This window comes from Lupinus angustifolius, chromosome LG08, assembly GCF_001865875.1.
Source record: "Lupinus angustifolius cultivar Tanjil chromosome LG08, LupAngTanjil_v1.0, whole genome shotgun sequence".
Taxonomy (NCBI): Eukaryota; Viridiplantae; Streptophyta; class Magnoliopsida; order Fabales; family Fabaceae; genus Lupinus; species Lupinus angustifolius.
Genome location: NC_032016.1, coordinates 7,508,877 through 7,639,712, shown reverse-complemented (window position 1 = coordinate 7,639,712; position 130,836 = coordinate 7,508,877). Strand labels below are relative to the sequence as shown.

General features: G+C 31.8%; 15 protein-coding genes, 13 non-coding genes and 1 pseudogene across 40 annotated transcripts in view; 20 read left to right on the top strand and 9 right to left on the bottom strand.

Moving 5' to 3' along the window:
• On the bottom strand, nt 10,334–11,080 carry LOC109353865 (agamous-like MADS-box protein AGL62). Its single transcript, XM_019596224.1, has one exon. The coding sequence runs from the start codon at nt 11,078–11,080 to the stop codon at nt 10,343–10,345; it is 738 nt and encodes a 245-aa protein (XP_019451769.1). The 3' UTR covers nt 10,334–10,342.
• LOC109353588 lies at nt 20,810–31,937 on the bottom strand (annotated as a pseudogene).
• Nucleotides 33,947–38,397, top strand: LOC109354492 (pyruvate kinase isozyme A, chloroplastic-like). Of its 3 annotated transcripts, none has more exons than XR_002108558.1 (8): nt 33,947–34,605; nt 35,417–35,504; nt 35,639–35,829; nt 36,426–36,544; nt 37,179–37,422; nt 37,518–37,752; nt 37,857–38,235; nt 38,270–38,397. XR_002108558.1 is itself a non-coding variant. In XM_019597033.1 (8 exons), coding segments are annotated over exons 1-8 (1,737 nt in total). In that variant the 5' UTR covers nt 33,947–34,074; the 3' UTR covers nt 38,217–38,397. The 3 variants fall into 3 exon arrangements, 2 of the variants coding, with proteins under 2 accessions (XP_019452578.1, XP_019452577.1); XM_019597033.1 differs by having other exon boundaries at nt 37,857–38,184; nt 38,216–38,397; XM_019597032.1 differs by having other exon boundaries at nt 37,857–38,374.
• Nucleotides 39,468–43,153, top strand: LOC109355233. Its single transcript, XM_019598263.1, has 5 exons — nt 39,468–39,570; nt 39,629–39,869; nt 40,494–40,723; nt 42,078–42,185; nt 42,868–43,153. Exons 2-5 carry the CDS (start codon nt 39,668–39,670, stop codon nt 42,988–42,990), a joined length of 663 nt encoding a protein of 220 aa, XP_019453808.1. The 5' UTR covers nt 39,468–39,570; nt 39,629–39,667; the 3' UTR covers nt 42,991–43,153.
• Nucleotides 44,176–46,634, bottom strand: LOC109354448 (tubulin alpha chain-like). Its single transcript, XM_019596948.1, has 4 exons — nt 46,412–46,634; nt 45,648–45,882; nt 45,133–45,503; nt 44,176–45,030 (listed from the first exon to the last, which is right to left on the bottom strand). Exons 1-4 carry the CDS (start codon nt 46,502–46,504, stop codon nt 44,377–44,379), a joined length of 1,353 nt encoding a protein of 450 aa, XP_019452493.1. The 5' UTR covers nt 46,505–46,634; the 3' UTR covers nt 44,176–44,376.
• Nucleotides 55,592–57,342, top strand: LOC109353494. 2 transcript variants are annotated; one of them, XR_002108465.1, is made up of 4 exons: nt 55,592–55,901; nt 56,019–56,065; nt 56,482–56,694; nt 57,269–57,342. XR_002108465.1 is itself a non-coding variant. In XM_019595794.1 (3 exons), exons 1-3 carry the CDS (start codon nt 55,688–55,690, stop codon nt 56,617–56,619), a joined length of 399 nt encoding a protein of 132 aa, XP_019451339.1. In that variant the 5' UTR covers nt 55,592–55,687; the 3' UTR covers nt 56,620–56,816. The 2 variants fall into 2 exon arrangements, 1 of the variants encoding a protein (XP_019451339.1); XM_019595794.1 differs by lacking the exon at nt 57,269–57,342 and having other exon boundaries at nt 56,482–56,816.
• LOC109353730 lies at nt 59,605–60,842 on the bottom strand. 2 transcript variants are annotated; one of them, XM_019596091.1, is made up of 4 exons: nt 60,282–60,842; nt 60,082–60,165; nt 59,901–59,986; nt 59,605–59,798 (listed from the first exon to the last, which is right to left on the bottom strand). In XM_019596091.1, the coding sequence occupies exons 1-4, from the start codon at nt 60,657–60,659 to the stop codon at nt 59,762–59,764; spliced, it is 585 nt and encodes a 194-aa protein (XP_019451636.1). In that variant the 5' UTR covers nt 60,660–60,842; the 3' UTR covers nt 59,605–59,761. The 2 variants fall into 2 exon arrangements, with proteins under 2 accessions (XP_019451636.1, XP_019451639.1); XM_019596094.1 differs by having other exon boundaries at nt 59,901–59,980; nt 60,282–60,840.
• On the top strand, nt 64,915–64,986 carry TRNAP-UGG. Its single transcript has one exon. It is a non-coding gene; the product is annotated as a tRNA-Pro (tRNA).
• On the top strand, nt 65,254–65,325 carry TRNAP-AGG. The gene has a single exon. It is a non-coding gene; the product is annotated as a tRNA-Pro (tRNA).
• On the top strand, nt 67,049–67,120 carry TRNAP-AGG. The gene has a single exon. It is a non-coding gene; the product is annotated as a tRNA-Pro (tRNA).
• On the bottom strand, nt 68,318–79,084 carry LOC109354445. 2 transcript variants are annotated; one of them, XM_019596943.1, is made up of 6 exons: nt 78,847–79,084; nt 78,541–78,737; nt 75,656–75,760; nt 74,752–74,865; nt 73,858–73,941; nt 70,588–70,694 (listed from the first exon to the last, which is right to left on the bottom strand). In XM_019596943.1, exons 1-5 carry the CDS (start codon nt 78,862–78,864, stop codon nt 73,887–73,889), a joined length of 489 nt encoding a protein of 162 aa, XP_019452488.1. In that variant the 5' UTR covers nt 78,865–79,084; the 3' UTR covers nt 70,588–70,694; nt 73,858–73,886. The 2 variants fall into 2 exon arrangements, 1 of the variants encoding a protein (XP_019452488.1); XR_002108556.1 differs by lacking the exons at nt 70,588–70,694; nt 73,858–73,941; nt 74,752–74,865; nt 78,541–78,737; nt 78,847–79,084 and adding exons at nt 68,318–68,371; nt 68,846–68,956; nt 75,850–76,225 and having other exon boundaries at nt 75,656–75,739.
• Nucleotides 68,468–68,539, top strand: TRNAP-UGG. The gene has a single exon. It is a non-coding gene; the product is annotated as a tRNA-Pro (tRNA).
• On the top strand, nt 69,372–69,443 carry TRNAP-UGG. The gene has a single exon. It is a non-coding gene; the product is annotated as a tRNA-Pro (tRNA).
• On the top strand, nt 70,206–70,277 carry TRNAP-UGG. Its single transcript has one exon. It is a non-coding gene; the product is annotated as a tRNA-Pro (tRNA).
• Nucleotides 71,137–71,208, top strand: TRNAP-UGG. Its single transcript has one exon. It is a non-coding gene; the product is annotated as a tRNA-Pro (tRNA).
• TRNAP-UGG lies at nt 71,902–71,973 on the top strand. The gene has a single exon. It is a non-coding gene; the product is annotated as a tRNA-Pro (tRNA).
• TRNAP-UGG lies at nt 72,392–72,463 on the top strand. Its single transcript has one exon. It is a non-coding gene; the product is annotated as a tRNA-Pro (tRNA).
• On the top strand, nt 73,135–73,206 carry TRNAP-UGG. Its single transcript has one exon. It is a non-coding gene; the product is annotated as a tRNA-Pro (tRNA).
• Nucleotides 73,625–73,696, top strand: TRNAP-UGG. Its single transcript has one exon. It is a non-coding gene; the product is annotated as a tRNA-Pro (tRNA).
• TRNAP-UGG lies at nt 74,372–74,443 on the top strand. The gene has a single exon. It is a non-coding gene; the product is annotated as a tRNA-Pro (tRNA).
• Nucleotides 75,417–75,488, top strand: TRNAP-CGG. Its single transcript has one exon. It is a non-coding gene; the product is annotated as a tRNA-Pro (tRNA).
• Nucleotides 82,496–84,498, top strand: LOC109354444 (octanoyltransferase). Of its 2 annotated transcripts, XR_002108555.1 has the most exons (3): nt 82,496–82,566; nt 83,256–84,071; nt 84,278–84,498. XR_002108555.1 is itself a non-coding variant. In XM_019596942.1 (2 exons), exon 2 carries the CDS (start codon nt 83,259–83,261, stop codon nt 83,952–83,954), a length of 696 nt encoding a protein of 231 aa, XP_019452487.1. In that variant the 5' UTR covers nt 82,496–82,566; nt 83,256–83,258; the 3' UTR covers nt 83,955–84,085. The 2 variants fall into 2 exon arrangements, 1 of the variants encoding a protein (XP_019452487.1); XM_019596942.1 differs by lacking the exon at nt 84,278–84,498 and having other exon boundaries at nt 83,256–84,085.
• On the top strand, nt 87,127–92,620 carry LOC109354442 (vacuolar-sorting receptor 1). The gene is made up of 12 exons (XM_019596940.1): nt 87,127–87,741; nt 88,707–89,399; nt 89,482–89,570; nt 89,667–89,736; nt 89,814–89,897; nt 89,994–90,070; nt 90,330–90,411; nt 90,615–90,697; nt 90,839–90,905; nt 91,566–91,694; nt 91,788–91,900; nt 92,167–92,620. The coding sequence occupies exons 1-12, from the start codon at nt 87,435–87,437 to the stop codon at nt 92,263–92,265; spliced, it is 1,893 nt and encodes a 630-aa protein (XP_019452485.1). The 5' UTR covers nt 87,127–87,434; the 3' UTR covers nt 92,266–92,620.
• On the bottom strand, nt 93,237–95,263 carry LOC109354443 (transcription factor bHLH84-like). Its single transcript, XM_019596941.1, has 5 exons — nt 94,630–95,263; nt 94,210–94,473; nt 94,035–94,100; nt 93,687–93,752; nt 93,237–93,549 (listed from the first exon to the last, which is right to left on the bottom strand). The coding sequence occupies exons 1-5, from the start codon at nt 95,164–95,166 to the stop codon at nt 93,445–93,447; spliced, it is 1,038 nt and encodes a 345-aa protein (XP_019452486.1). The 5' UTR covers nt 95,167–95,263; the 3' UTR covers nt 93,237–93,444.
• Nucleotides 97,894–99,328, bottom strand: LOC109353864 (transcription factor bHLH84-like). The gene is made up of 5 exons (XM_019596223.1): nt 98,849–99,328; nt 98,516–98,767; nt 98,212–98,277; nt 98,063–98,128; nt 97,894–97,962 (listed from the first exon to the last, which is right to left on the bottom strand). Exons 1-5 carry the CDS (start codon nt 99,326–99,328, stop codon nt 97,894–97,896), a joined length of 933 nt encoding a protein of 310 aa, XP_019451768.1.
• LOC109353543 (zinc finger protein-like 1 homolog) lies at nt 106,167–114,017 on the bottom strand. Of its 2 annotated transcripts, XR_002108468.1 has the most exons (10): nt 113,888–114,017; nt 113,458–113,538; nt 112,899–113,019; nt 112,717–112,811; nt 112,188–112,259; nt 107,952–108,200; nt 107,693–107,801; nt 107,007–107,193; nt 106,477–106,614; nt 106,167–106,390 (listed from the first exon to the last, which is right to left on the bottom strand). XR_002108468.1 is itself a non-coding variant. In XM_019595861.1 (9 exons), the coding sequence occupies exons 1-9, from the start codon at nt 113,909–113,911 to the stop codon at nt 106,527–106,529; spliced, it is 1,026 nt and encodes a 341-aa protein (XP_019451406.1). In that variant the 5' UTR covers nt 113,912–114,017; the 3' UTR covers nt 106,167–106,526. The 2 variants fall into 2 exon arrangements, 1 of the variants encoding a protein (XP_019451406.1); XM_019595861.1 differs by having other exon boundaries at nt 106,167–106,614.
• On the top strand, nt 119,068–124,691 carry LOC109354446 (BTB/POZ domain-containing protein NPY2-like). Of its 4 annotated transcripts, none has more exons than XM_019596947.1 (5): nt 119,068–119,389; nt 120,676–120,870; nt 122,121–122,190; nt 122,562–123,737; nt 123,964–124,691. In XM_019596947.1, the coding sequence occupies exons 2-5, from the start codon at nt 120,809–120,811 to the stop codon at nt 124,531–124,533; spliced, it is 1,878 nt and encodes a 625-aa protein (XP_019452492.1). In that variant the 5' UTR covers nt 119,068–119,389; nt 120,676–120,808; the 3' UTR covers nt 124,534–124,691. The 4 variants fall into 4 exon arrangements, with proteins under 4 accessions (XP_019452492.1, XP_019452489.1, XP_019452491.1 ...); XM_019596944.1 differs by having other exon boundaries at nt 119,068–119,398; XM_019596946.1 differs by lacking the exon at nt 119,068–119,389 and adding an exon at nt 119,446–119,775.
• On the top strand, nt 127,839–129,290 carry LOC109354116 (LOB domain-containing protein 37-like). Its single transcript, XM_019596471.1, has 2 exons — nt 127,839–128,087; nt 128,836–129,290. The coding sequence occupies exons 1-2, from the start codon at nt 127,904–127,906 to the stop codon at nt 129,144–129,146; spliced, it is 495 nt and encodes a 164-aa protein (XP_019452016.1). The 5' UTR covers nt 127,839–127,903; the 3' UTR covers nt 129,147–129,290.
• The window catches only part of LOC109355171 (QWRF motif-containing protein 2-like), a 4,971-nt gene continuing 4,593 nt past the window's right edge, over nt 130,459–130,836 (bottom strand). For 2 of the 3 annotated variants that reach the window (XM_019598158.1, XM_019598160.1), the window contains exon 6: nt 130,760–130,836. This exon is cut by the window's right edge and continues 373 nt beyond it. The gene's annotated coding sequence lies outside the window, so the exon portion shown is untranslated. Of the gene's footprint in view, nt 130,694–130,759 lie in introns of those variants that run through there. The other variant, XR_002108634.1, reaches the window with a different exon arrangement.

Here is a 130,836-nt window from a genome sequence, read left to right as displayed (position 1 = left end):
GAAAGTCTCTCCATATTTGAGAGTTGGATGAAGGAGAGAAATGTTATGGATGGTTTCTCAAACTCTAAAAAACCTTCATTATATCTATTTTTATAATTCCTCAATTTTGGGGGTTTTTTGGGGAAAATATAAAAATACATAAATATGTTTAGTAAAATTATATAATTATATATTGTTGTCCGTTTCTCATTGTTAATTACATTTTTAAAGGAAAATTAAAAATTATTCTAACATTTTTATTAGTTTATCTTCCCATTTAAATTTTATACTACAAACAAGGAAGATAATTCCATTTCTTTCCCTTCAATTCTTCACCATCCTAGCCCTTTGACCCCTCTATTTTCTCTTTCCTCATAATCCTCAAACATAGCCTTAGGTAACTGTTTAAAAAGTTGTTAAATTAAATATGTCCCCTAAAAAATTAGTTGTTTTCTTTGGTAGCTCATTAAACAAAATTGCGAGATTGATATAGTGAAATTGACATACAAATATTTTAAAATCGATTTTTTTGTCTTTTATTGTATTTTAGTTTAAAATTTCAATTTAGTAATTCCTTCATGATAGTATTAGCTTATGAGAAAAGCTCACAAAGACTATAAAAAATCACATAAAAATTCGTTATCTTATCTTTCATTTCTCTTCCTTCCTCATTTTCTTATATTTTTGGCCCTTGTGATTGTATTTGGATGAAAGAAGAATGAAAAGGGGAGGAGGAAAAAATGAAGAAGGGAAAGAAAGAGAAAAGGCAAGAGACTTGGGGTTTGTTTGGTTTCAAAAAATATTTTCTATTTCTATTTCTTGTTTTCATTTTCAAAAAACAATTTTCATTTCCTCAAAACATGTTTGTAATTATCATTTTCATTTTTAAAATCTTCACTCTAAAATTTATGAAAGAGGACAATTACTCTTAGAAATAATTTAACTTAAATTTTTAATCACTAAAATAATTAAACCATTGATTTTATAGGATGACTTCCTATTTGATATTTGTATTTTATTTTTCAATGAGTTTTATATCAACAATATATTGAACAATTTTAATTGGTAGACTTTGTCATTCGCTACCATAAAGACATGTGGAATGTCATATATTGAACATCATGCACTTGCAACTGTTTTTCAAAAAGTTAAAATTAAAATAAATTAATAACATACATGTACTTTATTATTTAATTTATGTTGCAATAACTTTTAGGGGCGACATTTTTCATATTAAAGTCAAATATTACCACAACAATCATCAAACTATTTCATCAATATCATTAAGACGGACAAAGTAAAGTTTTGATGCGGATAGAGAAGAAAATAATTTCTATTACCAAGATGTGTGGTAGTGTGAACGAGCTAGTGAGACACATGTTGATTGATTTTTACATTTTATTGATTAGTTGAGAAGTAATTGAAAGATATATTTATTCACTTCATATCTTTTTATGTTTAAGTTTATGCATATAGCTTAAGAAATTATTAAATGATATAAAAATATGTTATCATTTAACTAAAATAATTAAATTTAATGTTCATTGAAAACTGAATTAAAATGAAATGAAGAAATACAAATGAAACAGATGAGTAATAAATAAGTGTATATTTAGAAAATAAAGTGTAAACTTTTATTGAGTTTTCTAAACATCAAAAAATTGGAATAATTTGAAAAAACTTAAATATCAACGGAATGAAATAACAAAAGTGATTAAAAAACTCAAAAAAATGCCACAACTTCATTATTAAAAATGATGAGAATGATATTTTATCATTTCATGTTTTCACCCTCCATTTCTTATTTTATTCAAAATAGATAATAGCAAAAACAAACACCCATGAATTTCCTAATGATATTTTCTATTTCCAATCTCAGACATGATAAGTTGAAACTAGAAGAAAGACCAAATTGAAACTTAAAATAAGATAAACAATAATAATATACTCATGCTTTGTTTTCTTTTCTTTTCAAGAAATCTCTTTAATTAACTAGAATTAGTAATTATATGAGGTAATTTTGTTTTCCAGTGTTTTATCCTTAATTATAATTTTTATTTTCATATTACATCATATTCCTATTATTACTTATTTTTATAACTCATGATAAATTTTATACATTTTATTTTAAAAAAAATAGTCTATATATTTAACTTTTAATTATATTAGTATTTAATTTATAATAGTAAGTTTAATGAATTACAAAATATGATGGACAAACATGGTCGTGAGTATCTAAATGTTAATGTTAATATTAAATTAATTTTTCAGTTCAATTATTATCGAAGTCAAATAAAACAAGAATCCTAAAACCCTTTGTAACTAACTCGATAATAATTTTTTTAAGACATTTTATATTTTATATATGCAATATTTCCTGCAATTTTTATTTTTAAAATATTCAAGAATAGACAAGTGAACAATTTTAATGTTATTATATTTTTTTTTAAATCAAGAAAAGTAATTACACTCCTTTGTTTGTCTAATATAATTAAGGAAGTCTTATTTTGTTCATCACGTTTAAGAGGGGTTGTTTCATAAATATCTCTATCTATATTTTAATAAAAGTTTTTTCCTTTAAAAAATATATATGGGTCTCTTTTATACATTAAATATATTTATATCCATAATTTCATTACAAAAATCGATATCTAAAATTCTAAATTATGTAAAATGAAAAATACTACCATGGTGAGTTTCAATTTTTAGGTCGTGTTGTCATTTGCCTGCTTGACACTGCCACAACTTGCCGTCCCGCTAATACTGTGTTTCCCCTTAAAAGAGCAAAATAAACATTGAATTGAAAATAAACTCAATTCAACCAGCCAATTATGAATTAACATAAAATATAAAAATAAAATGGTCGACAATTGTTAGTATTTTATTGTGAGTAAAATTTTACCCTCAACCTCATTCACCATAACCATCAAATCACTTTATAACTTTTTTTTTTTATGATTAGACTCAAATCCAAATTGACATGATTGCATGCAAGGACCAAACTCTCTTCACCCAACTACCTTTTTTTTAAACATGGGTATTATTACATATTTATCTTTTTAATTACTGAATCCTTATTCCTTTTTAAAATGAAAATCGGCCTAACACTAAAAAAGTGTTATAGCCTATTTTTTTATTATTATTATTATTATTATTATTATTATTATTATTATTATTATTATTATTATTATTATTATTATTATTATTATTATTATTATTATTATTATTATTATTATTATTATTATTATTATTATTATTATTATTATTATTATTATTATTATTATTATTATTATTATTATTATTATTATTATTATTATTATTATTATTATCCATTACACTATTTAAAGAGAGTGGAAATTGCTCTTGCTTCCAAATGATTTGAAATTGTTATCATATTTCTATGGATAAAATGTAGAAAATCTTCTTTCTGCATAATCTAGAAAATATGTTCATTCAATGTACTCTAAACTCGGGAGACGATTATAAATAAGATAATGTATTAGCATATTATGCGTTCATATTAAAACAATACTATCGCAAATGTATGGACTAATTTATGCCATAAATATATTTAATTAAATATTAATTATTAAAATAAATAGTGGGAAAAAATATAATTTTTATTATCATGGCTAGAAAGAGTTTGTCTTCCTCCAACGTATGTGCAATAGGAAAATCATCAAGAGTATGTAGTTCTGAGCATAAAATTAATTAACAACTTCATTTAATTTTAATTAATTGAGTTTGAAAAAAGAGGCAAATCGTAGATCTTCTTCCCTGATTTGAGAAAAGGCACATGAACTAGGAATGACTAGGACTACTTCTCCACCTGAATAGAAAAGAAAAAGACAATATTAATTGAAACTGTTCTTTCATTCTCAATTTGACCATAAGAACATACATTTATATTAATATTTATTTTTTACTTCAAAACATTTTAATTAATTGAAAGGGAATTAATAGAAAAGGATAACATTGATCCTGAACCACTTTTCTGTTTTTAGATATGGCAGAGACAATACTAATAACTACAATCACTTCTCAATCAAAGCACAAAAAAAGATGTTACACGAGCTATAACTTTCCTATTAAATTCTCAAATTAACTTTTTAATTGAAATAATTTGTAACATAATTAATCTAATTATTTTAATAGAGAAGTCAAGAGAAAAGAGACAATATTTTTCATGAACGGGAGAAAATATACACATAAGATTTGATCGTCCTATTAAATACTTCAAAATATTTTTTAAATATTTAATTTTATTAAATTTTGATTAATTTTATTAACTTTCAATTAATTTTATTAACTTCTAATTAATTGTGTGGACTTTTAATTAATTAATTAATCATTATATATTTAATTATTATTATTATATGTTAGATTATAAAAAAACAAATATTTTATTACTGTTATTATTATTTACCATAAATGAAATTATTTAATTAAGTTGTATAAAAAGGTAGATCAGGAATATATTAAAAGCAAATAAAATAAAATCTACCAAAATATATTAACTACACATGCCAATTGCCATGATGCTAGTGGAAGCCCAAAAAGTAATACGACGTGTAAATAAAAAATGTGTTAGGGGAGGGTGAACATATTATGTTCCATAAAAGTGTATTATTTAATGTGTCATTGTTTATAATTGGTCAAAAAAATAAATAATTATTAAAATTTTATTTTAAATATTTTTTTTCAACCAATTATAAGTAGGGACATATATGGAGTGACACATTTTATGGAACAACAGATGTGTTATCGTATAAAGATCATATCACTGGATGTTTTAATATGTAAGGTGATGAATACTTGACGACACGAAAAGCAAAATCAGGCAAGAATGATGGCAGCGAGCAATGATTAGCAAGAGGAATTTGCAATATCAGACAAGTGCGCGGATCTCGATTGTTTACCTTTTTGTTGTTTGGATGATTTGTCATTTTTATGGGTTTTCAGAGATAATGTATAGTTGTAAATTTTTTAACATCGCAATTAAGTGATTGGTAAAACTAATGAAGGAATTTAAACAAAATTATTGGTAACTAAAAGTCTATATCTACTAATTTCCAAACTAATAGTCAACTATGATATAATCGATTTCGAAACATCTAAAAAGTTAAAACTTATGTTTTTTTCTCAAATATTTTTATCAATTTTCCAAAATCATGAAGAATGTTTATAATACTGCAGGTTTGGATAACAATATTTCATTTAACTTTATAAAACCACTAAAATTCACTAATTTGGACAAAATTCATCAATCACTACATAAAACCATAAATAATACTATAATATCCATAAATGAGTAAAAAAAATTATGTGACTCCATAAAACCATAAAATAACCATTTTGCTCTTCAACCTTTTTCTTCCTTTTTTGGAGCATTATTTTAGTATGCAAAATAGGCTAAATAAAATTAGCTATTTACAAAATGCGACAATTTAATTTAATCTGAGTGTTATTTATCTTCATTCTTTTGTCTTATACATAAACTAATTAGGCAATATTTTAAATTGTGGTTATTGTAAACAGAGAACATCAAATTCAATGTATATATATATAAATAAGTTTTACTATAATTATTGTAACTCTTACTATATATTTTATTTATAGTCTTGTATAGATTTTCATTAGTTTTAGAAGTTTGTACAATCTCATTTTATAATTTAATAAACTTATAATAAAAATTAATATAATTATGGTTGTAGTGGTTATAAATAGGTTTCTAGAATATATTATTTAGACATAAATAACTAAAGCATTAGCAAATAAGAAAGAAAATAAAAAATGTACAAATTTATATTTCCCCTTAGTTTCTCCCACTTTTTAAGGGTATCAAATTTTCCGAATCTTTGTTTAATCCAATTTTCCCACCGTCCCCCTTTCTTATTTCTTCTCCCTTGATCCTACTTCCTTCTATATATGAAGACTACTACTATTATTATCGTCTTATACATACCACCCAAATCAGCCGAACAATGATTTTTTTTATTAATAGAGAGCTATTTGTTTTTAATGCAAAGTTTTCCTATTTATATAAGTTTAATTGTATTATCCTTTCTTTTTTTTTTGTAGTACTTCCCGGGTTAATTCGGTTTAACCGGGTTTAACATGGTCGGACCGGAATTTTCTCGGTTCAAAGTGGTTTAACTCTCATAAGGTTAAGACTACAATACAGAGTCGTTTTCAAGTCCGGTTAACGGTCAGACCGATCGGACCGTCCGGTCCGGTTCTCATGACACTGGTTGTTACTAATGCTGAATCATGTGTTCGTGTTAACTTGGTGGCTAGATATTTTTTTATTTTCCAATATACATGTCAAAAAAATGTTAAAAGTTATAATCTTTACAATTGATGTATGTGGTTCGGTGAGTGTTGTTATGCAAAGAAACTATTATTATAGTTCACGTAATTATTCGTGGTGTGCTTTTTTTTTTAGATTTAGTGAGATAAACTCATTTTTTGAGTGTGTATTTTGAAAGAAGTAAGACCCTCTAGTTAGTAAAAAACTCCAATATGACATTTGCTATCATGCTTTGCCTTCTTTGCCTACTATTTTAGTGATGTAATGAAAATTGTTTTCTAATTTATGGAAATATGTTTATCATCCAATATATTTTCTTTATTGTATATAAGCTAAATATGAGACATAGCTAACTTTTATGGATTTGGATGCATCAAATGATTGGGAGATGCATACTTCATACAAAAAAGAATGGGTACATGGAAACTAATGCATGAAACAAGTTATCTCAAGCCAAAATCAATATTAATATTTTATCACGAAAAATCTTTTTTTCATTATTATCATTAGTGACCTATCTTGACCTAAAACTTAGAGAGTGTAACTATATTTCACTACAATTTATAATTAAAATTAATTAAGTGAAAATAATATTTTTGAAAACATACCTAATTATTTCAAAGTTTCAAAATAAAAATTATAACAAAATATAATATAAATGAGTGTTTTATTATCATCTTATTCTCATTAATGTGAACTTATAACAACACATTGTGATGTTAAAACAATTATGTGAGTTCAAGAGTGAAACTTAAAGAAGACATTGTTTTAAATAATAAGGTTTTCCTCTAATGATAATCTTTATTCGCAATTTATTGTTTTATGATGATAAACTTATTGGAATAAATTCATCCTTAATACAATAAACTTTAGATGTGATTTCCTTTTAGAAAATAAAATTTAATTTAACGCTTCATTGTATTTTTAGATTTTTTATGGAGGTACAACAAATTATTCAATCTAACTAGTTGAAAAGGTGCTTTCATAAGCAACTTGGGATTTGGTCAGAGAAAAGTAGGAATGTAATCTAACTTGGCTATGATAACTCTTTAACTATGGGATGGGGATCACCAGTCGTATTGAGTGTCCCATTTAGTGTCTCCATTCAATCAATTTTTTTTATTTAATTAAAAGTAAAATTTTAAAAAACATAAATTAATATTTGTACGTTATTTTATAAGATTTCATTGACTTTGTACATGGGGACAGGAATTTCTTAGTATAGATGATCATTGTCCTTACATATGAACTTCAATTAATTGATATTCTTTTGCATAACCTCAAAAATGTGCAATCCATAAACATACACGATATATGTGGAATTGGGCCCATGACAAATCAAACTTTTATTTAGTCAAATTAACTTACAAACTCCTCATCAAACATGCACACCAAATGGATCACGGCATCACCATCAATCTCCTTTGGAATTTAAAAGCTCAGTTGAATATCAATATTTTTTCATGATAGAGCGCCAACCATGGACACCTTAATTCAAAGAGCAATTCTTCCATCATAGGGAGAATGACTCTTATACAGAGTTTGTAATGATCAAAGAAAATTCCTCTCACATCTCTTATCTTCGTGAAAGTTTACTTATCTATTTTGACAACTAATTTACAATTGGTTAGATCTCTGCATTGTACTATCTCGAGAACCAATGCACAAATTTCAAAATTCACATGAGTATGTCAATTAACAAAAAAAATGTCAGAATTTTTGAAGTATCATTTTACTAACAACAATCTAATCTATCTAGCTAGCTAGAAATGACATCATCTTCAACTCAACCTAAACATCAGCATAGCAAGTCCTAGAGGCATCAAAGATAAAATATTAGCTTTGGATTATTAGAAAAATAATCTCATCTTCAATGTCCTGCATTGACTAGATTGCCAATCCATGTGGTTATCTACTAAAACCGTTTTGATCTCACTTAACTTTCTTGTACTTATACATCTAATAAAGTTGTCTTTTGTCAAATTATTGCATCATAGCTTCCTATAACTTTTATGTTGCAACTTGCAGCAATAGTTAAACATCATTGCTAGCTATTACATAATCCAACATCATTCATTCCTAGAAAAGATTACTTGTCTTCAGCTTGATATTTTTAAGCATGTTATTTTTTATTATAAATTTCAATACTTTTGGATGAACAACACCTTATCAATATAGGAGGGAACCATATTCTATATATTTTGCATAATACTATACATTCTCTATATCTTGCATAATATTATGCGATTGAACATATTAATATATGTATATATATAAAAATAAATAATCTGTTAAAAAATCTTAGGGGAGCAGCTACTCCTCTAATGTTCCGCCTATGATTATAATTGTTCACAATATAAATTATGAGAAAAAAATCATTTGCATAGGATATTTAATTATGTGGATTTTGATGGGTACCTACTGACAATTATTTTACTATATTGAATATTAAATCAATTTATTTTTAGAAAATCAGTTTCTTTTAGAAAATAGTTTTGTAATTTAGAGTCACACATATATAATTACATTAATAATTTATTTTAGATAAAACAAGTATTTTGACATACACTTTATGTTAGACATTTCTTTATACTAAACATTTTTGGCATATAGTAACACTTCAAAATTGTGGCCTAATTTAAAAAAATATTGGTGTCCTTATAATAGAGAAGGATTTTCTAACTGTGGTATGATTTTTACTGTCACCGTGGTCATTATAGGCAACAATTATTAATCATGTGTATTATATTTTAATAGGCAACCATTTAAAAATCATACTCTAAAAGTAGATAAAAAAAATTATAAAAGTAATTGTTCTCTATTACTTTTCAACAATGGTTTAACAGCTGCATTAGATAAATGTAAAAGTTAATAAACATGAGAACACTACCAAAAACCATTACCTATTGTACTTTAAAACCACAATTTTAAAATTGTTAAAAGTGGAGGTATAGTCGTAAGAATATAGTAATGTTAATTCAATGTATGGTAAAAATCTAAATTAGAATACAAGACAAAATTATGTTGTCAAACTAGTTTTCAGGATCACTTCTACCTTAATTTCAAAGCTCTCTTCTACCATAATTTGAAAGCTCTCTAGAATAATCATGCACAATTTTCCAAACAACTGAACATGCTAGAGTAATATCCTATATATTGAAACATAACTTCATTACAATTTACCGTTCCATACAGTAATTTAATATATTTTCGCTCATTCAACATAAATCTTCACTCTAAGCCTGGATTATATAAATATCACTGTATATAAAATTAAGTCAACTAAGGAATAAGGAATAGAGTTAACGAGTATATGAGTTCGACTCTCATACACAAAAAATTTAAATAAAAAAAAAAGAGTCATAAGGTTATTTAGGTTGGAGTAAAGAAGATTAAGAATTCTATCTCACCCACAATAAACAATGATATATTAACATTGTGCCGATAAAAAAAAGTTACACTCTTCCAAGTTGACGTCATATATTTGAAAAATATTATTTGTTAATAAGCTATTTAACTAACCTTTTTGTACAACCATATTGTGGATTAATGTTTAATAAATTTCGGTTGATTTTAGTACAGAAGCTCATCCTTGTTTTTCATTTTTTTGTTCTTGTTCATTACTTGAACATTCACAAATTTTTATGACCACTAGCTGATTCTCGAGGAAGGATTCATAGAAATTCAAAAGAATGAAATTTTCACATCTGGAAGTAGAGTTAAAAGGATGCCCTTCATATTTGATAATACATGAACTACTACAACACAGCATGCATGCAAAAGCATTTTTTTGGAAGGAGAAAATTTTATTAATAAGAAACAAAGATACAACAAAACAAAACAGAGACCACAACACCAATAGAAAAACAAGCAAGAAACGACAAACACCTAGAGAACTAAGGGAGAACTTAAACATTGATAACAACACATGACTAATTTAACGACAACTTGAAAATCAAAACCCTTACCAGTCCCAACAATGAAATTAAAAGTTATTGAAATTAAAATATAAAACTAAATCATTGAAAAGTGAGAGAGAGGATCTGAAGTAGATCAAAAGAATCCACCACTTTGTCCAAACCCTCCAATGTTGTTGAATCCAGGATAACGCATCATGCCACCATCAAACATCATCATAGAAGGGTGGTGTGGCATCTGTTGTGTTGTAAGTGGAAACATTTGAGGTTGTGGAGGACATTGTGGTTGATGAAGCAACATAGGGTTGTTAGAATTGGAGGCACCTGGAAAAAACTGAGGAGGTTGAGTAGCAGCACTACCTTGACGAGATAAACCCTTCTTCAACTCCTTCAAAGCCAATTTGAACTGATCAAGTTGTGTGTTGTTCATCTCATCAATTGGAGCAGCCCACCAGAATTGGCTTTTAGCAGCAGTGTGCAATCGGTTCAACTCATCACTGCACTTCTTCTCTATCTCAAGATCGGCATTGATCTGAGTTAGCTGAGCATTTAGTTCGCGAACATTGGCACTACGATGAGCCTCAATGAACTGCATGGTTCCTAAATTCTGTGGTGGGGCCCTCATCATATAGCGGTCGATGACCGTATCAACATTGGGGTGACCAAAAGAGAAAACCTTCTCTCCAGGAGAGAAAACAATGAGAGCAACTTCTACACCACAAAGGGTGCAAAGCTCACTCGCTTTCTTGAAAAGACCACTTCGACGTTTGGAGAAAGTGACTTGAAGGTTACTCTCGTTAGTCATCTTTTTCATTTCGATCTTTTGGCGACCCTTGCTCCTCCTAGGGTTAGAGTTAGACACTGAGTTAACCATGGCTAAATGGAAAAATGAAAGAAAAATGGATTTTTGAAGAAATTAAAGGGTATAAGAGGCTAGCAATGGTGCAAGTGATTGACGATGTAAAAGTCTTGATTTATAGGCATTTGGCATTGTTGGAAGATTTTACATAATGTGTTAAGTAATTCAAACCCACACGTAGCTGTACATATCACTCTTCTTTGCTGCATTGAAATCGTTTCTGGATTTAGAGATTCTGAAATCTCATTTACATCTTATATGGCAATAACTTCAATGTAAATGAATCACAAAAACTATGAAGTTCATATTTTATATTATCAAATTCAGTGACATTTATCTTAGATGAAATGTACCTGGAAAAAAATGGTTTTTTTAAAAGATTTTGTACATTTATGAATCAAGAAGCATTTCCATATTATTCGAATTCCTTTTTGTGAAAAGATGCGACGATTGACAATATCTATAAAGGTTTTTTTACCAAAAATATTGAAGCAGTGAACGTTGCATGATTAAAACTAGTGACGCACCAAAAGTGGAATTTCCATCTTAGGCTCGTGAGTGAATTCATATCATTAGCGGGAAAATATTTTAAATATTATTGCAAGGTTATTTTTATTGTTACTTACCCTACATTTTTTGTTACCATCCATAATAAATTATTGAAGTATTTGGTTTTCTTTATTGTCGATACGTGCCTCCTAAAACGAACAATCTTAACACTTTTATAAGTTCAAAACTTAGTTTTTAGTATTTTCCACACACTTTTAGCGGATAAAAATAAATTTTATTACTTTGCGTATACAATTCTGTTTAAAGAAGTCTAATTTTGTTTTCATAAATTAATAATTGAATTGATATTTTAGACTAAAATTATATTTTTAAAATATGTTTTAATACTTTTGCAGATATAGATCTTCTTTTACTATAGTATATGACTATATGGGCTCAGTTGGAGAGCAAAATTGTCATAAAAATATAATATCTCATAAAATTACAGGAAAACTGCATAACAACCTCAAATCATTCTAAGAATGATCATGTATCCTAAAATATTCAAATATATCCAAAATTAGTTTTTAGAATTGATTTAATAACATGTTTTCATGGTTTTCAAACAAACGGGAAAGGACAAGTGTTACATTGGATATGTAGAAATCATTTAATAATCAGAAAGAAAATTTATTCCATAAAAAATCCAGGTTGAGATAGTAAAAAGAGGGTGATGCCAATAATTCTTTTTTCAAGTTTGATAAAAAAAATTAATTAATGTTGGAGCTATTAAGCATAATGTGCAAAAAATGGTTTTATCCTTGTTAAATTTGTTGTTTATACTTAATTGTTCTCAGCTTGATGCGTGGTATTTCCTACCCTTTCTTACTGCTCAAGATAATTATAAGCTGTTTGTGTCGTTCTGCATAAGGGAATTAGAAGCTTTTGTTTGTAAACACTTTTTGTTTCTGATCAAGGATGATATCTATGGTGTGATGCGGGAATTTTGGGCCAAAAATTGTTGTCTTTAGTTCCAAAAATTTATAGTCTTAGCGTGCACATTTCCAGCCTATTTCTTTGCTGGAAGATCTCTACAAAATAATCTCAGGATTCATGACTTCTTGACATATATAATATACTTCTGCTTTTTTAACTTCTAGCTAATATGACGACTAAAAGGTCAATGGTTCGATTCCTATGAGCAATTTTATTGGAAGGGGCAAACACACCCAAAAATGAATTAGTTCATTATCCAAAAATAAAAGATACATTTGATAGTACCAAAAAATAGACATATTATGAGATCTTGTATGGTTGTTTTAAAGGAAGTGGTGGGGTTTGCAAACAAACATGGAAAAAGTTGCTTTATTTTAAAGGTTGTCCATGAGAAATCTATCCTACCCCTTAATCTACATCCCTTTCCATCTAGGAATTAATTGAGCATGTTGCTTAGCGTAATCTTTGTCATATAATCTTTCTAAAGCGAGTCATTTACTACTTTAACTTATGAATTTAAGGACATATAGTTATTGTTTTCATTGAGTCATCAGTAGCAACTTGGGTAAATCAAATTTTATACTATAAGATCATAAGTTTGAGTCGTAGAATATTTCTATTAACGATAATTAATCTTAGTAACACGTTTAACGAGTTCCTAAATTGAGAGAGGGCGGTAGATTAAAAAGCATGCATATTACATTAAAGGTAATCACCCACAATTCGAACTATCGTGTTGTCATGAACATATACTCATTGATTTTTAAGTCGTAATAACTCAAAGAATCAACAACTATATGTCCTTAAGGTGATGAGTTCATATCATCATGGACATATACTCATTCATCTAGTTTCTTTAAAAGTATTAGTAACAATGGATAATTCTCTTACTTTTTTAAATATATTTTTTGAATTCAAAATCCAAACAAAATTTAAAAAAAATGATGATGAAATTCATTGTACTATCAGTGATAAATGATATTCATAGAACAACTGATTATCCTTGTTCTGGTTTAAACAAAAACATATGGTTCGAGTCTTTATGAAAATAAGAAAATATCCTTTTAATGTCATATAAAAAAGAGTGAGATTAAAAAAATTGGAAAATGGTAAACTTTGAGATAAAAATAAAGAAAAATTAAAGAATTAAACTAAAGAGTTGAACTAATGAAATCATACATTATATAAAGGATTAGTTTACTACTCAATATGATAGTGTAGTACATTTAGAAAAATAACAAATAATAAAATAATAAGGGGAAAAAGTATTAGCAACAACTTAGCATAAAAATACACTCTCAATCAGGGAGGAAAAAAAATCTCGCCTTAAAGAAAATCATTACAAAAATATGAAAGTAAAAAAAAATGAATTGAACAACTAACTTATGAAAAAGAAAATGAAGAGAACAAAACATTAGGATAACTTAGAAGCCAAAGACACTCCAAGAGTGTGAGAAAAAGGTATAATTAAACTTGCCGTAAAAAAATATAAAGAAAACGAATTCACAAAATGAAACTCTAAAGTAAAAGAAAATGAAATGGCCAATCATGATAGATACCCATATGAAAAACCAGATAAAGAGAGCAATGTGTAAGACAAAATTTAGAAATAAAATATAGATAGAATTTTAAAAATGTGAAATAAGGAACAGACATAGAATAATTGGTTATATGAGAAAATATCACATAAAAAGAAGATAAAGTAAAAAAACTTCAACGAACTTCTAAAAAACTGATCGAAGCACAGTCTTCAAAAAAAATAAAGTATTACAAAATATATGGGAAGATCCATATAGTATTTTTTAGGTAAGGAAATTCATTGTATTTTTATAGGAAATTTTTTCAGGACAAATATAATGTTAATTCTTTATATTATACAAATTGCATCAATTTATAGTACTCGATTTTTTATTTTCATCAATTTATTATAGATTTTGAAATATTAAAATAAAGTATATAGCAAATATTAATTTACATGTCATGTGATATGGGAATAACTTGATTTCCAAAAACTGAGTAAAACATAAATTTAAAATTATCTTATATACATTTGTATTTTCCCTAGTGTGGTAATATGCAATAATATATTTATCAACCTACATTTTTTATTAGCATCACACGAGATAAATTTGAAAAAAAAAACGTTTAACTTTTGTATACTAAAAATTACCTAATACATTGCATTCAGTAAAATTTATAGTTATAGATGTATCGTTGAGGTTGTTGTAATGTTTTTTTTTTTAAACAGATATAAAACATCATAAAGTGGATATATCATCCATACATAATTTTTTAGATAAAATAACATGACTCAATATATATGTATTATCAATATATTATTTATCATTTATTTATATTTTTTTGAATAGTCAAATGATAATTAAATATAAATAATTAATAATGATACAATGCATATATGTTTCCTTTTTTTCTCATGTAATATTTGATGGATTACAATCATCATATCACTTTTATTTATTATTATCAATCATCAATAACATACATAATCAGTGATAATTTAATAAAAAGAAAAATGTTGGGAACCAGATCAGTACTAGTAAATATAGTAATCTAGATATCAATAGTTTCAATACTTTTGAATGATATAATATTAATACTTAGATTCATTTGACTAATAAATTATAAACGCACAAAAATATATTAAAAACACAGATCGGTTGAATGTGATGATTAAAGTTGTTTATCTTCAGTATATTAATTATTCATTTTTTAACTAATAACAATATACGAAAGGATAAACATTAGTAATAATAACAATAAAAACAACTCTACTCTTCACAGTAAGGATATTAATCTTGGCGGTTAATTTAATCTTTAAATATTTAATAATATTCGATCTTTATTATATTAGATTATTCATTTTTAACTAATTACAACATAATAAAATGAAAACGCTAATAGCAAAAACAAAATAATAACATAAATATGCTCGGGAGATTGATATGATAAACAATATATTAAGATAAATATTATAAACAATTACAATGGTAAGTTAAATACAAAAATATTAAACAAAATATTGTGAGTATTTATGTATATTATTTTTAATGAAAAATTTAATAATAATTGATAAATGAATATATTGTAAATATATATATATATATATTTCCCTTAATTTTCTTTGGAAATGAGTTTTTATTTAAAATATTAAATGATAATTAACTTGAATTATGTTACATTTTTACTTCAGCTTTTTTTTACATATGAAATCGAACAAACAAGATAATGAAAAACAGAAATCGGAACAAAGAAAACCATACACTGCAACAACAACAAAACTAAACATAGTAACATTGAGAATGCTTAGATGTGCTCGTGCAATACACCATTAGAGTCGCAGATATTATTATACTTTAGTTGAGTCCAAAAGGGCTTTAACCAAACTTTATTAGATTTTAATGAATTAGATTTTACTTAAATTTGAATTTATTGTACCATTATTGTTTTTCTTTATTGGTTTAAATATTTTAATAAATTACTAAACTCGATTGAAATTATCTTAATGTATTCTATATAAAGATTTATGTCTATAAATCTAAAATATAATATGACTTATACACTTCGTAAAAGTTTTTTACGCTATCAATATATTATTTTTTTAGTTTTATAGATGAATATTTTTATAAAAAAGTATATAAATTAAAATTTTAAAAATAGAAGATATAAAGATAACTTAAAGATTTAATTTTAGAGAGTTGAAGTAGAAAGCATACATTATCAAAGTATTTATATTATATATAAAGCCAAAACTTGAAATAACTTCCTTCATGGTGTAATTTTCATTTCTTATATTACCCTTAACATTATTTATTTTTTACAAAAAAACTATATAATCCTAAGCAACTACCACCAATACATTAATTAACCACATATCTCACCTTAAATTAAACATTATCATAATAAAAAAAAATATAAAGTACACTGAACGCAACAAATACATTTTAATTCAAAAAATGAAATATATAAAAATTGAATATGTAATATCACATAATATTCGCCAGGAGATAAGAAGTGTTTGTACACAATAGTAATAGATAAAGTCAATTTACTTCATCTAACAATCAACTCTCATAATTAATAGTAAGCTTATATATAGATTATCTAATTATCATTCTCCAAAATCTTTATCCTCTTTATGCATCAAGTGTCTTTAATTAAAAAAAGTTATATAGATTAAAATTATCCTCTTTAATGCATCATCATTCTCCAAAATCTTTATCCTCTTTAATGCATCAGATGTCTTTAAAATCACTTCAGAATATTTTTATTAAAAAAAGTTATATAAATTAAAATTCTAAAAATAGAAGACATAAAGATAATTTATACCTTTAATTTTAGATTTATACATTTAGTTTTAGAGAGTGGATAACATGTAAGTTGAAAGCATACATTATCAAGGATAGAATAGATAAAGTCTATTTACGTCATATAACAATCAACTCTCATAATTAATTGTAAGTGTAGATATATATGATCTCATCATCATTCTCCAAAATCTATATCCTCTTTAATGCATCATGCGTCTTTAATTTAAAATCACTTCCGAATTTATTTATTTATTTTTTTTATTTTCCTATTTTATGACAAACGTTTTTAATTACTGAAGCTTCATCAATTATTTGTTATAGTTGCCAAATTTTATAAATAATCATTTTTTTATTTTTCTTGTCAATACAAATACTTCTATTTGCTATTTTTCAATTTCAGTATTTACCTCTACTAATTACCTAAATATTAATCTTTTAAATTTGTTTTTGAAAATACTTGTTCGATGCTAGTTGTTACTTTTCTTGGAATGGTCAGATTTTTTAATAAAAATATTTTTAATTGCAAAAACGTATTTATTAGAGTTTTTTATGTTCTGTGTGTCCACTTTTTTGTATAGAAAGGGATGTCCTTTCACTTTTAATAGTAAGCTTATATATAGATTATCCGAGGGGTATCCTTTCTCATTGGAGGTCCTGATGCATATTCAGACATCATTGTGTCACAATGTTTTCTCTCTCACTCAAGCAAGGTGGGCTCACCCGGGCGAGGTGGTCCAGTTACCAGCACCATTTTCCTCGCCCTTTTGGGATACCTGATCGAAACTCTTCGTTGTTTTTTATCCCAATGCATTTTAGATTCTCGAGTGGTGTTCCTTCATGGATACTCACCACAATACTTGATAGTTTAAGCTATCATAATCATACAACTTAAGAAAGTATTCGTACAAAATCCAGGCACGCAAAATAATTAATTAAGTACAGGTTTTCTTAATACACAAATATAACTCCAAACTTTTGAGATAGTTTAGGAGAACCGAGTGTCATATTCGGACACCATTATGTCACGATTTATTCTCCCTCATATGGGTGTGTCGGGTTGCTAGGTTCTCTGTTTGCAGGTGAACTTACTTGATCTGATCTCCTCTCGAACTCTTCATTATGCCAAAATAACGTTAATTAGTTAACTGACGATAATTATTATACTTACGAAATAACTTTTTACGCGAAGATAAAACTTCCGATTTAAATGAATTTAATTGCTTTCGTCCATCCGATTAAAGGTTAAATATGATTGAATCATCATTTGTCATTGAAAGTCTTACAATCAAATAATACTTTTTAAAGTAAGATTCTCAATAAAACTTATACCGGAATTATGTTGTAATCCGTGGATATACACCAGGTTAGTTCCCAGGAAATAGAGGTGAGTCGTAAACACACCCTTAAATATCAAGTCTTTCCTTTAATAAAACCTTTCTAGACATGTATTCTCAATTCATTACATTTTTTCGATAGTTCATAAATCTTATTTTTTTTGTAAGTAAAACATTTTTACTAAAACTAACCTTTTAAAATAAGATCATTAAGCTAGACTTATCATTTTTAAAGTAACTCAATTTAAACAAAATCAATACTTTTAAATCAATATTTTTTAAGTAAATCTTACCATTTTAAAGTAAGTTCACTTAACTAAGATTCAACATTTTTAAATCATTTTACCATCTAAGATTTCATAATACTTTAAGTTTATAAAGTCAAGACTTTTAGGTAAATCTCATTATTTCAAGTATATACTACTAAAATAAATTTTCATGAACATCTTAACACCTCCTAATTTTTTAGGAAAAAACCTCAAGGGTTAGTAAGTGTTAATTTCATAGTCATGAAAAAGAATGACTCTTAATTTAATATTTTACACAAAACATCTTTTAGTTATTCTTACCACTTTAAAGTAAGTTAACTAAAATAAATACAACAAATTTTCATGAACATCTTAACACCTCCTAATTTTTTAGGTTTAATAAATCATCTTTTATCCCAAATCATTATTTTAACTTGGAAATTAAAGAATAAAAATGCTAAACCACTTTTAAAACATAATACTTTCTAAAAATGAAACATTTTCAACAACAACTCATCAACATCACAAACTTTCAAGAATAAAATACAATTTTTTTCCTAAACACATTAAAGGTTCCTTTGATGTTAAAATCATCACTTTTAAACATATTCAAATACTAACAATAATTTATAATATTTCCAAACAAATAACTCATATAACTTTGTCCAAAAATATAGTTTTTCCATGTTAGAAAAAGGAAGAAATTTCAAGATTTACAAAAGTCAAAAACTACATAAAGGTTCATATGATTTTATTATCATTCCCTTTAGTTATGCCTTCATAAAATACTTAAAGAATAAATATAAACTTTACTTTATGAACAACATAATAAAAGCTAATAACTTTCTATGAAGTATGAGAAGAAGATGAAGAAGAGAAAATAAAAGACTACCTTAGTTTGAATAGAAATTTAGTGTAAAAATGAGATAATGGGGTAAGGTATTTAGAGGAGAGTCTCACCCTCATCAAATCAGAAAATTTAATGCAAAGTAGGTAGATTTAGATTAGCATAAATGATGTGTCTAATGGTGGTGGAGTGAGAGGATTTGTTGAGTGATGATTTAGGGGATTTTGTGTAAGAGAACATGTACTTTTGTTTGTTTAACAAGCAAACTTCTTACATGAAAATGATGTGACCTTCTTGATGGCACATTCTCGATTAAACCATTCCCGGTATTTTCGGCTAATACCTGGTCGGATAATAAAAATCTCCCGATTTCGGTTTACAGTTAGAACTTCGAAACACAGAATTCGGAGTGAAAAATAATTAGAAATGCGTCCTGGACAAACTTGATGTCTATCTTGACTCGAAATAATATTTCGAAGTCAATGGTGCAATCAGAATTCGATTCCGAGTTACGGAACTCAAAAACACGTTATTGGGGCGAATTTGGGCCCAACAGCAGCTCAAAAACTTTCCGTCACAGAAAATTACGAAAATTTATCACAAAATAGGAAATCACAAAACAAGACTAACACTCAACTATGATTTAGTCTAATTCCATATCGATTAATTTCTAAAATTAATCGTTGTTAAAATAAATAATTAATAAAACATATACAGAAAATTGACGGTGTTACATTGATTCAATCATTAATCAAGATGATTTTTTTATTGAAATCATGATGATTTATATTGAAAAGGAAATAATTGAAATTTTTGCACTTGATTCAATCATTGACAAGTTTAAGTATTTAAAAGTAGGAAAAGTGGCACTTTAAATGAATGTATATTTTTTAACATCTTTAGTTGTTAAATAATATTATTTAGAATTTAGAGCAAATACTTATTTCAGTTCCCCATATTTTTCGATCTTATCAGCTTGGTTTCTCAAAAATTGTAAAACCAAAAATAGTCCCCAAAATTCAAATGCAGGTCAAATTAGTTTTTATCAGGTGTTATAAAGCATGCTCAAAATGACTAATTTGATTCACAATTTGAAATTTTATATGACCATTTCAGATTCTTAATTTTTTCGATGTGTCAAACTGGTAAGCTCGAAAAACATGAAAGTTTGAAATGAGTATTTACTCTATAACTAATATGTTTTAAAATTTTGAAACAATTATATATATTTTATTATTGTTCCCTCTAAAATTTTACAAGATCCTCCACCAAGTGAGAATAGATGCCGATTAAATCTCCGACCATTGAAAAGCAAAAAAAAAAACAAATGAAAAAGTAACATACAAGACATTCGGAATTTTATAAATGAAGTTCACACAATCAATTTTTCTTACAAAGCATAGACTTACCCTATGTCCATGGTGTAGGGTCCACCAAGGGAAGATGATCCTCTAACAGGGACCCAACAGAGTAGATAGGAAAGAAAATTGAGATGTAAAACATTGGCCAAATTGAAACCAATAATACCTCATTGCATGTTCTCAAACTTTTATCAATTGAGATATCAACAACAAACCATATTCATACTTATTTTGTGTCAACAAAACTTGCATTAATTTGGATAATATAATGTTACAAGGAAAGCATTTTTGCTAGATTTAGAGAAAGAGATTAGACACCTATATTTAACCTGTTCCAAATAATTTAGTGACTTCATTAACTATAATGTTGGGTCATTTTTCAATGAAACAATCAACCTGCAAAACCAGCATTCTCAATGGATCTATTCCCTTTATTTATAAGCTTAGGTAGCATTTTTCTTCTTAAACTAGCTCTGCACTAAGCTAAGTAGAAAATCAGTAAATATTAGCTCATAGTCTGGCATTTTTCCATACCCTGCAGTGAGTACCATAAATAAAAGAACAAAATGTTCAGCAAGTATACTGGAATATTAGCATATGCAACATGTACACTGCCAAGAACTAGAGCAATGCATCATTAACATGCCAAAAGAACACAGCCAAACACTGATAATAACGAAATAACCGAGACAGAGAATCGGCGGACAATGCAAAAAAGGCATGTCAAATAGTAGGTATAAAAATGTCTGAGATCTTGAATATGTAAAACAAATCATGATGAGAATCTTCTGCCCTCAACTAAGTTTTCTTGATATAAGTACCACTTCTTACTATAATCTTATCAGTTATCACTGACTAATATAAAGTAATTTTGATTTCAGGAGTGAGATTTAAATTCAACCAATTATCTTGTACCTAATTAAGCAACATCAGTGCATAGAATAAAACCAAGAAAGGCATAGTTATTCAACAGGACATTTAAGGGAATTTATAGGACAGAGAGGAAGCTCACAATTTATGCCCGAAAATAATAAGAAACCACGGGACTTGCTGAAAATCAAAGAAGTTATACTTGCCAGGAAAATAGTTGATATCAATGACATAAAACACACCCTTCTTCCCGTGTTCCCGAATCATATCTATGTTGAACAAGCAGAGCCCCTAGAGATGGTGATGCAAATTAGGTTTAATATAGCATATAGATATAAAAAGTGACTGCCAAAGAAAGCAAAATAGAAAATGAAAATACCAATCGATGACGAAGCTCCCTTGCAAGCCTCTCCAACAATGGTCTTAGTGGATATTCTGTAACAAAATGTCAATGTCACAGTAAGATGAAAACTGGAAATGAGCCCGAAATATCAGCCATTTACTCCGAAGCAGTTATTCGCATGTGGCAACTCACAGTCACCTAAATACATAAGGACAAAGGGATTCACTTGGTAATGAGTCAATATACAAGATTTAATCACAGGCCTCCACCGTTCAGTAGCTTCTTGTAAAGCTTTAAATGACGGTCACGGACCATAAGGACGCTCATGATAAAATAAATACTCCATCAGCCCATCTTTCGGTGGGTGTTGGGAGAAGGGGAAGTATTCGGAATCTCACCAGCAATAGTAGGATCTAGATTAGCGTTGTCTGCTGAAGCTGCAGCACATGAAACTCTTGGGAAACGGTAAACGCCAGCAACCTTTGATAGCTCACGTTTACTGATATTAGGAAGTGTTGATGCGGAAGACATATGGAGAAAATATAATAGAGAAAATGATACCGAGAAATTAACGTGTTCAGCAATTTGCCTACGTCCACGGTTGAAAAGCAACAATGATATTATCACTATGATAAAAGAGAATTACAAGTTCACTCAAGTGTTTCACTCACTTCCCAAAACCCAAGTACACCTAATATCACTCTCACTCACTTATATCTTAAACACTAAAATATTCCTCACAATATTAGAACAAGAGAAGAAGAGAGAATATGCACTAAGGCTAGAATATTGGTGTGTCTTACAATGGCTTGGAGCATTCCTATTTATAGCCAAAGCCTTGAGGATCCTATGGCCAAAAACAAAGATGCTTCACCACAACCTCTTCTTCTCATTGGCTACAAAAGAGGTTACACTATAGCCACTCATTTTACTTGGCCACAAGAATGTTTCATCATAGCCACTTCTTTTGCCACATCATTCTCTTTTTCTTTTAAGCCAATATTTAATAAATCTCCACCTTGGCTAAAAGACTATCATAACTATTTTCATGTTGCTCTTCTTCATGCCCACTAGAGATTCTGGACATCAATCAAGTCCAGACAATGCCTGAACTTCGTTGTTGGAACTGGTTTCGTCATCATGTCAGCAGGATTATTTGCACTGGGTATTTTCTCCACTTTAACAATTCCTTTCTCAATGATATCTCTGATAAAGTGCATCCGAACATCAATATGTTTTGTTCTTTCATGATACATTGGATTTTTTGTGAGATGTATAGCACTTTGACTATCACAGTAGATGGTTGTTTCTTCTAGTTGTATACCCAACTCTTCAATTAGACCTTTCTCCCAAATGGCTTCCTTTACAGCTTCTGTTACTGCGATGTACTCCGCTTCAGTTGTAGATAAAGCAACAATTGATTGTAGTGTTGCTTTCCAACTAACAGTACAACCACACAGTGTAAAAACATATCCAGTGAGTGATCTTCGCTTATCCAAATCTCCGGCATAATCTGAGTCAACATATCCGATGACCTTACTTCCAACACCTTTGACTTTTCCATACAATAAGCCAATATCCATGGTACCCTTTAGGTAGCGCATAATCCACTTCACAGCCTTCCAGTGAACTTTACCAGGACTTGCCATATACCTACTTACCACACTTACTGCTTGTGCAATATCTGGTCTAGTGCATATCATGGCATACATAAGACTGCCAACTGCACTAGCATAAGGTACACTTGACATCTCCTCATTTTCGCTCTCAGTTTGTGGACACAAGGCCATCGAAAGTTTGAAATGAGACGCTCATGGAGTAGTGACTGGTTTAGCATTTTGCATGCCAAATCGTTCCAACACTTTCTCAATATACTTCTTTTGTGATAGAAAGAGCGTCCCTTCTTTTCTATCTCTCTGAATCTCCATTCCTAGAATTTTCCTTCCAGCTCCTAAGTCCTTCATTTCAAACTCTGAGCTCAATTGAGCTTTTAAGCTTTTTATTTCTGACATGTTCTTACATGCGATCAACATGTCATCAACATAAAGAAGGAGATAGATAAATGACTTATTTGCCAGCTTCTTGTAGTAGACACAACTATCATGCTCACTTCTACAATAGCCATTTTCGAGCATGAAGGTGTCAAACCGTCGATACCACTGTCTAGAAGATTGTTTTAAGCCATATAAGGATTTCTTCAGTAAGCAAACATGATCTTCCTTCCCTTGAACTTCAAATCCTTCAGGTTGTTTCATATAGATTTGTTCCTCCAACTCACCATGCAAGAATGCTGTTTTGACATCTAGTTGCTCAAGTTCCATATCAAATTGAGCTACAATGGCAAGTAGGATGCGAATAGAGCTATGTTTTACCACAGGGGAGAAAACTTCATTGAAATCAATTCCTTCTCTTTGTGTAAAACCTTTGGCCACTAATCGCGCTTTGAATCTTGCATCTTCAACTCCAGGAATTCCTTCCTTCTTCTTGAAGACCCATTTGCATCCAACAACCTTTTGAGACTTTGGTCGTTTCTCAAGAACCCAAGTATGATTCTTATGAAGAGACTCAATTTCCTCTCTCATGGCAGAAATCCATTTGGAAGCTTCTTTATTGTTGATAGCTTCTTCATATGATTGTGGCTCACAATTGCTGATATCATCAGCAACATTTAGAGCATAAGACACCAGATCAGCATAACCATATTTCTCAGGAGGTTTTATATGTCTCCTTTGCCTATCCCTAGCCAACTGATAATGTTGCAATTGGGATACATCACTACTAGTAGATGCATCATGAACTTCTTCTTCTTGATTAAATGTATTTTCCTTCGTTGGCTCCACCTCAAACTCCACCTTCTCCGAGATACTAGGGTCTTTGTTTTCACTTGAAGACTCTTTATGAGGCTTTAGCATTTCAGCTTCATTAAAAGTAACATCCCTACTGATAGTACATTTTCTTTTCTCTGGCCACCACAACTTATATCCTTTTACACCATCAGGATATCCAAGAAAAATGCATTTCAATGCTCTTGCATCAAGTTTTCCTTCTTTGTTATGAGCATATGCAGGGCAACCAAATATCCTCAAATTATCATAATTTGCAGGAACACCCGACCACATCTCTTCTGGAGTTTTAAAGTCAATAGCCGTTGATGGACATCTGTTGATCAAGTAACAAGCTGTATTGACAGCTTCCGCCCAGAATTGTTTTGGCAATCCAGCATTTGACAACATACACCTTGTCCTTTCAAGTAAGGTTCTGTTCATCCGTTCTGCAAGTCCATTTTGTTGAGGAGTGTGCCTCACAGTATAATGTCTGACAATACCATGATCCTTGCAAAAGTTTCCGAATTCTCTGCTACAAAACTCTAGGCCATTGTCAGTTCTCAGTCGCTTGATCTTCCTCCCAGTTTGCTTTTCGATCAAGGTTTTCCACTGCTTGAACTTCACAAATGCTTCACTTTTGTGTTTCAAAATGAAGATCCAAACCTTCCTTGAATAATCATCAATGAAAGTTAGCATATATCTCCTACCACCATGAGAAGGTACTTGGGAAGGACCCCACAAGTCAGAATGTACATAATCCAACGTGCCTTTTGTTCGATGAACTGCATTGTTGAATTTTATTCGACATTGCTTCCCAAAAATGCAATGTTCACAGAAGTCTACCTTCCCGACTTGTTGACCACATAGCAATCCTTGCTTGGCCAACTCGGCTAGACCTCTTTCACTAACATGACCCATTCTTAGATGCCACAATTTGGTGACATCATAATCACTTGTTGATGAGACAGCAGCAACACCCGTGATTGTGTTTCCTTGTAGCATGTAGAGACTATTCTCTTTCTTTCCTTTCATTACAACCATAGCGCCTTTAGATATTCTTATAGCTCCACCTTCACCTTTGTAGCTATAACCTTTTGAATCTAGTGTTCCCAAGGAAATCAGATTTTTCTTCAATTCTGGAACATGCTTTACATCTGTCAACGTCCTTACGATTCCATCTAACATCTTGATTCTAATTGAACATGCCTTACATCTGTCAACGTCCTTACGATTCCATCGAACATCTTGATTCTAATTGAGCCGATGCCAATGACCTTGCAGGGAGCATTATTTCCCAAAAGGACCTTGCCCCCATCTAAGGGTTGGTAAGTTGAAAACCAATCCTTAATGGGACACATGTGATATGAGCATCCAGAATCAAGTACCCATTCATCTTTTGAATCGTGCTCTGAGACTATTAGTGCATCTGCACTATCATAGTCATTTGCTACAGCTGCATCTCCATATTCACAAATCTTTTCCTTGCCTTTGCGCTCTGGACAATTCTTTCTTATATGACCTTCCTTATGACAATGAAAACATTTATACTTTCTAGGTTTCGCTTTAGACTTGGACCTAGATTTCCCTCTTTCACCAAATTGATTTCGCCTCTCTGTTCTTCCTCTGGCAAAAAGACTATCACCTGAGCCTTCAGATCTCGAATCTGATACTCTTTTCTTCAGTTCTTTTGAGTGCAACGCCGCCTTTACTTCGTCTAAGGTCAGATCTTCTCGACCATACATCATGGTGTCGATGAAGTGCTCATAAGAACTTGGAAGGGAACATAGTAGAAGAATTGCTTGGTCTTCATCTTCAATTTTAACATCAATATTCTTTAGATCAAGAATAATTTTGTTAAATTCATCCAGATGATCTTTTATGGGTTTTCCTTCCTGCATTTGAAGGGTATATATTCTTTTCTTCAAATACAGCCTGTTGGTGAGTGACTTCGTCATATACAGGCTTTCCAGCTTCAACCATAATGAAGCAGCTGTAGTTTCATCTGACACTTCTCGTAGAACTTCATCTCCCAAGCACAACAAAATTGCACTATGTGCTTTTTCCAGGTTTTCATCCTTCTCGTCCTCGGTCAGACTCTGTGGTAACTTGTTTCTACCTTCCAAGGCTTTTCCCAAGCCTTGATGAACTAGTAGAGCCTTCATCTTCAATCGACATAGGTTATTTAGCACTCGCCATGATAACTGTATACCAGAACAGTATCGTAGTCCGTGAACATACACCAGGAAAGCTCCCAGGAAAGAGAGGTGGGTCTTAACAGACACGCTTAAATACCAGGTCTTTCCTAAGACAGAACTTTCCTAGACATGCACTTTCACACTATTATACCTTTCTAGTAACAAGAAAAATTCTTTTCTGGTGTGTAAGATCATCGAGTTCCAAATACATCAATGAATAATTAAACTAATCACAACTAAGACATGTGAATGTTAGCATGCAAGATCATGATTTTGATAATGTTGATGCGGAAGACATATGGAGAAAATATAATAGAGAAAATGACACCGAGAAATTAACGTGGTTCAGCAATTTGCCTACGTCCACGGTTGAAGAGCAACAATGATATTATCACTATGATAAAAGAGAATTACAAGTTCACTCAAGTGTTTCACTCACTTCCCAAAACCCAAGTACACCCAATATCACTCTCACTCACTTATATCTTAAACACTAAAATATTCCTCACAATATTAGAACAAGAGAAGAAGAGAGAATATGCACTAAGGCTAGAATACTGGTGTGTCTTACAATGGCTTGGAGCATTCCTATTTATAGCCAAAGCCTTGAGGATCCTATGGCCAAAAACAAAGATGCTTCACCACAACCTCTTCTTCTCATTGGCAAAAAAAGAGGTTACACTATAGCCACTCATTTTACTTGGCCACAAGAAGGTTTCATCATAGCCACTTCTTTTGCCACATCATTCTCTTTTTCTTTTAAGCCAATATTTAATAGGAAGAGAGAAACGCCTCACGACCTTTATGGTTTCCCCAACAATATAAATCTTAAAGAGAATACCACCTGCGAAATAAATAAATAAGATAACAATGTGAATGGAATAAAAAAAGATCGAGGTCTAGGGATTGGTTCACAAATTCTTGTAGGACAAGTGGAGGTTCAAGCTCTGAAAGAGATGATTCATCATAAGCAAGAAATAGTTCATGTGACTTTGCACTACCGTCCACAAGTAGTGGTTTTGCAACTGAAAATTATCAAGAACAAGAAAATGCATAAGTCTGCTAACTATAAACAATCTTTCAAGAATAGAACATAACATATTTAAAACAGAACACACAATAGATAAAAACCAAGTTCTTTAAGCCCATTCAAGAATTCTAAGCTATTTTAGTGAACATCCACGAATGCATGACAATCACATGTGGCTGAAATGGCAAGTAATAACCAGATCCATCATGAGAAACAATGATTGGAAATGAAAATTAAATAAAATACATACCTAATGGCAACTTCATCCCAGCTTTAGTGACTTCATAAGGGATATCAGATGGATTTTTCTCTTTTGAGATAACTAACTGTTGTGGAATACCAACCTTACCTAAAACACCACAATAGTTAATAAATAAGTGCATGTTCTTGTAAGCAATGTAGATACCTAGCTTACCCTATGTGATATTCAGATATGACTTGAAAATACAATTAAAAAAACATAACTTCTTTGTGCATTAAACTTAAAAAAAGTTGAGTAAGTAGCCTAATACAAAAGCTAGATGTGAGTTTATGATTTTAATACTTCTGATTAAAGTTCATGGACAATCCCAAAACTTTCAGATGAAGAGTTGTAAAAAAATTTAGTGTAATAAATAATAGTAAACAAGTTACCGTGGCAGTCAGATAAGTTTTAATCAACCACATCTTGCAGCATGGATTGACGGTTGTGTAAATGTTGTATCGCATCTGGCGGATCGACGACAATAACCTCTGGATGTTTTTGCCTGTAATCCTTCACAAAATAATTATAAAAAAAGGTAAAAATTAGGCTCCATCAACCACAGGCTTCAGGTTATTTAGAAGGCTCAACACAGTCCCTAATTATACATTTTCAGTCAGCTATGAACATTTTAACAGAATACTACAAATGCCAATGTTGTAACTTATCATCTCACTATACTATCGACCAAAGTTTCTAAGGACACCATAGAAACAAAAGATAAAATTCTATGAAGTATTAGTAAACCATCTTTCAGAAGCTTTCATCTTTTATCCCTTCTATGCTGATATCATTATACTTATCTGGGATTTTTGACTTATAAAATCACTAGACATGGTTGAACTTGGTATGTAACATTATTGACTTCAAAACTATAGTCTCAACCAGCCTTGTACCTATAATTAAAAATAAAAAATCTGATCTCCACTCCACAGTGCTGTAATTGTCACTATAAAAACCAAAAAAGAAACAATACTTTCAAGTTTCAACTTACAAAATTAACCAGAAGACAAAAGAAAAATAGTCTGCCTGGTTTTACTGTTTTCTGTTTTCATTTACACATAGTATAAAATTGAAAGAAAACAAGTTGGGTACATCATTTTCTTTTCTTATTTTTGGAATATTCTAAATTTCTGGAAATTCAGAAAACAACAATTGAACTTTTCAGTGTTTTCGCTTATGCCACAGTACCAATTTTGAAGTTTTTAAGACTCTGATTTCAACACCTAAATCGGGGATGGAAATCACAGATAAAAGGATTGATGATGAGGAAAAAGGGAAAAGGGTAATTGAAATATCAATACCAAACATGTCTCCAAGCTCATTAAAAACAGAGTAGGAAAATGATTTTTTGAGAATGGAGATAGAGAATAAATCATTTAGGTTAATCACAAAAGTAAATCTTCACTTGTTTAAATACTTGTAGGACCAGCTTCAACTTTCTGACCCTGTTTCATTATGAGGAGAGCAAGAACTCTACAAATTATGTTAGACAATAACAGCGTTTTTTAGGGCCTCTTTGTGAGTTGACTTTGTAGAGCGAAATGAAAGGCTTGAGAGTCATCTTACAAGTATATTTCATGACTCCCAAACCTTCTCATTCTCTTCCTTGCCCTCCAAAAAACAACCTCGTAAACAGACCCTGAGAATCAAAGATTTAGTTGTGCAGCCAATCACCCCCATTTCATACTTGATTCTCACTAATAGATGCTAGTGATTTCATGACATGCCATGAATGAGTGAGACAAGAAGATTAAAACAACATCATTTCTAGTAGAATGTTAAAGTTGGTACTTGGTAGTATTTAGAGTTCACAAACCTCAATAATCTCACGCCACTCCTCCCCAGACAACTGAAAAGAACAAATAGCATATCAGATTAAAGCATAGAGAATAAAGAAACAAAGTTCTTACTTCATAAAATGTTAATAGCTTGTGAACCACAAATAGCAGCAAAATCATAAACCAAAACAAACCCAAATAAAAGGCAGCCACATATGAAGAATTGCACGCACCAGTAATGATAAAATTCTGAAATACATGTCACAAACCTTATGCAACACAATCTCAAAAGGCCCTTGTTCTAGCAACGGCTTGTTTATATCAATGGCAACAAAGTATATCCCCTTGTTCCTGAATCAAACAAAATCTAAGGATCATTATTGAGAGTATCAGCAATGCAGCAACCTTCTAAGATTAGACAAAGCTCCAATAAAGTAAGCAAATAATGATTATTCACCCTCAATTTCATAAAGTGCATGGATCCAAACACACTAAATAATATAAGGTAGATACACCCTTATCTTTCACTTTAAACTTTAGAGACACATTCACTTTCTAGGAGACTTTTCCTCTAAGGTTTATTATTAGATTAGTTGATCAATAGGTTTTATTTTTAACTGAAACTGTCTGCTAAAAATATTTCATTGTAATAATAAGCTTTAAAACTATATGTTACATACAGACAAATTATATTTCCTTTAATTTTTTATGCCCAAATGGCAGCAACTTTTCTGTGAATAGACTAGAAAATTTGTGGACATAAATGTAAGTTTCAGACTGGAAGGCAAAGAACATTTTACAAAGTTTTGACCTTTGGTTATCAATGTGGACAATTCCAAAGCTATGAGCAGCATAATGTTGGGATATTCTCATTTAAATTAGAATATAGGCTGAAACAATATTTTGTTGTGTATCTTATTTTTAGTTTTCAATTTGATCCTCTATCAAAATAAAGCTTCAATTTAATTCTCTATCTTATTTTAGATTTCAATTTGGTCTTCTCACAAAATAAAACAAAAATCTAGTCCTCTACCTTTCTAATGTTTAGCAGCTACACTTTTTTATCATAACAATGTTAATTAGATTTGATCCAAAAGACATCCTACCTTTATTTAAGAAAATGCATATTTCAACTACGGAAAATGAATATAGGATGAGTTAGACATATTCCATTACACACCAAATTAACATTGTCACCATAAAATAGTGAAATTGACAAACATTAGGAAATCTAAATTGAAGCTTTATATTGTTATAGGACCAAATTGAAACAAAAACTACATTGACACCTTTATTTCATAATATTTTTTTGGTACATACCTTTATTTCATAATATGAGCAAATGGAAACCTTAAATAAGATAAAATAGCAAAACAGTATTTTAAACAACATATGAAATACAACGTTGTAAGTTAAACAAAAAGAAATAAAAAAACAGTTGCCTGTGATATGCATGGTGCAAAACTACTCCATCAAGACTATTATTCTACATAGACAAGGACACTACCTAGGTGTGCCCATAAACCCCATCACGTAAAAGCCACTTTAACTAAAAAATAAGGAGCTAAAAACAAAAACGAATGATCAAAACAAGGGAAAAAATGAAACTTTGAAATTAACCCATTTGTGGAATTTGGAAACAAAATATTCTTCTTCTTCATATTTTTTTTATGACATGAATAGTAATGTGTACCGTGCAAGAGTAATGAGTTTTGGCTGCAAAAAGCTCTCTTTTTTCTTAGACGTTAAGGCGTAACCAATCACCACTTTCCTATGCCCACTACATTCACCACATGAAAACGATGTCGTTCCAACTTCTTCCTCTTTTGGTTCTTCTTCTGAGATTTCTTCGTCCACCATCATGTTTGTGCCTTCTGAATTCAAAGATCAAATTTTTATCTGTTTGTTTCAATTTTCTGCAGTGAAAAACGCAGCTGAGTTGTTAATCTCGATGAATATGGGAATGAAATTGACGAATAGCGGAACTAAGAACGAAAGGGGTGGTAGAGAAACTCACTCTAATGCTTCTTAGGTAGATGAAAGTGTAGAGAGGAATGTGTTCAGTTATGTTGGGAATATTCAGTTTGACGTATATACTGTGAATGAAAGAATAAATATAGTAAATTATAAAACGGGTTTTATATAAATTATCAAATAAAACTGTTTAATATAAATATTATAAAATTGAACTAGTTTTATTAAAATTTTGTCTTAGTGTTTCTATTTTTAAAATTGAATATATAGTTTTTACATGTAATAAATGTATGATATGATGTTTTATTCGAGATAATTGTATTGATCCATAATCCTAATTTTAGTGAATTATTATAAAAATCAATCAAAATCACCACCTTGAGTCTAATTGTTTTGATCAAAATATATGCATGTTAGAAATGTAACATAATAGAAAAGTGTATATAAGGTATTATACAATGTTAATAACATTAAAGCAAATTTGGAATTATGGATTACCTTGGTATAATAAATAGTCTTTCATACAAATGGTTCAGGTATGCATAATTATTGAGAATCATTGTTACCAAATCACATTTATAAATATTTTGATATAATTAGTGTATATGTGAAGAACCAACAACATATATGTAATTAAGCAACATAAATCTTATATAATCTTTCTTATTGGTGACAAAATTAAAAACACGCAATAATAATAATAAGTATATAAATTTTTTATTCATAATTAACCACACATCAAAGTAGTTGGAAAAAATAATTACAAAAAATTATAATAATTAATTAGCAAGTACTTCTTTTTGTCTGTATAATAATCATTTATATAAGATATTTTATATTTTTTTCAGAGAAAATAACATATATATTAACATTAATGGTATAAGAAATTTTTACACTATTATTGTATCATTCACATCTATTTTAATTATTATTGACTTTTAAATTAAAGTAACACAAATAAATTGTAAATGATATATTGGCTATATATAAAGCTTTACACTAATAATACATAAATATATTCATAAGTACCTTGAATAAAATTAGCAAGTCCCTTCAATAGTTCAACCTGGTTTTTGTGTCAAAATACCTTTAATAAAATTATAATGACTTTATTTACTATTGTTAATTAGATTTATAAAAGGATGAAACAATATTAAGCATTTATTCTCCTCCTATCGTTCTCAATCAAGGAGTGATTTAACTTTATTTCCTTTCATTTCTCCTTCCACTCCTCATTCTTGTTACCCCTTCACTAGAGATAACAAAATGGGCTGCCCAGCCTGTTTATCTTACGCCCGCAAATGCCCTCAAAAATTTAAGTGGGTGCGGACATGCCCGTATTAATTTAACAGATAAAATTCAATGCTCTGTCCGTTTTAAAACAGACTAACAGATTTGGGGCGGCTCGTGGACATTGTTGAATAATTAAAAAAAATAAAAAATTAATATAATAAATGAAATGAAATTAAATAAAGTAGTTGAAGATAAAAAATTAACAATTTTTTTAATATTTTATATGAAGTTTAACAAATTATATTAATTATAATTTTTTAGGGATTAAAAATCACATTACATCATAACTCATTTAAAATTTTCTTACTTTTTCCTTAAATTATATTTATGGGCTGCCTGAAGGCCCAACGTAAATGTCCGCAAACTTGGCAGACAAAACGGATCAGGCAAAACAAGTAAATGGACAAAAATTATATATCATACCTGCAAAAAAATGTGAGCTACGACGAGCCATGTATACCCTTCATTCCTCCTATTTTATTTCCCTCATAATTCTTAATCATATCAATTAATATATTTTGGTCAATTTCAAATTCAATATTCTTTATACTTTCCAATGCCCGCTTTGTCCAGCAACCAAAGTCCAAGCCTTGGCGGAGTTTACAACATTAAACAATTCAAACCGGACTTTTTTTGTACTATCTTTTGGGCGTGCTGCCCTTCACAAATAAGTGTAGTGTTCAAGTAATGGAACTCTTGGCTTAGGATTGAGTAGGCCTTATACCACTAGATTAACGTGCTAAACCCACCTCTAAATTGTCGTAAAGTTCAAAACTTTATTTGCATATATTATAAATTATGATCTTGATTCCTCACAACAACTAACCACTATTTCTGCTATAGTTTTGAAGTCAATGGCTGCTTCAGCATGCGATCTAAGTCTTTTTTCCCTTTCAACCCTTCCTAGAAACTCTCAAATTCATTTGAAGAATGTAGCTTTTGCTGCATCAATTGTTAACAATCCGAGATTTTGCTTCAACAGAGAAAAATTGAAGGTAAACCATGGACTTAAGGTTCATGCAGTTGTGGAAGTGGGTTTAGAGGGATCAAAGAGTAAAACTTTGGAAGAAACTTTTGGGTTTGATGTAGTTTCAGAAGGAGAGTTGAAAGTGAAGGGGTTTGAAGGGTTGAGAAAGACAAAGCTTGTGTGCACTGTTGGTCCAGCATGTTCATCATTGGAGGAACTAGAGAAGTTGGCACTGTTGGGAATGAATGTTGCAAGGCTCAACATGTGTCATGGTACTAGGGAGTGGCACAGTGATGTGATAAGGAAGATTAAGAAGTTGAATGAGGAAAAGGGTTTCTCTGTTTCTGTTATGATTGATACTGAGGGTAGTCAGATTCATGTTGTTGATCATGGTGCTCCTTTTTCTGTTAAAGTAGAGGTAAATTTAGTATATCACTATATGTATGTGATGTTTGTTGCATATTTTTGCAGGGGTTTTGTCTATTTCATTAATCATAGTTTCATTGTTCTAGTTTTTTAGATTCAAAATTGTTTATCAGGTGTACAATGCTTGCAAATGACAATAGTTTAGAGAAGAGATTGGGAATTGATAGCGATTGTTACTTTAACAATAAATTTGTTTATAAGCAGCACAAGAAACAAAGGAAGCATGGACACTTCACAATAGTCGTTGTGTATGTTCCTGCAGACACATACATATGTTGGACACTTTCGGATACTCACTATATTTTACAACATTTTATAAGTTTACCTTTTGAACTTTTATACCATTGTAGATGGAAATATCACAATAGCTAGATAAAAATTAGCATTTTATTAGGTTTACAATGGCTCGTGTCAACTTAAAAAACATCGTTCATCTCTTTTAATTTAAGATTTGTATTTTTATGTTAATTTTATATCTACATAGCTGTGTTGTGTCCTATAAATTTTAAATTTGTAGTATTGTATGATCCCATGTCGTATCGGTGTGTCCTTGCAAGAAACCCCAAGGACTCAACAAAAAAATTATCACAGTAAGACTTATCACCTAAATTAACAAGTGAACATATAAATGGTGAAAGGTGTTTTTTAGTCTGGCCTAGAGTTGCCACGTCCCTGATTCTGCTCCTATTGGTTTTGTGAAAGGCTTGTTTGCTTTAGTCCTCTGGGATCGCACCATTAGAATTTGCCAAATTGAATTTGGATCAATGAACTCTTGATAACTGTTTATTTTGTTTCAACATCAGGAAGATTCCATTTGGCGGTTTACCGTTGAACATTTTGAGGGTTCTCGTCCATTCACCATTCAAGCAAACTATAAAGGTTTTTCTGAAGGTAATTGATATATTGCGAAATGAATGAAGATTCAAGCCTTCGGTATCTTAACTCATAAATTTCACTGTTGAAATGTTGGTATGTATTCAAGTGAATATATTCTGAAGAATCTGAGCTTAGTTAATGGCTTTCAGGTATTGAAGTGGGTGATGAACTTGTTATTGATGGGGGAATGGCACGCTTTGTAGTCACTGAAAAGACTGGAGGTGATTTGCATTGCAAATGCATCGATGCTGGTCTTTTCCTACCTGGAGCCAAATTTAGTTTCTGGAGAGATGGAAAGCTTGTCCGGAGAAATTACGAGCTCCCCACTCTATCTACAAAGGTAATATATATTGCAGCTTTATTTTTTAGCTTATTAATGAAGACCAAGGAGGATAAGAAGACTGTGGCCTATTTCATGTTTACTGCTGAACCTCATTGGAAACCAACATAAGCTAACGATATCAACTGATTGTTTCGTCATTTATGCAGGAAAAAATGTCAACGGGTTGTCAAAACCTATTTTATATATTTTTGTTTGTTTGGTCAATAACATAGTGCCTCTAGACATAGGCAAATTGCATAATATAGTGTTCAAATGCCCCGAGTTTCTTTCATGAGTCCTTAAAGTTGCAGGAAGAATTGTTAGTCGTTCAATTACCATAAATTCAAAAGTTGTTAAATTCTTAGTTAATGGTGTAAATGTTTTAAGTGTAATCACTATTACATAAGTTTCGGCGGCCACACATCCAGCATAGCTCACAGCCAAACTACCTTTTTCATGACTGACCATATAATATTCTTCATTAACTTAAACTATTAAGACTCTGTCTTTGTGAACTTTTTGGTGTATATTTATTTCTTTTAATATTTCTATAAACCTGGAACCATTCACTTATATGAATTTCTCATAAATTCAGATTGTTATTTTTTCCACAGGATTGGGCTGACATTGATTTTGGTATCACTGAGGAAGTTGATTTATTTGCCTTATCCTTTGTCAATAACGCAGATTCTATCAAGGATCTGAAGAACTACCTCTCTACCAAATCAACCAAGTAAGGAAGCAAAAATTTATGAAAGTATTGTTTATACAGTTCTATCATTATGAAACATGGAAAATTTGCTTATCAAATTATCTATCGAGCTATGAAAAATATTCAACGAAAAATATTGGGGTAATTTTCTCTAGAACAGAATATCATGACTCATGATAGTGGCTAGGATCTGCCAAGTGTCACACCTATTGATTTTCCACATGTACCCTATCGACCTTTTTGACAACACTCTGGTATGTGATACCTGTGCTTCCTAATGACATGTTGTACCATGTCATTATCAACCTAGATGTGTCATTTTTCATCTTCAATCTGAATGCATGTAGGTTGTAACTGCTAGAAACTGTGTAAGTTGGTCGGGTTTTTGTCAGGAACTGGCACATTTAGAGCATTACTTCCCTAGGTTACTATTGCACCTTTTGTGATAGAAGAAATGCATATTTGAGTTATTATAATTGGTGGCTGGCTTTATTTCCATCATTGCTATTTGAGAATGCTGCTTTTAACCGCATATCTATCTTTCATTACTTAATTGCCTCGAGTCTTTCAGCATCAACATTCCTTTCTGCTATATAAAAGCTTCTTTTTCGAAGTTATTTTGGCATAGATCAAGAATGGTAAACAATTGTTTCAGATCCATAAAAGTATTGGCAAAGATAGAAAACTTAGAAGCCCTTCATAACCTTGAGGAAATAGTGCAAGCTTCAGATGGAATCATGGTGGCTCGTGGTGACCTTGGAGTTGAAATACCACTTGAACAGATCCCTACTGTCCAAGAGGATATAATTAACATTTGCAGACAACTAAACAAGCCAGTGATTGTAGCTTCTCAGCTTCTTGAGTCAATGATTGAATATCCAACACCGACACGTGCTGAGGTAAAATATTCCCAGATTTTCCTATAGGATGATAGATTTTCCTAGTTGGAATGCTGAACTAACTATTACAACAAATTTTGCTTATATGCTATAAGGTGGCAGATGTTTCTGAAGCAGTTCGACAATATGCCGATGCATTGATGTTGTCTGGCGAGTCAGCTATCGGATCATATGGACAGAAAGCTCTGGCAGTCCTGAATATGACCAGCTCTAGAATGGAATCATGGGTTAGAGAGGAAAACAGACAGTCTCTTCTGAATCACCGTCAACTTGGAGCTTCATTGCCAGATCATATCACCGAGCAAATATGCAATTGCGCTGTTGAAATGGGTACTCCATACTTACTCTTCTGATTATAGTAGTCCTGTTGTAGTTAAATTTACTTAGTGGCTCAAAAGTAAATTATTAAAATCCACTCATGTATATGTCTGCAGCTAACAAGCTTGGCGTGGATGCTATCTTTGTATACACAAAGCATGGATACATGGCATCGCTCCTATCACGCAACCGCCCCAATCCTCCGATCTTTGCTTTCACCGATGATGACAGTACCCGAATGGCTCTGAATTTGCAATGGGGTGTTGTACCCCTCCTTGTTGATTTGTCAGATGATGCAGAATCTAACATTTCAAAATCTATCCAACATATGAAGTCTAAGGGATTGATCAGCCAAGGAGACACTGTTCTAGTGGTTTCAGATGTTGCTCCAACACATGCAACTCATAAGGCTTTTCAGTCAATTCAGGTGAAGACCATTATCTAGTCCACAACACAAAGCAGCAAAAATATTCAAGTCCATTGAAGAGAAACATGTCCATTATTAATCAAACTTCATGAACTAGCCACTTTATACAAGTTTATTGCAGTTACATTTGATATGTCAAATTGTGAACTATGATTATGATTAATAGTGTTGCATGCATTGAGCAATAGTTGAATACTACAATGGCAAGGTCCTCAGAGCTTACACGCCAATCTAATTCCAAGATTTGTCTTTCTATGATATATTATTCTTTACAAAAGGGGATTTCCAATAATCAATTAAGGTATTCATCATAACAAATTAAACTAAGCTTAATTCAGGCAGAAAAATATTTTATGGACCACTTTGCAGTTTTTTTGAAGTTTAGGGACTGTGTTGCACATTTTGAAAATTGAAAAACAAATTGCACATAAGATATTTGACTAGAAGATTATGAACAGTAAGTTTTGTTAAATTGAACTCACTTATATAAAACAGCCTTAAAAATACATGTTAGGATATAGATTGAAACAAATTGTTGATTTTTTTTTTTTGTTAACACCAAAAGATTTATGTATTTTGTTTCCTAATAAGAATATGAGTAAATTATACTGACAGTCCCTGAGTTTTATCTAAATTATATAAACTATCAATCATTTTTTTACACCTACACAAAGCCCTTGATTTTTATACTTTTATTACACTTATCACCCCTGCACGAAAAAATAAGTGTAATCTTTTATACAAAAAATGTGATAAATGTAATTTAGTTAACCAAAACATGATATATTGTTTAAAAGATATACTTATTTGGACTTGTCTCCACAATATAATATATCATGTTTTGTTTAACTTAATTGCATTTATACATTTTTTTATATTTAAAAGATACACTTATTTCTTATGTATGGTTGATCAGTTTAACGAAATTACAAAAAATTAGGGATTTGTGTAGATGTAGAAAAGTGAGAAATAATTAAAATAATTTTACTAAAATTCAGGGGTTTACTCTAATAAAATCTTAGTGATGTTAGTAACAAAATTCATAATTTAAACGCCCATTAACTTTTGTTTACTCAATCCAGAATATTTTGTTTCCAAGTGGTAGTAACATATTTTAACATCACATGTTTACCAGGTTTTAATGGAAGGAACAGAATGATTGGAGTTTGTGTCCTACCATGGGAGTGGACCCAAAAATAAACAAATAATTAATTTCATTTGAAAAAAAAAACATAATAATTTGTCATGTTCTTATATTTTGTTTGTTGTCAACCTCAAACTCATAATCCACGATTTTCAGGTTCTAGCCACAAAAAACAGATTCATCTACAGCGCACATTAGCCACAATTTGTTCTCTCAAGCTAAACTACGCTTCTCAATTGCTTCAGCCTCTGCTTATGTTCCGCTAGAAGAAGCTTTATGTTCCTTCTTCCACAAAACACGTTTCTTCCATTTGGGACCCAATGAAATCTCTCTCTTAGGATTTTGGTGTGTTAGTTATGGCTTCTTTGCAAATTCTGAAACCTACTCTCTCTCAATTTTCTCTTTCCCATTCCAATTTTCCTAAAAAATGCATCTTGAATCCATTTCAAAGTTACTTCCAAAAAAGGATCATAAAGTTGCAAACTTTAACGAGTTCTAAGTCTACCACCTTGTTCAGGGTCTTCTGTCAAGCTCAAAATACCAACAACCAAAAAAATGGCAAGTTTTTTTTTCTTCTTCTTACTTGAATGTTTTTACTTTTATCATTTCATAACATGAACAATTGTCTATTGAAAATGTTAGTAGGAGTATACTGGTATGCAATTTTGAAGTTTATTTTATATATATATATATGTTATTTGAACAATAACATACTTTCTATTAAAGGTTTCACATTAAATCACATATGAAACTATGTTAGTGAATCTCACATGAATATTACCCAATAATAGAGAGTGTATTGAAGAAAGTTCTAATGTGTTGCTAGCATTTGTTATTTATTTGTACAATTATCGATACAACAACAACAACCAAGCTTTTATCACAGTAGGTGGGGCATCCATCAATGACTTTGCTTGACGTGTAAGTGTTGCCACCACGAATGGTAAAGCAAGACCGACACTGCAGCAAAATGTTTTGTGATATTCATTTCAATTTCAACAGATTCAGTGTAGGATGAAATTTGTACTAAAAAACTCGTGCATTCATCTTTTTCTTTGTGAGATAGGATATAATACATGAGAATAACAAACAATTGGAGAGTTTATAAACTATGAGTGGTTAAAAGGAACATCAAGTGACTAACTTTACCTTTTGATGGCTCGTTCCATTACTATTGTTCAGGAGAAGAACCTCCAGAATCATTATTTATGAAAGAATTGAAGAGGAGAGGTATGAGTCCTACCTCATTGCTTGAGGATTACAAGAAAGGTAACTATGGACTTGATGAAGAGGTGTATGTTAATGAAGAAGATTGGGGTTTCGCAAACAGAAAATATGTCTCAACCAATGTTGAGAGGAGTCTGGACAATCAGAGGGAGCGATCCATGACACTGAACAGCGAAGGTCTTGAGGTTGGTGCATTTATAACATTTTATGAATAATATATCAAATATTAGTGTTTTTATTGCCGAGATTTTGTTGCTAGTAGTTTGTTTACATTAATCTATCATGTGTTCATTGTTTGTAGTTTGTAGTTTGTACTGCTCCAATGATATTTCAACATGAAGAATACTAATTCAAATATATTTTTATTAAATAATTGATGAGAGGGGGGAGAAATAAAAACAGGAAGCGTGAATAGATGAAGAAGAATACAGAAAAATCAGTTATAAATGGCAACAAGGCTATCGTTTCAACATCATACCTGAAACTTTGTATTCGGTTTTATATTTTATGCGCCATCAAGTATAGCAATAGGTATAATTTCATTGATGAGTGACACCAGTACCCTTTTCTTTCTTTTTTGGTAGTTCTCAGTGCTTGAAATATTAGACTTTTTATTCAAAGCACGAAACTTGATCTGGCTTTACTTTTAGCTTCAAATAGTAGCACTTTAGCATGAACACTTTGAGACTTTACCTCTGGATCAGATGTTGGAACTGTAAAAGTCATATGTTTCAGAGAATTAGTAGAAGTTCAAAATAATTTCACAATAAAGTTGGTATGTCATCAGATTTCCGACAAATAATTGTACTTTCATAATTTTGACACTAATATAATTTTATAGCAAGTTATTATACTCGAACAAACATTATTTTTTGTCTTTGCTAGAGAGAATGAGTTTTAGAGTTTTAAATAATTTCAAAATAAAGTTTGTACCCTATATAGGAATAATTCTTCTTTCATTTATTCATATCCTTCATTGAAATACAGCTTCCATGCTTCTTATGATATGAGTTGCGGTATTTCCTTGAACTTAAATTAGGAGAAGTGTGAAATGTGTGTAAGTTACATGGAGAAAACAATCATGAGATATGATGATGATGGTGGTAAAACAGATTATGTATAAACAATGATCATGATGAATGATGTCTATATTATGCAATGACTTCTCTCTATCAAACCAGTGTAGACATTGGCGCCCTTTAATTTGTACTGAATATTGATGAGAGAGAAGGTAACAATTGTAGCACCCCATAATTTTGTTTTCATGAGTTTATTAGCGGATGATTTATTATAGAACATTATGATATTGTTCGATCCATGTAGCCGACCTCACATAGTGGGATAAAGGTTTGATTGTTGTTTAAGTTTCTTAGCTGATAGAAATGTACATCACATTTGTCCTCTTCAGCAAAATCAAATCCCACTGAATCAGAACTGTTATTCTATTATTATATTGAAGTGAGTTTGATGCTTAAATATAATGAAACCGCATTTTTTGGATTGAAATGACCAAAAATAATTTGTGTCGATCCATTTCAGGGCTTGGCTCCTCGTGCTAAACTGCTGTTGACAACTGGAGGAACATTCTTCTTGGGATTTGGGCCGTTGATCATCATAACTGTTGCATTTTTCTCTGCTATCTACTTCGTAAGTTCTTTTCCCGTCAACTAATGTGTATACGGTTTCATTTTTCTGTCCTGTCAAATTGTACCATTTACTTGTTAACTATTGTATGCATCTTGCCATCTCATATGTATAATTATACTATTATTTTTCTTTGATCTATTTACTCGTTTCTTATTAAAGTAAATAAAAACTTTGTGGACGCTTGGACGGAATATAACCTATGAGATTAGAAAACCAGGACAAGTTTATAACCTACAGACTATAGTCTTGGCTTCCTTATCGATTGTTACTTTTTAATTTGCTTTAGTAGCTTTTATTTGCATGCATTTTGTGTCTGTTCTGGTGAACTGATAAAACCTCTCAATCAACCAGTACAATTGAGATTTAAATCTTTGGAGCAGGTACTCCCATGTCATAACTCATAATGCTGAAGCTGTTAATTTTTGCAGTTTTAATATTTCATAATAGACAACAAACTTTATACAGCATGAACTCATGGTGTCAAATATTTTGCCCTGTTCAGAAATCAGAAATGGACACATTTAATGGAAATATGTTCTTATCTGGTGTGTTTGTCATGCTTTAGCCTCTCCTTTTTGTTCTCCAAGCTTCATTGTTTTTCTGAATAGATTCTGCTTGTCGTGGATACATAAGAATGGTTGATGAATCATGTAATATTTACTTACACACTTCGCTGTTACAGTATTTCGGACCGAGTTTCGTCCATGACGCAAGCAAGATGTATCTATCACCTCCCCAATATGTGGACCCTTATGAACTCCTAGAAGATGAAAGGATATCTGAGATGGCTCCTCGGTTAAATTGAAGGGAACATCTTATATGATTAGCCCTTTTAGGTATCTAGTTACATATTTCAAATATCTGTTTACTTTGCCCTTGTTGATTTATTTTCTTCGTAAAAATATCACAGGGGAAGAGCTTGTTATCTATTTTACATTGATCTTTGACTCAGTTCTTTTTCATCTGCATTTGTGATTTTGCATATATGACATTATATACGTTAAATTTAAACGGAAGCACATTAGGAACATTACTCATGTACATGGTGAGAACACTTCATATATTCAGAATATGAGAGCATTTTAAATCTTAACCATATAAATTATACATGGATTATCTAAAAGTTACTAAATAATCACATGATCACCTAAAATAGTTACATTATCGTCCAAATAAGACATAATGTCCTATGCATTTCTGTCTTAATGTATTATAATCAAGCTGCATAAAAGACCATGCACAAGTTTAATACAAGGAAATTTATATCTATGAAGAAGTGTATCTATATTGATGAGTGAAGACTATTGATTTAATCCAAAATCTTGTAAGTCAATGTTTCGATGAACATGATTTTGAAAGAGCCACATATAATTGATCTTATTCAGTGGCATAAAGGCACATTAAATGGTTGACTATGAGGTCAAATTGTGTGTAAAAAACCATTGAAGAAGGGGCACATTAAATGGTTCCTTCTATTGAAGCAGCTGCAGAAAGAAGAGATGGCATCAAACAAAACATAGCCAGCGTCTTCTATTGAAACATGAGAATGGTAATATAATACAAAAGATAAATTATCATAATATTAACATATAAAAGGTTGTCAATTTTAATTCATAAGCTGAGAATGGTAATATAATACAAAAGATAAATTATCATAATATTAACATATAAAAGGTTGTCAATTTTAATTCATAAGCTTATATAGTCGTGTATCAGATTTGTATCTTTTGCAAAAAATTGTAGGTTATAACCTCATTATGAATAGGGGGAGAGTTTTGAAGAGAGGGTGCCGAGAGTTTTTTTTTTTAAATTACTAAAGTAGAAGCAAGTTTAGTGCTAACATAATTGTTTAAATACCCATCTACTACAACAGATCTTTATTCAGATATTTATTAAGTAACAAATCTTTATTCAAATCCAATGATATAAGCCAAGATTACTCTTCCCCCGAAAAAAAAAGATGGAGTTCAACATACAAAAATACTGCATAAAACACACTGGCAGAAGCAATAAAGATAATATATGGATGTTTTCATCAACATTTCAGAAAAAAGCGGGGCATCAAAACAATGCCATCCAAAGCAACAACAACCCACAAATACAGTTCTGGTAGAATCTGAAGAAACAAACACAACATAGAAAGGTCATACAAGAAAAACAAAAGGCCACCAGAATCAGAAATAGATTCTATCTAGTAGTCTTCAATGTCATCATCACCACCCTCAGCAGACTCAGCACCCACTTCTTCATAATCCTTCTCAAGGGCAGCAAGATCTTCACGAGCCTCAGAGAATTCACCTTCTTCCATACCCTCACCCACATACCAGTGAACAAAAGCACGCTTGGCATACATGAGATCAAACTTGTGGTCAATGCGAGAGAACACCTCGGCCACACTGGTCGAGTTAGAAATCATGCAAACAGCCCTCTGCACCTTGGCAAGGTCACCTCCGGGAACAACAGTAGGTGGCTGATAGTTAATACCACACTTGAAACCGGTAGGGCACCAATCAACAAACTGAATGGTTCGCTTTGTCTTGATGGTGCCAACAGCAGCATTGACATCCTTGGGGACAACATCACCACGGTACATCAGACAACAAGCCATGTACTTTCCGTGGCGTGGGTCACACTTGGCCATCATAGATGAGGGCTCAAATGCACTGTTAGTGATTTCGGCCACGGAAAGTTGTTCATGGTATGCCTTCTCAGCAGAGATAACAGGTGCATATGAGGAAAGCATGAAGTGGATTCTAGGATAGGGGACCAAGTTGGTCTGGAATTCAGTCACATCCACATTGAGGGCACCATCAAACCTCAGTGAAGCAGTCAATGAAGATATAACCTGAAACCAAAACAAACAACATCAAAATCATAGAATTAAACAAGGTTAACTGTTAACGCTCAAAATTAGGAAGAGACCAGCCATCTATTTGATGAATGTTACCTGAGAAACCAGGCGGTTAAGGTTGGTGTAGGTGGGACGCTCGATATCAAGAGAGCGCCTGCAAATGTCGTAGATAGCTTCATTGTCCAACAGAATGGACACATCAGTGTGCTCCAAAAGGGAGTGGGTTGAGAGGACACTGTTGTATGGCTCAACAACAGAGGTGGAAACCTGAGGAGAAGGGTAAACAGTGAACCCGAGCTTTGATTTCTTTCCATAGTCAACGGACAAACGTTCCAACAGAAGGGAACCGAGACCAGAACCAGTTCCTCCACCAACAGCATTGAACACCAAGAAACCTTGGAGGCCAGTGCAGTTATCAGCAAGCTTCCTGATACGGTCCAAGCACAGATCAACGATCTCTTTCCCAACTGTAAAGAACAGACATCAAAAGCATATCAGATACGATCATTCGAAACAATTAGGGATTGTATAAAGGAAACAAGATCATTCGAAACAATTACAGAGTGTATAAAGGAAATAAGAGAGGCACAATGTTGCTATATTTGACTTACTGGTATAATGACCACGGGCAAAGTTGTTGGCAGCATCTTCTTTGCCGCTGATGAGCTGCTCTGGGTGGAAAAGCTGGCGGTAAGTACCAGTCCTGACCTCGTCGATAACAGTTGGTTCGAGATCTACGAAGACAGCACGTGGAACGTGCTTTCCGGCACCAGTCTCACTGAAAAAGGTGTTGAACGCATCATCACCTCCACCAACGGTCTTGTCACTAGGCATTTGTCCATCAGGCTGAACACAAATACAAAGTTCAGTGACAAATTATTTATTACGTTCCTTGAAAAATTACACTATATGCTTGATACAAGGTGGCATTTTTCATGTAAAATTCAATATAGAAACAACTATCCGTGATGATTAATTAAAAAAAATTTAAATAATCCAGTAAATTGATTCAAAATCAAAATCTTAGATCTGGTTTTTAAAAGGAAGAAACTAATGAAGAACACCATTAATATTCACTTTCAGATCGAAACAAACAAATATATGCTATATATACAGATCGTATGGCAAATGTTACAGATCTAAAATGACAAAAACAAAAAGATATATAAAAACACAAAATCACATAATGATGCTCATTATAAACCTAGATCTATTGAATTGAAACAAATTACAGCAAGGTTAAAACACAAATCGAATAAAAAATCAAGTAAATGGCATAACTATGTAAACAGATCTACTCAAAATTAACCTAGATCTGTGAAATATAAACAAATTGCAACACGATAAAAACACAGATCTGGAGAAAAATGCTTACCCCGATGCCATGTTCAAGACAGTAAAGCTCCCAGCAAGCATTTCCAACCTGGATACCAGCCTGACCAATGTGGATTGAAATGCACTCTCTCATTTTCGCTAATGAAACGTTCGAAGAAATTCAAATTCAAATTTGAAAAAAAGCGAAGAGCGTAAAACGAAGACGTTTATGAAGACGCCTTCTAGAGAAAAAAAGAGTGAATGCGAAAAATGGGTGATATTTGGGTTTGTTTTATAGGTGGGAAGGGATCTGAGATATGAGATATTTTGAGGTAAAGTGTTGCTGTCATTAACCTAACCATGGTTAGTTTTGATGGGTAAAGTTGGAAAGAGCCGTTGAGATGAGTTGGCTATAATGGTTACTTCCTCTCTTTTCGCTTTTTTGAATTTAATTTTTTGCCGCTTCGCTCAACCACAACGGAGTCCACGTGTGCCGTTATGATCGTGGAGCATTTCAAATACATGTTTAGGGCTAAAAGCCCAAGTTCTGTTGCTATTAGATGGCTTTGAAATTTGTATTGTTTAAATTTAATTTTAAATGATAGTATCAAAATCATAAAATATATTTGTCTCTAAATATGACGTGTTACATGCTTCTTCATATAACTTTTTCTCACTTATTTATGTATTCATCTATGTCTCAATCTAATAAAAAAATGACACTTAAAAGTTAGAAAAACAAAAAACATTACTTTTATATTATTAACTAAAATTTTATTGGCCAAGAACATGAAGACAGATGATCTTTGTTTATCCTAAGTTCATGTTCAAACAATATTATTTAACATGAATATATCAATATTCTCCCTAAGTAGGAGTTTAGGAAAGGAATGACATAAGGATCTTACTCAGAAGCGGACTTTTCCATTATCCGAACCAATATATTTGGACTATGTTCATTTCTTCTAAAAAAATGGATGAAAATTAATTTAGTATATAGTCAATAACTTAAACAAAACCCCTCCCAATTTTTATGAATCACATATTTAAGTGACAATATAGTTCTTTTACTTTGAATCAACACATTAGATTAATTGATTCAGTTTAACCGACAAATTAAAAATGCTGATTATTTTTTTAACATGTTCATGTCTTATTACAGTGAGGGTGAATATTATCCCATATTCGTTATTTCATTTTATAAAAAAAAACACATTCATTGTCAACACACTTTCAAATGAGTGTATGCAAAACAACTTTTTCCCTAATTATTTAAATGTTATTGTGAGGATTAAATCAAGATGGTCAAGTAATATACATTTGCCTAAAATATGTGAAAACTATCTATTGTGAAGGCACATAATATGCTTCTGATTGCATAGTTGGAAGCTTTTAGAATTGTGACCCGAGTTTGTTTTCAAAGTCAAATAAGGTTACTTAACTATAAAGAAGTAATATTATATTGTATTCTTTTACCCGGTATAAGGCCTTGCTTGTACCAAAATTTTATGTTCAAGTGAATTCGATTAGATCTAATACATGGTAAAGTTATATGTGTCACATATTACTTATTTGATGTTTGCTAAGAAATAGAATGTGAATGGTGAAAGTGATGGTGATATTGAAAAAATAAATTAGGTGGAGAATAAATAAAGAAATTTCAGACATATTTATCTATGATAGGAAAAAGATGGTGGACTAACAAATCATATGGTGCAAATATCGATTTCTAAACCTACATGGGATCTAACCTACCTTTCATACGTTTGAGTTTCTTTGAACAAACTTAAAACAAGGCTTAAAAAGATAAGGAAAAAAAGGATTGAATATGCAAAGTAGTTGAGAAAATAGTTTATTTAGTGCTTGCTTACTTTTTGTAATCTCTTCTCATCATTCATGACTATTAAATACAATGAATATATTATTTTACCTTAAATTTATGAGTATAATATTTATGTGTTGTCAGTATAAAGATTTACACACATTAAGTACATGATCCACTATTTATTTACATTATTTTTTTTGAAGGATCAATAACAATTAAACATGAATAACGGATGATACAATAACAATGTATAAAGCTCACATATATTTTTCTCAAATTTTATTTGGTTAAAATTTTGTAACTATATTGCACCTTTAAAATAAAGTACTTCACATGAGTATATACAAAAAGCTTTAGAGAGTGAATAATATTAGATAGTAAAAATATAAAGTATCTCTTCAATAGATAATTTATTTCTTTAAACTACTTAAATGTTGACACATGTTTATTTAAGCTATATAAATTTTGACACTTGTCTCCTTCTATTTTTTTCATTTTTTTTATTACCCTACCTTCTTACTTAAATGTTGTATAGATTATTATTAAGATAATAAATAGAAGAGACGTGGTTTAAAGATATGAAAATGGAGAAAAACTTGCATGATGCTACATAACATATCACATTTAGATATTAGTGTATTTATTCTTGTTGTTACTATTATTCATGATTAAATTTTAATTATAATTAAAAATTTAATTTATTGACAAAATTTAATTAGTTGTCTCCACATACATACGTCTTCGAGTAAGAATCATCAAGCTCCTTAAAGTCAACAAGTGGCAGGTAACTAGCGGGCACGGACCTAGTTATTGATGGAAATGTTTGAGTGTAAAAATATTATCTTTGAACGAAGACTATTCTAAAAATCAAATTAAAAAGTTTGAACCGTTTTTCTTTCTTTGGCATTTGCTCTGGTTTATATTAATGTAGAAGAAAAATGAAAATAGTTTTAATGATAAAGAATTTATAATACATTATTAGTATTTCCAATAAACAAAATCAGTTATAATAGAGGATTAATAGTTATTTGATAGTATTACATAAATATCATATCAATAAAGTGTTAGTGTTTAGAAATGTAAGGTCTCACCAGACCCTAGCATAACCAAAAAGATTAATGGTTTAATTTATGTGAGTGACATATGTTGGAAGAAACATTTACGTACTTCGAAAGGAATTAGTTCATTACTCAAAAGAGTGAGAAAATATTATTGGTAGTACAAAAAATTACATAAATATTATATTTTCAATTAAAATTGAGATAATTTTTTTTATAGAAATCATTAAAATTTGTATTCTTGCTCAATGGAATTTTGAAAATGTCAAGTGTGATGAATAAACATGAAAGAAGTTATTTTGAAGTCTTAAAATATACTTTTGACGCTTCAGAAATATAATATCAATTTCAATGATAGAAATTGACATTAAACAATTTTATTTCAAATTATTACTATTTTCATTCTAAAAAATTAAATTTCTAAATTAAAAAAGGATAAACCAAAGGTAAATTGAATCATCACCTCTATAATTTAATATTGAAATGGTGAAAAAAAATAACAATTAGATAATGTTATTAGTAATAGTAAATAAATAAGTTTATAGAACAATAAAGATGATTATTATTTGATGGTACTAAATAAAAAGTAGTATTTGAAAAATCAAATTGGGATTTGTTTTCTAAAAAATGACCAAATTTTTTATTTTTTCCTAAACTATCTTTTGGGATCAAAAGTCAATTTAAAGTATAAAGTTTTGAAAATGTCAAACATACTAAATTAACTTGAAAATAATTCTTTTGGAGGCTCAAAATATTCTTTTTACACTTCCTAAGTATAATCCAGTTTTCAACATAGAAAATGATATCAATTTTATTTTTCATTTAAAATTATAACTACATTGATTCTTGAAAATTAAATCTAAAAATAATAAAAAATAAACAAAAGATAAATTGAATCTTTATATTTATAATTTTACATAAAAGTAGTGAATAATAATCACACCTTATTTTTAATAATAAATAAATTAGGTTATAATAGAGTTAATAATTATTCAATGATATTATATAAATAGTACTATTTGAATATCAAAATTGTATTTTGAATGATCAAATTATTTACTCTTATAACCAAAAAATTTGTTTATTCTTTATCGAATTATTTTTTTGGAATTCAAAGTCTAACATGATTAGTAACCTAGGAAAAAATTCTTTTAGAGTAAAAAATTATACATGCACTTCCAAAGTATAATTCTAATGCCAATGAGAAAATTTGATAATATTTATATTGTTTAATGTAAAATCATTACTACTTCGATTCTCGAAAATTAAATTTCCAATTGAAAAGGGAAAATAAACCAAATATAATTTGAATTTTCACCTCTATAATTATATATCAAGATGATGAAAAATTTATAATACATTATTATAATAATAAGCAAAGTAGGTTATAATATAGTACAATCAATAATTATTTACGATATTACTAAATAGTAGTATTTGATAATCAAATTAAGATTTTATTTTAAAAATGCCCAATTGTTTTATTCTTTTACGAATTATTTTTGAATTTAAAGTCAATTTAAAGTTTTAAACTGATGAGACTTTAAAAATGTCAAACATAATAATAAACTTGAAAAAATTCTTTTGGAACTTCATAATATAATTTTGACGCTTCAAAAGTACAATAACGCTTTTAATGAGAAAATTTTATATCAATTATATTTTTAGTTAAAATTTATTACTATTTTGATTTCAAAAAAATAAAATTTTAAAATGAAAGATAAATATAAGTAAAAAAATTTGAATCTTCACAACTATAATTTATACAAAATCAATAAAGAATAATATTATTACTAAATTATTCTACAAATTAAAAATATAAAAATTCTTCATTTAAGTTTGGTACTCCATACTTTGGAGGACATATTCATTATTTATTCACTCTTTGCTTTTAGTGACAAAATTATTTCTTCATACAATAGAGTATCAAGAATAATGTTCTGATTATTTTCAGAACCAATACTACTGATTTGATATTAATATTTTATTATTTATAATTAGCTACTACTTATTTGTAATTCAAGTACAAATGCATATTTGCATATTTACTATGATATTTTCATTCCATTGACCATTCTACTTTTTATATTTTGTCAAATAATATAGTAATTATTTTATTGTTAGTTATTATACATTTCAGAGGTTACATATAAATTCGTGCGATATTATACTATAATGGGACATTAAAATTGATTTATCTTTCAATATGATTGTACCACAGAAAAATCATTTATCACTCTATAATATGTAAAAATTGTAAACTTAATATAGAAAAGAGTAAATTATACTTACATCCCTTGAGTTTTAGCGAAATTACATAAATTACTTATCACTTTTTTCACACCTACACAAACCTAATAATTTTATATTTTTATTACACTGACCACCTATGCACGTAAAATAAGTGTATTTTTTAAAACAAAAAATGTGATAAATGCAATTTAGTTAAACAAAATATAATATATTGTAGAGGACAAGTATAAATAATATATGAGTCAATATCTCTTTATTATTTGTTGTTCGTTACGATATAGTATAAGAGTCATTTAATCAATATCTCTTTAGAATTGTTGATACATTTTGTAACAATAATAATAAAGATACACTGATTTATATATTATTTGGACTTCTCTCCTCAATAAATAATGTTTTGTTTAACTTAATTGCATTTATCACATTTTTTGTTTAAAAGATTACTATTTCTCATGTAAAGGTGGTTAGTGTAATAAAAGTATAAAAAATTAGGGGTTATGTAGGTGTAAAAAATGAGAGATTATTTATATAATTTACTAAAACTCAGAAACACGTCAATGTAATTTGCTCTATAAAAATAATGCTTACAATATGACAAACACTTTGATTTTATGTTGAAAGAAATTCATTTCCAAAAAATATAATTTTATTTAAATTATTATGTATCAAATATCTACTTTTAACTATAAAAAAATATAGATTTAATACAATCTTACATCATTAAACAAAAACTTTGTTGGTAAGTAATTTAATTTAATTGTATGAATGTAGCATTTTATATCTTACGAACATACCAATTCTCTAATTCGAGTATAATCAATTATGAATAACCCATTGTTTAAGATAAATTATAATAGCGAAGATTGTCAAAAGATTCCTTCTTATTAAGAGTTCAATCCTAACACGAAACTAGTGTACTGTGTACACCAAAAAAGCTATAATAATAATATATTTTGTTGAGATGTCAATAACATATACATAGACAAAAATATTCGAAGAGAGCTAGTCAACTCATGATACCCCCCAAAATAAGGGTAAGGGAATAAAAAAATCAGAAAACAGTTAATGGCAAAGTTAGTGAATATATACACAACAAAGACCATTTGATTTATGAACTCCATTTATAAATAAAGAGGAAATGGCAAATCCAACAACAAAGAAAAACTCAAGTTTAGTGCAAAATAATAGAATGGAGTGATATACTAGCTGGAGTTATAAACCTAAGAAACCTAAAAAAAGAGAAGCAAGTACTAGGCACTATATATATACAGTAGCTGTGTGCAAGTGTAGCTATAGATATGACGAACCAGTTAGTGGAGAACCTGTTGGAGTCTATAAAATCAAAGGTGAAGAAGTTAAAGAAGAAGACAAAGAATAAACCTTATGTGAAGATTGACAAAAGTGCAAGTGTGAAGGTTGAGATTCGCAGCAGAAAAGCTCGCAACCTTATCAACAAGACTTTGCAAGCTGCTGATCGCCCAGGAAAACTCCCTTCCCTTTGAGACTATATATTTCTGTCCATCTTCATTACTTTCTTTCTAATCTCAATATGTGTATATATTTTTACTGGACTTGACGCAGCAATAAGGTTGTTGCTTAGTGGTCATGAAATTACGAGTTCAAATTCTGAAAACAGTACTATAAATATGTATCCTTCCCATATCTCACTGAGTGGTAGCGTGGTGCATTGGCTGCCCCTTTTAGTGTAGATATTAGTATTAAGAACTATCATAGTACCAAAAACACAAAAACAATCTCTCCCTCCCCTTTCATCTGCTATAACCTTCATCACATACTGTTTGTTAACAAGGACAGACCAATACATTACACAGCAAATCAATAGTGGTGTGATTTCTCTTTAGAGAAAAATCAAATAGATTTCAAGATGTATTGTATATCTATCTGTATTGTATTTGTAATAACGAAGAAGAAGGACCAATGTTTTTGTTACATGCTTGTTGTTTATTTGACATGCAAATACTCGTGTATCATCAAGCCAGGTATCAGGTGACTCAGTCTTAGCTACAAAACTTGGAGCAATTCTATTCTGCTTCCACAGTTATTCACTGTAATCTTTAGATCTATTATGTTATTTTTGTGTTAATCTTGTAATTGAAAATTTCATGAATATTACGCTTCAAACAACGTGGTCAGACTTTGATATATAATAATCAAAATTTGACTTTGGATCTTGATTTATGTTAGAGTGTCCATATTTGTTTTGCTATTTTCCTTTGAACAGTTGAAGTTGAATAAGTGAAGCATGTTATGTTGTCGTTGTCGGTTATTCTCATTATTAAATGCATCTTTGAGGATAAATAAATTTCTCTTCTTTGAGAGTAGTAATGTTTCTTCTTCTTCTTCTTCCGAGTCTTGGGGATTGTAAGCAATTCGGGGTGTAAACTTATCCAACGTTAAATGTTGTAAACTATTCAAACTCTGGATCCTGGTGTTCAAAATTTGGGCAGTGGGGCTTTAAGCAAATGAATGAATAGAAATAAAAGACGATAGAAAACACAGCCGACATAGGAGAGATGATTGGAAGATTTTTTTGGGTTTCTGCATCTCGCACTATAGGTAATCTCATCCGAGTTAGAACATCTATATAAATATGTTGTGCTAACTTTTCCAACAAATATTTTTTATTGACAAAATTTGAATCGAAAACCTTGCCTAAAAATAATCAAACATATCCACTTGAACCAATAGGAATTGATAGATATATAGAGAGTTAAGGAAGTTGAAAGAAAATTACTAAATTCCATAACATTTAAGAATATAATGTAATATATATATTATATATATATATATTATAGAATTAAAGATTTGTATACAATTAATATATTATCTATTATTTATTTATTTGTTGAAGAGATAACAATGTTTAAAACTGAATAATGAATATTAGAATGATAGTGTATAAAACTCATATATAATAATTATATAAACTTTTTTTCTCTTAAAAATATATATAAATGCAACTTCTTTGGTAAATAAAATGAACGTCTGGCGAATACTAATATTAATAATTATGTCAGACAATGATTAAGTTTAGAAAGGAAAAAAATATAATATTTACGAGAACATCACATTATTTTTGGTTCACAATGCTTGCACATGACAATAAATAATTTACTTGTTAAATAATATATCCGATTAAGGATTTTTTAGTAATAATTTACAGATATGAAATTTGATAGTAAGTGTGTTGAAATACATTAAAGCATCATAAGAAATCCAAAATACGTGACAAAAGAATAATGACTCATAAGTAAAACTTGTCATATGAATAATATTTCAATTATGTATCAATCTAATTAAAAAATAACATATAATTAAAATAAAAATTACAAAAACAAAAATAAATTTTATATTATTTAATGATATGATTGATTTATGATATAGAGACAAAAACATTTTTGGATATGTGATCCCATATTCAATTAACAATAACTAGAACTTACCTATTTTTTTGGGAGCCTTGGTGTGTGCTAAATAGGACTTAATCTAGCCACAACTGCTTGCTCCCCTCATGGACCCTCTCAACTTGTTGTCTTCCAACATTACTTCAATTATCTATTAATTAATATACATACATCAATGTAAGAGGTTATTGTAAGAAAGAAAAAGGTATGCACCAATAATATGAGTTTTTTACACTTTTATAATATTATTTATTTTTAAATATTATTAACTCTTAAATATAAGTAATACAAATAAAAAATGAATGATATATTAACTATATATAATGTTTTACACTTATATTGTATAGATATTAAACTTTTGTAGTCTTAATACATAATTTACTATTTATATGTCAATCAATATTGACTATCAAATAAAAATATTATATACAAATGATGAATAATATATTTAATATAGTAATGAGATATAAAACTTTAGACTCACAATATATAGATTTTAGATTCTCACACATATCATTTCTAAATGATTTAGTATCAATTCTATAAAAATCTAATAATTTTAATTAGTGAGAAGATCTAAATTATTAGATGTCCATGAAATTGATGGAGTGAATCCCCACTCATATGTATATATATATATACTACATTTCATTCTTTAATTTAGTCCTCACTGCATGCCCACATGTCCAGGCCTGCCTCATCTTAGTTATCCATTGAGGATAACTAGTGGTTGTAGTAAAAGAAGTTAGATATGAGAGGCTAATGAAAACTATCCAATGAGTTCAGTAGGGCAAAGCATACTAATGGCACTAACTGTTACAGTAAATAAGTACTATGCTTCTTCCAATTTGCAAGCAGTTCATGGAAGACAAGGCAAAACATCACACCCAAGCACCAACCTCAACTTGGGATTTGGAAGGAGAGGACTATTCTTATCTACTATAATTGCCACCACTCAACTACCTGATTCTAGAACTGAGCTTCTTCAAAGTATATACATTACATTTACTCTCCTTATTTCTTTTCTTTTGAGTTACTGCTACCTTGCATGTGTTCTTTAATTCTTAACCTTTTTAGTGCTCTTGCTTGTGATGAAATTGTTATCAGAATATCTGAAGAAGTCAGAGGAAAACAAGGAGAAAAATGACAAAGAGGTAAACATATGATATAAATAGTTGAATTCCCCCACTTGTATGAGGGGTTCATTTATATGTTATAACATATTCAATTGACAGGATAAGGTAATGGAGATTTACTTTTAGTTCTCTTAAAAACTGTGAAAACAATAAATTTGGTTCTCATAGATAGTTCTGATTAAAAGTTAGTTATTGGTCGCATAATAATCATGTGCATGTATTTTTTAATCTTAATTATTTAAATAAGATTCAATAGTTCATATTAACTTTTCTCATTTTTTATGATAACACATTGTTTTCACATAATTAGTTATTAATGATATTTTGGAAGTGGAGAGATTATTTTCTAGCCCAATCCCATTTTTGGAATAGTCCAATTCAATTTGCATTTTGTTGTTTTGCAATGTTTTATTTTCAATGAATATGTGTTGTAGAGACTGGAGAGTTATTACAAGCGAAATTACAAGGACTACTTTGAATCAATGGAAGGATCCTTGAATGGAAAGGATGGTCAGCTTTCAGAAACAGAAAAGGGAATACAAGATTGGCTTAGAAGTAACAAGCCCAAATGAAATTGCACTTCTGAATTTCTAAACTTTTCACTCATTTAATTGGTTTTGATAGCATTGGATTTTCTTCTCTAGATTGTGCTCCACCTTTAAAATTGTACATTAGATGCAACTATGCACATAGCTAGGTAGATTGCAATTTACTGTATCCTTGAACTCCACCAACTAAGTTCACTTTAATTTGGCATTGGTTGGCATCACATTCTTTAATAGTATATTTGCATATGGTGATGTTTTCTTTCTTGCAAGATGTGTGAAGAAATTTAATAGATACTGAATAAGAGAGTGGCAAAAATGATAAATTGGCGCAACGATAATGTTATTTGTCTTGTAACCAAAGTTAAGGTTCAAATCATGGAAATAACATTATTTGTGCATCATTACATAGGAATCTCGTACCGCTACTCTTTTCTAATGAACAGGAGAGAGCTATGTTGCATAATAAGATAAGGCAATTTCACTAGATTGCCATGACTTGTTGAAAGAACAAGGAAATATTATTGGTATGTTAAGGCCACAAAGTCAACCCCTCAAGAACATGGAAGATCTAAACAACTGAAGTACCCAATTATTTGGTACAATGAGTAGACATCATTATAGGTTTACCAACCACTATATACAATGTTAATATCTCAGAATTGGTCACCTAAAGGCTATAGTCAATTATCATTAGCTGATAAAGAGTGTAATTGTGGTAACATAACATTAAGAACTCTGTTTGATAAAGAGTGTTATTACATTTCCCTTAGAAGGATTGAGTTTATTTCTTTCTTTTTAGAAGGATCCACTTACTCCATAAATAAATCTTTATATATAAAGAGATATGTATGGTATTGTAGCATCATTATAGATCCAATTCAATCATTTAGCTTAGCTGTTTGTTAGTTTTCAATCACCTTTTGAAACCAGATACTGAATCCTAGATAGTTACAAGTAGGTATTTTTTTGGTTTCCCACATGTATCCTCGCACCGGAGGCAATCCTATTTGAGCCGGGCACATCCACAGGTAAGTGGGGCTAACTCTCCCAACGGGCATTTTTTCCATCTACAAGACTCGAACCGGGTTCTTGCTTAAAAAAAATCAAACATGTACCACTTGAACCAACGCCCGTTGGTAGTTACAAGTAGGTATAAAATAATATAATGATGTCTTGTTAGAAAATTATAATTTGACATACACCTATTAGTACTACACATGGATGTAATACATTAAACTTTGTGTGCATTTGTGTTATGTTTTCCCAAATTAGCAACTCCCTTCCACCCTATTTATAAGGCATTTATAATTAATTATCATAGGTTAAAAGGTAGGTAAAACCATTGTTAACTTTCAAATTTATAAAAAAATATATTAACACTCTAGAACTACTACTAAAATCATTATTACAGGAAATGGAAGTATAATTGAAATATGTGGAAAATAATAAATATAGAATGTAATTATAGATAAATATATTTGATATAAATCTAAAAATTCACCTAGATATTAAGAAGTTACTTCTATTTATGGATTATTGCTTTGGCTGTGGTTAGAAAATAAGAACTGTTTTTTTCCCACACCCACCTTATCCACATTTTTATGGATTGCAGCTGGACAATGACTATCATCACATAAACTATTCTCTTCCTCTAAATCTATGTGTTTTATTTGTCTTTATGCTAACTTCCTCTATTATTTTTAGCCCTTTTTAATTCACTCAAGATTCCCATTGCCTAACTTCAAATTTTATATAAATATGAGAAAGCAAATAGTGGGCAAATATTATAATTTTGGAGTGCGCAATTGCTCCTCCCAACAAGTGTTATTTCTAAGGATCGAACTCTTAATCTTTTGATTATTCTAAGAATCTAATAAGATCTTACACCACTAGACTAACGTTTTTTTAATCTAATGAACTAGGAATAAATAAATCAAAGGCACAACATTGTGGATGACATCAAGTCCTTTATGGCAGTTTCCAAGTTGACAAGGTTGGAGGGAGCAAACCTATATAAACAAACATCATATATCATATTTTAAAATGAGGATCCTTCCAAAAGAGATAAAGTGTTGTCATACTAAACCAGATGGGGCATGTTTCTGGGTCAGGAAGATCTCATGGAGCATCTCTTGAGCTTAAAAGAGAGTTAAAGAGATGCATAGCAAATGTTCCAACATCAACATTGACATTTCCTCTTCATCTTTCTACACTCTCCTTATCAAATTGTCTCTTTGTGGAAGCAGATTAAGCCTAAGTTTTGAGTCAATTGGAAAATAAACTAGAACTTAAAGCAAATGGAGCCTCATTTTTACCAAATTTTATATCAACTAAATTTTGTACTAATAAGATCCAAATGTATATGTATAGAGATCCTATCTACCTAATCAATATAGGATCACATAGCCTTTATCTGAGTTTTTGGTGAACATAGTATCATATATGTAGTTGAAAGCATTTAATGTTTCTTGTGTACTAACAATAATAAATATATTTATGAGTAGGTACAAGAAAATTAACCAGTTGATTTCTAAGAAAATATCTTGGGATTAAATTGTTGATATATATTTTTTATAGCTAGTATTAATGAAATTACCAAATAGTAAGTTGTAAAGAAAATTTTATGGGATTGATAAGTTGCAGGAATAAATCACTGTCATATGTCATGTCACAGTATTACTTGGAACATAGTTTTGTGCATTGCTGATATTTATTTTTGCAAGAGTTGCTATTATGCATTGCTTATATAAATTGAGCATGCTTCGAGTAAATACATATTTCACTTTCTAATGTTTTTGGAACTTATTTGGTTCCTTAAAAATCGAAAAGTCCAAAATGGTTACCAAAAATTTAAAATAAGTTAAATTAATTATTTTTAGAGTCAAATCAATCTCTATTAATATTGTAAAACATGTTAAAAATAACTAATTTAACCTATATTTAAAAATTAATTTACAAGAAAAATTAAATTTTGAAAGCTAAAATCATATTTCTAACTTATCCTTTGGACTTGTTTCCCATTGCATTGATAACTACAAAGTAAAGAAATAAAGAAAGGTACAACATCCTCATTAATATCAAATTCTTTCTGCACTATGATTCTACCTCCATTAATCTTCAGTAATTTCCACAGCAACAATAGTAATTAGTATTGTTGATCTCATCTTTACCTCATCCAAATTCCTTTCCCACCATACCATATGCTAAACAAAGAAAGAAAATGAATGATCAGAACAAAAAATTAGAGTAGGTTGAGGTTCTATACCAAGTAAAAATTATTCTAGTATATAGAAGAAATAACTTACTCATTGCCTTGATAGTGATACTCATTTTCTGATAGAGATGGTTTTATGAAATCTAAGTGTTGATGGAATGTAGATCTACCCTGCAAGTACATAAATGATTTTATGTTAACTCTACTTTCTAAGTTCTAACAAAGTGTAAAATATTCAAATGGAATAGAACTAAAACAAATAAACCAAGTACCTTAATATAATTTGCAGAGAAGCCTTGTGAATAATCTAGCATGCTCTCTGTTGAAGTTTGTTGGTTGTTCACATCAACTTCATTCTGGAAAAATATTGCAAACAACTCATATTTGTTTAATACTCAAAATATGAATTTGGAAATAGCTTAATATATAGCATGCAAGTTCATGGTTTTCAGAGTCAATATCTGAAACTTACAGTGGATAAATCAAAGACACAAGAGCTAGCAGTGTCATGAAGAAAAGAAGGTAGAAGTTGTTGATTTTCTTTAACTTTCTGCTTCTTTTTACCACTCTTAGGAAGATTTACTGCATTGGATTCTGAATAAAAGCCACCATTATTCTCTTCTTCATTCAAGTAAGCCTCATCATAAGGGATATGTGGAGGCCCAGAAGAAGCATCAGAAACCATAGACAAATCCTCTTCCTCATACTCTTGTTCTTTTGTTCCTTTGTCTTTGTGATCTTCATAAAATTCATCACTATAAGAAGCATCAGAACCTCTATAAGAATGCTCAAGGTATAGAGTCCAACCAGACTCACAACCACTGCTCCATTCTGAAGCCAAAGCATTCATCTTTCTTAGCTGTCTAGTTTCTACTATGTAAAAATCTCCAATTTATGATGAAAGAGTAGTGGTAAAGAGATGATAAGAATGGAATTTTTTATGAAACTTACACCCTATTTAACTGTGTTATAGCAACGTGTCTCTCTTGTTTTGGTCTTGGCTTTCACTAAGTAAAATATTAGAAATTACAGGAGAGAGGATAGTTGATGTCTTTATTAAGTGAAGTCTAATAGTTTGCAAATGGAAAAACATTCATAAAACTAATATATTATGGTTTTGATTTAAGACGTGATATCTCATTTGTAATAATGTAATTTCTCTGGTGGAGGCTCTCCAATCATGGTTGGATCCAATAAGTGATATCATAAAATTTTGATTTAAGACATTAAATCTCATTTGTACCTCTTCACTTTTTCTATATCTTGATAAATTGGAGGCTCCCGATCATAATCGGGTTCAACTATAGAAAAATAGAAGGTTAATTTAGAATGAAGATTAAAAAATGTAACTTAAAAGCTATAACGGGTGCATGTAAGAGAGAGAGACTACAGAACCCCTACATCACATGCTAGACAGCGAGGCACTGTGTACCCTCTTAACAAAACAGGGTACATGTCAATTTCCCTTTCACAGTACTATCCCTTGAGCTGTAAAGCCTTTGTCTCTTGGCCACTCTTACAAAGGTTACCTTATATTTTTCACTATTTTTACAGTTCAATACAATTACTTGTTTTTGTTTTTATATACCTATACTATGGTTTTATGACAAGTTTAAAACAAGAGGAGTAATAGTAAGATATTGTTATTGTACAGTATTTGTATTTAGAATGAATATTGGGGTAAAAATGACTCTCCAAAATGGGTTTTATATAGTACACCATAAATATGATTCAGTGTTCAAATGTGGAAAAGAATTATGCTATTATGGACACAAACAGTGCATAGTATTTGGTATCCTAGTGCTCCTATTTTCCTTTCATGTGTGTGGTTATTAAAGAATGACTCCAGGGAAACATGGCCCCCTTCTGTAGCTTGTACTACCATTTATATGCAGATTGTACTAGATTTCTTTATTTATGTCAACCTCATCTACCATATGAAATTAATACAATTACCACTCTCTTTTTTGTCTCTTTCTCTTTGTGTGAGAGGGGGAAATGTTGGTTTTTTGAGAGTTTGAAATATAAAAAAAAAGATGTTTACTAGTAAGAGATATGCTACTTGTGGTGTGTCCCAAGGTGAAAAGGGGTTTTGTGGCCAACTGATCGTGATCGGGCTCAAGTACGGTCAGGGCTTGTGGTGTAAATTCTCTCGTATTAGCGCCCATTCCACTTGCGTTTCATTTGGACGATCATTTTTATAATGCGGTCTCTTTTTTTCTAAGTGTTTGGTTTCAGGCCTATAAATAGAGTCTTGGAGTTCTCGGCTAATTGCACAAGTTTACGTAATTCTTCAACTTTTTCTTTCTCCCTGTCTCTCTCGGACAAATTTTTTTGATCTCTTTTTTTCTCTTCTTTTCGTACTACTTTAGATCGACAACTACCATACAAAATATCATTAGCCATATATTTGCGAGCATCATTATAGAGTGGTTTTCACATTGCATTAGTTATCCACTACATTGAACTCAACTGTTTTTTTTATCCCATGACGCCATAATAATCTGTTTGTACAATTTTTGGCTACCACATAAAGAGAACAACATAGTCCTCAACTCAGCATAAGCCATATTTTTTATGAATCCACATGCAAATACTGGAGTTGAAATACTAAAGCTGAAAAATGTTCATATATATATATATATATATATTTATTGATGCATAATCTAAATGTTGAAATAGTAGAGTTGAAAAATAAAATTGAGTAAGAGAGTGTAAAAAAGATTTTGGGACACGGTGCAGTTGAGTGGGATTTGATGAATCCACATGCAATCACATTCACAATCCTTTTCTCCTTTTCAACAATTTATTCCACGGGGACTCACATAGGCACGTGGGCACGTGTGGATAATATACAAATGCAAAGTTCCGCTTCCACATATTCAAACACGAGTCTGCACGTGCACATGCACGTCTACCGAAAGGGACCATATTTGTTGTTACACACTTTGTGTCACTTCATATATCATGGATTTATAATTTAATAATTAAATTTTGGCTTAAGTATTTTTTTTTTAACCAATCATATGCATATGAGATATGGAGTGACACAAAGTATGACAACTAAATGTGTACCCTTACATAAATCCCTCTTTTACTATACTCATATACCAATATAAATTATTTACCCAAAAATCCCTACTTCACTCTCTAATTTCCTAAGTTTTTTTTATAAATAAAAATATCTTCTAAGCTCTTGATGTTCAACAATTAAATCATTTTCATCATCAACTTTAGGTGAGTTGGCTTGATCACGATAATATTTACCTACTTCTTCTATAGATTTCACAATATGATTGGGCATCTTATACATCTATCATAGCTTTCGCTCTCCATAATGGTCTTCATGATTATAGTTATTCACATGAAATACACTTCTGCTGAATGTTATTAATATTGTATTAGTATTTTATTATTATTTTAGATAAGATAAAATAAAAATGTAACTAATCCTCATCTTGTGTGGTTAGTTTAGTACTACAGCATTGTGCCAAAGATTAACAAGTAAAAATAACAAAACCCTACCAGCCAGGTATGGTTAATATTAAAACTTCATACAACCACCTCATGGTTAACGTTTTGTTAAAACAATATAATCAATGAAACAATTTGTTTTGATAGACTTCAAAGCATAATCAAAGAAAATAACACAAATGAACAATAGATAATATACTGACTGTATAAATGATTACACTGATAATACATAGATAAGGATAAATTAAACTTTTTAAAAAGCATTTTACTATATTTTTTCCCTTTGGATCACTCATGATCAAATGACCATAGTCCTCATAGCATTGCAACAAACGAATAGGTCTTAATAAATGTTTTCTCGTTATGAAGGTTGTTACAAAATAGACATGCATACAAAGTTACAAATTTTACTGAGTCTAATAAGTGAACCATGAGAAAATTGGTACAATAACCATTTGAGAACAATAATATTAAGATTTTTTTATTCATCAACGAAGTATGAGTAAAAACACCTAGAGGAAAGATAATAACATGCATGTATATGTGTCTATAAAGAAGAAACTAATGGTTTTCATAATGCCTCTCCCTATCAGTACAAATATGTAAGTCCTTCATTATATATCATCCATTTGATGATTGATTATATGTGGATACAATGTTATGTACATGCCAAGATTTTCTAAAGGAAAATTCAGAATTGATCAACCTGGAAATGTATGTTCTACATCAGCATATTTTTTGGTAAATATACCTTAAGGGTATTCCGGCAATGGTGGCATCGGAAGCAAGCCTTACGATAGATACAGCCATCTGCGGCTAACTTGTCAACAAGATACACCGTTTTGTCACATGCCATGCACTTTTGTGTAGTTCCTCCAAAGCTGGCCATGCCTTTGTATCACTATCAACTGTAACCAAACCTTGAAAGGAAAGATCAAGAGCAAAAGAGAGAAAAGAGGGAGGAAAGTCGCACTCTTCTACAAAGTTTTTTTTGTCAATGTTTCCTTTCTCCCCAGATCTCAATAGGTGGAGCCTCGTGTACTAGGTTGTGCTTTTTGTTCCGTCCTACCCTTTGCTTCTATTTTTTATTTTCTATTCCAAGTTCCAATGAGAATGAGAAAAGGAGAGAAAAGTAATCAGAGGTGAGGAGATGAAAAACAGAAAGTGAGAAATGTGATTAGCAGTGAATTGTGGATGACCTGAAAAAGATTTATATATGTGAAATGTGGATGGAATAAACAACTAATATAGATACAGTGATGAGTTGGCCATGCAACAACCATTTTGTCCGAATTTTGGCCATGCAACTCACATATCTTTAGTTAAGAATTTTTAATAACCATAGGGCAGAGTATTATTATTTTTAAATAGTTATATGTAGGTACATTTAAAACACAAAAATACACTATATGTGCATGAGTGACTCAATATTTAAGAGCCTAAATTAAAGCTCCAGACCACCCCTTATACTGTAAAACTATATCACCACTCCAAATTGGCTAAGACATGATTTCTCAAAAACTATATCAGAGTAATTCCTAACTGGTTGAACTTAGAAGACATAAGAGGAAAACAACAAATATATTATAAGCTAGTAATAATATTTATTAAACAATTGAGTTTTCATAACAGGGCATTTGGTCTAGTGGTATGATTCTCGCTTTGGGTGCGAGAGGTCCCGAGTTCGATTCTCGGAATGCCCCTTTTCTTGTATTTTTATTTGTGCATTGGTAATTTATAATAGCTATGAATATTGTCACTGACTATTCACAACGATCTGAACTGCCTTTTAAGCCAGAAAGGAATAATTGCACTTGCATTTCTACTACCATAGAGCAGGAGAAGGTGCAAATCCTTCAAGATCATGCAGCAGCATACATAAACAATTTTAAAACAGCAGATCATGCACCATGTATAAAAATTTGTAATAACAAAAAGTAAATATGGATTTAACATAATTCATTCAGAATGGGCATTTGGTCTAGTGGTATGATTCTCGCTTAGGGTGCGAGAGGTCCCGAGTTCAATTCTCGGAATGCCCCCTTTTTATTTTGTATTTTGAGGATAAGGAAGCTGACAAGCTTGACTTTTTAATTAATCATGCCAATAATCCAAACATGAATATTGAAATTGAGTATTGGCTGGAAGTATTTCAATACCAACTACCAAGTGACAGCTTAGCAGTTAGCACCAAAAAGGAAATAGAAGAGACTCTGTTGTGAGTCAAAATTGGTCTTGAAATATAAAAAAATAAAGCAAGAGTAATAAATACATGAACTCTTTTATACCTTACCTAAAATAATGTTTCAGGAATCATTAGCTTCACTCAGTGTTCCATTTTCATAAAGAATGTAACCCATGCAGCAACTTGCTGTTGGAATCATTGAAGAACATCTGACAATTGTATATCCAAATAAGCAGATCAAGGAATTTTCATGCAACATTGCTAATAATAAAAAGTGCAGACCATGTACCAAGCATAAATGATTTTGATAAGAAAGAGCTTATGCATATACATTTAACTTAGCACTTGTTACTTCCATGTGGGCATTTGGTATAGTAGTATGATTCTCGCTTTGGGTGCGAGAGGTCCCGAGTTTGATTCTCGGAATGCCCCCTTTTTGTTTACTTTGAAGATCTGGAAGCTGACAAGCTTGATTTTTTGAGTGATTTACTTAAAAGCCAAAAATATCTTTTAATGACACAAAATTAATTACTTCTGTAACAGCAATTGAATATCAATAAGCGTCAGGAGGCTTAAATGTGAATGCCTTGGGATGAAGAGGTGAAACATGAACATTGAGTAGTGTTGTCTGGAAATTTATAGTACCAAATGACAGCTCAGCAGTTGCCAGTTGATACTGAAAATGAAATAAAAGACTCAGTTGTTAGCCAAAATTGGTATTAAAAATTAAAATGAAATAAAAAACCAGATTAGTAAATAAATTAACTCTCTCTGACACCTTACCTTAAAAACATGTTCCTTCATGAATTGGTAGTCTCATCCAGTGAATAATTTTCATGAATGGACAGATTATGCAGCATGAATAAACAATAATAAAACTATGATCATACACATGCATAAACAATTTTAAAGCTTCAGATCTTGCAGCATGCATAAAGAAATATAATAAATAATTAAATATGGTTTTGACTTGCCCCTTTTCATTTCAACATGGGCATTTGGTCTAGTGGTATGATTCTCGGAATGCCCCTTTTTTGAATCCTTATGTCATTGATTCGGCAAAGACCTACCCCACATTCTCAGCCAGAAAGGAATACTTGCAGAAGTTGTATTGAAGGAATACCTGGCCGTATTAAAACCTTCACTCATGAGCACAAAGACAGCTTTCTATCATTGTAAGGAGCACTTAGCATTGCTTTGATTTCAATATCTCCCATTTAGCAGTTGCTTTGATTTGAATATTTAATACATCAATCAACAACTGTATCAATGTTGGAGACAGATAAAAAATTGTTTACATGTCAAGATCCTGCAGCATAAAAACAAGAGCGACCCAGGGACGAGACTCCCATTTAGTGGGATCCTGGGAGGGTAGATGTATGCAACCTTGCCTTGCAAGTGGAGAAGCTATTTCCAGGATTGAATCCGTGACTTCATGGTCACTAAGCAACAGTCTTACCATTGCGCCAAACTCGCTTAGATAACCAATTTTAAAACTGCAGATCATGCAACATGCATAAACAACTTCAATCAGAAAAAAACTAGATTTAGTTTTAACTTAGCCTTAGTATTTTCAAGGTGGGCATTTGGTCTAGTGGTATGATTCTCGCTTAGGGTGCGAGAGGTCCCGAGTTCAATTCTCGGAATGCCCCTTTTTATTAGGTATTTTGAGGATATGGAAGTTGACAAGCTTGACTTATTAATTGGTTATGCCAATAAGCATCAGGACTTTTTTATTTTCAATCATTTGGAAGTTGACAAGATAGACATATTAACTGGTTTAGACAAATACTAATATGCATTAGGGGACTGCATGGAACGACTTAGGGTGTATGATGTGATACATGAACTCTCTGACACCTTATCTGATAGCTTAGTAGTTGGCATTGAAATTGAAATAGGAGACTTGTTGTGAAGTTGTTTCCAGGATTGAACCCGTGACCTCATGGTCACTGTGCAATAACCTTACAGTTGTGCCAAGCTCGCATAGATAACCAATTTTAAAACTGCAGATCATGCAACATGCATAAACAACTTCAATCAGAAAAAAACTAGATTTAGGTTTAACTTAGCCTTAGTATTTTCAATGTGGGGTCTAATGGTATGATTCTCGCTTTGGGTGTGAGAGGTCCCGAGTTCGATTCTCGGAATGCCCCCTTTTTCGATTATTTTGAAGATCTGGAAGTTGACAAGCTCGACTTGTTAACTGATTAAGCACTTATGCTTATGCCAATAAGCATTAGGGTTTTTTAATTTTTGATGATCAAGATGCTGAGAAGTTTGATTTGCTAACTTGTTCACTAAAATATATATTAGTATCGAGAGGCTGCATGTGAATACCTTTGGATGAACAATGTGAAGCATGAACATCAAAGAGTATTGGCTGAAAGCTTTTCAATCCTAAATGACAGCTTAGCAGTGGTACTGAAAATGAAATAGAATAAACTGTGTTGAGTCAAAATAGATCTTAAAAATTAAAATGAAAAAAAAAAAAACCAGAGTAATAAAAAAAAACTCTCTTTGATACCTTCCATAAAAAAACATGTTAGCTTCAGGAGTTGGTTGCTTCATTCAGTGATTCATTATCATGAAAGGACAAATATTATGCACCATGAATAAACAATATGTTGGGAAGTAAGTCCGAAATTGCCTGCCTCATCCTCCTAGGCATGGTTTAAATACCAATTGGGTAATTCCTCTCATTGCCAATTGTTTTTGAGATGATCCTTCACACAATAATAAAACTGCAGATCATGTGCATGCATAAAGAAACTTAAAACTTCAGATCATGCAGCATATATAGTCATTTTTTCATGTAGCTACTTCCTGTTAGAATCATTGAAGAACATCTGACAATTATACATACTTGTAAGCATATATAGTCATTTTTTCATGCAACCTTACTAATAATAACAAAAACTGCAATGTAACAAGCCAAAAAAATATTAATAAGAAAGAAACTGACATGTATATTTGATTTAGCTCAAACAAATTCCACAGGGCATTTGGTCTAGTGGTATGATTCTCGCTTTGGGTGCGAGAGGTCCCGAGTTCGATTCTCGGAATGCCCCTACTCCCAATTTTTATTTCTGCATTATTAATTTACTGTTCACATGAGTGTTTTGTCATTGACTCTTCTCGAAGACCTGAAACTACATTCAGCCTGGGAAAGGAATCAGTTGCTTCAGTATTCACATCACTGTTTTAGAACTGACTATTCCACAAAAACCTGAACCGCATTTTCAGCCAGAAAGGAATAATTTTAGTTTCTTTTGTGCTACCAAAGAACAGGAGAAAGTGCAAATCACTGGGGCAACTACCTCTGGCTATACTAAGGCCTTCAGTATTGAGCACAATAACAGCAAGCCATGAGACACTTACCACTTAGCCAGCTGCTTTGATTTCCACATCTCTACAAGTTTGCAAGAATTGATTAAAGCACTGAGATTGTGGCACATGATCTCGAGTCTCAGCACACCACATGATGCCTGCATTCTAAGATGTGATAATATATATAGATCAACTATATTATTTAAAATTGATCAAGGATGAAGGCAGTTCATCGTTGTTCATGAAACCTCTACAACCAAAATTATCAATCTTAAACAGAAACTCGTGACAATTATAGGATTTGTATAAATATCAACTATATTAAGTATAAAGTCTTAATTGGAATTTTGATATCTTGATTTATTTATTCAATTATTAAACAGTCTTCACTCATCACTCTCCTTATCCTTCATCATGTTATCTTAGTCATTTCAAGAGTTTTAAATGTCAAGATCATGCTTAGAGAATAAACAATAATAAAACTGCATATCTTTCACATGCATACACAATTTTAAAACTTCAGATCATGCATTATACATATTTAATAAAACAAATAGATATGGTTTTCAACATGGGCATTTGGTCTAGTGGTATGATTCTCGCTTTGGGTGCGAGAGGTCCCGAGTTCGATTCTCGGAATGCCCCTTTTTCAGTTATTTTGAACATCCGGAAGCTGACAAGCTCGACTTGTTAACTGGCTATGCCAATAAGGTTAGGGTTTTTTTTTTAATTTCGGTGATGAAGAAGCTGACAAGTTTGATTTGTTAGCTTGTTTACTAAAACATGTATTAGTATCGGGAGGCTGCATGTGAATACCTTGGGATGAACGACGTGAAGCATGAACATTGAAGAGTATTGGCTGAAAGCTTTTCAGTCCCAAGTGACCCCTTAGCATGTACTGAAAATTAAATAGAATAATTTGTGTTGAGTCAAAATTGATTTTAAAAATTAAAATGAAATAACCAAACTAGAGTAATAAATAAATAAACTCTCTTTGGTACCTTACCTAAAAAAACATGTTAGCTTTTGGAATTGATAGCTTCATTCAGTGATTCATATTCATGAAAGGACAAAGATTATCCAGCATGAATAAACATGTTGGGAAGTAAGTCAGAAATTGCCTTCCTCATCCTCCTAGGCATGGTTTAAATACCTGTTGGATTACTTCTCTCATTCCTAATTGGTTTTGAGATGGATCTTTGACGGGATGAGCTTGGCACAACTGTAAGGTTGTTGCTTAGTGATCATGGAGTCGCGAGTTCAAATCCTGAAAATTTTCTCTCTGCTTGTGGGGTAAGGCTGAGTACATCTAACCTCTCTAGATCCCACTAAGTGGGAGCCTTGTGCACTAGGCCACTGTTTGTTTAATTGATTATGGTTTTGACCTAGCCATTGTCATTTCAACATGGGCATTTGGTCTAGTGGTATGATTCTCGCTTTGGGTGCGAGAGGTCCCGAGTTCGATTCTCGGAATGCCCCTACATTTTTATTTCGGCATTATTAATTTACTGTTCATGTGAGTATTTTGTCATTGACCCTTCACAAAGACCTGAAACTACATTCTCAGCCAGGGAAAGGAAATAGTTGCTTTAGTATTCTCATCAGTGTTTTATCACCGACTGTTCCACAAAAACCTGATCCGCATTTTCAGCTACAAAGGAATAAAAATTTCAGTATCGTTTGTGCTACCAAAGAACAGGAGAAAATACAAATCACATGCTGAACTACCTCTGGGTATACTAAGGCCTTCACTACTGAGCACAATAACAGCAAGCCATGAGGCCCTTACCACTTAGCCTGCTGCTTTGATGTCAACATCTCTACAAGTTTGCAAGAATCGGTTGAAGCACTGAGATTGTGGCAAGTGATCTCAAGTCTCAGCACACCACAGGATTCCTGGATTCAATGACGTGATAATATATATTTAGATCAGCTATATTATTTAAGATTGATCAAGGAAGAAGGCAGTTCATTGTTGTCCATGAAAACTTTATAACCAAGATTATCAATCTTAAACAGAAATGTGTGACAACAATTATAAGTTTTGTATAAATATCAACTACATTAAGTATAAAGTCTTAATTACCATTTTCATATATTGATTTATTTATTTAATTATTGAACACTGTCTTCACTCATTATCTCTTCATCCTTCATCATGTTAATTTAATCATTTCAAGAGTTTAACATGTCAAGATCATGATGAGTGAATAAACAATAATAAAACTGCAGATCATATTCACATGCATAAACAATTTTTAAACTTCATATCATGCAGTATGCACATTTAATAAAAGAAATAAATATTGTTTTGACTTGGCCCTTGTCATTTCAACATGGGCATTTGGTCTAGTGGTATGATTCTCGCTTTGGGTGCGAGAGGTCCCGAGTTCGATTCTCGGAATGCCCCATTTTTTCCAGTTATTTAGAAGATCTGGAAGCTGACTAGCTCATCCTGTTAACTGGTTATGCAGTTATGCCAATAATCATTAGGTTTTTTTATTTTTTATGATAAAAAGGCTAACAAGTTTGATTTGTTAACTTGTTTACTTAAACATATATTAGTATTGGGAGGCTGCATGTGAAAACCTTCGGATGAACGATTTGAAGCATGAACATCAAAGAGTATTGGCTGAAAGCTTTTCAGTCCCAAGTAACAGCTAAGCAATTGCACTGAAAATGAAATAGAATAATCTGTGTTGAGTCAAAAATGATCTTAATATTAAAATGAAATAAAAAACCAGAGCAGTAAAAAAAAGTCTCTTTGATACCTTACCTAAAAAAACATGTTTAGCTTCAGGAATTGGAAGCTTCATTCAGTGATTCATTTTCATGAAAGGACAAAGACTATGCAGCATGAATAAACGATATGTTGGGACTTGGAAAGTAAGTCACATATTGTCTGTCTCGTTCTCCTAGGCCTGGTTTAAATACATGTAGGGCTTCTCCTCTCATATTCAATTGGTTTTGAGATAGATACTTGACACAATAATAAAACTGCAGATCATACACATGATGAAAGAAATTTAAAACTTCAGATCATGCAGCATACGTAAACAATTTTAATAATATGGTTTTGACTTAACCCTTATCATTTCAACATGGGCATTTGGTCTAGTGGTATGATTCTCGCTTTGGGTGCGAGAGGTCCCGAGTTCGATTCTCGGAATGCCCCTTTTTCAGTTATTTTGAAGATCTGGAAGCTGACAAGCTCGACTTGTTAACTCGTTATGCAGTTATGCCAATAATCATTAGGGTTTTTTTATGATCAAAAAGCTGACAAGCTTGATTTGTTAACTTGTTTATCTAAACATGTATTAGTGTCGGGCGGTTGCATGTGAATACCTTTGGATGACCGATGTGAAGCATGTCCTACATTGTCGGCCTCGTTCTCCTATGCATGGTTTAAATACCTGTTGGGCTACTCCTCTCGTTGCCAATTGATTTTTTATATGGATCGTTGACACAATAGTAAAACTGCAGATCATGCGCATGCATAAAGAAATTTAAAACTTCAGATCATGCAGCATGCGTAAACAATTTTAACAAAATAACTGATTATGGTTTTGATTTAGCCCTTGCCATTGCAACATGGGCATTTGGTCTAGTGGTATGATTCTCGCTTTGGGTGCGAGAGGTCCCGAGTTCGATTCTCGGAATGCCCCTACTCATTTTTATTTCTGCATTTATTAATTTACTGTTCACGTGAGTGTTTTGTCATTGACTCTTCACAAAGACCTGAAACTACAGTCTTAGCCGGGGAAAGGAAACAGTTGCTTTAGTATTCTCATCAGTGTTTTATCACTGACTATTCCAGAAAAACCTGAACAGCATTTTCAGCCAGAAAGGAATAATTTCAGTTTTTTTCGTGCTACCAAAGAATAGGAGAAAATGCAAATCACAGGCTGAAGCACTGAGGCCTTCACTATTGAGCACAATAACAGCATGCCATGAGGACCTTACCACTTAGCCTGCTGCTTTGATGTCAACATCTCTACAATTTGCAAGAATCAGTTGAAGCACTGAGATTGTGGCACGTGATCTCAGGTCTCAGCACACCATGTGATGCCTGCATCTATGATGTGATAATATATTTAGGTCAACTATATTATTTAAAATTGGTCAAAGAGGAAGGCGCTTCGTTGCTGTCCATGAAACCTTTACAACAAAAATTGTCAAGATCTTGCAGAAGGACATATTATGCAACATGAATAAACAATAATAAAACAATTATCATAGACATGCAAAAAAAAAATTAGAACATCAGATCTTGCAGCATGCATGAAGAAGAAAAGAAATAAATATGGTTTTGACTTAACCCTTATCATTTCAACATGGGCATTTGGTCTAGTGGTATGATTCTCGCTTTGGGTGCGAGAGGTCCCGAGTTCGATTCTCGGAATGCCCCTTTTTAAGTTATTTTGAAGATCTGGAAGCTGACAAGCTCGACTTGTTAACTCGTTATGCAGTTATGCCAATAATCATTAGGGTTTTTTTATGATCAAGAAGCTGACAAGCTTGATTTGTTAACTTGTTTATCTAAACATGTATTAGTGTCGGGCGGTTGCATGTGAATACCTTTGGATGACCGATGTGAAGCATGTCCTACATTGTCGGCCTCGTTCTCCTATGCATGGTTTAAATACCTGTTGGGCTACTCCTCTCGTTGCCAATTGATTTTTTATATGGATCGTTGACATAATAGTAAAACTGCAGATCATGCGCATGCATAAAGAAATTTAAAACTTCAGATCATGCAGCATGCGTAAACAATTTTAATAAAATAACTGATTATGGTTTTGACCTAGCCATTGTCATTTCAACATGGGCATTTGGTCTAGTGGTATGATTATCGCTTTGGGTGCGAGAGGTCCCGAGTTCGATTCTCGGAATGCCCCTTTTTTCATTTATTTTGAAGATCTGGAAGCTGACAAGCTCGACTTGTTAACTGGTTCTGTGGTTATGCCAATAAGCATTCAGGTCTTTTTATTTTTGATGGTCAAGAAGTTGACATGTTTACTTAAAAATACATTAGTATCAGGAGGCTGCATGTGAATACCTTTGGATGAACGATGTGAAGCATGAACATCAAAGAGTATTGGCTGAAAGCTTTTCAGTCCCAAGTAACAGCTTAGCAGTTGCACTGAAAATGAAATAGAATAATTTGTGTTGAGTCAAAAATGATCTTAAAAATTAAAATGAAATAAAAAACCAGCGCAATTAAAAAGTCCCTTTGATACCTTACGTAAAAAAACATGTTAGCTACAGGAATTGGAAGCTTCATTTGGTGATTCATTTTCATGAAAGGACAAAGACTATGCAACATGAATAAACAATATGTTGGGAAGTAAGTCACATATTGTTTGCCCGTTCTCCTAGGCATGGTTTAAATACATTTTGGGCTTCTCCTCTCATATCCAATTGGTTTTGAGATGAATCCTTGAAACAATAATAAAACTGCAGATCATACGCATGCAGAAAGAAATTTAAAACTTCAGATCATGCAGCTTGCGTGAACAAGTTTAATAAAATAACTGATCATGGTTTTGCCTTAGCCCTTGTCATTTCAACATGGGCATTTGGTCTAGTGGTATGATTCTCGCTTTGGGTGCGAGAGGTCCCGAGTTCGATTCTCGGAATGCCCCTAGTCATTTTTATTTCTGCATTATTAATTTACTATTCATGTGAGTGTTTTGTCATTGACTCTTCACAAAGACCTGAAGCTACATGCCTAGCCAGGGAAAGGAAACAGTTGCTTTAGTATTCTCATCAGTGTTTTATCACTGACTATTCCACAAAAACCTGAACAGCATTTTCAGCTAGAAAGGAATAATTTCAGTTTTTTTCGTGCTACCAAAGAATAGGAGAAAATGCAAATCACAGGCTGAACTACCTTGGCTATACTAAGGCCTTCACTATTGAGCACAATTACAGCAAGCCATTAGGCACTTACCACTTAGCCAGTTGCTTTGATGTCCACATATCTACAAGTTTGCATGAATCAGTTAAAGAGCTGAGATTGTGGCACATGATCTCAGGTCTCAGCACACCACATGATGTCTGCATTCTATAATGTGATAATATATTTAGATCAGCTATATTATTTAAAATTGATCAAGGAGGAAGGCGTTGTTATCCATGAAACCTTTACAACTAAAACTGTCAATCTTAAACAGAAATGTGTGACAGCAATTTTAGGTTTTTTGTATAAACTATCAACTATATTAATATAAGAGAATAAAGTATCTCCATCAATCTTATAAAAAGAAAAAATAAGACATGTGACAACGAATGAGTAGATTTAAGGAGATAAGTTATCTCCTAGTATGAGGAGATACTTTTTTCTCTAAGTATAAAGTCTTACCTACAACTTTGATATCTTGATTTATTTATTTAATTATCAAACACTGTCTTCACTCATTACTCTCCTCATCCTTCATTGTGTTATTTTAGTCATTGCAAGTGTTTTACATGTCAAGATCATGCTGAGTAATAAACAATAATAAAACTGCAGATCATTCACATGCATAAACAATTTAAAAACTCTAGATCATGCAGTATGCATATTTAATAAAAGAAATAAATATGGTTTTGACTTAACCCTTGTCATTTCAAAATGGGCATTTGGTCTAGTGGTATGATTCTCGCTTCGGGTGCGAGAGGTCCTGAGTTCGATTCTCGGAATGCCCCCTTTTTCAGTTATTTTGAAGATCTGGAAGCTGACAAGAACTGGTTATGTGGTTATGCCAATAAGCATTATAGTTTTTTTATTTTTGATGATCAAGAACCCGACAAGTTTGATTTCTTAAATTGTTTACTTAAACATGTATTAGTATCGGGAGGCTGCATGTGAATACCTTTGGATGAACGATGTGAAGCATGAACATCGAAGAGCATTGGCTGAAAGCTTTTCAGTCCCAAGTGACAGCTTAGCAGTTGTACTGAAAATGAAATAGAATATTCTGTGTTGAGTCAAAATTGATCTTAAAAATTAAAATGAAATTAAAAACCAGTAATAAGTAAATAAAAAATACTCTATTTGATAACTTACCTAAAAAAACATGTTAGCTTCAGGAATTGGTATCTTCAATCAGCGATTCATTTTTATGAGGACAAAGATTATGCAGCATGAATAAACAATATGTTGTGAAGTAAGTCCACATTGTCTGCCTCATTCTCCTAGGCATGGTTTAAATCTCTGCTGGGCTACTCCTCTCATTGTCAATTGGTTTTGAGATGAATCCTTGACAAAATAATACAACTGCAGATTATACGCATGCGTAAAGAAATTTAAAACTTCAGATCATGTAGCATGAGTAAACAATTTTAATAATATAACTGATGATGGTTTTGACTTAGCCCATGTTATTTCAACATGGCATTTTGTCTAGTGGTTTGATTCCCGCTTAGGGGGCGAGAGGTTTCAATTCTCACAATGCCCCTTCTCATATTTTTATTAGTGCATTGTTAATTTATTATTCTAATCATTATTTTGCCATTGACTCTTCACAAAGACTTGAACTGCATTTTCAGTCAGAAAGGAATAATTGCAGTTTCATTTCTGCTACTAAAGAACAGGAGAAGATGCAAATCACAGACTAAAAAATTCCTCACTGTTGAGCAGAAGAAAGCTAGCCATGGGGTCCTTAGCCAGTTGCCCAGTTGCACTAATTTCCACAAATCTACAAGTTTGCAAGAATTAGTGAAAACATCGAGACTGTGGCACATGATCTTAAGTCTCAATACAAGAGTTGATCTCTACATTCTTAGATGAGATAATATTGTTAGATCAATTATATTATTTCAAATGAACAAGGAGGAATGCAATTGTGAATTGTTGTTCATGAAGCCTCTGCAACAAATGTATCAACTTAAAAACAAAGTATGAGTGTATGACAGCAATTATAGAATTTTGAAACTATATTAAGCCTCAATTGCAACTTTGACATATTTATTTACTAATTTAAATATTAAACACTGTCTTCACTCGTTACTCTTCTCATCCTTCATTATCTAGTTATTTAGCATTACAATATTTTTACATGTGAAGATCATGCTGCATGAATAAACAATACTAAAAATGCATATCATACACAAGCATAAACAATAGATCATGGAGCATGATTAAACAATTTTAATGTTGACTTAGCCCTAGTCATTTCAACATGGGCATTTGGTCTAGTGGTATGATTCTTGCTTCAGGTGTGAGAGGTGCCGAGATAAATTCTCGGAATACCCCTGTCCCCACTAACTTGTTTTTGCATTTAGTACTTTCATGAGTGTTTTATTAATGACTCGGCAAAGACTTGTCCCACATTCTCAGCTAGAAAGGAATACTTGCAAGCTTGCAGCATTACCAATAATTTCTACTCCACAAGTTAGCGAGTGTAAAAAATAAAGTCTCCCAAAAGCATAATCTGTTGGGTGATGGCACACGAATGATTTTACATATCCTTTTGATTTTGATATCTCTACAAGCTCGCAGGCATCAGTCAAAACACTGAGATTGTGGCACTTAATCTTAAGTCATAGTACACTACTTGATATCTACATTCTATGACGAATCAGTGCTGTTATATCAACAATATTATTTCAATTTGAATATTGAAAGTGGTTGTGGATTTTTGTCCATGATTTGCCTGGCACCCAATAATATCAACCTTAAAAAACAAATGTATCACAACAACCATTTATTCAAATTCACCACACATGTAGCATTAGCACTTACCATGCATTATAATTTACAGCACTTCGATGTAATATTCAATAACCAATATAAAAAGCACACACTGTCTGATTTGGCATAAGGCAGTTAAAAGGGGGGAGGAAAAACTAGCCTCACACCAGAAGTCACTTCAGGAAGCTTGCTGTCAGTGTGTAATATAGAAGACCAATAGCTTCACAGGGCAGAACATGAGCTTCAGTTCATCGATTAGAATATTTAACAATCCAATCAACAACTGCATCAATGTTGGTTGAGTTTTTACATGAGATCATGAAGCAACAAACTTCTATAAAATTGATGGATCTCAGACCCCTGCTAACGTGAAGCATTATTTAAAGAAAAGTACAAGTACGTTCTAAAAAGTTAAATTGTTGAAATTAGCCACATTAAGCAGATGCATGGTGTGTATGTTTAAGGTTAGTGAAGCATAAGATGTAATAAATTAACACCAATAAATTATCTGACATGGAATTATTTGAAATCAGCCATGTTAGCAGGTGCAGACAGATAAAAATGCATCACTTACTATGTATGCTTAAGGTTAGTGAAGTGAAGTATGAGATGGTATTAAATCAACAATTATGAATTATTTGACATGGAATAATTTGATTTTCATTTCTACTTTGTTTAAATGAAAATGGTGAACCAAACTTCCTGATTTAGTCTCATCATGTTCAGAAGCTAGATCTGTCCATCTTATACATCCAGGCAAAAGACTCACATTTGTTCTGTAAAATCTTGCTCAAACAAAGTCCCTGTTTTCTCGATCTTATTACCAAGGACCAGCAGGGGGATACCATTTAAAGAAGGTCTGCTTAGCAAATCATGAAGTTCATCTCTAGAGACAGGTAAAAAGTGTCATTATCAGCTTCATCAACAACATAACTGCAAGTTTGAACATAAAAAGTTAAACATATCTTAAATACCTGGCCACATAGATAGTCTAAAATGAAAGTTCTCTAATAAGCATGAAAAACCGAAGTATAAAGTTAATCGAATACATTTGGCAACCTTAACAATATTAGGCTGATAGTTTTCTGATTGATGTAATTAGTCCCCACTTTGACGTTGTTGTGGCATACAATTTGATGATGGGTCACTCTTTTTATTGACCTTGCTACTTGGAAGTTATGTGACACATTGTAACATCGACAGACGTAAAGAAGTTCATGCCAGTCGCAACATATCATAGTCAAAGAGCTGCAAGGAGAGGTCTGCAGTAGGATTTTGCAAGGGAGCTTAGTTAGTAGATTGAATTGAACGATCACTCATAAACTTCAATAGAGGTAACATATTAATTGCAAATAAAATAAACTGACAAACTTGATTGCTTTCTTTCATGACAATAATTTTATACCATTTTGTTGAAATTGATGTTCCTCAATCCTACTTCTTAAGAACTGAAAATTTACAGCAGAAATTATTGAACCTAATGAGATTCATAGCAGGGCCTTGACATCTTACAGCAAGAAAGGTCTATGAAATTTCCATTAGATAAGAGAAGACGCGATCTCAGTCACTGATGCAACAACAACAAAAAATGTTTAGAAGACATACACAATAGCTGCGGAACCTTGGTTGACCTCCGAGGTCCCGTAGCATTGTTGTCACATTCCCTTTAGTATTTAGTTACCTTCTTCATATTAAATCCCACCTGCAGATGTTTAAACAACTTCATCGAGTAAATTTCCGGAGAAACAAAATTAACCACCAATCTTGTGAAAATAGAACAAAACACGTGCACGAAGCATGAGATTCTCTACCTCTAGGGATTAAAAAAAGATTGTGTACCATAGGGGTCATGTCTTCACTATACCCAACCAAACAAAAATAAAATCAAAATCAGCAATGGCAATAAAAAAAGAATTAAAATATAAAATACTCATTACAAGGCCTGGTTATGGTTACATACTGCAATAACATTAACAAGTGATGTTTTCCCATCATTCTGAAAACCAAACAGAGATCGCTCTACCATTGAATAGAATGGCAAAATATAATTTATTTATTTCTATAAAAAAACCACTATAGAAGCAACTTAACACTGTTGCGTGGATTGGAATATAACAGTGATATGAAGGAAAATATTTCAGTTGAAATGGATGAGGTACATATGCAAACCTAATAGTAACAAAGGGAGGCCAATGCACGAGGCTCCTCCTAGTACGGTCCGGGGAGAGTAGATATATATGGTCTTGCCCTAGCAAGGGAAGAGACTGTTTCCGGGATTTGAAACCCTTGACTACTAGGTCAGGTAACAAGACAGATAACCTTACCGTTACGCCTAGAGGAGCATAATAGTGAGTAGTGAAAATAAGTAACCTATGACAAAAGTATAGCAAGGAATGAAGTTGAGCCCAAATGAATACTAGTGAAAAATAAGAGTAGAGAAATCAATTTGTGAATGATGCATGAAACGCAAAAGGACACCATTATCAGAATGAATAGATAAGAGTTTGAGTTAGTTGATGGAAAAAAGAGAGAGAGAGAGTAGTAGTACCAATTCAGAAAAAAAACATTCTTCTTTGTTTCTGGAACCTTCCAACATAGACTAATCCAAAAGGAGAAAAACGGCTTTCTTTTTATTTCAACTTATTCTCAACAACACCACTCTCAGAATGCAACACCAGAAACCTTTTCATTTTTCTCCTTATCCAAATATCAAATAAAAAATTAGTGTAACCTTTTATATACCTTTATTAAGTCATTTACCATTTTTTGTATTACTATTCTATCATTTATATTCAAAATAATCAATGCTTTCCTCATACAAACTATGTAAATTTTATTATTTTAAAATAATAAAATCATTGTTATTCCTATTAAAAAATTATAATCAATCATTTCATAGTAGTTATATTTTCTTATAGATGATTATCATACATAGTCACTGAATATATACAATATTTAAGTATAAAATGAATACCTATCTACTCGCTTTATTATGGTTTTCTTGCTTTATTTTTTCAAGTAAGTTGATGATATAAAAAATCAATAATGTTGATTTAGTGGTATAAAGTTTCATTAATCTTAAAATAATTAATAAATCAATAATTTGATTTTCATGAACAATATTTATTTGAAGAGATAAATACGCATTAATAGATTAGTTCTTTATTTACCTACTCATTAAGAAAACTAAATTCCCTCAGTATTGTGTACTTGCAAAAAAATATATAAAAGATATGTATATGTCAAATCAAGCAAGTCCTCTAAACAAATTGTAAAATATAAGCATCTGGAATATTATTGTAATAAAAAATGTTGTTTCCCTACCTAACAAGAGTTTCCTTTTGTACAATATTTTATTATATTGTATAAAGACTTGTGGGACTATGATTGATGTTCTAATTGAAATTCACACTCCCATATGTCACTCAATTGAACAACCTACTTTGATACCATAGATTCATGTGGAACCTTGGTGTAATATTTATTCACGGTATTTATACATAGTCAACATATCTTGTATAATTTATTTATATTATTTTTTTAAGGAGTCAATAATAATTAAAGTTTAAAAGCTATGCATGAACGGTATAAAGTTTTTTACGCTGACAACACATCATCCACTATTGAGTTGTATTACTTTTGTTTGAAAGTCAATGACGGTTAACAAATTAATGGTAGATGATTTGTTAACAATATAAAAAATACTTACACTATCAATATATACATATTAAATCTTAATAATTAAACATAAATAGTAAATAAACTATAAGAATGTATAAAACTGAAATATTGTCGGTGTATATATTTTTTAATTCATTTTTAAGTGGTTCAATTACTTAGAAAGGATCATATGATAATGTTTATTAGGAATAACAAAACGGTTTGAATCCATGCCTACTTGTCTAACCTTGTTTAGAATATTCAAGGACTAGGTTCAAATTTGAGTTTATTTTTTCAATTTCGGGGTTTTTTTTTTTGGTTTCCCACATGTATCCTCGCACTTGAGGCAATCCTGTCCGAGCTGGGCACATCCACAGATAAGTGAGGCTAACTCTCCCAACGTGCATTTTTTCCATCCACAAGACTCGAACCCGAGTTCTTGCTTAAAGGGAATCAAACATATATCACTTGAACCAACGCCCGTTGGTTTCATTTTCAGGGTTGGTATTAGTAAAACTTGTCTCTAACCCAAATTCACCCCTTATTTTTAATACTATATGAGTTTTACAAAATTACCCTCAAGGGTTCAAGTTTACATTGGGGGATTCTGGTCTGGGTTATTGATGGTAAAATTAGAGCCCAACCAATCCATCGAATTTGAAGATAGCCTTATAAGGAACATATTGATGCTATGTAATTAGTTATTTTTATATTGAATAATAAAGTAAAAAATTCCCATAAAATATCATATTATTTAAATATATCTGCCTATACAAGTCTCAATCATCTCCTATTAGTTGCCATTAGTAATTATTGTTTAGTATCATATATTTTGACAGAGAAAAAAATCAATGAAATACTCTATTTTTCAACTTTTACTTTTTATTTTTTGTGAGTATTTTTTTATCTCCATTTTTATACATGTAGCCATGTAGGGGCCGAGGGCCAAGCAAAAAGAAAAGAATTACCCTTTTCTCAATACAAGTGCTTTTCATCTCATAGTCTAAATTACCTACCCTGGTCTAGGATTTCATTTGTTAAAATATAGATTATGAAAACTAAAATGCCATCAGATTCATTAAGTATTGATATAATGGTGTAAAGTCGCACTAAGTTTTCAATAAGACAAAAAAATAGTGAAGAATTCGATTTCTGTAAATAACATTTATTAAAAGGAGAATCATACATCCTAAAATAAATTAGTTCATTAGTCATAAAGTTGTATAGAAATCTATTACCCTAAAACAAAAACAATGATTCAGGAATAAAAAGTATAAAGTCAACCTTCATTACTCTAGTTGGAATGTTGTGTAAATCGTAATGTGAGTACCTTGGTTGTTTTACCCTCATTATTACTATCTTCTCATCCAATTAACATCATCAATTTGAGGCTCCTTATTCTCTCATCACCACAATCACTTTCACAATCAGGTTCACCTTTTCCATTGCCTTATTAATCCTCACAATCTTCATAATTACATCTTCTTAAACTGATATTAATTGGCCTCCATTCCAATGTACACATTGCAATCTTACCCATTTTAATTTCTTAATCATTTCAAAATCACTTTTTTTTTAAACTCAAATAAATCAACACCTACTTCATATTGTGGCCATTTTTAAGGTCAACATGCAAATCTACATTGAAATTATGTTCATTGGTGAATGCCCATTTCACTATTGTGAAGGTTTTTAATGAAAGAATCTGGCTTTTCTCAAATCTGTGGGTTTTCTGCGAATGCCCTTTAAATGTTTGCTGAAATGTTTCATTGACCTGTTTATATATATCGGAAAATTCGGGTTCATTATGGAGGTACTTATTTCTGAATGTGTTATGCCATAACATAAAAGGATAGAGAATATAGACTGTAACTTACTTAAGTTCCTTGACGCTCAAATTTCCAGCGCCACGGCCTATGGTACATTACTGGTATTTTTTTTGCTTGAAGTTGGATCTAGTTGCTAAAACTATTTGTATGCGTTCTTCTTATTTATCTGGTGTGGGGTTTTCATTGCTGTAGTCTCACAGAAGTTGCTTGTAAACCTTATGATATGAAATGTATTTTTTAAATTTTGAAATGAAAAAAAGGTCATGGAATTGATGATGTTATTATCAACAGGGAATGAGCAGGGTTTTGCGAACCCTTGAGGTCTGGAAACTGGGAGTTGTCAACTATTTGGATGCATTAAAACTTCAGGAAAAGCTGGTCTTGGATCGAAAATCTAATAGGATATGTGATACTCTTCTCTCTTTGCAACATCCACCTACATACACCGTTGGCAAAAGGCAAACTGTTCACAATTTACTAATCCCCCAGTCAGACTTGGAACAGATTGGGGCTGAACTTCACTACACGCAACGTGGAGGAGATATTACATTTCATGGTCCACACCAAGCCATTTTGTATCCTATTATATCACTGCGTGACGTGGGAGTTGGTGCTCGCAGATATGTAGAAAAAATTGAGTTAACTATGATTGAGCTTGCAGCTTTATATGGTGTGAAAGCTTGTCCTGGACAAACCGGTGAGACAGGGGTTTGGGTTGGAGATAGGAAGATAGGCGCAATTGGTGTTCGGATATCGAGTGGAATCACATCTCATGGGATGGCATTTAACATTGATCCTGATTTGAGCTACTTTAGGCACATTGTTCCATGTGGAATTACAGATAAAGAAGTGACATCTTTGAGAAGGGAGACTGATCTTGAGCTTCCTGCTGAAGAAATAGTACAGGAGCAGTTGATTTCTTGCTTTGCTAGAAACTTCGGTTACAGTAACCTTATCTGGAAGGAGGATGCTTCAATAACTACTGAATGAGATTTAGCTATTCCATAACTTGTTTTCCTATTATTCTTTGATAAGTACTCAACCAAAATAAATCCTGCTTATTTTACATGTACACATACATTATTACATGCTTGTTTATATTGACATGTAATTTGGTCAAATCCTGTGCATCCTATATTTCTTCCTTCCTTTCTGATTATTGCGATAGATTGATAGTTCATAATGATCACCTAATTCAATAGATCGATTCTAAAATGTAAATATAATGTGTGTTGAATGATTATACTCAACTTTATATATTTCATAATGTTGTGGGATGTCTATATAAGCATTTATTTAATCTTTATATGAAGAGAGTGTGTATGCCAATGACTGCTTGAGGCTATTGACCTAGCACACCTGTAACAACGATGGAAATGAGGTCTAATAACTCGTGGTTGCACACCCATGTCATTCTTAAGTTTGACATGCATAATGTTCCAGTGCTTGGTGGTTTTCACTTCAGTGTAGTGTTTCTTCCATCATTTAGTGTAATGTTGCTTGCTGAATGACTCATCTGAAGGTAGTTTTATCTTTAGCATTGGCTATTAGTGTCTGTAATTTGATCATTGGGCAGATCCTTTCAACCTAGGTAATTCCAATGAATTTGTTTACTCTTCTAATACATAGGCTATTTGTGGTTCGCTCAGACATCTTCATTTCTCTCCTGATCAGATGTGGAAAATCAGAGCCTGAGATACTGTCCATATGTTACAGGATTATTATCAGGTTGGCTGTTGGGGCTATAAACTTCAATTCATTTTCTTTTCCAAACTAGATGAGTCTGCTTTTGTCACAAGACCAAACTAATAGCAAGCAGAGAGCAAAATGACTAGAAACTATAAGAATGAGTTACCCAGTCTTAGAAAAAAATGTGTTGGGGTTGCATTAACAAGCACATGAATAGATAAACTCCAAGAAAGGAAAAGAAGAGTAAAAGAAATAGGAAAAAATGTTCACTTCAAGATGTTTTTCTCCTTGAACCAAAAAAGGTTGAATAAAAAAGCAAGCCAAGTGAAATACAACTTACAAAAATCAGCAACTTTAGCTTAGTAACAAGTATTAAGCAGAATAACTAACCTTCTAGGAAGGTACTTTTGCATATAGAAGCTACACAAATTGTTACTGCTGTGCTCCGTATTATTGTTATTGAAGCAGCAAAGTAAATTATTTTCTTATGGCTACTAATGCAAATTCTATGTTATTCTTGCTGACATAAACCATTTGTTTTATTGTCAGCAGAAAGAATACTGAAACCAGTCTCCACATGCAAATTTGATTCTATTCAATTGAGACAAGAAAACCTCTATTATTTGAAGCAACATTCAGGAGCCACTTGAGTATATCATCTATTTCAGACCAAATTAAAAGACCAGATCCATGATTGAAAGATCTATGTAACACCTCAAAACTACATCAAATATCATACAAAAAGGTTACATACTCAAATGCAGCAAATGCTGCTACTTTTGAAAATTATCTTAGGCCACATGACACATATTAGCATGTGATGGAAAGATTGTAAGGATGCCAGAGGAGTATGGTATTTGATTAGGAGCACATGATAAGGTCCTTCCATTCCATGTTCTACCCCATAAAACAAGATGTAACATGTTAAATAATTAACCCAAGTATTGTCCTTCCTACCCCTCCTACTCAAATCTGAATCTTTCACACAAGTATCTATTGGCTGAAGAAATTTTAAATATGTTCATTTCAACCTTGTAAATCAGGAAAACGACCCTTTATTTATGCATTACCATTGTAACTTTGGTACTTCATCATAGTCCAAAACCCAACATCTCAGTTATCAGTAGCACATAGAAGTCTTGCAATTAGAAAAGATTGCTGCACATTAAGATATAGACCTGTGTAATCCCCTTCTATCTTAGACACAAACATACCCTACAACATTCTTATAGGAATTATTCTAATGGGGTGGTTCCAAGCACCAGAATTTCCTTTTGAGTTTTAACTATCTTCTGTTGTTGCTTCAGCTAGAACTTGCCATGAAAACCACTCGAAGAGCTATGTTGGTTCTCTGTGTCTTGATTCTCATGCATTTCATCATGTGCTCTATAGTTTTAGTCAATTGTAATCAGATACATAGATTCAGACCAAGGAAGCTGCTAGCTCATGTTTCATCCTTCAGTGCAAATGTAGATAAATTGAAAATATCTGGTGAAGCTTCTCAGAGAACTTTAGGTGCAAGTTTAAAAAAGGCTCCTAGAAGCTATTCAAACCCATCTCACAACAAGTGACTTTGATGTTCTTTGTGTGAAGATCTCAAATGGAAGGAAGAATCAAATAAAATTGTGCAGTTTTTTGCAGCTAACTGTTGAATATGTAGGAAAGTTGGGTTTGTAACATATAGTTTTAGATGTCAGGAATTTGTTACAAATTACTTGGATGATTTTGGTATAGTTAGAACTTAGCATTATTTTATTTTAATCAATTGGACAATATCCAGTTTTTTCTAATCATTTTCTGTACTTCGTGCTCTGCCATGTTGTTTCAATGAGGTTTCCAATCACTTTTCACTCAGCTGTTAGGACTTCGTTAGATTTTATTTTGTTGTTTTGGACAAAAAAAGAATTGTACTAATTTAGGAGCATTAATGATCATTAATCAACCATGATGATATATTGTTCAAGCCATTTTATTACTTTTTAGATTTGGAATTTCTCATGAATGGTTTCTTGTGGAAAATCTTTCCATATTCTCAGATTTAATAGTGTTTTGGAGTAGGTTTTTCTTTTTCTTTGAGCTTAGACCACTCAATGTATCGATTTCTTTTATCTTATGAATCTAACTTCTATAAAAAATTATAAATTCTACATGTTAGTGGTTAAATTTAATTAGTGTTAATGTTATTTTTACACTATTTTCTGCATTTGTGCTTATACTTTCTTTAATAAAATTAACTAATCAACAATTATCTAAAATGTCAAAGATGGTAAATAATATGATGTATAATACAAGCATGAATAAGGAAAGAAAATATATTTTATGGTGAAGATGTGGAAAAAAGATGTGAAAACAAAATCACTTGAAAAGGAAAAGAAAACAATCCTAAGTTAAAGATGTGAGTAAAATTGAATTTTCTTCTAAAATAAAAACTTCTTAAATCTCTTTATTAAGTGTTTTATCACATTGGAAAGAGAGAGAGAGAAAGACAGAAATATCTTTCCATTTCCAAGTCTCCAAGTCTTTGAAGAGTGAGTGAGATTCGTTTCTAACACAACACAACACAAAACCTTTCATTATTCAACAAACAAAATTAATCTTCATAACACAACATCCCATCACTTTGATTTTCCTTAAACAACATCATTTTCTGCATCAACTTTTGTTCTATTTTTAGCAGAAACTGAGGATAAAGGTGCAATTTTTGTGCTTCATCCTTCACAGAACTGAAATCTGAAGCATACCCATTTTAGAATTCAGAAAACCCAGTTGCTATTCCCAATAATGAAGCATCGGAGATCTTCCCTGTGTTTATTTCTAGGGTTTATGTTGCTATCCTTTGCGCCGTCGTCAATGGCGAGATTCGTGGTGGAGAAGAACAGTTTGACGGTGACTTCGCCGGAAAAGATCAAAGGAACGCATGACAGTGCGATTGGGAACTTTGGGATACCCCAATACGGTGGAAGCATGGCTGGGAACGTGGTGTTCCCAAAGGATAATCAAAAGGGTTGCAAGGAGTTTGATGAGTTTGGGATTTCTTTCAAATCCAAGTCTGGTGCTCTTCCCACTATCGTTTTGCTCGATCGTGGAAGTAAGATTCTGATGCTTCCACTTATTGCATGTTTTAATTTGTAGTTCAGTTGTTTTTGCTTTTTGGATTTTGCTATTTTTGTCAATTTAATTAGTTTGGTTATAAGATTCGGTAGCTTGTTTTCCCTTTTTGCTGAAGTTTATTATTTTTATCACTTGGTTTATTTGGGTCTTGTTGTTGAGCTAAAGTTGGTTGCATTTGTCAGTGTAGTTTCGATGTCTTGATGTTGCATGTTCATGTCTGCTTGGAATTGGATTAATGTTATGTGACCCTTCTCTCCTTGTCCATCCATGTTCGGAATTCGCAATTTAATTCTGGCTGGGTTCTTAAATGTTACTTGATTGCTTTTTTGGTAAGAGTTATATGGTCATTAATTTGGGTTAACTCATCGGATGCTAGAGGTTTTATCTGTTTTTTGTTAGATGAGAAAAAGCTGTTCCCCTTTAATTTGTTTTGAATGGATTGATAGTTAAATATGGGACTTTAGGTTTTACTTGATAGTTGCATGCATATGACTTTAAATTTGTGATTTGCTTTTACTTGTGCTGAATTAGCGGGCATGCAAGGAAAAATAATATAGGAATGAATGTATTTGAGGATAAGTAGGAGTGGCATCTATTGAGGATAAGATGGTAAAATTGCACCTAAGATACCAATAGAACCCTAGTTTTAAGAGTTGATTAGGTGGAGATCCCATAATTAGAGAGAAATTAAGTCCAAGAAAAATCTAGGTGAAACCATTAGAAAGGATTTAGGTGTAAATGAACTATCGAAAGATTTGGTTTTTGATAGAACACAGTAGTGTTGTTTGATCAATGACCTCACCTATTGGGAAAAGGCTTTGATTGTTGTTTCTTTCCACGCGTGATAGGGATCAGACAGTATCATATATATGCTTATGTAAGACCAAGTCTTAAACTGTTCTCTCAGTTATATTCTAAGTGCTTTTCATGTGTTCCTTGCAGATTGCTTTTTTGCTTTGAAAGTTTGGAATGCACAGAAAGCTGGAGCTTCTGCTGTTCTTGTTGCAGATGATATTGAAGAGAACTTAATAACTATGGACACACCTGAAGAGGATGGATCAACTGCAAAATACATAGAGAACATAACAATACCATCAGCTCTCATTGGAAAAAGTTTTGGTGAAAGCTTAAAGAATGCATTAAGTGGTGGAGATATGGTCAACATAAATCTCGATTGGAGAGAGGCCGTCCCCCACCCAGATGATCGTGTAGAGTATGAATTGTGGACCAACAGCAATGATGAGTGCGGAGTTAAATGTGATATGTTGATGGAATTTGTCAAGGATTTTAAAGGTGCAGCACAGATACTAGAGAAAGGTGGTTACACTCAGTTTACACCCCATTACATAACTTGGTACTGTCCTCAAGCATTCACATTAAGCAAACAGTGCAAGTCACAGTGCATAAATCACGGACGATACTGTGCTCCGGATCCTGAGCAGGACTTTAGCTCAGGTTATGATGGAAAAGATGTGGTTGTTGAGAATTTAAGGCAGCTATGTGTTTTCAAGGTGGCAAATGAAACCAACAAGCCTTGGGTGTGGTGGGACTATGTAACTGATTTTCAAATCAGATGCCCAATGAAGGAGAAAAAATACAACCAGGAATGTGCAGATGCTGTCATTAATTCACTTGGTAAGTGAATCATTATCGCTTATTATGCATTCCTTGGGTAGGTGATTATGACTTTTCAAATATGATTATTAAATATCTGCAGGCCTCGATCTTAAAAAGATTGAAAGGTGCATGGGAGATCCTAATGCTGATTCTGAAAATCCTGTGTTGAAAGAAGAGCAAGACGCCCAAGTACCGACCATTTATATTTTTGTTCAGTTTATGTTATCATGTGTCTGATTGTGTCAGATAGTTATGCGCAGATGTTTAACAATCTAGTTCTTGTAGGTTGGGAAGGGGTCACGAGGTGATGTTACCATATTGCCCACTCTTGTTGTCAATAATCGACAGTATCGAGGTTGGTACTATATTCTTCTCTGATCAGTAATGATTTACATTCCCAATTCTTAAACTTTTTATTTTTATGTTTTCCAGGGAAACTGGAGAAAGGTGCTGTTGTAAAAGCCATTTGTTCTGGGTTTGAAGAAACTACTGAACCAGCTGTTTGTTTGAGCAATGGTAAGTGCTTACTTTCTTTTAGCATTCAGAGAATATATTTTAGTTTACTTATTATTTCTGGACCTGATTCTTTGAGTGGCAAAATCATCTTGGAAGATGTGGAGACAAATGAGTGCTTGGATAAAAATGGTGGTTGTTGGCAGGATAGAGCAGCTAACATCACAGCATGCAAGGTATTTATATTTGGGATAAGGTTCCTCATAAGTCATAACTGAGATGATCTCTAAAGTTAGCAAGTGAGGGTACATCCACCATTAAATTTTAGTGGGTTAATATCATAATATACTTTAGATTAAATCAAGGGTGGGTATACATCATTTTCTCACTTTAGAAGAGAAGTTTCCTTATATTTGAGTGGAATAACTATCTAAATGAGTGTGTGTGGATTCCAGTTTTCTGCATTCCTATTTACATATGTCAATATTTTCTCAGGATACATTCCGTGGGAGAGTATGTGAATGCCCCCTAGTAGATGGTGTGCAATTCAAAGGAGATGGTTATACAACCTGTGAAGGTTAAAATGCAATAAATTTACTTTTCTATTTTGCTTAAATATCATCAGAACTTTATCTAATTCTGTCCATGTTACTGTAATTGAAGAAAAAGAAAAGGGCAAACTCAGTGCTGTGTGATGATCCTTTTGTTTTAGGACATCTGTATTTTTTTCATAAATTTGTATTCATAATTTCATTCTCCTAGTTTCTTCTGGATTTACAGCTAGTGGGCCTGGACGGTGCAAGATAAACAACGGAGGTTGTTGGCATGACACCCGGAATGGACATGCATTTACTGCTTGTTCGGTTAGTGGTGACTAAGATCCTTCACATTTCACACACTACTTTTTTTCCTCCTAAAAATCTTTAATGGTTGAAGGTCTATACGTTTGAAAATCCAGAATGGATGCTGGATTATGATATTAATTATCATTACTTCATGAACAGGATGGTGGAGAGGTTAAATGCCAGTGTCCTGTAGGGTTTAAAGGAGATGGTGTGAAAAGTTGTGAAGGTGAGATATATTTATGCTGTGTTTTTATTTAATTTTTCTCTGGAGCAAACTCTTGCCGTTATCTAGAACAGTAAGGAAAATACAACATTCGCCATTAATAGAATCATGGATCCTGTTTTTTTGTCAGGTGTGACTACTCTTGTAATGGTTTGCAGTTTCCTACCATTTTTCTTTGACCCATTATTACAAAAAGAACTTTTTTTTACATCCACTCAAATTTGTTTGAGACCAAAATCCTGTTTGAACACAACCTGACTGAAATTTTGCCAAACATCTCGTTTGAGGATGAAACTTACTTTGAACACTCTAAACTGGGGTTTGGCTTGCTATTACTGTTAATACTATGACTGAACTAGTACCTGATGCTGAAACCTGGATCTAATTCCTCTCTGTCCTTCCATCATGTCATGCACCCTCTTTACTCTCAATGCACAACACTTTTGAACCCAATTGAGATATGAGAGCAATAGAAATCTTAAAACTTCTATGTAAAATCTACTTGGATAAACCATGTTTTAACTTTATCTCACCATTGAAATAATTGTTTAGTCTTCTTAATCCTTTACTTGACATTGTGACCTTCACGATAACTGGAAATGTTTTATCATAACTAAAACGATGAATATCTGAAGTTGAACTCCTTCCGCTTCATACTTACAGATATTGATGAATGCAAAGAGAAGAAAGCTTGTCAGTGCCCTGAATGTAGCTGCAAGAATACTTGGGGCAGCTATAACTGCAGCTGTAGCGGGGATCTTCTGTATATCAGAGACCATGACACTTGCATAAGTGAGTTAAATGCACTTTGACATTTCCTTCTTACACATGCATTTCATTTGATATGCTTGTTTTCATATCTCCTACTTGGTTGTTATTCTGCAGGTAAAACTGCTAGTCAGCAGGGAAAATCTGCTTGGACTGCTTTTTGGGTCATTTTAGTTGGCCTAGTTGTGGCTGCTGGCGGGGCGTACCTTGTGTACAAATATAGAATAAGGGTAAGCTTCATCTTATTCTTTCAGTTCTGTGATGTTATAAGATGATGCCTTCTTTAATTCTAAATTCAGACAGCATTAAGATCTATGTAATTCCATATCAGCTGAGACTTATGTTGGAAACTCAAATATGAGAACACTTACATAACAAATGTAACCGAAAAATTAAGCTAGTTTACTGCATCAGCATTTCTTCATTCATTATTTTCTGTTTCTATTAAGAAGCAAGAGAAGTTTTAACAATATACTGATATTTGTATGCTATGCAGTCATACATGGATTCTGAAATCAGAGCCATCATGGCACAGTATATGCCCTTGGACAGCCAAGAAGGAGTTGTAAATCATGTCAATGAAGAAAGAGCATGAAAGGAAAAAGTTGTCACTCTTGGTCTAAACCATAACCATGTATGATCTGAAGCATGGACGGTTGTGGCTTACCCTTTACCTTTTTGAGCTGTTCTGAATGCTGAGCTTTGAACTAAATAGTCTGTTGTATCATATGCACAATAAAAAGTTATAACTGCCCTGGTTTTTATTGGGAATGTAGCAAGTTGTATACTTGAAAGGGCTCATGTTTGGGTTAGTTAAGTCATTTTACTAGATACTAGGATTTGTGTTCATGCCACGTTTGTTCCACACTTGTTATTGTAACTTGTCTTGCTTTTAGTAGAACCAGTTAACATCTTGTTATTTGTTTGAGTGGTGTTGTTTCTGCCTTTTTCTTTCTAAAGTGTATGACTTATTTGCCTATAAACTTACCTGGAGGGGCTGTTTTATTCCTTGAGGCACCTGACATAAATATAAATTTTTGCAACTAATGTTCCAGAAATTGTTTTTGACAAAATATAGTTTCAATTTACTTGTATTTCTAAAAGATTGAATAGTATTCATCATTGTTTAAGTTTTACCTGTTAATAGCTTTCTTATAGTTAAAGGCTTAAAGCTAATTTAATGTATTATAGAGGAATAATTGGCACAAGTACCATTATCAAACTTTGCATAGTTTAACCCAGCAAAAGAAGAAAAGCATTTTCCATTCAAACCCAGTTGTTAACCTTTGATGAGAAAATTACTATTTTAGTCCCTCAAAAGATGCATAATTTTCCAGGTTGTGTTCTGAAAGTTTAATATGAATGTTCAAATTAGTTTAATTTAGTCTTATGCAACCTAAATGTGTATAACATCATCAAACTAAGATGTAATAAAACTAAAGAATGAAATTAGCCTTTAATATTGATTTGAGATTAGTTTTGCTGAAGTTAATTATGATTGTGTTTGGATCTACATTTGGAATGTTTAAGATGTTCCAAGGCTGGTGAAACAGTGAAACCAAACATAAATAATCAAAAAATCATAAATAAAGAGTCAAGTAATAATCAACTTAGAACAATGTCTGATATTTTTTAAAAAGTACACAATCTTCACTTGATTAACAATCTCATAATTCTTTAGGATCAAACACCATCTAATAATTACTCATGATACAACATAAACATGAAGAAACACCCTCAGATCTTAATTGCTGCATCCTCTTTCATTGCTCTGCTATGTATTTCCTATGGTTGTTTTATTAAGGTTGAGGTCTAGTCCAATGTTCATTCCATTGTAAGCAATTGGAGCATACATCCAGAGATCATCAGAACTTAGAAGCTGTTAAAAAGTGGCAAAACATGTATCAGTTACTATTATTTCTAAAGCTATGATATGGAAAATATTAAGTAAAGTACTAGGGAGGATCATCAAGTTGTTAATTTTATGCACCAAAAAAATGAAGTTGTTAATGTTACCTTAATTTGGAGCTGTAAAAACTTCACATATTCCACAGCTTCCTCCAGCATAGTGCTGATATCCACCTTCAATAATCAAACTTGAGATTTTCAGCATCTTAAAAAGGTGGGTTTTCAAAACTTTTTTAGGAAAATGTTCTCTTTAGAAGCTGAATTTTTCAGCATCTTAATTTGAGCTTTTTTAGATAAAGGTTTGTAGTAAAAATCCTACCAAATAAACACATGATTGCAAAGTGTTTTTTTTTAAATAAAGAAGAGCACTTTTTAAAAGAAAAAATGCCTTATGAGCTTCAAGTCTCAACCAATACCAATAAATATATATGTAATGATTGGCATTGAAAAAATTACCTTTGTTCCATTGGGGACTAGAGTTTGTAGGATTTTCAACCTTCCATTTATCCTTTCTCTTCTTCTCTGCACAATGAAAAAGAAAAAATCTCTTGAGTTGTAATCCTTTCACAGTTCACAATTATTAGCATGGAACATGCATATTTTAATGAAATGCACTTGGCAAAGAACATACTCTTGCATAAATGCTCTGTGGATCAGTAGCAGAACCTCTACTACACCTTGGTTTGCCATTTGACTTGAGATCTTTTGAAACTTTTGAGCTCAAGCTTGAAGACCCTTCTTCATTTTTCTCTTTAGATGCATTGGAATCATCCTCTGAGCAGTAATTACTCAAGCTCAGACCCTGAAAACCAGAACTAGTATCCTCTTCAGTGTTACTCATAGAAGCAGATTTTAGTTTCTTCTTTGGTTTAACACTTTTCTTGTTCTTCCGGACCTATAAAATCAGAAATGATCAAACAATGCAAAATCAAACACATAATCATAAACACTGCAGGACAAGAAAATGCTCATCACCAAGACTGAGGAAAATTACTAGCAAGTAATTTATTCAAAGAGCAGAAGGGAAAGACACTATTTCTGTTTATTCTACCTCGGTCGATCTCCTAGATCTTTTCCCCGAATTCTCGAGGTTGCAGGTTATATCCTCTTCTGCTGGCTCAGAAACTAGTACTTCTTCACATTCCTTGCGAGCCTGCAAATTCTGGTCAGCAACAACCTCTACACCAAACTCTTCAATATTTTCATTTATACACTGATTCTCATTCCCTTGAAAACTATAAGGGCTGAACTCGGAATCTGCAAAGGAAAAACCCATAGGAACATAGCCAGTGTTGGTTACTGGATCATTGAAGTAGTAGTTGCCACCACTTGTACTAGGGAAATTATTACTACTATGCAAAAAATTAGTATTAGCAACTTTTTCAGGATAATATGAACATTTGTTAAGGCCTGTCACACCAGCTAGTGTTGATTCATGATCATCCCATAATGCAGATGGAATTTCCATATCGAAATTTCCGTAGAGCTGCTCCGGGACTGAGCAGTTATCAAGCAACTGGCTCATAAAATCAGCTTCATCAACTGTGTACAATCCACTAAGGGAACTCCATTCTTCAGAAGGCTCCATATTTTTTTCTTTGGAAGCTTATAGCTAAAAAAGTACTTTTTTTTAAGTGTTATATTGTAAGCTTCACTTTGTTTCAATGCTTGAATGAGAATTGAGATCAGTACTCTATTTATACCCAACAGGTACAAATAATATAGCACTGTGAATTGACTTCATTGATATAAGAAGTTCTCAAAACATAATTGCCAATAATTAGTTTCTGACTAAGTCCTAAATCCTAATACCCATATATTAATATGCACTATTCCTTAATAGTACCTTAGTTAATACTACCATAAATATCAACCAATATAAGCACAATATTTAAGTACTTATGAAGAAAAATACACTTGTTAATTGTGAGACCGACGTGGGGTTGGTATTAAATATTTATGAATATGATACTATAAAAATTATGTGATGGAGTTAGACAAAAATGAAAATGATGTAAGAAATGAGAACGTGGTGATGAGTCTTTACATTCTAAAAGTGGTTTCAAAACTAGCTAGACAGGATTATCTGATATTTGGATTTTTGTCCCCTTAAAAGCTATTAAAAACCTACCACATTCTCTTTAAGATTTCAGTTTTCAACTAAGGTTTCAGTTTTAGATTTTTGAGATATACGTGGATTGGTGTAATGAGTGATTTTTGTGGTTGAGGGGTTAGCTTAAATTTTTATATGGTATGTGCTGAGTTGGTGAATCAGGGTCATAATCTAGATGTGCAGTAGTAGGAATAGGATAGAAAGAAATCATTGACAAAATTAATCAATTATGTATCAGGGTAACTTCTTCTGACTAATGAGTAGTCATACATTTTTTAATTGTATTCATGCATGGGAATATTCTGAATGGATCTCAATATATTCTTTCTGACGTTTTCTATTAGTCTGATTTCATGTTTTATTTATATATATATATTTTGGTACAACATTATATATGAGAGGATTAATGAAAAAATTTATAAATGAGAAATTGGGTAAGTGGTATCTCTCTCCACTCTTCTCATGCCCAATAATAATGAAACTTCTCCGTGGTGAAAGATTCTGAAGTCGATCTAAATTTGATACTGCATAGTAGTTATGTAAGGATAACGTGTAAACCTAATACTCCATGATATGATTCATTACTTTGACATGTTTATCTGCCAAATCAAATGGAAGCTGAATTATGATTGATTCAGGTTATAACAATTAAGCAATCAAGGCAAAAACATTAGAGACATTAATCAGACCTGAATCATGTTGAAGATGCAATGAATTTACATTGTTTTCGACTCATACTAGTTAATCTAAGATATGATACATATTAATTCATGATGATTTGTCTTAGTGGAAGGGATCAAGAAAATAACTTACTAAAAAACTGTCAATATAAAAATTTGTACACAGTCAGTGATATTAATCATTCATTTATATTATCAGTCTTTATTCCTTTATTCGTAGCTGGAAACTTAGCCTAGAATTGCTCCTTGAATATATAGATACAAATGCTACATGCTTATGAGGGGTTCTTCAGTTTTAATATGATGGGTCCTTGAATAGATACAGTGTTACACTGCTATTGGTGAATTGTATGATTGAATAGAATTTTAGTTGAGTTTCCTAAGTTATTAGGAATTATGAAATAATATTAAAAAAATTACACTGAATTCATTTAAGAGCAAATAGTGGGTTGTAGTAGGATCCTAAGAAATTGAGGTTAATTACCATCTCAACTCACCCTTGGTGAGTTATGACTTAGGAGAGTGAAAATTGATTTCCTCTTCATTGTAGGCCAATTTAAAGATCCCCATAACTTTGCAATGTTATTGTAGTTTTAAATCAAATTAGACTTGGACTTTGTTTTCTTGTATCTTATGACATTGAGCAACCAATATTTATTACAAGACTCGATATTAATAGAAGACAAAAGTTTATGTAATGTTTTGATTGAGATATAGATATGAATATAAATATTAGATAATTAGAGTTTGGACGCTCTAGACAAATATGAATCCAACAATTTTCAAGAAGAATACAACCATGGATGAAATAGTGGGTAGGGTAAAAACTAAGTCATGGATCTGGATCAAATGAAAATGCAATATTATAGATTATAGGTGAATTTAGATGATGTGGGATTCATGGATGATAGTTGTTTTGGAAGGTTTTGTAATAGTGGGGTAAGATTGGTTTATTTAGTTAGCATTTCATGAATCCTGAGTTATTTTCCTTACCTCAATTTCTTAATAAAAATTTTTACTTATAAAAAAGGATCCTCATACCCATATGATTTTTCTCTTTTATGAACTTATTTTAAAATTTACCCATGTTTAGTTAACCTTTATTCATATCATAGTTTAACTGTTTACTTAGATCTAATGTATGCACATTTGCTTTAATAAAGGATTAATGCACTTTTTGGCATAAAAAAGAAAAGAAAAAAATAGTACAATCAATTGATCCCAATTATTCTCTCAGAGAGTCACCAAATTAACTCAAATAATGTGTCCTTACATTTCATCATGTATACAAATGAACTGAACAAAAACAACATAAAATGGCACTCTATGCTGATATGTTGATGTATACTATTTTTATGTTTAGTATAAGGAAGGGGAGTAGTAATGAGATGGATTCAACCACATACACACATAATGAAACATAGATCTCTTGTCTCAGATCTTATCTCATGTATTATCTCCGGTCTGACAAAATGTTGTCTTTAATTACTATAATACAGAACTATAGATTATAGTTTATAGACTATAGTCCAATATTGATTCCATTGCAAGCAATGGAAGCATACATCCATAGATCATCAGAGCTCAGAAGCTGTTACATTCAAATTAAAGAATGAATTAATCACTATTGTTTTTGAAAATAAGAACTTATCAATTTATATGTAGACTGAGATTGGTTCTCAAATTGTTACCTTAATTTGGTGTTGTAAGAACTTCACATATATGACAGCTTCCTCAAGCATGGTGCTAATATCCACCTAAATTTCACACAGAGAAAAAGATCAGCAATTGAGCACATTAACCAATTCTTAGTATAGTTCAATTGCCATTAGGAAGTTACCTTAGTTCCATTTGGGACAAGGCTTTGCAGTTTTCTCAACCTTTCATTTATTCTTTCTCTTCTCTTCTGCATAAATCAAGAGTAAAAATCCTTAGATGCAAAGACAAGATTATTAATACAATGATAATAGTTAAACATAAGATGGTGAACTTGGTGCAACGATAAGGTTCTTGCCTAATGATCATGATGTCACGAATTCAAATCCTGAAAACAGTTTCTGTTTCCGGACTCGTGCATTGGGCCACCTTATTTATAATAATTAAACATGATTTTGTTGAAGATGTGACTTTAAAATGGGACTTACTCTTGCATAAAGGGTTTGTGGACCAGTGGCTAGACAACTGTTAGATCTTGATTTTCTATTAGGTGTAGAATCTTTTGGGCTCAGACTTGGAGATGCACCTCCATTTAGCTCCAGAGAAGGATTAGAGTCACCTTCTGAATTATAGCTGCTAGATGAAGGGGCAAAATTTGAAGCTAATCCTACATTGAAACTACTCATTGAAGCAGGTTTTGGAATCTTCCTTGATTTAGCATGCCTCATGTTTTCTGAGACCTACATAACAAAAACCATTATCAGAATACCACACAATTAAATTGCATGTAACATATTTTTAAGTTTGTATATTCTATCTACCTCCTCTATTGAGCTCCTTGATCTTTTAGCATGGTTCATCAGGTTTCTGATTTTATCCTCTTCTGCATGCAAATTGTAGTCATTAAGAATTGGTTTATCTTGGTCTATGCATGGCTCTTCATCACTGTTTAGTACATTTATCTGTTGGCTTAAGTTGCCATTCCATTGAAAAATATGTGGACTAAAGTTGGAATCACCAGAGAAAAAATCCATGGACATTGAGTCAAAATTTGTTGCTGGATCAAAGGAGCAGGTTCCACTATTATCAGTACTGGAGCTACTCCCTTGGGAGCAATATAACAAGTTAGAATTTTCAACATTTGATGGAAAATATGAATTGGTGTTGGTGTTTGTGGATTCATGGCTTGACCAAAAAGTGGAATTTCCACCAAGCAACTGAGTCATAAAATCAGCTTCTTCAGCTATGTTTAGTCCACTAAGAGAACACCATTCTTCAGAGATTAGATGAGTAGATTCCATTTTATGAAAAACTTGTTAGAGGGTAGGGTCCTATTGTGTTCTAGTGAGATAAGAAGCTTAGTTTGTTTCAATGCTTGGAAAAGTGAGAGAAGTACTAGTATATATATACCCAACCATCTAAGGTAATGACAAATAGGGACTATATTTATGCATAGAAAAAGATCTCATTCATGATTGGAAAGGATCAGCTACAAAATGTACTAATAATAATAATACAAATATACCATAAAGTTAATTTCCAGCTACAACATGATGTGCATTAAAATAATATTATTTGCAATAGCCTTAAAATTTCCCTTTAATTTGTGGTGAAATATTTGTGGAAGTGTGAGACTTGGTACATGAGAGGACATAAAGGATTTTGAGATGTGGACATGACCCAAATATGGAACAATTGTCTCAAATTTTGTTTCACATATTGTCTTGTTCAACGATAATAAAGTAAAAGCAGCAATAATAATCAAAGTTTAAAATTTTTAATTAACATGATATGATTTTATTAGCATGAGATAATATAAGAGACATAATTTATAATAACAGATCTATATTCTCAAATATGATACAACTACCAGAATGATTTGATGACATTGTTGAACTATTCAACCAACATGTTGTGTGCAGAGCTGTTTCTGTTGGTTCTTTATGACATTTAAACCATTGCCATGTAGTCTTAGCTTTTGGTGTGTGTTAAGGATGTTGTGTTCAATAATAATGTGATAACAAGAGAAATTATTGTTAGGTTTTGATAACCAAAAATATGGGAAATCTATATTTATTTATGTTGGTAGTAGTATGAATAATATTTGTAAATGTTATCTAAGGATGCAAGTGCTTCATAAAATATAAGGCATGTTGTAACACCCGACATAGATAAAATCATAAAATGAACAAGAATAGTAATGACTAATGAGTACGTGCGGCATGGATGACAAACACTTAATTCTACCTTTCAGTTTACGCGTATAAGCACAACTTGTCCTAAACATATTTCTGCCAAGAGAAAGGGTGCCACTGTTCCAAACACAAATGTTGTAATTACCAATAAAATATTGGTCTAATAGCGTAACGTAAGATTTTTAGAATGACCAAGATGTCAAATATTCGATTCATGATATTAACACTTCTTGGATGGATGTTATTAAACTCAAACTTGCCGGGTACTCGGATTTCGGTTTGATTAGTTGAGCCGAGTTTAATAACTATATAGCATATATAACATTGTATTTAAGTATATATGTCCAAATTTAACTTCTTGAAGGAAAAAAAAGTTAATTGTCTCTCACATTGTGTTTTTATTTTTGAATTGTTAAAATGTTGTGATCCACCAAAAAATCACTATGTATTAAATTTTTAGATTTTACTTAATTTGTTTTGATCAGTCACAAGACTCCCTTTTTTTCCCTTTCGGAAGTGCACCATTGCCTTTTTTGTTTTTGTTTTCCTAAATATTTTTCTTTAATATGCATAATTCTCAACTAATGATGAGTATGTTATGGTTGTTATTTATTTAACTTGGAGTCGGCCATCTATGGCGTCATACACCATTTGCTGAAAGGAATCAAATCTCCTTTCTTTTTTCATATAATCAAATTATCCTCTCACCCGCAGATGTTGATTCAGGTGGTACATGTTTGATTTTCCTTAAGCAAAGTTTCATGTTTGAGTCTTGTGGATAAAAAAATATACACGTGGGGAGAGTTAGCCCCACATACCTGTGGATGTCCCGGCTTAGATAAGATCGCCTCCAATACAATGATACTTGTCGGAAATAAAAAAATTATTCTCTCATGAATAAATAACTAATCATTTTCAAAAGGTACGATTGTCCCTCTCAAAATTTAACATTTAACCTAATACAATAACTTATGATCTAAAATCTAATAAGATCTTATAAAATATCACCTTATTGTTTATCATCCTCTTCTTACTTCATTTATATACATTTTAGAGTCCCTTTAAAAATATGAGATTTTGTTTCTGGCATTGATTGCGATTGCATTTTAGAAATAATTTTAAGTTAATAAAAATAATATGTATGGCCATATAGTTTCTGCCGGCAGGCACACAACTATAAAAAAAATAAAGCATTTTTCATTTTGTGTGTTTATTTATTTGCCAGCAGATTCGTATTATGAAATAGTTGGCATTGGGTTAGATATTTCTGACCACCATTTTTTTATTACGCACCCTTCATAAAAAAATATGCTGAAAATTTAGATGCAATTTTATTTTAATAAGCAATCATTAATTCATAGATTAGGTGGGGTAATTAATTTTTTTCCATCTTCCTTTTGCAAGAGATACTCAATATAAGTTGTTGCTGTTGCCTGAAACGCGTTCATGGATTAATTTACTTCCTCTTTCTTATTTGTTGAGTATTAATGTTTTGGGTTAATTATTGATGTCTTATTTTAATTTCACGGCATTTGCTTACTTTTTAAGAAAAAAACTACTTATTATTCATTATGCTAGATTTTCATGATGATTAAAAGATCAAAATTTCAATTCTTGAAAATGATATTTGCTAAAATATACAATCACACACACCAAAATAAATTTCTTATCCATAGGTATCAGAAGTGAAGGATATCTTTGGTAATATCCACACACAAAAAAATTGCTACTGATCCCTAATTAATTCTCCCTCATCATTAGTTACTCCCATTCTTGCCCTTTTTTGTAAAAAAATGAATCAGTTTCACAACATAGATTTAAAAAATATATTATTGAGCTTTAAATGAAGTGAGTCCAGCAAATGGTGTAACCTATAAAATTGAAAGTTACAGGTTATATTTAGGAATGGCATCGAGACGGTTGGGGTCGGGTTTGCACACACATAAACCCAAAATTTAAAACCGAACTTGAACACAAGCTCAACAGAATTGAAAATAAAGATATTATCTCCGAACCTATCGGGTTTCAGATAACCCGAACCCAAAAATTATATATGGACTAAGGAAAGTATGATATGATTTTCGTTTTAATTTTCTGTAGCATTTCTATTTTCTTTTATATTATTTCATTTCTTTTATTTCTTTTATGTTTGAAGATCCAATGTAAGTAAAATTAAAAATTAAAAATAATGGGCACATGATAGAAATTTCAATTTTAAATTGAATTACATTACCTCGGGATGGGTTCGAATGAGGGTCTTTGCTCTACCAAACCCGAAAATTAAACCCATGTAAAACCCGAACCCAAACTCAATCACATCAGGTTTTCCTCGTTAATTTCGGGTTCAGTTCGGGCGGGTACCTACGGGTTCAGTTTTCATTGTCATCCCTAATTTTATCCTTGTAATGCATGAGCTAATGAGTACGTAGTGAATATCATTTATTAACAATAAACAATATAAATTTTCAAATGAAGGGTTATGTAATGTATGCTTAGTAAGAAAATCAAGTTTTTGGAATAAAGAGTGGAAGGTTAAATATATCACCTAAAGTATTAAGGAAACCAATTTTCCATGATTGGTTAGTTTTGTTGATATTTTACCATATGGTCATACATATATATTACAAAAATCTACTTAAGAAAAAAGATAAAGTACAAATTTAACTCTCCAATATTGGTTTGGAGGTACCAAAGTGATTACAAAAAAGTACTTTGATAATTTGATTATATCTGAGCATTTACATTGGTCAATACAACGTGCAGCACCAAATTATTCAAGTATTCAACCCCTTCTAGAACCAATGATTTTTTGTAAAATTCTAGAAACTATGATTTGCCATTTGAGATAAAATACTAATAAAATAAACATATCAATATATTAATTAAAAGCTTCAGAAAATACAAATAGAATTAAGAATACATATCCTTGAAACATATCAAATTAGTAAGTTGGTATAGTACTAGATGATAGTAATGTTTTTTAAAGTGTATTTTAATGTTGTAGCCCAAATCATTTTTTGTTTTCATAGCAATTTGAAGTAAACACAAGGGTTAAGGTTGTTGAATTCAGAAACCTTTGATTTGATTCTACTAACGAATAAGGAACAAACACATTCCATGCCCTATGGGATGTTCTATTCTTGTCTTTTTTCTCTTTGGTGTTGGAATAGTTGTTGGATAAAATGAAACACTGAAAACCTTTTCCTAACTATAAACCCATGCAAGTCAATGAAGCCAGCTATTTTATATATAATTAAATTCCATTATATCATTCATTTTCACTTCAATAGCTTGCAACAACACCCAATAGTGGAACTCTTTTTTTTAAGGATTTACTTTTAAATTGTCAACCATTTAAATATACTAATTATATATTTAGACTATTTCAATTTTTAACTATTCTAATCCATAAGTCAATAGAGAAGAAGTCCAACTCTAGTGTCATATTTAATATGCACTTGATTTTTTTGTTTACTTTATTGTTATCCTATTAATATTGTTATTATTTAGGTAAGATGCCGTTGAAATTATAATACTATGCAAACTACACCGGTTTCTCATTGTAAAAATCCATAATTAAAGTTAGGAACAAAAAAAATTAAGTTGACACTAGAGAAAGCATAAATTAAATTGTGTTAATTTACCATAGAATTCAATGGCCTTTAAAATACCAACGGGCATTGGTTCAAGTGGTACATGCTTAATTCCCCTTAAGCAAGAACCCAGGTTCGAGTCTTGTGGATGGAAAAAATGTCCGTTGGGAGAGTTAGCCCCACTTACCTATGGATATTCTCGACTCGGACAGGATTGCCTCTAGTGCAATAATACCTGTGGGAAACCAAAAAAAAATGGCCTTTAAAATTTTCCCTATAGAATATCATGATAATCTAACTTGTCAACTTCTATTGGAAATTTTAAAAGTATTTGAATTCCATAGTAAATAAGTAAACAATTTAGTTTATGCTTTGTCTACTGTCAATTTAAATTATTTTATTTTCCCAAGCTTTGTCTAATTATAGAAGGTGACTTTTGTGAAAGTAAACTGGTTACAATGTTCATTAAAAAAGTATATTGACTTTGTTTCATTAAATATTTTGACTCTGAAAAGGTTAAAAAATTGAGAAGGATGAACTAATATTCTCTTGCATTGGCATTATTTGAGCTTTCAATTTCAACACAACTCATTATTATCTTATAGAGACAGCATTTACCTTCTAAGTCCTCTAAAAATAATGCTCAATGGGACCAGGATCATTTTCACTCTGCAGTTTGAAATTAAACTCCAATGGATCTCCACCTTTGCAACAATCTTTTTAATGATAAAATGTTATAAGATATGGGGTCAACTTCTACTGTCCCAGAAGAGTTTGTCATTCTATGTGACATTTGTTTTGATTAGTTGAAAAATATATATTTATATTTAAAATTTAATAATAAAATATTTTTCTAATCAATCAGAGAAAATATTATATGGAGTGACACACTTCTTATGATAGAAAATGTGCATATTGAATGCCCACTTAGATGAAAAATGCACCTTGCAATTGTTCCATGCAATGATATATTGAGGAAGAGATATTTTCATGTATTTTTTTCTTACCGGGGAAGAGGGATATATAGAAATTTTATTAATGGATCAAATTAAGATGTATGAAATTTATTTTATAGGGATTTGATCAATTTTTCTCCTTCACCCAACCAATACTAATGTTCTTGTCCATATTGCTCTCTCATTATATTATGGGCAAACTGTTTTTTTGGTATTATAAGTTGGCACATAAAACTTAAACAACTTTTTTAGGTAAGAAAGTGAAATATTAAGAAAAATAAATGGTGACGTCTTCTTTTCTTTTCCCAAAAAGAGCATTGTACAAATTTGGGGTGCAAATAAAGTTGGATAAAGGAAAATTGATAAGTCCTGAGTTTAATTTTGGAGGGAAATAAAGGACTTTGAAAAGTCTTTCCCTTATGTAGGAGTTTGATGAAATATAGGTAAAGATTTTGAAGAGTTTCTAAAACTCTCTAAAATCCTTATGTGCCTATTTTCATAGTTATCATAATTTAGAGTTTTTCATTCACAAAATGTCAAAAAATCTAAATGTAGTATAGTAAACTTATATAATTATATTATTATCCATGTTAATTACAATTTTAAAGGAAAGTAAAAAATATTTTTATATTTATCATTATTTTATTTCTCTCTCATTTAAGTTTCACACTCCCAAACAAATGAGAATATTGTCTTTTTTCCCCTTTCATTTCTTCCCAATCATTGCTCTTGATTCCTTTCATTCTCTTTCCCTCATAATTCCCAAACATAACCTAAAAGTCTACTTGCATTTTTTTTTTTGCACACACCATTTATATACGTGTTTATTCATGTATAAATATTATTATGTGTTCGTCTTGTATTATATGAAGTCTATAAGATATTATTCGATGTGTAACTAATTTCTGGTAGTTAAGCACATACATGCCAATTGCTACTCATTTGCACATCAAATAATATTCTAAATTGAGAAAAAAAATGTATACTATCATATACTATTTATATTTGGACATCATTAATTTTTAAATATAAATAAAACAAATAAATAGTGTATAATATATTGATAATATATAAATATTTATACTAATAATACATAAATATTTCACTCTTATGAGTTACCACAAAGTTAGCCATTTGCACAACTGTGTATTATATGAAGTATTGGGTTAAGATGCACCCTATTCCCCAATGTTTGACTTAATAACTTTTTTTACTTCATTTTATTCCTACCTTTGATTTGTAGGATAAAATGAAAATGTCCTTACCCTAAATATGTTCAAGCTGTAGAAATTTCAGCATTTTCCTTTTTTTCCCAATGGAACTGAAATACAGCTCCAGGATAAGCCCTATCATTAACCAAAAGTTAAAAGGTTAATGTTGTTTTGCAAAAGCATATGCTAAAAAATGTTCTTGTTAGATTTGAAATGGCTGATACAAATTGGTCTTCAAGGTTTAAGGATTCCGGATAATTACAACTTAAACCAATCAAAAGAACAATATTTAAACCCCAATCTGCAATTACATTCCAAATGGACACCAAAACTGAGGGCAAAGATGGCTGACAAGGATTTATGTAGCAGATCACTGTTATGGGCATTCAAATGAAAATTATCAACCAGCTACTTGTATGTTTACCAAAAATCAGAGACTGATCCAAATACAGAAGCCATACAGAAAGGAGGCAGAAGCATCGGTAACCGGCAACATCGAAAATGGGAGCCAATGAACATCTCTGGACTTTCAGAGCACTCCATGTCAAATTTGTTCATCATTAGAAAGCTCTTCCCCTGGACCTCGTTGTACTAGTCTGTAATACAATATGCCCATAGTTGCCATGCATGCCCTGCATATGGATCATGATAACTTCATCACTTAAAGAATACCGCAACTGAAACTCCGTATAACTGGAGTTTACATATATGATAATGGAATTGCAGCATCACTATTTGTGCTATGATATCTTTCTTTTTCTTCTTAGAGCAAGGAGAGAATGGTCAACAAATATATTTTAGATGATGTGGTTAAGTATTAACTGATATTAGAACAGCCTATAACGCTATAATCCTGTGATATATACCACTTGCGGCAATAAAATGCAGCCCACTTACTAAATTGCTCCTCACTTATCCTAAATGATATTCCTCTACCCTCATTCTAAATTACTAGTGAATCAAACATATGCATTTCCTACTTTGACCAATATATATTATAAAGGAAGGGGAGCAAGAGCTATACATAATTGCAATCAGGAGAAGAATTTTTCTCGGGTCCATCCTTGATGATCTTTGATGCCGAGCACGGCCTTCTGAGGCTTCAGCTGCATTTGTTGCATCTTTTCTTGGAGGTGCAGTCACTGGTAGAGTAGGTAAAGCACTGGACCAGAATGGAAGCAATGCTCTAAGAAACTTGTGACGGAATGGACCTGCACTTCCAAAGATGCAAGTTTGAATTAATAAATTGAATTAGACAACTTCAGCATGTAAGACCAGTGGAAGCCTTAAGCCTACATGTCAAATCAGAAGGTAAAAGTTTTCTAATAGCTTCTATCCCATAAAAAATACAATCACATCACAATTTTTAAATAGGCTTAAATATGTGTAAAGTAGGGCCGTTTTGTTTTCAGTCCCTGAAAAAAATTGGTTAAGTCCCTGCAGCTGCAGCAATAGTTTATTTTTATGTTCGTCCCTGCTATTAGCTAAAATCCATTGAGTGTTGAAATGTCATCTTGGTGTGGTGCCACATCACCAGTTAACGAAATTTAGCTAATGGCACTGACAAAAAATCAAAATAAACTAGGTTGCAGGGACTCAGAACCAGTTTTTTTTCCTTCAAGGGACCCAAAACAAAACGACCCTACTTCAGAGACTAAACATATTTATGCTTTTAAAATATTTAAAGTTCATTTGACAAGACTATATCACCTCTCTTTGCATACTTTTTACGATTCGTATCTTCGTCATCAGCATAATATGAGATTTCAGAATTCTGTCGTTCAACATAGACTGGGCCCTTCCTTGTTGTAGCACCAGGCTGAATTGTTTGCAATAGATACAGCTCACATTAGAATAAAACAGAGAGAATGCAGGCCTACATGCGAATTGGACAGAACAATACAAGCACGAAATAAGTAAACCAAAACATCTAATTTTTAGAAGCAGCAGACAACCATAAAATCCTTACACCAACAGGACTTGAGTCTCTCATGAAATTTCCTGCCGAATTAGGATCATCTACCTCCATAATATCTGTCACTGAAAGTTTAGAAGGTTCTGATCCAGTTGCAGGTGAGTACCCATCTACTGAGTCTGAGTTTCCATGATTTTCCCTACCAATCAATGGATCAGAAGCAAAAGCAGGTGGAGGACCACGGGACTCTGTCACTGACAATGAAACTGGATGATTTCCAAAGATATTCTTTTCCATACCAGTCTGCACAAAAACAAATAAAAACTAATGACAACTTCATTAATATAATGAGAAGAAAACAGATGCCGAAAATAACTCCAGGTGCAAATAAAAGTAGAGAAAACAAAGTATCAAAATGCGTATCTATACTACTTAATTCATGAAGTTATTTTGGGTTTTCCTATTTCATATTTTATAACTTCTACTTTTATTTTATAACTTCTACATTCATCTTTATATATACTTATACTAATAAACATTAAATAACTACCCATGAATTATTTTATATAAATTTCTATACTAATACTAATAAAAATTAGAAAAACATAAAATAACTATCCATGAAATATTTTATGTTTCCCTAATTTATCTTTTATCACATTATATCCAAATATCATACGCCACTTAATAATGAATATATGTGAGTGTGGACCCATATTTAATACACAATAAGTTTTTTTTTAAGCAAAGGTGCAAAAGCACCCCACAAATATATTGATAAGGAAGATTAAGGAAGAAGAAGAATTACTAATCATAGAATCTATAGTTGGGAAGACCCAACCTATTCCTATTGAAGCCTTCCACTATGAATTGAGGTATATCATTCCACCAAGAAAAAATCCTAGTAGCTATGTCATAGTTTGCCAACTTATCAGCACAATAGTTTCCTTCTCTATATATGTGAGAAATTGAGAAATTCATTGCCACTAAATTTGCTTTCATATGTTCCATTTCGACCAAAGCTATGATGTAAACCAAGGGGGCAACCTATGATTTTTGGAAGACAAATCATCCGACTAGGAGAACCCCTTGGAGGCCATATTCTTGCAAAGAATTCATAGCATAGTTTATTTTATTTTATTTGCATTGTTATTAATAAATGAGAATTTAATTTTCATGTAGTCTTAGGATTTATGTTTATTTTTCATTCAAGTATTTTAGTATTTAATTTGATGTATTTTGGGGATTGGGAAATTATTTATTTCCTTATAATTTGGCCCAATAGTGGCTAAGTGGTGTAGCATAAACAAGGTGACATGAAAATAGGAAGGATGTAAGAGCACAAAAGGACACAACTACAAATATGGAGTGCAAGACTTAAAAGATAAATAGGGAGATTTATTCAATTTCCTTTGCCAAATCAGATTGGTTTAATCAACATATGGTTACTCCTCAGGATAAGGCAATGCACAAATTAAGGAGATGATAAAAGGCTGATTGGAACAAGCCAAAGCTCTACTTGACTTTCAATTTCAGAACCAACTTGTGGCGATACTTAAGGGATCAAGATAAGATGATCAAATCAAATTAGATTAGGCTTGTTAGGATTATGTTAGTTAGGATTTTATCTTTAGATTTCAATTCGTTAAATTAGATTTGATTTTTATCTTTTCAGCAAGGCAAATCTGCATATTTATAATTTTGCTTATTCATTAATAAAGCAAGTTTGTTTTTTGAGAAAAATTGGATTGAATTCCTAAAGTTGAGCCAAAGCTCCTTAATTCGAACTTATCAAGACCCTTATTCTTGTGGCGTTCTAAGACTCATCACCCTCTCGGTGTGGCGTCTAAATTCTTATCAAGGATCCTTCCTTGTGGTGAATATCATTGACTTATCAAGCTCTTGAGCTTGTGGCGTCTCTATCTTCATATCTTTTCCATCTTTCCCCACAAATTTATCCTAAAATTGTCCTAAAAATCTCAATCAATACTAACACCGAATTTTGATTTATAAAGCTCTTAATTTCAAGTTAAAACGATCCTACAATCAAAGGCATCCCCTAGAGGTTGTCATCATGTGAGAAATTGAGAAATTCATTGCCAATAAAATTTGCTTACATATGCTCCATTTCGACCAAAGCTGCCAAGGCATCCTACTCTTTCCATTGAAGATGTCAACAACTAATTTAGAGTCACACTCCAACCATATTGAATTCCAGCCATGCTTGAAAGCAATTTCTATAGCTAAAATTGTTGTTTGAAGCTCATCATAAAGGGCATCGTGAATACCATAGTAACTTGCAAAGCAAGCCACCATTTTACCAGAGTGATCTCTGAAGATCCCACCACCACCTGCATGGCCAGGGGACCCTTTTGCAACCCCATCAGTGTTGATTTTTATTACTCCCGATGTAGGATTCTTCTAGTTTATCTCACAAATTCTAGGAGCCCTGCTGTATTTAATTGAGACATTGAGAGACTTGAGGATGTGGACCTCCTCTAGAGAGCCACTAGCATAGTGCTTTGATGTATTATCCGACAAAGTTGTGGCCATTCTAATTTTAGCCAAAGCTTGAAACCTTGAGATTGTCTTGTCCTCGAATCTAGCATGGTTTCTACAGAACCAAATTGTGGAAATTATATGAGTGATTGCAACAGCTAGAGTGTCTTTCAGTTGGTGGCTCCATCTTGAATTACAAGCCAGCAAAATTGAGTCGATAGAAGATGTGACCAATTGGATTGAGAAAGTGGAACATACCCAATGCCATAGGTGTTTAGCTAGATTACAATGGAGAAACAAATGATCAGAGCTCTCAGAAGCCACCTTGCAAAGGCTACACATTGAGACCATACAACAACCCCTCTTTTGTAGATTCTCATAAGTTGGCATCTTCTTATTTATCCATCTCCATATTAGAAAAGACTTTGAAGAAGGGATTGAAGAAGACCATATTGTTTTGCACCAAGTGAGAATGAAATTAGGAGTATGGACACAAGAGTAGGCATCTTTTAGTGACAGCAATCCATCATTTGAGCCAGTCCACACCAATTTGTCCTTTATTCTAGGAATCCTAGTCTTGGAAATCTGTGTGGCAATTTCAGGAAATAAATCAGCAATGAGGTTAGGAATAATCCACTTTGATCCAGATATGAAATCAGCAACAGATGCTAGAAGAGAATTGTGCAATTCATCTGGAATATTCATAGAGTCCACCAGAGGACATCCAAGCCAGTTGTCTTTCCAGAAGCTTATGTTATGCCCATCACCAACTAACCATCTGGAGTTTATGATTGCCACATGCCAACGATTCTTAATATTAAGCCATATTGAGGACTTGTAGTATCTGTTTGAAGGATTAGAAGAGGCTCCAAATCTTTCCCTATAGAATAGGGCCCATTCCTGATCTGAAGAGATCATTTCCCAAGTTAGCTTAAGAAGAGCAGCCTTGTAACTAATTAAACCAAAACAAAGGCAGTTTTTTAGCAGACTCACAACAATAACAACAACCATGCCTTTTCCCACAAGGTGAGATCAACTACATGGATCAAACAATCTCATAATATCTATTGTAAATCATGTATGTGGAGAAACCATTAGCATCTAAATCCTTGTTAATAGTCTCCTGCCTCTAGCAATTGGCTACCTTTCACACGATCTACTCTACTTACCGGGGCTTCTACAAGTATTCTCCACAAATGCCAAGACCACCTAGGGTTTCTACCATCTTTTCTACAATAGGGGTTACCCCAGTTTTTCGGCAGAAATAATCACACAAATTACCAGTTATCACTATACTCATAAATCAATGCTGTAGCACAAATACTGGGCACTCTCTATTTAATAAAAAATCAAGCATGATGCCTCAAATGAGTATTCCAGATGGTATATCAGCCTTAATATCACCCCTTCACCGTGATGTAGCTGGACAAAAATGAGAAGGGCGCTAAGCCGTTAAGGAGAAACTAGGATTGAAGTATAAATAGTTGCAAGCAAAATTAAAGAGTTTCTTATATTTTAGCCAAAATGTTTCTTATGAGTATTAACATAATTTGACCCCACTGTTTAAATTTTGTGGGTCTGTCACTGATTCTACCATAATAAAATTCTCAAAAGAACAAGCTCTTTTCTAATCTATATTCCAAAACAACAATTGCAACATAAAACCCCATTTTATGACGACATGGCTGCTCTAGTACATCTGTGTGAAGATATCTTTCTGAGTTATTATCACATAAAATAATAAAGTGATCCAACAAACTGAAGTACTTAAGTACCCATTTCATAAATAACCTGCATGATAGCTTCCTTCAACTTGGAATGAAGACGAGATCCTGAATCTTTGACACTTTTGGGAGGCCATACCTGCACGAGTTACTTCACCAAAATTATATATAAAAAAGAAAGGGGGATTTCTTCACAAGTTATATGTGTGTAGCTAATAGAATATTAATTTTCAAAACACCCTTCGCTTCTATTTGACTAAGCAATTATTGCAAAAAGTTCCTCAATGACAAGGTATTAATTAATGATTTTGAGATGAGAAGAGAGTGGGATGGGGAAGTGCCTAAGAGTCACTTTCTCCACCTGGTTTGTACGCAATGCTCTAGGCACCTAGAACATGTTCCATGAAACAGATTTGCATAGCTTAAGATAAACTAGTGGACTTAACTTTCAGTTTAGAATATCTACAAAAAAACTACAATTCGTCACAATTTTCCTAAGGAAAACCATTAGTTTAAGATAAATAAATACAATAATACACTACTTTCATACAATAATACACTACAATTCGTCACAATTTTCCTAAGGTAACACTTACCGGAGTCGAACATGAAGGACACACATATCCTGCTGGAGCAGTATGTGGAGGAAAACTCTTGATATGGGAGACTAAGCAATTTGTGTGGATTACGTCTATTTAAAAAAGTTAAATTCATAATATGTAATTCAGTTCAAATTCAAAGAGTTTATTTAGAGGCATGCATAAGCAAAATAACATACGCAAGCAACCCAGTCGGGTAGTTTGAGATCCAGTCCCCTCTTCCAAATCAACTTGGCATTTGCAGCATTTAGGGGGCCAATCATACTCGCCATCTATAACCCATTCTGAATATGTACGGATCTATGAAAGATGACAAAACAAACAATGGTTAACCCCAGAAACTCTACAGTATAGTACATCCATATTTAGAACAATCACAAACCTTATTATTCACTCAAGCAACCAAATGAGTAAAGAAATCCGATTTACCAATGTATGAGTATAACATAAAGTCAATTCATTGCCAATTTCCTTCCAGTCTTTCTTATATCACCAAAATAAAACAAAAAAACTAAAAGCTACTCCGCAACATGGTCCCCGAGAAGGAGGAAAATCAGGATTAGAATATAAACCAAGCCTTTGAACATATGATTCATGAAGCAGTGACAAATTTTAATAATGCATAAGATGAAAAAATAAGATCGAATGGGAACGAAGAAGGAAATGGAAAAACAAAATAGACACTTTTGCATTAATTGGAAGAGCATAATAATGAAAGATAAAAAATGGAAAATTTACCACGCAAATTTGGTGCTCCGGGAAGCAGATACATTCTCCACAGACAGGAACTTTGTGCACGAAGCAATACAACTTAGTAGCCTAAAGAACAATACGAAACGCATCACATACAATTAATTGAGTTCTAATCATAAGCAAATAAAATGTGAAACAACTGAAGAAGCAAAAATCACATGCAAAAACACGCTTAGATTATGAATCACTATTATCAGTTACATGTTATAACCTGATGGATACACAAAATAGTTCAAACACACGTTTTCATCACTCATTTACATAAGAATATCATATCAAACAAAATGCAAAAGCTCATAGATCACACATTATCGATCTGAATCTTAGAATTCCAATTCGATCTACATACCCTCAACTAACAAATCAAACATGATTGGCGAAACCAAATTCAGGGAAATAGAGAAGAGAGCGAAACCTTGCGACATTTGCAGACCACCATTGCAGAAAAAATGAGATTGATTGGTAGGGATTTGAAGCTAAGAACGTGATCATAGAATCAAAATCATGGAAGAGAGTTTTGTTCAGAGTTTTTAATTGAGTGAGAAACAAAAAAACAACACACAGTTCACTGGTAACGAAAACTCATTTTTCTGTTATGTTTTATTTGTCATTAAGATTAGTTTAATCCATTTTATTTGTTATATTTTATTATTTTCTATAAAAAATATTTTAAAATATAAATAAAATAACACATGTTATATTTTTATTGGCCGATAAATTATCTCCATATATAAAGATATATTATTCTCATTAATTAATTAGTCAATTAAGTCCACAATGAGGCGGGTAATAAACTAAATAAATAAAATCTTTACGGGCCGGGTTAGAACGATGCAACGTACACATGACATGGTATTTGTTACTTGGGCCAACTTTTTGCATTTTTTATAGAGGTACATTTTTTCCACCTTCATTTTAACTTTGGACCCAATGAATTGGGGTTATTTATAAGAAGGGCATACCATATATTAACGATAATATAAGAGTTTTTATATTGTTACTGTAATATTTATTATTTATTTTTAATTATCATTTATTTTCTAAGTAAAAATAATACAAATAAATTATACATGATATATTGCATATAAATTTTTACATTATCACTTCATAAATATAACATTCTCATTGTTCTATAAACTATAACGTTAGAACCATCATCGATTAAAGCATCATATGATTTTGATGTTGTACGACTACATTCATTTTCATATCCCAGTCACAAAAAGGAATAATCGAAATGATGTTAAACCTATGCTAAATAGTAAATATAGTGCTCCAAACGGCACACGAACGTTACGTTACACACTCAATTTTCTGCATCCACAACACGTCGAGTATAAGAGATAGGAACAAAAAACAATAAACGTCATATGCATCAATCAGCAAACGCATGCTACCATGCAATGATGCTTATAAATTGTGTAAATCATCAACATCATGATGATAACAGATAATTGTGTAATATCTATATAATAATAGTATAAAAAATTATATATATTTAGTATATTATTCACCTTTTATTTAAATTTCTTTTTTATAAGTAAATATTTGAAAATAAATGATTGATGATGCAATAATAATATAAAAAACTTTTATCAGTGTATATATATTTTCGTTAGTTATCATTTCATCTCATAACCATTTGTTTTTATGGGCAAAAAAGAAATTTAGAGAAGGGGTGACAAATATCAACGTTTGAAATAAGGTGATCACACTTTGGGAGATTGGTAAGGTTTGAATGATTAAGTAGTTTGAAGAAATTTGTAGTGTTTAAAAGTTAAAAAGTTGATCAACCTAATGGTCAATCTTTTAAACTTAGAATTGAAAAGTTTGATCAATATTTAATAAACCAAGATAACTTTTACATTTTATCAGGATTGAGAATGAAATACGACTATATGACTATGTAACACAACTACACGTTCTTGTAGTTGAAAATTGAAAAGGTAGCTAAAGTCTAAAAGTTAATCAAAGATTAAAAAGCTAAGAACTAAAATCTTATGTTTAATAAGTTAATTGATTTAATTGAAATTATTTGATAAAATTAACTTAAATGACTTCAATCCACTTAGCAAATCAAAGTTTAAAAGCTATAACATTTTATAGATAGCCATGCTTACCAAACAACACTATTAAAATATTTTTATCAAATAGAATGACATAATTACAACAATGATTTTATCAAACACAGAACACGAACAACTTTTTACCAAACCAAAACATATAAATGTCTATTTTACATTTGTAGATATACATTTTACATTTATTGATACTGATATATAGGCGAGTAATGATCATTTTCAGAGAAACAAATGCTACCGAAAAAAATAATATGATAAACAATTTTATCATTTTATATATAATAAATTAACACTTTTATTATCAAAAGCATAAATAAAATGAAGTATTGGATTTAGATATTAAGATAATGTTGTTTGACATTTATAGTCACGTGTTACCTAACGGTGTGATTATTTATTTCTTACTGCCACAGTTGCAGGAAACATTATTATAAGCCATGTGAATTCTGATACATATCTAGATATCAATTAAAGTTCCGCACACAATTTTCTTGATCTGGCTAGTTTGTATATGATGAATTCTAAATGTGGTTGCTGTTTAATTAGTCTGAAAAAGAAATCCACTAGTACCATTGCTAGTTAAAGATATCAGCATTGTTTATGCACAAAATCTGCAGCATTAAACAGCTATAGGATTCTCACACGCCATTATCATTGCACTACCCCTTAGCATAGGATTCACATTTTTTTACCTTAACATTACTGTCTCAAAGATATAATTTTTGACCATGATGGCCAAGTTTAAGAAACAGTTATGTAACATGTCAGCTATTTCTGGGTCAATCATATATTATTACATGAATAAAAAAAAAATCAAAAACAAAAAGTAATATTCTGATTGGTTCGAGATAGGAAATATGATATCATTTGAGACAAATAATATATGTATGTAGTATGATAGCACATTTATTGTCTTAGAAACTGTATCACTCTATTTTACGTCACTTGTGTTTGGTTGAAAAAATATAAGTTAAAAATTTATTAATTAAATATTTTTCTAACAATTATAATTGAGAATATATGAAGTAACACATTTTCCAGATATAAGATGTGTTTGAATTTAATATAAACTAGAGGAGTGAAACTCCTCTCCATTAATGTAGATAGAAGTGTTATGCAAAATTAAAGAAAAAATAATTTATATTGATATTTTTATCATTTTTATTTAAAATAATATTACACTTTTATTCTTAAAATACAAAGGAAAAAATTATTTGTATCTCTATTATTTGAGAGGAGTCTCACTCAAACCGGAGGTGGGTCAACATTGAAAAAGAAGAGCAAGAAGGGTCAAAAACCATGTAAGGGGACCCTTTTTCCACAAGTATGATAAGAGGGTATTATTCTTTTGAGATCCTAATGGTTAAAATTAGGCAATGTTGGGCACTTTTTGGTATAAATGGTTGACTAATTAATCCTTGTTGGGAATCTCACTAGTATTCAATGAGTTTGGACAAGTTCACCTAAACACTATCTTTGAATATGAACCAACCAATTACAAAGTCATGGATGAAAAAGGAACCAAGTTTTAATGAAGGAATATACTAAAAAGAGTAATTGTGGCTATACAGTCAGCACCACGTGTAGGGAAAACATGGAATAGGAGACCTAAACATGTGCATGAGTAGCACTAGTATAGGGATGTGTTCATTTGGGAATATTATATATTCTTCGTATTTCTATAATACATTGTGCTTTCTTTATGTGTGCTTCTTGGATGGAAATGGGGTTTTATTACCATTTCTACGTAAGACTAGGACAAAGATTACTAGTCCCCATCCATGTTTTATTTTTTGTCTCATTCTCTAGTCTAAGTCTATCATATTTTGTTACATGAATATAGAAAACATTTATAACTAAAAAGTCACATTTTAATTAACTTGAGACATAAAATAAGATACAATTTAAAATAGGTAATTTCATCTCATAAGACTAAACATAGAAAGAGATTATCTGAATTAATATTTTTATATTATTTATTAAAATCTAATTAGTCTTTGAAGCACCTTTAATAATAAATTATCTCTTCCTAACTAAACATACCTATTAAGATGTTGGAATTAGTTACCCGAATAATATACGTTGGACTAAAAGAACTAGTGAAAAAATAATCGTTTATAGGTTTTCCATAAGTTTCATCATCCATTTTCTACAATTTTTCCCTTCATTTATAAGCTACATGTTAAGTTATATCTCTGTAAAAATTTATATACGTTCAATATATTATTTATTATACATAAATTTATATAAAATCAGTATATCATTCATCATTCATTTGTATTATATTTTTTGACGAGTCAATAATAATTGAAGTGAATGTTAGATAATATAATGAAATATATAAAACTCATACCTGTACATATTTTGTATCCTCTACTAAACATGAAGATTCACTTACTCCAAGAATAAGTTTTACTCTTCATCCTAGTCATCAATTTTATGGATATCCAATAGTTTAGATCTACTCATTAATTCAAACCATTGAATTTTCCTATAATTAATGACTATGATTACTCTTGAAGTAAGTGGATCTCTCCCTACTAAACATTACATAAAACTTACTCTCTATCCTAACCATCAATTCTATAGAAAACCAATGATTTGAATTAGTAAGTAGATCTAAACCATTAGATGTCCCTAGCATAGTTGACAAAATCGAGATCTTATATAAGATCGGAAGGAGTAGATGAAAACATTTCGTGTGATCGTAACACGTATATATATATATACACAAAACAATAAAATCTTCAGTTTCTTCAATAAGAAAATTAACAAGGAGCACTTTATGAAACTTAAACTTCAACGTCAAAATATATGCATATTAAAATAACACCACACATATATAAGGAAACAAATATGTTGAGAGGCATGGCAGATATGCATACAATATGTATAAGGCAAAAAGAGAGCACAACAAAAGGGGAGAGAAAATAAAAAAAAACATCTACACAGAGTATATTTTGTTCAAAGAAGAGAAAGTGGACATAAAAAATTTCAAAGAAAAGAACACACTGAGCATGAGTTTCTCCTTCTATATGGGTTTAGAAGATTGAGATTTTACAATTTGGGGCTTTTGCTATAAAAACATAAACTCTTAAGATCGTGGACAATTTTACAATCCTAAGATCTTCCCCAACGATCTCACCAGCGATGGTGACATCACATTTTCAAAGTAGGTGCGTGACTCAGTAGCTCTCAAAAAATCATAAGATCTACCGATCCAACGAGTTAAATCGAGAATTTAACTACTATAGTCCATAAAATTAATGACTAGGATAAAAAATAAGTTTAAAGGAGTAAGTGAATCTCAATAAAACTAATTGTATTTGTATCTTAGGGTAAAATTGTGTTTCTCCTGTAAGGAAAAAAGAGAGGGTGATGATGAAAATAGTAGCTGCACACTATCCCTCACTCTCTATGGCTTTGAACAGAACATAGGCAGGAACAGTAGCAGCAGCATTCATTTAATGGGTCAGTCATTCCATTTAATATTATGTAGCAAAATTCAATGGTCCGGTACAAACTTTCTCACCAAAAAAATTAAAGTGCAAAATGCATTAGAAAGAAAGTGTAACAAATGAAGCAAAAGAAAAAAAAGTGGTAATGTTGAACATTGCAAGTCTCATAAAACATTTCTTGCACTGTACTTTGTTTTTAGTTACAAGTTAGAACTAGAAAAAACATCTACATGAGAAAACAAAACCACTTCATTCTTTGTTAAGTGTTGAAAGTTAAAACTCTTTGGTTTGGTGCTCCTAACTAGACATATACACTGTTATGTTCATGCACAACAACAGTGCTTGCAGTGCACCACTTCAGTGAACTCCTACTGTGGTGTAAGTAAAGTAAAATCTTGGGTCACACTTCCTTTCCCATTTCCCCTTCTCATTTCTCACTTTTTTCCTTTGTTTAACCTTTACCTTCAAGGTTCTCTTTTCTTTTACTGTTTGTGCTTTCCTCTTAGTAATTTTGTCTTTTTCAGAGTAGTGTGCATTGAAGGGTTTTTTTTATCTCTTTGTTTTTTGTTTTTTGGCGCTGCAACTGCAATGTGTGTGTTTGTACTAGTTTATCTCTCAATAAGTTGAAAAAGTGGGGTCTTGGGTGTTGTTGGGAACTACACAGAGAGAGTAAAGTTTGGTACTTGAGATATGTAATTTTACCCTTTGATTTAAGGCATATTTCTTCATGTGGGGTTTTGAGTTTCAGATCACCAAGCCATAAAGTTACGATCTTGCCTTCATTTTTTATTAGATTTCTGTGGTACATTCTGGTGGATTCCTCTCTCTGGTCTCTTCTCTCAAGTTTGTTTATGATATATTCTTGCAACTTGTAGTAGTTGATGTTTGGTTGTTTATTAGTTACTTTAATATTCATACTCGTGATCTTCTTCATTTATTCCATGATTGGCAAAAGATGCTTCTTGTCTACCATTTTGGTGGATTTTTTCATCTGTTACCAAGATGCTGTTTTCAGTTGCATGTTGTTAAACTTAAACGGTTAATGAAAGAGGGAAAATATAATAAGAAAAATAGCATTAGGTAATAAATATATATGTTTGATTTGGAACTTCGATCTTTAAAAGCACTAGGAAGTGTTGGTGTTATGTATTTTTATTGGCTTTTTAAAAACAAAGGAACATAGTTATCAGAGAGTGAAAGATAAAGAAATATGGGGAAGTGAGGTGGAGTCAGATTTGTATGTGGTGTGTCTGTGGTATGAGAATTGTTTAGTGTTACTAGTCTGTTGGCTATGTCCCCTGAGCTGACTCGGTGTGCCCGGACTCCGCGGACTTTGCCACTGACCAAGGAAACAATCTCTTGTTGAGGTCTTTTATCATTTAAGAGAACCTTTACTTAGAAAATAGGACAATCCCATCTTAGTCCATTTTTCTTTCTCTATCTCTCTAGGATTCAGTTTCAGCCTTGTTTGCTGTCACGATTCGGTCATATGCAGCAGTCAGCACCATTATTTAACCTTGCTGGTCTAGAAAACCTTTATTTTCTCTCTTAAAGCCAACAAACTTAGATACATTTTGGTTGTGAGATGGTTGTTGTCACAGCCGGGGTGGTCCCCTTTCCTTTTCAGGGAAATTTACATTGAACTCGGGCTACTATTTATGCAGGGTTGCTTGATGGGGATAACTATGACTTATTGGATTTAGCAATTAGCCATTGAGTAGTGGAGATTGGAGAAGGTTTCTTTTTTCCTTTTTGAGTTCTTATCATCAAAGAAGTAGCAGATCTTATATTGTCAAGATGAAGTTTATGAAACTTGGTTCTAAGCCGGATACCTTTCAGACTGATGGGAACAATGTCAGGTGAGATTATACGTTTTCTTTAATTTACAAATTTTTGTTTATTACTAGTTTGCTGGTATTTTTAGCCGTGACATGAATTACATTTGTTGATGTGTAGTTGTCCTTCTTTTTCTTCAAAAACCATATACAAGCATGATTTTCCATAGTTCCAGTTAGTCTTTATTTCAACTTTATGTATTCCATTCTTAGAGTTGTTTTGTGATGACTTAGAAAAGGTTATCTGTTTCGTTCCTTTTTCTTCTTTTTTTGTTTGGTTGGCGACAATAACTTCAATTTTTCCTCCGCTTGTTTCTAAATGGTTTCACTCTGGTGGCTAGCGGCTATTGGTGAATGGTAACTGTAATGCTTCATAAATAGAAATAAAGAGATAAATGCTTGAGGATGTAGCTTGTTAGAGATGTGAATAATAACCGTTGTTGTCACCAGTTTGCATCTAATTGCTTTTGGCCAACAGCCTTCCTTTGATTCTCGTGCATCTTGCCATCCTGACTGAGACTCGATCCATTTTCATTATGAAAAGTATCTTGTTTATATGTCACTTACACACTAGGATTCATCCAGTAAATTTTCGATGTTTCATATTACTAATGAAAATGAACATAAGATCAACCAACAAGCACATAGATCAACCAACTAGTGAGGAGTAGTTCTAGCTTAACTAAGGTCTCAAGTTCGAGTCCCTGAGAATGCAACTGTGTTTGGTAGGGAGAGCTTTGCCACCCATTGTTGTCCAGCTCGGTTCAAGCAGGATCTGGTTGGTGAAGGATACCTGTGGTTTAGACACACACAAAATGAGCATAACATTATCATATGCAGAACATCCAGGTTATGCTAAACAACCTCTGTTTGCGAGGGTAAGGTTGTGTACATCTACCTTCCTATACCCTGTTAGCTGGGAGACTCGGGCACTGGCCTGCCCTTAGAACTTCACACTGAAATTTTTTTCTTCTCCCTTTCCCTAGCCCTTGTCTGGATCCGCATCCGCCCCTGAGATCATCAGAACCAATAATTTTCCGACCACCTTTCTTTTCCTTTTCTCTAATTCCCCTCTATGGCCCAGTAATGCAGAATAAGTCATTTAAAAAGAGCGTTTAGAAGAAACTCAGAATTGGTTAATGTTTTAGATTCCTAATTATTATTTTTCTTGACCTAGCCACCAAACATTGAATTATACCCCTATTTTATGTCTATTTTTCATTTTATGTAGACTATTTTCAAACAGTTCTTAACAAGATGCATGTCATGTGTAGGTATGTGGCAAGTGAGTTGGCATCAGATATCATTGTTAGCCTAGGGGATGTGAAATTTTATTTACATAAGGTATGTCTCATCCCTTTAAACATCTAGCTTTTAATAATTTCTAGATGTCTCAGGTTATTTATTTTAATTTCTGCATAGTTATGAACTTCGTACTTCGATATTATTTTCCCAATTGCAAAGTGTGACCAAAAGTGAGTTATTAATGCTTGATGATAAAAGTGAGTTATTAATGCTTGACCTTTGCATGGATCAGAACTTGTTAGGTCTATGCAAACAAGTGAAGTTTCATAATGAATGAGTTTTTCTAAATTCCGTTAGATTTCTGGAACATGTGATTAGGCCAGCCATTACAAATGAACAAACAAATCAATCTTTGTTTGGCTAAAAATTTTGTCTTGTTTTACTGATATTCCTAAATTCCTTCTATGTAGTTTCCTCTTTTATCGAAGAGTGCTCACTTGCAGAAGTTGATATCCCTCAGTAATGACGCAAACATGGATGAAGTTCAAATTTCTGACATTCCCGGTGGCACAAGTGCCTTTGAGATATGTGCTAAGTTTTGCTATGGTATGACAGTTACCCTCAATGCCTACAATGTGATTGCAGCTCGATGTGCAGCTGAGTACCTTGGAATGCATGAGACCATTGAGAAAGGGAACCTCGTTTACAAGATTGATGTTTTCCTCAGTTCTAGCATTTTCTGTAGTTGGAAGGACTCAATCATCCTTCTTCAGACTTCCAAGTCTATGTTACCCGTGGCTGAGGACTTAAAGGTGGTAAATCGTTGCATTGAATCTATAGCAAATAAGGCATGTGCTGATGTATCCAAAGTTGACTGGTCCTATACCTATAACCGGAAAAAGCTTCCGGAGGAAAATGGGATTGATGCAAACCAGAATGAAGTCAGAACTCGACTGGTGCCAAAAGACTGGTGGGTTGAAGATTTATGTGAGCTTGAAGTTGATTTGTACAAGTCGGTAGTTGCAAATATTAAAACCAAGGCAGTTCACTCTAATGAAGTAATTGGTGAAGCTTTGAAAGCTTATGCTTACAGAAGATTACCAAATTTCAGCAAGAGTGTGATCCAGAGTGGGGGCATGTCAAAGCATCGTTTGATCGTTGAAACTATAGTGTGGTTGTTGCCTGCTGAGAAAGGCAGTGTTTCTTGTAGGTTCTTACTCAAGTTATTGAAAGCTTCCATTTTTGTAGAGTCGGGAGAAAGGACTAGAGAAGAGCTGATAAGGAGAATTGGGCAACAACTGGAGGAGGCTTCTGTAACTGATATTTTGATTCCAGCACCAGATGGAAAGACTGAAACTTATGATGTTAGTATAGTACAACAAGTGGTCAAAGAATTTCTTAAGAAAGATGTCAATGCTGAGATCGAATCGGTTGGCGGTGGTGAACTTGAGGGGATAAGAAAGCCAGGGATTTTATCAGATGCTTCCAAGCTGATGGTTGCAAAACTCGTAGATGGATACCTTGCCGAAATTGCAAAGGATCACAATTTACCTTTGTCAGATTTTATTGATCTTGCTGAGTTAGTATCTGGAGTTTCTCGTCCTTCTCATGATGGGATTTACAGGGCTATTGACACATACCTTAAGGTAAATGTTTTTGAAAAGCTAATTCTCTAACTTAAATTGCATATTTTACTATAAACTAGGTGTAGAACATGCTCATGTACTATTATGTTTTAGTAGATTAAATTAAAATCCTGCATAATATTTCGGCTCTATCACTACCATTTGCTGTCTGATAGTAACTGATCCTCTTTAACAAAGTTGTATTAATGCTTTCCTTCCATTTGAACCTTGCTTGAAAATTCTACAGGAGCACCCCGGTATCAGCAAAGGAGACAGGAAGAGGATATGCACGCTGATGGATTGCAGAAAGCTATCAGTTGATGCATGCTCGCATGCGGTGCAAAATGAAAGGCTACCATTGCGGGTAGTTGTGCAGGTACTCTATTTTGAGCAAGTAAGGACTGCTGCTTCATCGGGTACTAGCACTCCCGACATACCTAAAGGAATCAAGGATTTGAACTGTGGATCCAATGGTAGTTCAAGGTCCGGGACAACTAACCCAGAAGATGACATGGATGCTGTGGCCAAAGCGGAGGAGCTGAAGGCATTAAGAAAGGAACTCACATCGTTGAGGCTGAGCAATGGAGTTGGTAGTAGTGACAAAGATGGCGGAGATATTAAACAGAGCACGGACAAGGCTGTCATCGGCAAGATGAAAGGTTTGCTCAAGTCAAAGAAGTCTTTCTTAAAGCTCTGGGCCAGCAAAGGGGTGCAAGGGGATAATAGTGGCTCGGACTCATCGGAGAGCATTGGTTCTGCTAACCCTGATGAAGCTAAATCTACTCCATCTAGAAATAGGAGGCATTCGGTTTCTTGAAAGTTGTTTGGTTGATCATTTTCTTGCCTTTTTTTTGTTGTTTCATTTTATTTATAGCTTCTATATGACAATAGGATCCAACACTAGTGGTTTACCCCTTCTAAATTGAGTTCAAGATTAGGGTACATATAGTTTTAAAATAGCTGAATTATGAAGAATGGAAACATGTAATCAATGCCATATTTCCTTTCCATGGCTCCTATGCACTAAAATTAATGCCAAATTCCACATGCATTCCAATTTTTGGATAACTCCACTTAGTGCCCAATTGGTATAAACCATTAAAGTTGGCTTCATGTGTTGCTATTCTTGTTTAATATCACCTTATCCAACCCTGGAGTGTGCTATAAAAATGTGCAAGTAGGACTAGATTCATCTAATAATATTTAAAATAAAGATACTCTTGTCATTTTGGAGAATATAAGCATAGTGGTATGCCTGATACTTTAATAGCACATGTTAACATTTTGTGGAACTATAAACTTGTGCTACATTATTTTAGAAGGAATTTAAATATTTTGTGGAACTAAGATCCATTTTCTTTAAATATTTCAAAATTACACACAACCTTAACCTTACAAGCGAAAAGGCTTGTTTCTAAGATTTGAAGATCCATTTTCTTTAAGATTTCAAAATTATATGGAATGATATATATTTTGGGACGGTAGACATGACTCTTTCTCCTCACGGACCACATTTTTATCTCAAGATGTGTATCATTTTATACATCTCTTCATTTTCATTGGTAGTCAAAAAATATAAAGTTAATATATATAAAATTCATGTTTCACTGACTAATAAGAATGAGGGGATGTGGCAGCCAGTTTTAAAGGCCTCAAGGATGGTTATGTATTATACACAAAACAATGATGAGAATAGCAAAATAGAGAACCTTAAATCATATAATGAAAATGGTTATTTAATATTTATAGACAAATAATGGTGTGTTGAAATTGAATGGTAGAGAAATGCATCTTCCAACTTCAACTAGATTAGAATAAACAAAAAGGTCCAATTGATGAAAGGGCACAAGAAAGTCATAATAGTAATGGCCAAATTTCATTTGTCTCTCTAATGCACTGAAGGGACAGAAATGATTGTTTGTACAGAAGATACACCAAATAATAATAGTTCCACTACTATCTTAATCGAATTAGACTCATTTCATTTCCACACATATCCATAATTAGAGAAGAAAATGAAAGGAGTATGATAATTGTATCCTTTAATTTACACTAATATTATATTTTTATCCTAAAATATACTAAAAAATAGAATTATCATCTTCAATAATGAAGAAAGTCTAAATCTATATACCATACAGGCATGATACTTTTATTTTTATATTTTTTTATGTGCTATATTTATTCCAACAGAATAGTAGTATCCAGTCACACTCATATTAGACATGGTATTTCAAAGGAGTGTTGTATTTTCATATATTATATGTTCTTGATGTTATATATAATCAATTCCATGCTTAGATAAAAGATATGTAATTTATTGGGTGGTTGATAATTAATATAAAACTTTGTTAAATAATAAGGATCAACGAACGAAACGATATGATAATGTTAATAATGTTAATGGTAAATCATTGTTTAGAAGCATCACATTGTATCGCTCGAGTACAATGTTAAATGAACAAGGGACCCTACATCGTTGTTTGGAGGTAATGAAAAATAAGCAAGGGCTCTCATATTTCTCATATTTAAGTGAACGGATGCGAGCAAAAAAAAGCTAGTTTAATAGTCTAGGATATAAACATGGGATATAGATATTCTTACATTACATTACATGTAAATCATGAAAAAATGGACAAAGAAATTAAGTTAGGAGAAGGAACAATTTTAAGTGCATGCAAAAAACTAAGCGGGATGAAGAAAAAACAAGGGAATTAGGTACTTTACATTTTAAGTCTTGGTACACCAATAAGATAAGATCAAGAAATAAGATAAGTTAATTGTAGATAATGAATGTGGTGAATGTAAAAAAATTATGCATAATATTTGCAGCAAAAAAATACACATGTAATATGATTAATGCTTATCTATTCCATGTAACACACTAGCATTATTATATGGAACTGAATAATGAGCTATAAAATATTAATAAGAGAACAATCTCAATATAATAAAAATAAGAATGTTGAGTTTTATGAATAGACACAATAGTCAACCCAAAAAAGAATAGATACAATAGATGGACAAGGAAGAATGCATGAGAAAGAAAGTTTGAGTATCTCATATTATTAAAATATTGTAAAATTATATCTTAGATGAATTGGAAATATATTGAGGAGATAGAGTAAATAAAATGAATGTTAATACAATTTTATGGAATGAGAGAGGCAAAAAAAACATAACTAAAACAATATTTAGGTATTACTGTTTTCTTTTATTGATTTTTATTTATGATATAGCTCTACCAAGTCGAAATAAGGCAACAACTTTATATGATGGTGGAGTCACTTTTAGCCACACTAGATGAATATATATAAGTCCAAAGTGTGAGCAGCAAAAGTTCAACTTAATTGGAATCCCATTCTCCACAAACATATTTTGTTGGAAAACACACTAAACACTTTCATCTTATTGCAAATATTTGTCTATTTTGGATAAAGATGCTTCTGACTCTAACTTCTACGATTCTACACAACTACTACATATGTGCTAGCTTTATCACCATAATAAACCTCACACTAAATTAATCAATAGTTATACTATTATCCCCATTTTCTAAAGTTATCATCATTACTTTAATTAATTGTTTAGAACTCATCTCATCTTTAAGTTGTTAGGAAATAGTAATTATTTTTAGTGACATTTAGCACATCAAAAGAACTTTATACCACTACTATTTTTTATTTGGATTCAGATTAAGTAATAAGAATATAAGCGAGTCTGTGATCTACTTTATAAATTGGTCCCTTGTAAATCTATATATGAAAATATATTCTCTCAATATATAGCTATGAAAAGCAAATAGTTCAAATGAAGAAAAAAAATTAACAAATAAATCTGAATTTCAGCATGGAGAAATTCCAATTCCAACATTTGTGGAGAACATGAGCAGCCTTAAGCACCCATTCATTTACACTCCAGTCTAGTCATCACCATGAGTAACTCAACTATGGTTAACTAAATCTATATAATATTAATCATTGATTATAATAAACAAGGTTGATTAGTTGATGATCAAGCTTCCTACAATCCATTATCACTTTATATACTACGGCATATATCACATGCCAAACTCACTTTCCTTCCTCCAAATTAAAGTCCAAAGGCTGCATCAATTAGCATAAACACTTTCCAAGTATAGTTGATTCATAGAAACTAAGTTGGTTTTTGATTAGTTTATTAAGAAGATGAGTTGCAATGGTTGTCGTGTCCTTAGAAAAGGTTGCAGCGATGATTGCATGCTAAGACATTGTTTCTTGTGGATAGAGAATCCACAAGCACAGGCTCACGCCACCCTCTTTGTTGCCAAGTTCTTTGGCCGTGCCACCCTCATGTCTTTCATTTCTTCTGTACCCACCAATCAAAGATCTGGTATGTGCATGGAAAAGCTCATAAACTTTAACAACAAATTAAATTACATGTTGTAGCACAATATTATGTCTAATCCTTTATTCATATATCACTCTATCCCATTAATTATTTCCTTTATATTGCAAGAAAATAGGATGTGCACTGGTTTATACTTTTAAATGCATTAATGGTTATTGACTCTTATATCTATACTATCTAATATTGAATATTCTTTCAAACAGGTAGCTTGAGATTATTGCTAAGATTACATGAAACATAATTTATTTAATTTGTCATTCATTCACACATATGTAATGAATCATTTTGTCTTTCAAGAACAAACTTTATCTCATTAAAAAGAGTATTACTACGCATCATTACCCAGCCATGGGTATCCGAATCACAAAATTTACCCTTCTCTGTATTAAATTAGCATGCATCACAATTCAGGTTGAAGTATGTAATTTTATACAATGACACGGTTTTATCATGTTTGTCTAATACCTAATAAAATCTTCACCTTTTATCTATACCATCATTGTATAGTATCAAACACGTCGGTTTGAATATTAAGATAGACTAGCATTATATAATATTTTTATACAAATAGATGATGAACTAAGTTGTGAGTCTGCATGTGTCACTACTGTGCATGAAGTTTGGAAACTTATGAGTATAACTTCCTTGTTTATAAATATAATTCTCCAAAAGTTACAGTGGTTCAAATATGCATGTTGATATGTTAATGTATATGGGATTGAATTGGCAGCATTGTTTGAGTCACTTGTGTATGAAGCAGTGGGACGCACTATAAATCCAGTGAATGGAGTAGTAGGGTTGCTTTGGAGTGGAAACTGGCACTTGTGTCAATTGGGTGTAGAGAAAGTGCTCAAAGGTGGAAGCCTTTTGAACCCTAACCCTCATCATCATGATGAAGAAGAGGTTGAGAGAGTTATGGTTAGTCATCAAGCATCTCAGGAAGAATCTGAGACCACCACATTTGGAAGTAGCACCCCACAGGTTGATTCTGATTCTCATCAAAAAACTCAAAGGAGGAAGCTTCTTACACTATTCTTCTGATATCACTTCTTAATCATAAGTATTAAATAATACCACTGTGTTCAATATTTCTGTAACCTAGTTACCATGCATAGAATATAGATATCAACATAATTAAAACATAAATTTTGTCTTTCCTTCTATTTTATCCCTATATGTATCCAATCTATTTTACTACATGCATGTTTTGAGAATTTAATTTATGTGAGTTTAGAAATAAGCAAAGGAATAAATAACCCTATCAATATCTCTATTTCTTCTTGCATTTGAATTTAATATATCTGTTAAACATAATACTCAGATTAGTTTTGGCCTGTTGGGGATACTTTATGAATTTTTTTTGTTTTCCATTCTTCTCATACTTCAATAATAATGGAACTCCTAAGTCGTGGTGAGGTCCAACATTACTCACATATAAGGTGAGGTGTGAACTTATTCGTCCATAACAGGTGAAACAATAAGCACACTGGTCAAGAATAATAGTAATAATAAATGGGTCGAGTTTACATGACATATGCACCTCTTTTGTGAAATCATGTCTGATACTGAACAGTGCTGCTATTGAGTCACGAGTGTCACTAGCCCTTGAGTGCCTCCAAGAGCCACTGAATCTAATATTGTAGCTTTTTATACCACATGTAAGCAAATTGCATGATATGCAACTCACATCTAGACTAAAAAACTATACTCTTCATACTGTAAGTAGAAATAGATATCCATTTTTTAAGTTTTATACTATTCATTTTTAATCATCAACTTTTGACTTTTCAAATAAAATAATCTAAATAAATGTTAGATGTTGCATTGACTATGTGTATATGTTTACACTATCAGTGTATAGATATTACAGGTGGCATGTCTGTGACTTCAAGGGGATTAATTGATTAAACTTATATAAATTATGTGTATGTATAAATTTTGCTGAGAATTTGTGGATTCATCTGTAAAACAATGCATATACTAAGCATGAGGAGCTCCCCACTCAACAGGTTTCTTAGGACATAATCTCAATCTCAAAAAGAAAATATTTCTTTTGTTCATATCTACTTCATATTCAAAATGCATATTCCTTTTTGTTGAATAAATATATTACATCTCTTTTACATTATTTTCTTAAATTCCTTCCATAAAAAGATGATATAAGAAAAATGGTGTCCAAAAAAAGTACCGGTTGTGGAACTGCAACTTTAATGTCTACAATTATTTTCATTTCTCTCATCTTATCTTGCTTGTATATTTCGTCCATTCTTTGGTTATTGGCAATTAAACCTTTACAATGTATCTCACTAGAGATTCAGAAAATATTTCATTTAGGTAAGTTATATAATAATTGTCCCAGATGCATATTTTGATCATGTTGAAAACTAGACTATGGTTGCTTTTTTATATATGGTAAATGACTACATTTGCTTTTTCACTTACACATGAAGAAAATAATATTGCAATATTCTGAGCTACAATTATTGCTATCATGATCACTTTTAAATAATTTACATTGAGGAACATGAACACATCTTCAATCATCTGTTTTCCCATCTAACAATTGATATTCCCAATGAATAATTGTTCTGACAATGTGCAAAATCATGCCTGTGATTGATGGAATAACCAATGCAGCAGAGCATATACCATTGATTCAAATGTAGATGCAGGACACAGATTATCTAAGAAACAATGATTAGTTGATTACATATATTAGATATATACATAC

Bases quoted from the DNA above. Each gene is read 5' to 3' on its own strand.
- LOC109353865 (XM_019596224.1), bottom strand. From the start codon at position 11,080: ATGGTTAACTCAGTGTCTAACTCTAACCCTAGGAGGAGCAAGGGTCGC.
- LOC109354492 (XM_019597033.1), top strand. From the start codon at position 34,075: ATGGCTGCTTCAGCATGCGATCTAAGTCTTTTTTCCCTTTCAACCCTT. The intron at 35,830-36,425 runs GTAATATATATT...TTTTTTCCACAG, and splicing joins TCCCCACTCTATCTACAAAG to GATTGGGCTGACATTGATTT. The intron at 36,545-37,178 runs GTAAGGAAGCAA...CAATTGTTTCAG, and splicing joins CTCTCTACCAAATCAACCAA to ATCCATAAAAGTATTGGCAA.
- LOC109355233 (XM_019598263.1), top strand. From the start codon at position 39,668: ATGGCTTCTTTGCAAATTCTGAAACCTACTCTCTCTCAATTTTCTCTT. The intron at 40,724-42,077 runs GTTGGTGCATTT...GATCCATTTCAG, and splicing joins TGAACAGCGAAGGTCTTGAG to GGCTTGGCTCCTCGTGCTAA. The intron at 42,186-42,867 runs GTAAGTTCTTTT...TCGCTGTTACAG, and splicing joins TTTTCTCTGCTATCTACTTC to TATTTCGGACCGAGTTTCGT.
- LOC109354448 (XM_019596948.1), bottom strand. From the start codon at position 46,504: ATGAGAGAGTGCATTTCAATCCACATTGGTCAGGCTGGTATCCAGGTT. The intron at 45,883-46,411 runs GTAAGCATTTTT...ATTTGTGTTCAG, and splicing joins GTCTTGAACATGGCATCGGG to CCTGATGGACAAATGCCTAG. The intron at 45,031-45,132 runs GTAACATTCATC...TTTTGGTTTCAG, and splicing joins TTAACCGCCTGGTTTCTCAG to GTTATATCTTCATTGACTGC.
- LOC109353494 (XM_019595794.1), top strand. From the start codon at position 55,688: ATGAGTTCAGTAGGGCAAAGCATACTAATGGCACTAACTGTTACAGTA. The intron at 55,902-56,018 runs GTATATACATTA...AATTGTTATCAG, and splicing joins TAGAACTGAGCTTCTTCAAA to AATATCTGAAGAAGTCAGAG. The intron at 56,066-56,481 runs GTAAACATATGA...TATGTGTTGTAG, and splicing joins AGGAGAAAAATGACAAAGAG to AGACTGGAGAGTTATTACAA.
- LOC109353730 (XM_019596091.1), bottom strand. From the start codon at position 60,659: ATGAATGCTTTGGCTTCAGAATGGAGCAGTGGTTGTGAGTCTGGTTGG. The intron at 60,166-60,281 runs GTAAGTTTCAGA...ATATTTTTCCAG, and splicing joins GTGTCTTTGATTTATCCACT to AATGAAGTTGATGTGAACAA. The intron at 59,799-59,900 runs GTAAGTTATTTC...TTCTTTGTTTAG, and splicing joins TATCACTATCAAGGCAATGA to CATATGGTATGGTGGGAAAG.
- LOC109354445 (XM_019596943.1), bottom strand. The intron at 74,866-75,655 runs GTATTCACATGC...ATCACATTATAG, and splicing joins TTCACATCGTTCATCCAAAG to AATGCAGACATCATGTGGTG. The intron at 73,942-74,751 runs GTAAGTGCCTAA...TTTCATTTTCAG, and splicing joins TCAAAGCAACTGGCTAAGTG to TGCAACTGCTAAGCTGTTAC.
- LOC109354444 (XM_019596942.1), top strand. From the start codon at position 83,259: ATGAGCAGGGTTTTGCGAACCCTTGAGGTCTGGAAACTGGGAGTTGTC.
- LOC109354442 (XM_019596940.1), top strand. From the start codon at position 87,435: ATGAAGCATCGGAGATCTTCCCTGTGTTTATTTCTAGGGTTTATGTTG. The intron at 90,698-90,838 runs GTTAGTGGTGAC...CTTCATGAACAG, and splicing joins ATGCATTTACTGCTTGTTCG to GATGGTGGAGAGGTTAAATG. The intron at 91,695-91,787 runs GTGAGTTAAATG...GTTATTCTGCAG, and splicing joins AGACCATGACACTTGCATAA to GTAAAACTGCTAGTCAGCAG.
- LOC109354443 (XM_019596941.1), bottom strand. From the start codon at position 95,166: ATGGAGCCTTCTGAAGAATGGAGTTCCCTTAGTGGATTGTACACAGTT. The intron at 94,101-94,209 runs GTATGTTCTTTG...TTCATTGTGCAG, and splicing joins CACAGAGCATTTATGCAAGA to AGAAGAAGAGAAAGGATAAA. The intron at 93,753-94,034 runs GTAATTTTTTCA...TGATTATTGAAG, and splicing joins TAGTCCCCAATGGAACAAAG to GTGGATATCAGCACTATGCT.
- LOC109353864 (XM_019596223.1), bottom strand. From the start codon at position 99,328: ATGGAATCTACTCATCTAATCTCTGAAGAATGGTGTTCTCTTAGTGGA. The intron at 98,278-98,515 runs GTAAGTCCCATT...TGATTTATGCAG, and splicing joins CACAAACCCTTTATGCAAGA to AAGAGAAGAGAAAGAATAAA. The intron at 98,129-98,211 runs GTAACTTCCTAA...TGTGAAATTTAG, and splicing joins TTGTCCCAAATGGAACTAAG to GTGGATATTAGCACCATGCT.
- LOC109353543 (XM_019595861.1), bottom strand. From the start codon at position 113,911: ATGGTGGTCTGCAAATGTCGCAAG. The intron at 112,260-112,716 runs GTAAGTGTTACC...TAACTCGTGCAG, and splicing joins GTCCTTCATGTTCGACTCCG to GTATGGCCTCCCAAAAGTGT. The intron at 107,194-107,692 runs GTGATATAGTCT...TTGGAAGTGCAG, and splicing joins TAAAAAGTATGCAAAGAGAG to GTCCATTCCGTCACAAGTTT.
- LOC109354446 (XM_019596947.1), top strand. From the start codon at position 120,809: ATGAAGTTTATGAAACTTGGTTCTAAGCCGGATACCTTTCAGACTGAT. The intron at 120,871-122,120 runs GTGAGATTATAC...TGTCATGTGTAG, and splicing joins ACTGATGGGAACAATGTCAG to GTATGTGGCAAGTGAGTTGG. The intron at 123,738-123,963 runs GTAAATGTTTTT...AAAATTCTACAG, and splicing joins CTATTGACACATACCTTAAG to GAGCACCCCGGTATCAGCAA.
- LOC109354116 (XM_019596471.1), top strand. From the start codon at position 127,904: ATGAGTTGCAATGGTTGTCGTGTCCTTAGAAAAGGTTGCAGCGATGAT. The intron at 128,088-128,835 runs GTATGTGCATGG...TTGAATTGGCAG, and splicing joins ACCCACCAATCAAAGATCTG to CATTGTTTGAGTCACTTGTG.